The sequence below is a fragment of the Physcomitrium patens genome, chromosome 4 (assembly GCF_059467195.1).
Source record: "Physcomitrium patens ecotype Gransden chromosome 4, ASM5946719v1, whole genome shotgun sequence".
Classification (NCBI taxonomy): Eukaryota; Viridiplantae; Streptophyta; class Bryopsida; order Funariales; family Funariaceae; genus Physcomitrium; species Physcomitrium patens.
Window position 1 is genome coordinate 16,167,997 of NC_143413.1, and position 143,160 is coordinate 16,311,156.

The 143,160-nt window shown below is 37.0% G+C and overlaps 11 protein-coding genes across 26 annotated transcripts in view; 5 read left to right on the forward strand and 6 right to left on the reverse strand.

The window, feature by feature from the left end:
* Positions 1-6,042: 6,042 nt before the first annotated feature.
* Positions 6,043-12,149, forward strand: LOC112281411 (shaggy-related protein kinase epsilon). 4 transcript variants are annotated; one of them, XM_090249969.1, is made up of 13 exons: positions 6,094-6,908; positions 8,059-8,183; positions 8,402-8,701; positions 8,910-9,002; positions 9,365-9,424; positions 9,625-9,972; positions 10,154-10,210; positions 10,366-10,506; positions 10,715-10,765; positions 10,889-10,984; positions 11,194-11,277; positions 11,453-11,555; positions 11,716-12,149. In XM_090249969.1, the coding sequence occupies exons 3-13, from the start codon at positions 8,549-8,551 to the stop codon at positions 11,796-11,798; spliced, it is 1,269 nt and encodes a 422-aa protein (XP_090106095.1). In that variant the 5' UTR covers positions 6,094-6,908; positions 8,059-8,183; positions 8,402-8,548; the 3' UTR covers positions 11,799-12,149. The 4 variants fall into 4 exon arrangements, with proteins under 4 accessions (XP_024373665.1, XP_024373668.1, XP_090106095.1 ...); XM_090249970.1 differs by having other exon boundaries at positions 6,297-6,836; positions 8,072-8,183; XM_024517897.3 differs by lacking the exon at positions 8,059-8,183 and having other exon boundaries at positions 6,043-6,908.
* Positions 12,150-20,772: 8,623 nt separating this feature from the next.
* LOC112280888 (peroxidase P7) lies at positions 20,773-22,802 on the forward strand. The gene is made up of 4 exons (XM_024516800.3): positions 20,773-21,181; positions 21,449-21,640; positions 21,796-21,964; positions 22,119-22,802. Exons 1-4 carry the CDS (start codon positions 20,930-20,932, stop codon positions 22,526-22,528), a joined length of 1,023 nt encoding a protein of 340 aa, XP_024372568.1. The 5' UTR covers positions 20,773-20,929; the 3' UTR covers positions 22,529-22,802.
* Positions 22,803-52,647: 29,845 nt separating this feature from the next.
* On the forward strand, positions 52,648-56,259 carry LOC112281535 (5'-adenylylsulfate reductase 1, chloroplastic). Its single transcript, XM_024518184.3, has 9 exons — positions 52,648-52,882; positions 53,160-53,315; positions 53,608-53,728; positions 53,920-54,268; positions 54,444-54,581; positions 54,698-54,814; positions 55,116-55,301; positions 55,632-55,688; positions 55,917-56,259. The coding sequence occupies exons 1-9, from the start codon at positions 52,783-52,785 to the stop codon at positions 56,088-56,090; spliced, it is 1,398 nt and encodes a 465-aa protein (XP_024373952.1). The 5' UTR covers positions 52,648-52,782; the 3' UTR covers positions 56,091-56,259.
* A 1,767-nt stretch (positions 56,260-58,026) lies between these two features.
* Positions 58,027-63,091, reverse strand: LOC112281350 (protein kinase and PP2C-like domain-containing protein). 2 transcript variants are annotated; one of them, XM_090249971.1, is made up of 13 exons: positions 62,960-63,091; positions 62,458-62,682; positions 62,036-62,153; positions 61,708-61,874; positions 61,454-61,521; positions 61,073-61,296; positions 60,688-60,739; positions 59,915-60,485; positions 59,713-59,782; positions 59,218-59,437; positions 58,950-59,054; positions 58,724-58,819; positions 58,027-58,440 (listed from the first exon to the last, which is right to left on the reverse strand). In XM_090249971.1, the coding sequence occupies exons 2-13, from the start codon at positions 62,582-62,584 to the stop codon at positions 58,246-58,248; spliced, it is 2,013 nt and encodes a 670-aa protein (XP_090106097.1). In that variant the 5' UTR covers positions 62,585-62,682; positions 62,960-63,091; the 3' UTR covers positions 58,027-58,245. The 2 variants fall into 2 exon arrangements, with proteins under 2 accessions (XP_090106097.1, XP_024373523.1); XM_024517755.2 differs by having other exon boundaries at positions 61,454-61,536.
* Positions 63,092-66,612: 3,521 nt separating this feature from the next.
* LOC112281351 (L-ascorbate oxidase) lies at positions 66,613-69,174 on the forward strand. Its single transcript, XM_024517757.3, has 5 exons — positions 66,613-67,029; positions 67,179-67,271; positions 67,389-67,601; positions 67,736-67,933; positions 68,031-69,174. Exons 1-5 carry the CDS (start codon positions 66,757-66,759, stop codon positions 68,976-68,978), a joined length of 1,725 nt encoding a protein of 574 aa, XP_024373525.1. The 5' UTR covers positions 66,613-66,756; the 3' UTR covers positions 68,979-69,174.
* Positions 69,175-74,350: 5,176 nt separating this feature from the next.
* On the reverse strand, positions 74,351-79,168 carry LOC112280876 (protein IQ-DOMAIN 2). 2 transcript variants are annotated; one of them, XM_024516785.3, is made up of 6 exons: positions 77,913-79,168; positions 77,428-77,564; positions 77,034-77,294; positions 76,617-76,844; positions 76,215-76,331; positions 74,351-75,772 (listed from the first exon to the last, which is right to left on the reverse strand). In XM_024516785.3, exons 2-6 carry the CDS (start codon positions 77,545-77,547, stop codon positions 74,831-74,833), a joined length of 1,668 nt encoding a protein of 555 aa, XP_024372553.1. In that variant the 5' UTR covers positions 77,548-77,564; positions 77,913-79,168; the 3' UTR covers positions 74,351-74,830. The 2 variants fall into 2 exon arrangements, with proteins under 2 accessions (XP_024372553.1, XP_024372551.1); XM_024516783.3 differs by having other exon boundaries at positions 77,034-77,324; positions 77,913-78,521.
* Positions 79,169-90,494: 11,326 nt separating this feature from the next.
* Positions 90,495-95,221, forward strand: LOC112281028 (endoglucanase 10). Its single transcript, XM_024517157.3, has 7 exons — positions 90,495-90,628; positions 90,944-92,142; positions 92,333-92,619; positions 92,789-93,229; positions 93,526-93,676; positions 94,044-94,210; positions 94,341-95,221. Exons 2-7 carry the CDS (start codon positions 91,911-91,913, stop codon positions 94,680-94,682), a joined length of 1,620 nt encoding a protein of 539 aa, XP_024372925.1. The 5' UTR covers positions 90,495-90,628; positions 90,944-91,910; the 3' UTR covers positions 94,683-95,221.
* A 9,842-nt stretch (positions 95,222-105,063) lies between these two features.
* Positions 105,064-108,794, reverse strand: LOC112281730 (UDP-glucuronic acid decarboxylase 2). The gene is made up of 8 exons (XM_073533441.2): positions 107,378-108,794; positions 106,861-106,977; positions 106,680-106,709; positions 106,454-106,533; positions 106,250-106,333; positions 106,006-106,080; positions 105,784-105,876; positions 105,064-105,682 (listed from the first exon to the last, which is right to left on the reverse strand). The coding sequence occupies exons 1-8, from the start codon at positions 108,018-108,020 to the stop codon at positions 105,437-105,439; spliced, it is 1,368 nt and encodes a 455-aa protein (XP_073389542.1). The 5' UTR covers positions 108,021-108,794; the 3' UTR covers positions 105,064-105,436.
* Positions 108,795-110,552: 1,758 nt separating this feature from the next.
* Positions 110,553-119,957, reverse strand: LOC112281612 (uncharacterized). 6 transcript variants are annotated; one of them, XM_090249976.1, is made up of 10 exons: positions 119,674-119,957; positions 119,028-119,117; positions 118,295-118,378; positions 118,099-118,143; positions 117,083-117,554; positions 116,695-116,791; positions 116,488-116,577; positions 114,387-116,323; positions 111,535-114,168; positions 110,553-111,195 (listed from the first exon to the last, which is right to left on the reverse strand). In XM_090249976.1, exons 2-10 carry the CDS (start codon positions 119,045-119,047, stop codon positions 111,187-111,189), a joined length of 5,388 nt encoding a protein of 1,795 aa, XP_090106102.1. In that variant the 5' UTR covers positions 119,048-119,117; positions 119,674-119,957; the 3' UTR covers positions 110,553-111,186. The 6 variants fall into 6 exon arrangements, with proteins under 6 accessions (XP_090106102.1, XP_024374038.1, XP_024374035.1 ...); XM_024518270.3 differs by having other exon boundaries at positions 111,519-114,168; XM_024518267.3 differs by having other exon boundaries at positions 111,483-114,168.
* A 2,131-nt stretch (positions 119,958-122,088) lies between these two features.
* LOC112281613 (ubiquitin-conjugating enzyme E2 variant 1D) lies at positions 122,089-124,601 on the reverse strand. Of its 6 annotated transcripts, none has more exons than XM_073533818.2 (6): positions 124,512-124,601; positions 123,782-123,845; positions 123,452-123,523; positions 123,048-123,187; positions 122,698-122,823; positions 122,089-122,573 (listed from the first exon to the last, which is right to left on the reverse strand). In XM_073533818.2, exons 3-6 carry the CDS (start codon positions 123,474-123,476, stop codon positions 122,433-122,435), a joined length of 432 nt encoding a protein of 143 aa, XP_073389919.1. In that variant the 5' UTR covers positions 123,477-123,523; positions 123,782-123,845; positions 124,512-124,601; the 3' UTR covers positions 122,089-122,432. The 6 variants fall into 6 exon arrangements, with proteins under 6 accessions (XP_073389919.1, XP_024374041.1, XP_090106103.1 ...); XM_024518273.3 differs by having other exon boundaries at positions 123,782-123,863; XM_090249977.1 differs by having other exon boundaries at positions 124,336-124,601.
* A 15,438-nt stretch (positions 124,602-140,039) lies between these two features.
* The window catches only part of LOC112281103 (uncharacterized), a 4,556-nt gene continuing 1,435 nt past the window's right edge, over positions 140,040-143,160 (reverse strand). The window contains exons 7-16 of the mRNA XM_024517295.3: positions 142,895-143,036; positions 142,630-142,800; positions 142,327-142,482; positions 142,094-142,200; positions 141,866-141,956; positions 141,569-141,713; positions 141,256-141,412; positions 141,016-141,132; positions 140,764-140,890; positions 140,040-140,446 (exon numbers count right to left, since the gene is read on the reverse strand). Of these exons, the coding sequence (XP_024373063.1) occupies positions 140,180-140,446; positions 140,764-140,890; positions 141,016-141,132; positions 141,256-141,412; positions 141,569-141,713; positions 141,866-141,956; positions 142,094-142,200; positions 142,327-142,482; positions 142,630-142,800; positions 142,895-143,036 (1,480 nt within the window). The 3' untranslated portion in view covers positions 140,040-140,179. The remainder of the gene's footprint in view (positions 140,447-140,763; positions 140,891-141,015; positions 141,133-141,255; positions 141,413-141,568; positions 141,714-141,865; positions 141,957-142,093; positions 142,201-142,326; positions 142,483-142,629; positions 142,801-142,894; positions 143,037-143,160) is intronic.

Consider the following 143,160-nt stretch of genomic DNA (forward strand, 5'->3'; position numbering starts at 1 on the left):
AATTACTTTTCAAAATTTAATAAATGATATTTTTCATGAGTTTCTTAGTGATTTTATCATTTATTATATTACTAATATTTTAATCTACTCTAAGAATATAAAAAAGTATGAACTTTATATTCATTGTGTATTATAAAAATTGAGAGATGTAAGATTATATGCCAAGATAAAAAAGTATGTATTGTATATTATTTAATTTGATTTTTTAAGATACATCATTTCAAACAATGGCCTTATAATGGATCTTAAGAAGGTATAAACTATTATAAATTGAAATATTCTAAAAATAATAAAAAAATTATAATATTTTTTGATTTTTTTAATTATTAATAGATTTTTATTAAAAACTTTTTTCAAATTGCAGCTCTTCTTATACATTTGACATATAAAAATAAACTTGAATAGAATATAGAAGCTGAAGTATCTTTTGAAGCCTTGAAGAAAATATTTATTTTTACACAAATCTTATATTGCATTGATTTTTTAAGACATTTTTTTATGGAAACAAAATCATCAAACTTTCTATTGGTGCAATGTTGTCACAAATGATAGAAGATCACAAGCCCCACTTGATAGCTTTTCATTCCAAGAAATTTTAGTAATCAAGATAAATAATAAAATCTACTATAAAGAACATCTTGTAATTATGGATTTATTTCAAGAATGGCATCATTATTTAGAAGTTGCTTCCAATCTAATCATTGTATATATGGATCACAAGAACTTCAAGTATTTTATGGTATCATGTATTTTGAATTGTCGCCAAATCCATTGGAGCATGTATTTATCAAAATTTTAATTCTAAGATCACATATTGATTTAAAAAATAATAAGATTTATTAGATGCCCTTTTTAAATGCTCTTATCTTGCACCAAAAGAAGGAGATTTATTTTTTGTTCAACAAAGACTTTTGATAGAACAAGACTTTGGAGCTATTATCTAAAGATGTTTGATGGTTGTAAATATAGAAGGCAGTTAAAGACTTTGTACAATTATTTGATGTTTGTTCAAGATAAAAAGACTCTCTATTATCAATCTTATGGATTTTTTAGCCATTATCAATTCTAAAATAACTATGGTTTTTAGTTTCTATAGATTTTATCACAAATTATCTAGTCTCAAGTTTTTATAATTTTATATTCATGATAGTGGATTATTTTACCAAAGTAGCATATTTTTTACCATACACAAAATCTATTTCAAATAAAAAAAAACTGAACTTTTCATTGATAATATCTATTATTATCATGAATAGCTTAACAATATTATATTGAATGGTGAAACTTAATTTATATTAAGATTTTAAATATGGACATAAAGCTATCTTTGACTTTTCATCATCAAATAGATGGACAAATACACCATATAAATCAAGTTTTGAAGCAATATTTGAGGTATATCTTCAACTACCAACAAGATGATTGGATTTTTTTTTACCATTGACAAAGTTTGTTTATAATAACACAATACATTCTTCTTTGCAAAAAAAGATCTTTTTTTACTAATTATGAATATCATTCACAATTTAATGCTTTTGACTTTTTAAAAATTAATATTCTTATAGCAAAAGATTTGAAAAATTATTTATCTAAGCTACATACAATAATGAAGGTACAATGAAAAGAATTCAAGAACAATAAAAGATCAAGATAGATGCTTATTGCAAAGAGCTACTTCAATTCTATATTGATAACAAGATATGATTACTTTGTTGCAATATCAAGATTAACTATCTTTGTGACAAGTTGGATTACAATATGCTTAGATTATTTTTTACATATAAACAAATCAATCTTATTGCTTATTGATTACATCTACAAGTATCCAAAAAGATCTATTTCATATTCCATATATTTTTTTTTGAACTATCTAAGATAATAAATATTACCAAAAGAAGAAAAATACCACTTCTTATTATAGAAATGGACAATAATTAAGAATACATGATCAAAGAAGTCTTAAACTTAAGATAATATTGAAATAAGTTGGAATATCTTATTCATTTGTATGGATATAATATTAATGAATGCATGTAGGAGCCTGTTAAGAAACTTACAAATGTAGCAAAGGAAATTGATTTTTATCATTGCTAATATATATCAAAATTAAGATGAAGAATATCAAAACTTTTCTACAAATGAAACAAGATCTATAGAAGATTGGATTCTACTTTCTATCATTATTTGTAACTTTTGTGTATTAGGGTACTAAAGAGATCGAAAATTAATAGCCAACAAATTTCATATAAGAGCTATTATTTTTTGACTTAATGGATGAGACATTGTGATTATCAGAGCCTTAAAGACAACATAATAGAGATGAAGATCCTCAATAATAATATATTTTTTAAAAAATAGATAGTAAGATATAACACATTTGATATCACAATCTTGGAAGAGACTTCTAATGTTTGGTAATTTTATCAAAGGTAGAAATAATTCTTAACAATATTCCAAATATTTTATTTGAATAGAGTTATGAAAGCTTCAAAAATAATTAAATAACATAGTGGTCTTTTTGTCTTGATAGGAGACATTATTATCGCTTGAAAAAACCTATCAACCACCTTCAAAGAGAATAAAGATTAAAGTATGTGACAAATACAATTTGCTGCATCTTCAATTTTCTCAACATACAATGGCTAATTCTCAAAGAACTTGTCTCTAGAAGGAAGGATAATGTCAAAAATATATATATTTATTTAGATAAAAAATACTAAATAGAAAATAAATATAGATAGATTTGATATTATCTTATGGCAAAGCTTCTTAGAAGCTTCATAGATATATATTTGATTTTATACAAATTTATAGTTGATTGATAAGTTAGAAATTTAGTCAATAAATTAGCCATGTATTGTATATGTGGGTAGTTTATAATATAAGTTAACAATATAGTGTGCATATATGAAATTTATCTTATAAGTTAAAACATATGTCTTGCAATTTAGAAATATATTGAAAGTCCTATAGAACATCGCTATGGAGCTTCTAATTAGAACTATATATGGAAATAAGAATGAATCCTTCTTCACTCTTATTAATGCCATTTTAATCTTTTATCTTATTTCAAGAATTTTTAGTCTTTTTAATTTTAATAATAATTATTCTACTTTAATATTATACCATCTTTGAATGATTCTCAAGTCTTTTTGAGTGATATAAGAATGTATTGATCTTTTAATTGTTTTTAAGATTTATGTCTTTAACCAATTGACAATATATTCCTAAAGAATGTTATTAATTGTCATATATTTGCTTCAAATTACTTTTTTCAAATTTTCAATACCAATATCATGTACTTTGAGATATGATTAATGTGATATATTCACATGTGTATTATATTTTGGACTTTTAAGTTGTATAATTTAGTACTAATGATTTTCACATGAAGAGAGATTGAAATTGAGAGGTTGTAGTGGTGATATATTTGAACAATTTAATTCTTCAAGAATTATATGATTAACAAAAAGGACCATATTTAGGATGTTATATAAACAAAGATTGTTACACACAATATATTAAGTGCTACAAATCAATCACAAAGTATCTAATCTAAACCAAATACAAATGTATAACCAACACACTCTTAAGAATGTCAAATTAAGGACTTTCTTCTATCTAAATATTTAAGCCATAGTTGATATTAATATAGTCAATTAACAAAAAATTCTCAATAGATATAAAACCTCTAATAAAATTAAACTACATACAATTGATAAGATTTGATACTCAATGTCATATCACATGACAAAGATTTAGGATTTAGAATCTAAATCTAATTCTTGAAATACTTAGCCTTTATTAAGTTTAATTTAATTATTTCATTATAACAAAAAGAATGAAGAGTTAAAACAAAAAAGACAATAAAGAGGCTAAAATAGATAAACTTATATTTTGTGATGATGATATGGTGGTTTTGGTTTACATTTCTTAAAGTATAATTAATATATAAATTTTTATAAAACTAATAGCTTTTAGTATAATAAAAAATATTATTATTAATATTTTATTTTATTTTATTAGAACTTAGTCTTAGTTTATAAATGAGAAATATTTCTATATATATGTATATGTATATATTTTATCTTAATACTTCTATAAGTATAGGCATTCATAATAAATAAATATGTAGAAGCTAAAAAAAAAATCTCATTACTAAAATTATCAAGAATATAAATTAAAATAATTAAAATTTCAATACTCTCTTGTGTCACTCAAAAAGAGTACATAATTACTTAAATATGGTATAATATTAAACTAGAATGTCTATTATTGAATACAAGAAGATTAGAGAATCTTAAAACAAGACTGAAAATAACAAAGATGTTGATAAGAATGAAGAAGGCTTTACTCTTGCCTTGATATAAACTATCTAATTAAGAGCTACATGACAATATTCTATAAGATCTTTGACATGTATTTCTCAAGTTGGATACATATTGAACTTGCAAGAGAAGTTTTGTATATGTATGCCACATGGCCAACTTATACCACAAGTTGCTAATATGTGTAGTATATAGCCAACTTGTTGGCCGAATTTTTAATCTATCAATTAATTAAAAATAAGTATAAAGTCAAATCAATATCTATTAAGTTTCTAAAAATCTTTTCCATACAATATTAGCAAATCTACTTATATTTATCTTCTATCTTAAATTTTTTTTATCTAGATAAATATCTATATCTATAACAATAATAAAAATCTTATACACCTATATTTCTTATATGCTTTTCTATTACCACATCACCTAAAAACTACAAAATTGCATGATTCTACAAAAATTATGAAACCTTGTATAATTTATAAAATTTTCATCTATTTGAGGTTATGAATTAAACATTTTTCTCTCTCTCTCTCTCTCTCTCTCTCTCTCTCTCTCTCTCTCTCTCTCTCTCTATATATATATATATATATATATATATATATTCATATATTTTTATGGTTCTTAATTATTAAAGTAAAAATATCTATTTATTTATTTATTATTTTTTAAAAAGACTATTTCTTCAAATCAACTATACAATTTAAGAGATTCTATTATCTTTTAAAGATATATTTTTAATTTTCATTCTATATCTAATTTTATAATCAACATATAGTATATGAGCTTCTATATTTTATTCATTATATTATATCAATAAATACACACTTTTATCAAAAATTTATATAACATAGTGGTTGGAACAAGAAGTGAGATCTCTATAGCTCCTTATATTATTTATATTTTTTAATTAATTAATTAATTATTTATTTATATTTATAATGCCTCTTTTGACTAAAATGAATCAAGGGTTCTTACAACAAAAAAATGAGCCTAATTAACATCTATTTAAAAATCTTGCTTAAGTTTCTTGTACATTGCTAAATAAATAAATTAATTCTTTTTTTAAAAAATGGAGTTAAAACATCCACCAAAGTTGGCCTAATCTATCAGCTACACTTTTGTTTATACATGCACCTCTTACATCTTCTCTTGCAACTTTTTGTGCATAACAAACTTAAAATTTACACAACTTACTATGCTCTTCAAGAAAACTTTAGATTTATCTATTTTAATAATACATATATGTATATATTATTAAATTAATGATAATATTAGAAAATATTGAATACAAAAATGCCATTAGAGCTTGGTAGTTTCAAAAGGTATGGTAGTTTTACAAAGAGAATGCCATCCAAATCTACCAAGGGGAACCCTGGTGCCCAGAAAGAAAGGAACGTTGGGAACAAGAGATGCTCCCAACAGTAGGTGCGTGAGGGACGGATTCGTTTCCGCTGAGCGCGGTAAAGGGGGTACGGAGGGGCCATGGGTACCCGCGGTCAAGGGGGTTGGGGGAGGAAGAAGAACGACGACGATGACATCACATCACCATACCAATTGAGAAGAGAGAAGAGAGAGTATCCATTTGGAGTACTCCTACTCATACTAATACGATCTAATACATACGATCTCATACATACGATCTCATACATACGACTATTATCATCATCATCCATTAGGCTGCTGGCTATGGCCATGATCCTCCATCTCCGTTGCTCCTTTCCCTCTCCTTCTCTGCCGCTCTGCCTCCGCCGCTCTTCTCTTCTTCTCCTCCCTCTCTATTTCTTCTTGCTTGATTCCTTTTCTTCTTCCTTGCCTGATTGATTCCCCGTTTCGTCCCTTCCTTCTTCCTTATTTTTTTAATTTTAATTTTAATTGTTAATTTTTTTGCCTTTTTTTTTGGCCATTTTGAGAGGTGCATCGGTTTGTGAGGTCACCGGCTGGGAAATTTGACGAGTTTGTGGAGAGGAGGAGGTTGATGTGAGGAACAGGAGGAGTTGGAGGAGGTTGGAATCGGTGGAGACTGGGAAGGGGGGCGAGGCAAGAGGCGTGGTTGTTGCGGAGGAGCCGGGGTTGGCTCTGGACGCAGAGAGATGGGAAGGAAGGAAGGAAGGGAAGGTCGTGCATAGGGATTGGACGAGAGAGAAGATTATGTTGTACATGGTGGTGGTGGGAAGGGTTGGAAGAGGTGGTGCCTCTTGGAAGCGTTGTTTTCTAAAGGTTGTGTTAACATAAGGAGCGCAGTTCCTTCCGTGTCATTTTGCTAAGATCTCCCTTGGGCAGCGCATCTGAGTCCATCCATTCTGATAGTGTTTCACTAGGGTGTGAGAAGGTATTCGCGGGGTCAGCTGATGGGCTCGTTTGAGGTATTACATTGGTAACGACCAGGTGTAGTGAAGAACGGCTTTGGAGGAGAGGGGAGAAACTCTGCGAAGTGGTTAAGTATGAATGAAGCGTGGAGGGGAAATGGAGGGAAGAGGAGATGGTGATGAGTGGAGCTTGTGGCAAGAGGTGATGCCGTCATCGTTGCCATGCATGTGATGTGCGGGGTGTAGTAGTTAGCTTCGACTGATAACTGAATATGTAAGATTTTTCTCCCCGGGGCTGGATTGATGTGTGCATTGCCGATGATATTCCACTAGACGCAGATGTTAAATGCCTGTTTACAAGAGAAGCTCAGCTTTCCCGACACGACTTCCCCTCGGTTGACCTCCGAGGGCTTACTTCGTCCGTTTCGGATTGAGTAGGAGAAATATGTACCTTTCGTCAAGGACATGCCCTCCTGGTAGTGGGCTACAATATGGAATTAGACTGTGTAAGCGAAATGTGGTTCTGAAACGTATGATTGGCATATAATTTCCATACGATGTGTATAGTTCCTTGTTTATGTGGCTTTTTAGGTAACGCTTTTCCAGCGTACTCTACGCTAGCTCTTCGCTGAATTGCCTATATCGTTTCATAGTATGTGAACGCTCGTGATCACAAGGCGGGATTTCATATCGATGTACGAATTTGGTACGACTGTAGTGATGCTTTGACCCGAGATATTAAATTGAAGTTCTGTGTCAATTACTCCTTCTCAGCCTTTGGTATCAGTAATAGGGACACTCGTGCGTGTTTTTACTATTGCTTTCCTCGGCGGAGTCAATAATTTAGGCGCCTACTGGTTCAAGAGTATATTGGCTGTTGCTGGGAAGTTGTCTATCCTTGTGTGTGTAAACCTTTTGATAATGGGATTGTTTAGACGATCCGAAGTACCATAATTGTGTTGGATTGCTCGTGTGATCACTTTTTCGGAAGAGGATTTCTGGGTTCCACTACGTTTGTTGTTGTATGCTTTGCTTAAAACCCTCTTGTGGCCTTCGAGGTTCCTACAGTTGGTTCCGCTTTATCGTACTCTGTACTTTGCTCAAAGTTGATTCTATTTCTGACATTTTTCTCATCTGGACTGTCCAAGTTTCTATTTCGATTGGTAGAACTCTTCACTGTACACTTCTGTACTTAATTATCTTCGTACTGAATACGGTGTTTGATTCCTGCTTGGGAGGAGAGCACTCGTTTGACTTGAAATTGATGCTTCTGTTGTGTTTGTCTAATCGATTTCCTCCAAGTCTCCGACTCGATTAGCTTACCTTCCCTGCTTTTTCTCATAGAATTTCAACTATCAGATATTTAGCTGTTCATTCTGCGATATGCTGTAATTTGCCTCAAAGCCTGACTCGGCGATTTTCAGTGGATTTTTACAGTGCGTGGATAGTCTCACATTGCCTCGTCAGTTTTCTGCTGGCACGTGGAAGATTTTAGAATCTCGTTATGTCATCTACAGTATGTCTACAGTAAGATTGTTATTTGTTGAAGGTAGTAGTTTTTGAGGCCTCAACTGATTGGTTTTGGACTCGCTTCCACATGTTCTAGTGTTCAATTGAACATTTTATTTTTTATTTTTTTGATTATATCGTGCACTGAGTGGGCATACTACAGTCCTTGTAGCCCTGTTTTATGTATAGACTTGAATTCGATATATTGTAGTCTGGAGCGAAAGGGTATCTAACATGTTTTCTGTCTGTTTGTGGCAGTGTTGTCACTCATACTTTTCGGCATTTAGAACTTCCGTAACGGGTACGGTCACCTGCAGCCAGGGGATGCTGCTCGAGTTATAGAGCTACCAAATTTAGGCACAGAAACGTGAAGTGTAGTTTTACTCTGGGAGTGGTGCGCCTTCTATGGCATCTGCAACTGCCGGTGTGACTAGCAGCACAAATATGATTGGAGGAGGAGCCCCAATCAAAGCAGGTTCTAGCGGCGTAGAATCATTACCGAAAGAAATGCACGACATGAAGCTCAGGGATGAGAAAGTTGACCATAGCGATGATAAGGTGCGTGCCACGATTTTTTGTTTGTTCAATGTTATGATGCAAGTCTTCCAACTCCAAGTGAGTTTCTGGATTGGTTCAGTTGCATATACCTTGTTGGAATAATTCCGCTAGTTTCGAACATCAGCGTGAACTGGCTTTGCAACACTCGAGTGTGTTCTGCTCAATTACAGTGGGCCTGAAGTAATCAGGTGATCGGAACGATGTGCAGGAAATCGAGGCGTCAGTAGTAGCTGGGAATGGCACGGAGACTGGCCATATCATAGCTACCACAATTGGAGGGCGAAATGGGCAACCTAAGCAGGTATGGCAATGACAATTCTGAGTAGTTGAGAGTAAATGTGTGGCGCGGCCTCGTGTCCGCAAACCCTCCTGGCATCGCAGGACGCTGTAGTCTTCCCGAAAAATTAGCTCTACCAGCGGTACTGGGATCTTCTTTAGAACGAATGGGAGGATCGATTTTGAGTTTTTGCTTTCTAGCTCATGGAACATACCGTCGACATCTTGTTGTATGGATCTCGATACTAGGAACCATCTGTAATCCATGTAGATATGGATTGGAGTACTGCGCTTTGTCAGGGCTCGACTACGTCAGGTCCTCCTGAAAGCTGGTAAAAGTGACCTGTACTGATATTTGTTGCCCTGTATTGCATGAGTGTTGCACAGACTATTAGCTACTGTGCAGAACGAGTTGTTGGCACTGGATCATTCGGGATCGTTTTCCAGGTAATTATCACCATTGATCCCTATTTTAACTGATGCTACGTTCTTTCGTAGTAGATTTATATTCTTCATCTCGGACAGACTGTATGTGACCTTCTGGTATGTATCGCGGGATGAAGGCATGCGGCGCATCTGTCCACGTCTAACAAAAGTTGGCTCAGGAATAGAATTGATTGAATTGCGTGTTCACTCAAATTTATCAGGCGAAGTGTATCGAAACTGCGGAGACGGTGGCGATCAAGAAAGTGCTACAAGACAAACGATACAAGAATCGCGAGCTGCAGATCATGCGACTTTTTGACCACCCGAACATTGTAGCTCTAAAACACTGCTTCTTTTCGACGACGGATAAAGATGAACTGTATTTGAACCTGGTGCTGGAATATGTGCCTGAGACGGTGTATCGTATTGCAAAGCACTACAATCGCATGAACCAACGGATGCCTCTTCTATACGTAAAGTTGTACACTTATCAGATCTGCCGGTCTTTGGCGTATATTCATAACGGCATTGGTGTGTGTCACCGAGACATCAAGCCACAGAACCTGCTGGTACGTGTCTTACGAATCTCATTGTGTAAATGATGGCTTCTGAAGTTCGTGATATTGTCCGTTTTATCGCTTGCATTAGGACGTGATTACTTTAGCAAGTCACTGAGGCGTGTTGTATTGGCTACGAGAAGTTGCAAGAGTTGGAACGGTGTTTTAACAGGCTTGGGTTTTTGTGGCACAGGTGAATCCCCATACGCATCAACTGAAACTGTGTGACTTTGGCAGCGCCAAAGTTCTGGTGAGTATCTGTTGGATGAGAGTGAGCATTGTTCAAATTGTGAGGCTGTGAACCATCCAGTGGAATGGACTTTACTTGTGTGGTGGAGATGTTGCACTAATTCCTGATTAGGGTACTTCTCGGTGGAGCGACATGACGGAGGTGGTGTTGTGCAGGTGAAAGGGGAGCCCAATATTTCGTACATTTGTTCACGGTACTACCGTGCTCCTGAGCTGATTTTTGGAGCGACAGAGTACACGACTGCCATCGATATATGGTCGATGGGATGCGTGATGGCTGAACTCCTTCTGGGACAGGTACTGGTAGCGTGGCTGTGGTGAGGTCTGTTGGCCTGAGATGATATGGTTGAGTGGATGCCGAGGATTGTTGATTCTTTGCATCAAGTTAGTGGCGGTCTCGGACCACATGTGTGTGTATGCGTGTTGCAAGTCGGAGTCATGGAGTTTGGGTGAGTGAGGTGGGGGAGTAGTGCTGAATTTGACGAGATTTTGGATGTCCTTGCAGCCTCTGTTCCCCGGAGAGAGTGGAGTAGATCAATTGGTGGAGATTATTAAGGTAGGGCACAGGCGATGCACGGTGTTGTGTTGAAGGGTGGCGTACTTGCTTGCTGGTTGTGACTGTTGCGGGAGTGTTATGATGCTGTGGAGTGTATGTTATTGAGGAAAAGTTTTGTGGCAGGTGTTGGGGACACCGACTCGTGAGGAGATCAAGTGCATGAATCCGAACTACACGGAGTTCAAGTTTCCGCAAATCAAGGCTCACCCATGGCACAAAGTATGTGGTCTGTGTGAATGCACTGTTTTCATCTTGGGCTTTGGTAGTGTAGTCCAGAAGTGGAGATGTACGACCGTGTTTTCGTGTGTGAGCGGTGGGTGTGGCTCGTCATCTCTTGTGGTGTTCAGTTTGTTGCTTTCATGGGCATGTGTGGGATGTGCGACTTGGAGGGTAAGCAAAGTGTGACTGGGTGGATGTGAGTATTGTAGGTATTCCATAAACGCATGCCACCAGAAGCAGTCGACCTGGTTTCAAGACTTCTACAGTACTCTCCAAATCTGCGATGCAATGCTGTGAGTAGCTTCACTTACAGACAGTTGGGTGCGTTGGATTGTGATGTTTGTGTGGCGTTTGCGAGGCATGATTTTAAAGCGAGTTTGCAACGACAGCATATCGATGCAGTTGAATACGATACTGCGTTGCAGATGATTGACATGACGATATTAAGCAAGTGGTTGTTATTTGCAGCTGGAAGCGTGTGTGCACCCTTTCTTTGATGAGTTAAGGGATCCTAACTGCCGCCTGCCGAACGGACGGCCACTTCCGCCTCTGTTCAATTTCAAACCTCAAGGTGGGGAATTTTGGTGATGCGTGGGCATAGGGCAATGTTTGATGCGAGCTGTGCAGACGTTGTTTGTAGCGTTGTCAGTTGTTTGTACTCGTATGATAGAAAGTAATGTTGGCAAGATGGTGGTTTTTTAATATGGTTGGGTGTGGTGGTGGTGGTACAGAGTTGAAAGGTGCAACTCCTGATATTCTGCATCGTTTGATACCCGAGCATGCTCGGAAGCAAAATCCGATGCTGGCTCTGTGAGGGGTATTTCGGAAGTCTACGGAAGACTGCTGCGTGAAAATATTTCCTCCGGTAGAGGTTGTCCGCTTTGTGGAAGCGTTTCGCAGGCACTTTTCTGTCTAATGTAAACACGTTGAGGGCCGAGTGTGCTTTGAACTCCTGCTTTTTCTCTTGTATTGGAGTAAAACGCTGTAGCATTTCACAGTTGTTACGAGTGATGGTCCTGTGGTAGTGAAGGTGTGCGGATATGATTCTGTTGTACCTCAGGACGATTAAGGATTTTAGGAATTTGCAAAGCTTCCTAATGTGGGTACTTGGTGTACCAATGGAAAGGCTCTTAGTGCATGTATATTTATGAGATTTTTACGGTTATGTGTGTCATCACTCAACTGGATGTTCCTCATTGGATAGTATCGTTCTAATTTGTGTTTCGTTGTCGAGTGTATTTGTTGACCAAGTGTCTGTACCTTGTGTGTATATATCTATACTTTCAACCCTTTATTTTCTTGAAGTTGAAACTATAATTACCATTTTTTTCTTTTTCTTTTTCTTTTTCTTTCTTTCTTTCTTTCGTTCGTTCGTTGAGATAGTTTGTCCCAATTCAGCACGTTCTGATTGAGAGATTTTCTTGGTCAGCATGTGCTTGGTCACATCACCGAAGCGGTGAACGTATTTGTTGAACAGATGCATGGCATGTTGCATTATAGCGCACTTGACTCTCAATTGCTTACGTCTTTACGCAACTGCTGGTGGGACTTGCATCTTTGTTGCTCTTATTATTTTCTTGCGTTGGCAAAATTCTTGCTGGGTACTTCACAATATGGTTCTTTAGGTTGATGTGAATGTTGCCTCAACCCTTGTCTTTAAAGCTCAACTTACTTTTCTTACGAATTGAACATGATTTTAAGCCTGACACATAATACTTCCTGTTCACAGCCTTTTGGGTTGTCATCCCAAAAGCTCTCTTCAATGGTCTGCAATGTAATAATGCGTTGACAGCTAATGTTGGAATGAACTCCTAGTTATGTCATTTTTTTTACTTCCCCTTCTGTCCTGTGTTCCTTTGGTTCACAGTTTTTAGTCTTGTTTTGGGGATGTATTGGGTGCTATTAGTTAACATATAATTATAGTTGATTTTGCACCATATAGCATAAGGATGATTGCTCAAAGGATATGATCAATTAATTTTTGCTGGTTTTGTCCCTTTGATTGCATTTTGATAGGGGTCTTCATCTTATGTTTTGAATACATTTGTAAGAAAAAGAGATCATGTTTAATACAAAGTTTAGTGACTCCTTTTGATAATGGAGAATTTCATTTGTTTATTTACTTTCTTATTTAATGTTTTCACTAAATACATTTTCAGTAAATTTTTATAGGTGAGTTGATTTCTGATACATAGGAAGATAAATAAATTATTAAGTAGGCAGTTTGATTTTTATGAATCAATTTCAAAAATTCAATTTTAAAAGATTTTATAGTGAAGCAAGAATTACTTGCTTACTAAACAACAATGTATGCCAAAAAGAAAAATGTGGCTAACATAATTTTTATATGATTTATTTTAATATCTTCAAAGTATTTTGTAAAATAATAAATCAATTATATTCTATGAAAGTTGTAAGAAAAACATTAGCATTTAAATAATTAGATAAATTTCTCTCTTACTATACATATTCTTTAACATTCACTTGACCAAATTTTATTATATAGATTTTTTTGTGATATCATAATATTAACTATGTATGAAAGTTTTATGTATTAGAATTACTACAATTTTCTATTGAAAATATTCTATTTGTGGATTTTTGAATTCAATAGATAAATGTATTTGATTAATTTTATATGAAGTACAATCTATAGCAAGTATAATAAAATATGAAGCTTGATACATAAATAATAAGATAGGTATAACAATGACCTCATAAATTTTGGCAAATGCCAAAATTACCAAAATTAACTTAAATTTGTGCCAATTAATGATGAAATATGGCATTTTTAATAACAAATGAAAAACAATGGTTTATACTGGAGAATCAATGTTGTTTTGAGAAGGGGAATCAACTATATTGAATGAATTGCATCTATTTTACCTGATACTAAAAAGAATTTCATATTGTTTTATTTAGAATACTCCTTTTAGAGCCAAATTAGTTAGCAATTGGAAAAAAAAACTTGTATTTTTTTCACTTCAAGATTGAAAAATCCTACTCGATTGATGTTATATTTGTAAATAGATTAGCCAATCCTCTACAAAAGTTGCAAAGGTACATGAATCAACCCTTAACATTGCCCCAAGCATTGTTAAAGATGGTCTTATGATTGTGGCAATTGATGGAGGCTTTGGTCGTTGTCTTGCTGTTCTTTGTTTTGACTAAATACATGTGACTAGTTTCAATTTGTTCTATATTGACTTCTAATCAGTGCTTTTTGATGTGATTGTGATGAGTATCAAGAATATTGGTGATGAATGTACATGTTCATATTTTGATAAGCATTATAGATATTATAGGTGAGACATCCTCTATCAAAATATTATTATCAATGTCTGGCTTTGCTTGAATGCCTAAGATCCTCTCAATCAAACATATTGTAAATTCAGCAATTTTTAGAAGCATATGGAACTTTTCTTGAGTTGACAACAATGCAAATATATTGTGGATCCATGATTCTTGATCATAGATATGTATAAGAATATTCTTTAATTTTATCCACGAATGATTGTACATGTAAAATCAAGAAGCATCTAAAAATATGTGATTGATGTCAATCAATTCAATTCTTATCATCACACATAGATTCACAATCAAAATCTTGATCTTTGTAGTCAACAACAACAAAATCATATATAGAGAGTGTATGTTGACCATTGTAATATTACATCTTTTCAACATGGGATGTTCCATGGCATACATTATCTACTAGGGCGATGTTGGTGCAAATACTAGATTCTTCTCCGCAACTCACTATAGTAGTTGGTTGCTTTCTTGTCAAAAAGGATGGCTATGCCACTATGCTAACATGTCATGGTGTTTTTGCTATCTAAGTTGAAGGTAATAAGTTTGCTATGCAAATTGAAATATATGTTGTCAAACATTTTGCAGAATAGTAAGATGATGTTCAAGACAATATGATGATTGAAAATAGGAACGACAATCAAATGTAAGTTGTAGAGCACACCATTGATACAAACTCGGATTTGGATATTAGAAAACAATATCCCTTGGTGATAGGATCTGTCTCCAATTAGGAAAAAGGATCATATAGATGTATTATTAGGAATGTTAGAGGTGATTTTTATGTTTATGCCCATGAGAACACAAACAAACTAGCTGACTATGTGGTTGTTGAAACCATCTAGTTTTGGATTCTTGAATTTGTCTTTATGATGATTGATGGCCATAGCAATCTAATGAAAGAAGAGACTAATTAATGTATGCTTCAAAGAGAATTTGAATTTGAAGGGATTCTTAATCTTGATGAAATATAAACTGTTCGGTTGTTGAGAGAACATTTTTAATATGTTCTATTTTGTGATGGCTTTGGAGTCATCTTCTTTATAGTCATTTGGATAGAAGAATGCATCACTAATGATCTTTTCAATGATCAAAGCCAAAATCTCAAAGTGCAAGTCATCATTGAAGCTATCTAAGAATGTGTTGATGGTTAACTTCTTCTTATTTATAGAACATAATTTTTTTGCTTTGTTGGTCAATAAATTACACACTTTCCATTCAATAGAATGCTAGTGCTTTTTATGACTATGATAGTTTTCTTTGTGAGATGGTTGCTTATAAAATTAGACATTCACAATGCATTGGCACTTCATATCGGATCCATCTATATCTTCACAACTACCATGCACATAGAATAAATACTAAATCAAAGATACAACCCTTTGAACATTGCAAGCACAAATTTCAATTTCAAATTCATGAGTGTAATGAGGTTAGAACAATGTATTGCACTTTGACTTAGAAAGTATTTGTTGGAGGATCAAGCTGTGCAAATTTGTAATTTTATTCAATATAAAAATAATTCTTAGTTTTGATGCCTTGCTTATTTTATATTTAACAAATTTGGCATCCATTTTTAAAATTCTAAAATCTATGATGCTAATATAACTTCTCTTGAACTACATGAATATTATTTTAATTGGTTTGATATGAATATATTAAAAAGTAGAAAATTTTCAATTTCAAGAATGTTAAATAAAATTTAAAATAAATATCTCAAATAGCTTATTTATTTATTTATTATTTCTAATGATTTTAATAACTTATTAACAAAAGAAATATTAATTTTTATACTATATATTTGACAAAGAAAGATAATTAATTTCTTATTTAATATACAACTACACAAACATGTTATTTGATTTACTAGATCTACTTAGATTTGGATAAGTGCAAAAAACCTTCTTATGATGAAGTATTTAAAGATTTATTGAGGTAGAATCAAAAAGAATAAGTAGATAGGATTAAAATAAATAAATTATAATACTCATAATTAGATATGATAAAAATAAATATATATTAATTACAATCTATTTATGTTTTATTTTATAGACTAAATAAAATGGTTAGATTTTGATTTTCATAATACCAAAAGTCAAATATGAAATCAAATAATCTTAGTTTAAAATAAAGTTGGTGTTGGATGTAAATTTGTTTATTTTTCGGATTTTTATTTTTGTGGTTTATGAAATATTGATGTATATTTAACTTTGAAAGAAAAATTCTGATGTTTTAAAAAAAATTAATATCAAGAAAAAATAAACTTATAAGCATACAATTAGCATTTTGAGGTACATTCAAAGACTTAAATTGTTTAAAAGCACTAAAAATAAATCTAAAAATAAAATATATTTGTGATAAATACTAAAAGTTAATTTAACATATAAAAAATAAATTAATCAGATCAATTGCTTTTAGGAACTTTGAAAATATTTCGTATATTTTTAAAGAATTAAAATTTTAAATTATCATATAAATTTTTTACTTAAACATTCAGATATCTAAAAAGTTTAAAATTTACGTACTTTTCAGATATGTATATTTTTTAATCTTGAAAGCATAAAATTGATCACACATAAATATAAATATCTATAAAATATACATTTAAATGATTTCAATATACTTATATTAATGTTTTAATTAACTTTTGACTAGAGAAGGTTATCCAATTTTCAATTTAAATTTTACAACCAAAAATCACCTAAAAGCACTAGAGATTGATTGATAAGAAAAAAAATCTATCATTATTGCTACTATAGTTTAAAACAATCTAAAAGAAGTAGATGTAATTAATTGTATACAAGTGTATTCAATAGTTACAAAGTAGATAATATTTAAAAAAAATTAACAAGACTAATAATAGTATTTTTAAATATTTATTTAATATTACAATATACAAGGCTACAATAGCTTTCTAAAATAATATGTTGTATACATGTTTAATTATTATTTTTATAATTTTTTTTAGAATTATAGTATGTAAAATTAAAATTTTGTTAATAATTTCTTTATAATTTTATTATTTAATTATTATATAATTTAATTAAAAAATATTTTTTATAACTATTTGATGAATTCATATTATTATTTTTATTAAAAAATAAGATAAATAAAAAGTGTAAAATTTAAAAATTTAGAACATTAATTGAAAAATTTATTTTAATTAATTAATTAATTTATCATAATATATTCATACATACTAAAAGTAACACCAATTTAACATTATATATTTGAATTTTAAAATTTTGTATCTATTTAAGATATTTATATGTAAAATAGTCGACTTTATTGCTAATTAATTTTATTCATATTTAAAAACAAATCATGCATTACAGAGTTAAAATAATTGAAAAATTCAAAATGTCTACATAACAAAAAAAATTCAATTCCAAGTGGAAAAATATATATGTTAACATTTCATATCAATTAGTTGATAGAAAACAATGGCAAATTTTTTATTTTATTATGTATTTGTATACATATATAAATCTTTTATACATGTGAAGATTTGGAAATGCTTTTACTTTATTTTTATTTACTTTAAAGGCTTCAATTTTATTTGTAACTCATCTGTGGTTACTTTTTCTTAAGAGAACATAACAAGTACAAAATTAAAAATGCATACTCAACAATTAGATCTATCTAGTGTCTCTACTTCCATTACTTGCTTTGGTATTTGCTAATCATCTTGATTTTCAACCACTAACATTCAACTTTTTCAATGCAATTCAATGGAGAGGTGTAAATACACAACAAAGCTTGATGATACCTAATGTGCTGCACTACTAACAATTCAAACAATCTTCATTGATATATATCTATCAATCTAAGTACAGAAATATAAGAAATTATTAAATTGACCCAAGTATTTATTAAAAACACCGCGGTCGATGATAGACTCAACGCCATGATCTGTTGATGCGCACGAGCCAAACCAACTGCATTACGCGATGGATGTCTGCAATCGGCACCTTCATGGGTCCGGCGTGCTCCGCAGCGAACATTGACTGATTCGCGAGAGTAGTGCGAGAAGGAGAAGGAGAAGGAGGAGACGTGCACATCGCGTGTGCACTACTGAGCCATGTGCAGAGTCTAGAGCGCTCACAAAACACGTTAAGGTGGCTTTGAAGTTATGAGTCCAGAGAGTTATGAGGTCGTTGGATCTTCACTGCCTCGCTTGCAATGCTTTCTCCAGTCAGTGGGCTACTGCAGCGAAAGGGCCATGGTCCCATTCCTGCATCAGATTGCACACTTTTGGTCTTTGTTTACACTAAGTGGGTACCATTTTCCACCTTTGATAAGATCCTGTTGCTGTTTAGGTTCTAGAGTTTTTGCTAACAGACATGCCGCTTAGTTTGTTAGAAAGATTATGTTGGTGCTTTGGATTTAGGGGTTATGTTTAGTGGCAAACATGCCATTTAGTTTGCTAATATTTTCATGTTTGGTTTTTCTTGCTCTTAATTGGCATGTTTGATAGGCAGATCATGTTGATGTTTGTTATTGATAAGTGGCGTGTTTTGTTTAGTGGTCAGGATTATCATGTAAGTAGAGTGTGTTTTCATGTGTGGTCGTTTGTTGCCAATATTTTTGATGAGTAGTTATAGAGATTACAAATGTGGTTTAGTACTGCTTTTTGATGACATCTTCATTGTGTCAGTAGTAATAATATGTTAGAAACAGAGAATAATAACAAAGGTTACATAGCATTACTTTTATTATTATTATTATTATTATTATTATATTATATTTTTATAATTTTACAATAGAGTTTTGGTAAGTTAAAGATTTTTTCAAAAAATTCCTGTAAAATAATTGAAAAGGAACATAAAGAGACAGACATTACAAGAAAATCTATCACTTGGGGTGAGACAAATTAAAAAAAGGATACAGTCATTCTACAATAAAATAGGATAACTTGATAGAGAGTCAAAAGGCAAAGGAAAAGGAGTTCTGGTCATGTGGGACAAGGTACCACCAAATTATCAGCCCCCTTCCAGCTCACAATAAGCTTAGAAGCAAATAGAAATGCACCAAACACGAATCTAGGAAGGGGCTTTGGATATAGTGCTAATAGCCCCATCCCCCCAAAGGAACCCTTTTTCTTGCACACCCACAAGGACTTGCTGGACTGGAGCTCCAAGAAGGGGAATAAAAAAAAAAAAAAAAAAAAAACACACACACATACAACAAAAGCTAAAATGGGTCTTTATGAAACATGGCCCTTGTTCATTTGTCAGAAGGGTACAGAATCGAAGGTACTACGAAAGAAAGAAAGAAGTCTAGTGCATGAAGTATCTATCACCTCTTACTATTGTATTTTATAATAGAAATGGGTCTATGAGAGGAAAAATAATAATAATAAAGAAAAGAAAAAGAAACAGGGATGCAGGAGAGACATGAAACTGGGTAGCAGGGTACAGTGGGAGTTGCTTCTTCCATGGTCCCTCTCATTTATTTAATACAAAGGGGGGGGGGGTGTGTTGATTGCAGGTTAACAGAGCTCAGAATGTTGCTCAGGTTTTCATTAAGAAGCAGAAATCAAGATTTGTCATGAGATTAACTTAGTAGTACTGGCACACCTGACCATGTTTGAAATCCACATTAAAAACCCCATGTGCTTGTGCTTCTTGCAGTCTCAGGGTGCTCAAAAGCCTCTCTTCCAATGCAGACTTATTTCACTGCTTCTCACTTCCAGATCCATACATACACATTTTCTCTCTCTCTCTCTCTCTCTCTCTCTCTCTCTCTCTATATATATATATATATATATGTATATATATATATATTGGATACTGCCACCATATTTTTTTCTATATACTTGTACACATACATATACATCTATATTGAACCATGATGAAATGGTTGTGGTGATAGTAGAAAGAAAATTTTGACTAAAGTTTGATTGAAATTTTTATGGGTTGTGGTGGCAATGGCAAAATTGTGGTGGCCATTGCCACACACAAATATGAACTTAGAACTCACCAATATGATTTAGAGCTCATCTCACATGGTCAAATTATGAAATACAAGTGCAGCACGGAGAGGATTCTGACCTTGTTGGCTAGAGAATCAATCCACTTGTACAGTTCATTGACTGCTGTGGAGCAATTATTTGATTTAATATTTCCATGAGTTAATTTATTATTAATCTCTCTGTACACAAATTTATATTCACATTCGTATGGAAATTTTGTTTATTTATTTATTTATTTATGTATTATAACGATTGAAGAACAAGGAGGCTGAACATGAGAACGGAAGGGGAGCAAAACATGGCGTCGAAAGCAGACGGCAGAAAAAAGTGATAAAAAAACAAACAGTGACGTTCCTATGGGAAAGCAGCACGGTGAAGGTAGTTGCGAAGTTGAGCCTACCCACGTGATCAGTGCACCGCAGTGAGGGATGCAATTATATTAATCTTGCTTTGGGGAGGGAATATAAACCATTCTATTGCTTTCAGAGGAGACATAATTCAGTCCCACATACTGCGTGGAAAGCCGAGAGCTTTTCGACAGGGCTTCTTCGATAAGCTCCGGAGAACTGTCACTGTAAAAGGCCGCTGCTGGAACCCCCATTCTCCTTGTTGGGGCCTTTTTACGTCGAATTGCAAGGGTCACTGACTGTTCGACTTGGTTGATGAAGGCGATGGGGGCTTCGGGAGCTGTGATGGCGGTGCGGGTTCTGTCGGTTGTGGTGCTGCTGGCGGTAGTGTCTACCGTCGGCGCTGAAGCTGTAGTAGCTTCGGGTTTGTTAACCACGGACTACTACGCCCGTTCGTGCCCTCGACTCTCCTCAATTGTCAAGGAAGAGGTTCAGAAGGCTGTGAAGGTCGAGAAACGGATGGCGGCTTCCCTTGTTCGCCTCCATTTTCATGATTGCTTCGTCCATGTGAGTACTGTGTCGCCGATGCCGAGGTCGTGTCAGAATGATGTCTGGAGCATGGTCGGTGGTGACTGTCTCACTCTACTACTAGTTCGGTTGTGGAAATTAAGGACAGGCACGGTTTTAGTACTCGACTATATGTGTGTCAAAAGAACGGTTTCCATGGCCATGTTGTTGGAATTGTAGTTACTACACGATTTTGAACAGGCAATAGATTTTTGGCGCTGCGGCCTTTGTGTTGCGAAGTACTTGGCTGAGTTGGAGTTTTGGTAGGGATGCGATGGGTCAATTCTATTGGATGATACGGCAACTTTCATCGGAGAAAAGACTGCAGCCGCAAATAACAATTCAGCAAGAGGTTTTGAGGTGATTGACGGTATTAAGGCCAAGTTAGAGGAGGCTTGTCCAAAAACAGTGTCGTGTGCGGATATTCTTGCACTCGCTTCGAGGGACTCTGCTGTTGAGGTAAATATATTCATCTCTGCAGACTGGCGTTGTGATGTTCACATCACAACTCACAATGGAAGATATACTGTGGTTAAACAATTTCTTGTATCTTTCAATTTCTGCAAGCTCATCGGAAGTTTGTGTTCACATGGGGCCCTGGTTGCATGTCGCAGGTGGGATTGTCCGAGAGATATCCAGTGTTCGTCGGTCGTCTCGACAGCCTGAACGCAAGTCGCGATGAAGCCAATTTAAGACTACCATCTCCTCGAGCCAATTACAGCGAACTAAAAAAGAACTTTGAATTTCAAGGACTTAACGAAGTTGATCTTATCGCACTCTCAGGTACTAAGTTCTAGTTGCAATTCTAAACTATACTCCAGTACAGATACGACAAGTCGGCAACGATTAGAGACTGATATGATGAGCTAGACAAAGTAGCACTGAGCTACCGATTTACACTTTTCATGCCTGATTCTCTCATTTGTGGCATTCTCAGGTGCTCACACAATTGGCAAAGTCAGATGCCAGATTGTCAGGCTCTTCCTGAACGACACCGACACCAACGCTGAATTCCGCAGTAACCTTGCTAAAGAGTGTCCAGCGGGTGGAGACGACTTCAAATTGCAAAACCTGGATCTTAAAACCCCTGAAAAATTCGACAATAACTATTTCAAGAATTTGCGAAGAGGCGAGGGTATTATCCGAAGCGATCAGACGCTGTGGAGCACGCCGGGCATTAATCAAGCCATTGTCTGGGACTTTGCTCGCAATCAGAAGACTTTCTTCCGACAGTTTGCCTTCAGTACCATCAAGATGGGCAATATCAGACCTCCCGCTGGCACAAAGGGAGAAATCAGAGAGAATTGCAGGGCGGTGAACTCTGCTCCCCTTGTTGCATCCGAGTAGTCCTCTGTGCTTGGTGATCCGCCTTGGTGGCAGGATTAAGCATTTCGAAAGTGGTCATCAGTAGCTGTTGTACTTAATAACTTTAATGCACACAATTATATGTTCAGATGATGTTGGTATTTCTCAGAGAGTGCCTTGAATATCTCTGAACCATCAGAACCTGCCTTGACCGAAGTAGTCATTGTCGGGCTTACGTGCATACTTCGGCTGGGGAAAATATACTCGTCTTCGAGTGAGTACTAACTTTTCAACCTTAAGTTATATTTGCCAAGTATCCACTGTTGGGGTAGGCCTACCTCTCCTCATTTTTCCTCTTTGTTCTCTATTTTCTTCTGGGGCGATTTTATTCCCGATTGTTGGAAGCCTCGACCACACGTGTTTTGCAACTTTATTACTGGTTACCGATCACCCCCCAATGCGATGAAGGAACCCATCCTGCATTGTTCTATACCCTGTGTTGCAATCTTGCTTGCTATACCCTCTATAAAGATTGTGTACGATGTCTCCTACGGAACGCACCATTGAGCTCGTTGAAATTGTCTCCACTCAGGTTGCGATTTGAAATATGGCAAAACTGTACATAATCGAGCTCGCCTATCATGTCTATTATCCTTGAAGCCAACGAATCCGTCAACGCAGGGTTTTGACAGTTCACTGTTACAGCTCACTTGTCACATGGACAGTCTCATCCCATCTACGCAATTAGCAACTCATCGGACATGCGATCTGTACTGTCCTCTCTCAACCTATGAAGACATTGTATCCATCTTGAAGAGCAGAGTTTTTGGAGCTGTGTTAGAGGTGTTTCTGGATGGTGACGCGCACGATGTCCCTTCTGGATTCGACAAATGCATCGATTCTCCGTGTGTAGTCAAGACCTTTGGAGCAAATTAAAAGTGAATCAGAGTAAGCTACGTATACAGTGACAACCCTTCTCTTTCAGAAGGAAACGACATGGACAGGAAATTCCGTGCTCGCGCACTACGATGGAAGTAGCCTTGTGATATTGTCAGATCCGTGGGTTCTCCTTGAAGATAAATATGATCCCGAGCTTGATTTTTGATTTCCTTTATCTTATCTACGTACTTTGTTAAAGGAACTAGTGCTCCATGAATTAGTAATAAAAATCATGTTAAACAACGTAGCCCACTGCAAAGTCTCTACGACATGCTCCGCCAATGAAAGCTCTCTTGAATAGTGTCGAGGAGAAATCCTGTCCCTAAATCAGCGAAAGTAATTCTCGCTAGTGTAAAATTCCAAAATCTAGGTATGTATAACGCTCACAAGTAAAGGTGAACTATTAAATTACATCATTCAATAACATTGACACCATTGAGAACATTGACTTGAATGCGCTCATCACGGCGGGGCCGTATAACAATGCGACCACGTCAACGCAATTGAGTATCCAGACAGTGTTACTTATTAGAGAGCATCGGCTTTTTGGACGGAGGATATCACCGTCACAGCATTGGCACTTTTACAAATTACAGTATTTATGTCGTTGGAGTGCATTCGACATGACATGACCGACTTCACTAAAGCTTCCGACCACCATCACTTTCCAGATTTAAGTATCAGAAACCTGTACGCAGAATACAGGTCTTCCATCTTCCACAACTCGATTGAGCCACTTGTCGCCCGAATCTAGTAGAAAGTAGATCACTCCGTCGAGTCGCGCTGTGCAAGTAGGGGTTTGGCATTCATCACCAGGATCTAGCTTTCCTTTTCAGTTCAAGGGTTGATTATAGCTATCCTGCTACTTGTGATAGCAAACTGGCGGAAGATAATCTCCCTACTTTGAGCACGCTCCTCGACAATGGTTTGATTGAAGTACACCGAGTTTCAAAATACCTGATCGGTTTGGGTAATAACCTCTTCCATCTACAGATTCCTTTGCCAGTTTTTGTCAAATTTATCAGAAATTCTGAGGTCCAAGTTCTGCAAGCTGAGGCCGTCCCCATCTTCGGCAGTTGTGAAATTCAACATTGGTGATATAGTCATTCAGGAGGAGGGTCACCAGTTGGCACCCGACCGCGCCAATTGTGTGAACAACTGAAAACACAAAGTCATCCCTTCCATGTAGGCTTCGGAAAGAAAACTAGCCTTTCACTGTGACGTGATCGTCGGCTGGTCTCGGAAATCGTAACCTCACTTCATCGACACCGTCGCCGCGACTGGAGGACATCCAGACACTAACCCAATCTTCGAAACTAGCAACACCAGCGAGCTCGCGGAACACAAACGCCGCATTCAAAACACCGCATTGCCTCCAATCAAGATCATGCAAGACTGCAAAACTACGCAGCTCGTGAACATCGTCGCCCGAGTCTGGTAACGCCACCGCCAGATGCATGGGATGTATGAGACAAATGGACTCGCAGGCAAAGATGATTGGTCTGGGTTGGTCTCGACTATTAGAATAATATAATAATTCTGTAATGAATAATACAATAACAATTGATACAATGAAATAATAATATATTGAATGCACACAAAACTGTGTGTGTTTGTGCATGTGTAATCCAAGGAGGGAGGTGCTCCTGGAAGTTCGCACCCCTCCATTGAATGAATTCTAGTCGTCACCCTAATTGCTCATCCTACTACTATGGTTAATGGATATTTTGTTCTAATACACCCTCTTAATCATATTGTGGTGAGGCTGGGGTTGCTTCTCCAAGCAAGCCTATTAACTGTAGGTGCTGGACAAATGACCATGTAGCTAGCTGGACATGTTATGCATAGTAGCCCGCACATGGGTTGGGCCAATAGCATGCATATATTGACTCAACATACTTATCACAAAAGAAAGGTCAAGCCATATGCAAATCATGGCCCAATTTAAGGACTTGATGATATTAGTCTAAGAAAAAAGATTAACTTCATGGTGGGCATCTTTGGTGGTTGGGCAGTAGGTAGAAGATAACTGGTTGAGGAGAGATGACTCCTTTTGGAACCTTCATACAGATCCCTTCTTGAAGATGTCCATTCAAGAAAGCCATTTTAACATCTATTTGATAGACATATAAATCAAGTTGAATTGCTCAAGCAACAATGAGGTTATTAGATTGGAATCAAACAATAGCTGAAAAAGTTTTATTATGATCCAAACCCAAAATTTGGTTGAATTCATGGGCCACAAGATGGGTTTTGAAGCGATCCACAACCTCCAAATTCTTCAGCTTAATTTTAAATATCCATTTACAAGTGATGAGCTTGCAATTAATAAAAAGCTTGATAAATGACCATGTAGCATTAACAACATTAAAATTGAGCTCTTCTTTTATTGCCCATTGCCATTGAAATTCCTTTGAAGAATTAATTATTTGAGAATAGCTTATAAGTTCAATAGAAATAGTAGAAATTATAATTAAAGCAAAAAAATTCTTTATTGCTTTACTTAGTTTAATATGAAGAAGAAAAGGCTCTATGATATAATTTTCAATATGATCATGTGACAAAGAAATATCTTTATTGTGTTAAAAAGAGTATCGTACTTGAATAATAAGAAACAAGTCATAAGCTTCTATTGGAGTATTTAGATCGGATCTAGAGTCAGTTATAGGCAAGCGAAGAAATTACACATGTTTGTTGAGATGCAACATGAACTCTAGTCTTAAATAGAGGTCTAATACATGCCAAGGCGAATTGATACTCTTTGAGGTGAGTAAGAGAATTGAACAAAAAGAGTCCTCAAAAGTCAAGTAGCTTACAGATTGGGACAAGGAGAAGCCACTACTACCTACTACAAGATAGGAGTCTGCATCTCAAAGAACTTATGGCTACCTGATACAAGTTATGGGACTACGTCCAATTTAAGGGACTCATGACCATTTGTCATGGATTTTCTTTTAGAAGGAACACCAAATTTAGGAAGATTTCTTATGGAGGGAAATTCCAAGCGATTATGAAAGCTCTCTACACCAAAACGACTAAGAAGGAACCTTAGATGATCAAGAAGAGATCCTCAACTACTTGGAAGAGGCCTTAGGTAGTCACGGAGCATTATTCCAAAGTTGCCTTGAGTTGGCTTTAGAATAGAAGAGTCCATAGATTAAAAAATATGCATATCTACTAAAATTATTTAGTTATGAGGATTCAAAAAGTATATATTAGGAAAAAAATGTGCAACATGCTCCCCTTAAAACACAACATCTTTTGATATAAGAAGTACGCCATTAGTAATTCTTTGAAGCTTATATCTTCTATTAAGAAAGCTATAACTAAGCAATATACATTCAAAAGTTTTGTTATCAAATTTAACACAAAGAAAATTTGAAATTTTTGCAAAATATTGGCTTCCAAAAATATAAAGATGAATATATATATATATATATATATATATATATATATATATATATATATATATTTTTTTTTTTGCTATAATTCAAAGAGAGTTCTATCATTTGAAATGAAATTGGTAGGATAATAATTTTGAAGATATGTGATGCATGTGATACCTTCATCCTAATATGATTGTGATAATTTAGTTGCATAGAGTATATATTTTGTAGCATTGAGAAGAGTGTATTTTTTTTTATTCCACAACACCATTTTGATAAGGAATATATATTATGATAAGTTGAAATTAAATACCATGAGCTTCTACATATTGATTAAAATTAAAAGAAAGGTATTCTCTTCTTTAATCAAAGCGAAGAATTTAAAGTTTATATCTCGTTCTTTTCATAAAGGCATGTTATCAAGGACAAGAACTTGATGAAAAAGCAATTCAGTCAAGTGAGCCTTCACTCAAAGAAAGATAACAAAATATAAATAAACAAGTATGTATATTGAAAGAGAAACTGGAATGGCTATTGCCAAAAGTCAAGAAAACTAAAGACCCTTGAAATTAGATTGGAAGCAAGAAAAGAATTGACAAGAGTGAAGAAGGCTTCACTCTTGTCTCTATATATACTATCTAACTAGGGGCTATGTGGCGACGTTCTATAGGACCTCCAATATGTGTTGACTTTGTAAGACATATGCCTTGACTTACAAGGCAAGTTTTTCTACATGTGGGCCACATAGTTAGCTTGGTCTTCAAGCTAACAACATGTGTGGCACATGGCTAACTTGTTGACCACGTTTTTAATCCCAAAAAGTCAATTTAAGACACCTATAAAGACAAAGCAGCATCTATAAAGCTTCTAAGAAGCTTCCATATCAAATACTATAGAATTAACTTACTTTTATCTACTTTTATTTACTTCTACCTATTTATACATGTAATTACTGGCTTACATGAATAGGTCCATGACATTACCCCTCCTTCTAGGGACGAGTTCGACGAGGAGCGGTCATCATATGTTGAAAAAATCTATGATACGATGAATTGTATTCACCATATACTCTGATCTTTGTTCTCTTCGAAGATGATTGATAGGGCCTCTCAATCATTGGTAGTGTCCCATACAAGGATGGGAAGACCACCGAGTTATTTGATCATTGTTGAGGCCTTCATAACTTTCTTCGAATAAAATATTTGAAATACCATCATGAGTTGTTCCTATCTCTAGTAAAATCACCAAACATCGGGAGTCCCTTCCCAAGTTGTGATACCAAATGTGTTGTATCTCGCCATCTATTCAAGGAAAAATATGTCATTCTTAAAGATCTTTATCTCGATTGCGTCGTCTTCAAGGTTGCGATAATCGTAATGTCTCGTCCAGTAGGTCAACAAATGAAGGCTCTTGAGTCAAATCCGCTGATTATTGGTTCTCCATCTCCTAAGCATCACAATTATAAAAAAGCTACAAACAAGGATTGAAAGTAGAATGTTATCTTGCTTAGATGTTGTTTCTTTTATAAAGAAGGTTTTTATCTTGATTTTGATGGATGTCATCAATGAAAAGCCTCCATCGCCTTTGCTACATTTACAAGATTCTTTACTTACTCCCATATGTGTTTACTAATATCATATCCGTACCAATGGACAAAATATTCTAATTTATTTCGATGCCGCCTTGAATCTAAGACTTCTTCTACTTCAAACTCTTCATTATTGTCCACTTCTATAGAAGGAGGTGGAGCTTATCGTCTTCTGGATATGTCCATTGTCTTGTATGGTTCAAGAAGAGATACGTGGAATATTAGATGGATTTTCATTGACTCCGGTAGATGTAAACGATATTCAATTGGATTGATTTGTGTAGAAATAGAAAATGGTCTAAGCCTTCGATAGTCCAACTTGTCACAAAGACGAGTAGTCTTGATATTATGACGAAGTAGCCATACCTTATCACCCAAGTGGAATGGTGGTTGTTCCTTTCGATAGACATCCGCATTGACCTTTTGTTCTTCTTGAGCTTCTTTTAACTGCGCCTTTATCGTTGCATGTAGCTTTGACAAATGAATTATCAAATCTTTCGCAGCATGATTATCAACTTTTGAAAAGTCAAAAATATCAAGTCGTGGATAATAACCATAATTAGTAAAGAAAGGTGTTTGTTTTGTAGAAGAATGTACTATGTTATTGTTATGCAAACTCTGCCAATGGCAAAAGAGTTGTCCAATGATCTTGTTGGTAATTAATCGTATATCTTAAATATTGCTCCAAAACTTGATTAACATGCTCCGTTTGTCCATCATTTTGAAGATGGAATGTTGAAGATAATTTTATATCCACTTTTAGAATCTTGAAAAGAATCCGCCAAAATCTTGATACAAATTGAGTTCCCCTATCTGATATAATATCTTTGGATAATCCATGATAGCGATAGATATTGTCAAGAAAGAGCTTAGCTGTTTCTTCACTTCTGATAGATTTTGTACATGGTACAAAATGAGCCATCTTGATAAAACGATCTACTATCACAAATATAGAGTCATAAGAACCTGAGATTAGAAGATCCGTGATGAAGTCCATAGAAATAAAAGACCATGGTTGTTCTGAAATGGATAATGGCTAAAGAAGTCCAAAAAGTTGATGATGAGGAGTTTTTGATCTTAAGCAAACATCACATGATTGTACAAAATCTTTGACTGCCTTCCATATTTGAGGCCACTAAAAATCCCTAGATATCAATTCTAAAGTCTTCTTGTATCCAAAGTGTCCTGCTGCTGGGAAGTCGTGATGAGCTTGAAGAATACATAAACGTGCTTCTCCTTCTGGAACATATAGGCATCCTTCGAAATAGAGTAGGTTGTTCTTGAACTCGAATTTAGAGGGATCATGAGATCTAGAAGAATTATTCTTAATATAATGAACAAGAGGGTCTAAAGACATACTTAATTGGACTTGCTTGAGAAAAGTTAAATCAACAGTCAATGTTGATTATATTACTCAAAGATGAAATTGCTCCGGCTTGAAGAGAACCATTCTTTATTGCTTAAAAGCTGCATCTCCTTCTTTTGGTGCAAGATAAGAACGTCTAGACAAGGCATCGGACAAACCTTGTTTTTTTCTTAGCCGATAAGTGATGATGAACTCGAATCTTGATAAAGACATGCTCCAACAAGCTTGACGACAATTTAATACGCATGCTGATATGAAATACTCGAGGTTCTTATGATCCGTATACACGGTGACTGGATTGGAAGCGCCTTCTAGATAATGACGCCATTCTTGAAAAGAATCTACAATTGTAAAAAGTTCTTTGTCATGGATCTCATAATTGATTTCTGCTGTTGAGAATTTTCTTGAATGAAAGGCTATTAGATGAAGTTTGTCATCTGTTCCCATTTGTGACAAAACCACACCCAGAGTAAAGTCTAATGCATGTGTTTTCATAAAGAATACTTTGAAAAAATCAACACAATACAAGATTGGTGCATAAATAAACGTTGTCTTCAAAGATTCCAAAGCAACTTCTGCTTCTTGATTTTATTGGAGTTTGTCTTTACAAATCAAACGTGTAAGTAGAGCTACATCCAAGAAAAGTCTTTGATGAAGATCCGATAGTAGTTGACAAATCCCAAAAAATATTGGACATCTCTTACCGTTTTTGGGATCTTCCAATCTGTAATAGTTTGAACTTTCTTAGGATCCATCATAAGTCCATCATTTGAAATGATGTAACCAAGAAAATTGACTTGAGTAGTGTGGAATACACACTTTTCTATCTTGGCATAGAGTCCTACATCTCTTAATTTTTATAAGATACGACGAACATGAAGTTCATGTTCTTCTGCATTCTTAGAATAGATCAAGATATCATCTACATAACAGACCACAAAATCGTCCAAAAACTCTTAAAAAATATCATTCATTAGATGTTGAAAAATTGCTGGTGTATTTGTAAGTCCAAAAGGCATGACATTGTATTCAAAATGTCCATACCTAGTTCGAAATGCAGTGTTCCATTCATCTCTTTCTTTGATGCGTACTAGATTGTATGCTCCCCGGAGATCTATTTTTGTATAAATCTTAGCTTGATTGAGCTGATCAAGAAGTCCAGATATTAAAGGTAGTGGATACCTGTTCTTGATGGTAATCTTGTTTAGTCCTCGATAATCAACACACATCCGCAATAATCCATTTTTTTTCTTTACAAATAGAATTGGAGCTCTTGCCGGAGTTTTAGAATGGCGTATGAAATTCTTGGCTAGATTTTCTTCACTATATTCCTTGAGTTCAATTAGCTCTTTTTGTGATAAATTGTAGATTGGTCCAAATGGCAGTTGTGCTCCTTCTTGAAGGTCAATTGTGCAATCATAGGGATGATGTTTTGGGAGTGTATCCACATTCTTTTTTTCAAATATATCTTGAAATTCTTGATATTGGCTTGGAATGCCACATGAAATCTTTGCACCGTTAGAAACGGATGTGGCATAAATAATATATGGTGATTCTTTCATAGCACCATGCAAGAAAGCTCTTGTACCTATAAACACGGGTTTAATTAAACTGGACTTATGACTCTCTACTTAATTAACTACACTGGTAGTTATACTTTTAGAGAAAGTAAGAGTTTGAAAAATCCAATCTATTTGAGGGTTGTATTTTTCTAACCATGATAAACCTAAAATGACTCGATTAGAGGGAGATCTAATGATATTAAATACTACAAAGCTATTATGATCATTGATTATTACTTCTATAGGAAGGGTTTCGTTAGTAATATCTTGAGAAGACAATAGAAGACCATCTATGACTTCTACATGAACATGTTTAGTTTTCTTTATTAAAGATATGCTATGTCTTTTAGTAAATTCTTCATCTAAGAAACTCGCTGAGGCTCCTGAATCTAACAAGACAGAGGCTTTGTAATGTTTAGGTCCTAAAATAACATTTAATGTAAAACAAGGAGAGGGTTTTGAGGAAAAAATAGGACCTTTACTAGATGTTGTGCAAGGTTCTAGTCGCACGGTCCCTATTGTAGCTGGACAAACTCGTTTTCTGACATATTATCTTCTTTGACAGCCATATTCCTCATTTTGTAGTTGTGTCATATCTTTGGATAATATTGAGCAGTGTGTTTTGATTCTCCACAAAATAAACATAATCCTTCTTGACAACAACGAGTCTTTTCTTGTTCAATAAGAGGGTTGAAACGTATTACATCGATTTGCATATCTTTTACTTGTGAAGATATGTGTTGAGAAGACGTAGGTGTTGCCATTGAATTGTAATAATATTGAGGCCTACTTATGTGACTCTCAGATCGAAATTCAAAAAGTTGATTGTCACATTTTACAGTAAAATCAATTGCTTGACTCAATGTTTGAGTATTGGATAAATTGAGCATCAATTTTCTTATTTCATATTGTAGTCCATAAAAGAATTGGCTAATGAGTGCAACATCATCCCACTTGGTATCAATCGCAAGTAGTCAAAATTGTGAAGCATATGTTGTTACAGATCGATTTTCTTGTTTTAAGATATGGATCTTATTTATTGCAACATGAACTATATCATGTTTTCCATACATAGATCGAAATTCCACCAAGAAAGCTTCTAAATTATCCAATATTGGATCTTATCATTCAAGAAAAGATGAAAACCATGATAATACAGAATCGGAAAGTAGTATTCCAATAAACTTGACTTGTGATCCTGGAATTGGATAGCTTTGGGATTGAAGTTCAATTGTCAATTGTACTTAATTGATGAATCCTTGAAACTTTGATTTCGTACCATCAAATTTCTCGGATAAGATAATTCTTGGTTCTCTAGTATTTGATTGATGTTCTACCATGGAAGAAGAGGCATGATTCGATGTAGATGTTGAAGTAGCTCTGACCATCTCTACATCTCCACTTTCTGTTATTCTTGTTCTTCCTTCTATTGGTAAGTTAAGTTGATGCATCACAAGCATTAATTGCCTCACTTGTTCTTGCGTTTGTGTCATTGCACTCTTCAATTTGACAAGCTCTGCTATGGTAACACCTAGAAAAAAAAATGTCTAATATTACTCAAGATAAGTAAGAGAAAGGACTTGAGAATAAAGAAAATACTAAAAATAATATCAGTTTAAAAGAGGGTAATCTGCAATTCTTAATATGCTTATGTCTTATCAAGAAAAAGGAATAATCCACTCTTAATCAAGAAAAGACAAAGCTCTGATATTGTAAGTGTATTCTTGTCAATCTGTCAAAGATAAGAACTCGATGAAAAAGCAATTCAGTCAAGTGAGCCTTCACTCAAAGAAAGATAACAAAATATAAATAAACAAGTATGTATATTGAAAGAGAAACTGGAATAGCTATTGCCAAAAGCCAAGAAAACTAAAGACCCTTGAAATTAGATTGGAAGCAAGAAAGGAATTGACAAGAGTGAAGAAGGCTTCACTCTTGTCTCTATATATACTATCTAACTAGGGGCTATGTGGCGACGTTCTATAGGACCTCCAATATGTGTTGACTTTGTAAGACATATGCCTTGACTTACAAGGCAAGTTTTTCTACATGTGGGCCACATAGTTAGCTTGGTCTTCAAGCTAACAACATGTGTGGCACATGGCTAACTTGTTGACCACGTTTTTAATCCCAAAAAGTCAATTCAAGACACCTATAAAGACAAAGCAGCATCTATAAAGCTTCTAAGAAGCTTCTATATCAAATACTATAGAATTAACTTACTTTTATCTACTTTTACTTACTTCTACCTATTTATATATGTAATTACTAGCTTACATGAGTAGGTCTGTGACACATGTTAGGCTTAATTTTCAAAGATCACTTTTAATGGATAGACTTATTATAGATTTATTAGTGGCAAGTTGTCATAATCTCTTGGTACTTATATATCCCAATTAGTGATACACAAGTTGAAAGAATTTAATAAAGATATTATATACTCAAAATTCAAAAGGATAAGAACTAAATTTGAATAAAATATAAAGGGAGATTTTTTTTTGTGAGTCATTGCCCTGAATAATAGTTAGGTTGGAATCTATTTTTGTATCTTATAATAGTATATGACTAAGAATATATAAATAATTTTGAAAGAGACAAGATGTAATTGTAGAATTATCTTTGGCAAAAAGTCTATACATATAATATTTTATAGATATGCCATAGCGTTATATATCATAGTCACTTACCAAAACCAAGTTCTTGTGTAGATGAGAAATATATAATGTATTATTGAGCCAAAACGATTGTCTATTTATCATAGAATTTTATATATTATCTTATCCATAAATTGAAAGAATATTGTCATTGCCAAGATGTACATAATTATTTTTTCATGGCAATTATTCAAAAGTAATTAATAAGAATTTGTTGTGAGCTAAGTGATGAGTTGCACCTCTAGTAATGATTCATATGGGATCTTTTGTTACTTCTAGGTTGGATGATTTTTTGGAGTAATATATTTATGTAAAATATACATGAGCATAAAATAATAGAAGCATTTTTTTTATATCTTCAAATTTCTATTTTGATTTTTTATTCTCATAAATTCTTCTTATATTGTATGATGGCCTATATTTATTGGTTTTTGTAAAATATTTTAATCCCTAATGTCCCATCTTCTTGCAATGTGGATATAAAATTGTTGATTTTTTTTTATTCTTCAAATTTTTATGCTCTTTTTTTAGTGGTATTTGTAACACTACTTTAATTTGAGTCTTTATTCAATCACTGAAATCATTCAACGAAAGCAATATTATTTACATAAAAATTTACACAAAAAAATTTCAAAATAGCTTTGAAAAATTTCTACTTGATTCTAAATCAAATACAAATAGTATTAAATTTTATTTCTAAAAATAGTCGAAATTTAATTCAGAATCATACCATAGCACAACATCACACTCTAAACTCTATGCTAAGATATAGTACAACTTATAATGCATTGCATTATAACTTCATTTCTAGTTGGACATGCTTTGGAGGTCTCATCATGGCTCTACTCCATAATGTCTCCTTTAGATGCCACTACCTAGGATCACTTTTGGAATTATCCTCTCACTTCCAAATTGACTTCAATCTTCTAAAACAAACCTAAATCATGGTTCGGATTTCTAAAGAAAATTGAGTCTCAAGTCCTTTCTTTAAGGCATCCGAGATTTAATTCCTAATTACAAACTAATCCACACCTCAGCTTGTATCTCTCAACAAGGATAACTTTGGAGTGAGGATGGTAGTCTGTCCAACTACTCCATTGTCAACTTGCCATAGCATTTTCAAATTGCCATAGTCTTGGCTCCAAATCTTACTTCTTTTGTTTTCCATAGATTTATTTAAACAAATAAGCAAGTAAGAGGGTCAAATTTTTTGGCCCTTATATCTTTTTTTTCTTTCAAGAATCTATGTCTTCATTGACATACAATTTGATAGTTTTTTTCTTAAGAGATTTATTTTTTTTAGAAATTACTTCTAGAAGGATGTTTGCAAATATATCTTTTTTCTTTTGGTAGCTTAAAGGCTCTTATCTTTTGTCAAGGACATAAACCTCAAAGAATTAAAATGTCAATAAACTCTTATGATACTTAAAAAGACTAAAAAATAATTCAAAGATGATATAGTATTAAATTAGAATAGTTATTGTAAAAGACAAATAGACTAAAAAGCCTTGAAACAAGAATGAAGAATGCTTTATTCTTGCTTCAATATACACTCTCAACTAAGAGCTACATGGCAATATCTTATAAGATCTCTAAAACATGTTGACTTTGCAAGACACATATCTTAACTTGCAAGAAAAGGTTTTTATATATATGTTATATAATTAGTTTATTCCGTAAGCTATCAATACATAGTTAACTTATTGATCAAGTTTTTATTCTACCAATCAACTACAAATATATGTAAAGTCAAAGTAGCATCTATCAAGCTTCTAGGAAGCTTCTTTAAAAAATATTATAAAATAAATTTATTTTTACTTACTTCTATTTGATCATATAGGTAAATATTATATTCTATATATATATATATATATATATATATATCCATGATATTATTTCTTTTTTTAAGAACAAGTTCTACAAGGAGTGGTCATCATATATTGAAGAAATCTAAGATGTGGCGAATTGTATTTGCCACATACTTTGATCTTTGTTCTCTTTGAAAATTATTGATAGGTCCTCTTAGCCATCAATAGTGTTCCATATTATGGTAGAAAGACTACCTTGTTATTTAATTGTTGTCTTTGTAACTTCTTTCAAATAAAATATTTGAAACATCATTAGGAGTCATTCCAGCCTCTAATAAAATTACCAAACAACAAGAGTCTCATCGAAGGTTGTCATATCAAATAAATTGTATCTTACCATCTATTTAAGAAAAGATGTGTCGTTCTTGAGGATCTTCATCTTAATTATGTCATCTTAAAGGTTGTGACAATTGTAATATTTTATTCGATAAATCAACAAGTGATACTTCTTAAATTGAATCCATTGGTTGTTGATTCTCCATCTCTTTACCATCACAAATGCATAAAAATATCAAACAAAAATAGAAGATACAATGCTATCTTCCTTCTCTCTTATTTTTTTTATAAGAAAGATTTGTTATTCTCCATCTTGATTTTGATGGATATCCTCAATGAAAAACCTCAACCTTATTTGTTGCATTTGCAAGATTCTTTGCTAGCTTCTATATGGATTCATTAATATCATATCCGCACCAATGAACAAAATATTCTAATATATTTTGGCACTGCCTTGAATCTAAGACTTCTTCTACCTCGAATTCTTGATTAATATTCACTTTTAAAGGAAGAAGTAGCATTTGTCTTCTTTCTAAGATATTTATTGTCTTATATCAATCAAAAAGAGATACATGGAATATAAGATGGATCTTCATAGACTCTAGTAGATATAATTAATAAGTAACAAGATTGACTTATTGACTAATAGAAAAAAGTCTAAGCTTACAATAGTCCAACTTATTACAAAGATGAGTAGTCTTTATATTACAATGAAGTAGCTATACTTTATCACTTATATTAAATTAAAGTTGTTCCTTGCAATAGGCATCTGCATTGATCTTTTGTTGTTCTTGAGCTTCTTTTAATTGTGCCTTCATTGTTGTATGTAGTTTTAACAAAAAAATTGCCAAATCTTTTGTCACAAGATTATCAACTTTTGAAAAGTCAAAAATATCTAGTTGTAATTGATAATTATAATTAGAAAAAAAAAGATATTTATTGAATAAAAAAATATATTAAATTATTACATATAAACTTTTAGAATGTATAATCATTCTTAAAAATATGCATGTAAGAATGATTATACATTCTAAAAGTTATGTATAACCTTCAAAGAGGCTCTTAAAATGTCACTTTATCTTTTAGAATGTATAATAATTCTTCAAAATAGAGTAGATTATTTTTAAATTCAAACTTGAAAGTATCATAATACTTAAAAGAATTATTCTTAATATCACAAAGAAGAGGATCAAAAGACATACTTGATTTAATTTGCTTAACAAAGATTGAATCAAAAATCAATGTTGATTTTATTAATCAAAGATGAAAATGATTTGGCTTCAAAAAAATCATTCTTTGTTGATTAAAAGTTGCATCTCCTTCTTTTGGTCAAGATAAGAATATCTAGAATGGCCATTTCATAAACCTTATTATTTTTTGAATCTATAGGTGATCTTAAAATCAAATCTTAATAAAAACATGTTCCAATAATTTTTGCAATGATTCAAAATATATACTGAAATGAAGTACTTGAGGTTCTTGTGATCCGTATATATAATAACTGGATTAGAAGTGCCTTTTAGACAACGACGCCATTCTTGAAATAAATCTACAATTGTAAGAAGTTCTTTATTTTCGACCTCATAGTTAATTTTGAGTGCTAAAAATTTCTTGGAATGAAAGGCTACCATCTGCTTTCATTTTTAATAAGACAACACTCATAGCAAAGTTTGATGCATTTATTTCTATGAAGAATATCTTGGAAAAATCAACACAATATAAAATTGATACAGAAATAAATGTTGTCTTTAAGGCTTCAAAAGATATTTTAGTTCCTTTGCTCTATTCAAATTTGTTTTTATATGTCAAGCATGTAAAAAGAGTTGTAATTTAAAAAAAATTATTGGTGAAGATCAATAATAATTTACAAATTCCAAAAAATATTACACATTTCTGACAATTTTTAGAACCTTCTATTCCATGATAGTTTGAATCTTCTTAAGATCCATCATTAATCCTTTGTTGAAAATAATGTATTCTAAAAATCAACTTTAGTAGTATAGAATACACATTTTTTTAGCTTTCATATAATATTGCATCTCTAAGTTTTTTTAACACACAACAAATATGAAGGTCATATTTTTTTACATTTTTAGAGTAGATTAGAATATCATCGAAATAACAGACAATAAAATCATCAAGAAACTTATAAAAGATATTATTTATGAAATGTTAAAAAATAATTACTACATTTATGAGTCCAAAAGGCATGATATTACATTTGAAATGTCCATATCTAGTTTGAAAAGTAATCTTCTATTCATCTCTTTCTTTAATATGGACAAAGTTATATGTTCCTCATAGATTTATTTTTGTATAGATCTTTACTTGATTGAGTTGCTCAAGAAGTCTTAAAATCAAATTTAAGGAATACTTATTTTTAATGATTTTTTTGTTAAGTCTTTGATAGTTTATGCTTATTTGCAAAGATGCATCTTTTTCCTTCACAAATAACATAGGAGCTCTTACTGGGAATTTTTAATGGCTTATGAAGTTCTAAGCCAAATTCTTGTCAATATACTCTTTTAGCATAGCCAACTCATTTTTCAATAAGTTATAGATTAGTCCAAATGGTGGTTGAGCTCCTTCTTGTTGATTAATTGAATAATTATAGGATCGATGCTCTAAAAGAATACCTACATTTTTTTTTTCAAAAACATCCCAAAAATCTTCATATTAATTAGAAATACTTTTTGATGTCTTTTCACCATCAAAAATAGGTGTGGCATATATAGCAAAAGATGATCCTTCTTTTGCTACATGCATAAAAGTTTTTGCATCTACTAGTAAGGATTTGGATGTACTAGGCTTATCTATTTTTACTTCACTATTGAAATATTGGATTAAATTATAAGAAAATTTAAAATTACCAAAAATTTAATCTATTTAAGATTTATATTTTTTTAACCATGATAATTCTAAAATAACTAGATTAGAGGGACATTTTATGACATTGAATATTATTATACTATTATAATCTTTAATTGTTACATCTAAAAGAATAGTCTTATGAATAAGATCTCTAAAAAACAAAGAATGATCATATATGACTTGTTCAAATTAAGATCTTTAATAATTTAGATTGGAGGAATTTAAAAGTGAAGTAAGACAAGTCAATTAGGTGTTCAAAAATGAAATGATGAACACTATAAAGTCTATTAGTGAAAAAATATCTTATCGTATCAAAAATCAAACTCCAAATATATAGCTTAAATATCATGAATTAGGAATTCATACCTTTAGATTTTCATGTATAAATTATAGGCAAATAAAACATATAGCATAATTTTATGTACAATTCCTACTATAAAAACTTATAAAAAAAATCAATTCCAATTATATAAGCCTTGTTATCAATTGAAACAAAGAAGTCATAATTTTTCTTCAAACCAAAGAAATAATATGACACCTTGTCTTACTTGTAGAAAGCCATATTTAATAGATCAATGTTGGATTATAAATAAAGTTGTATGCTTTAATTGTGGAGGTTCTCACTCTATAAATCATAGTAGAAGCTCCAATTAAGTTATTCCTTCAAACTCTTCTTCAAGGAACTATAATAACCAAGCTGGAGGGAATATATGAAGAATTAGATTTGTAGATCCTATTGCTACAAAAGATCCATAACATGTACTATTATCCTTCACACAATAGTCAAAATCATCATATTTCAATCATAGTTCAAATCAATCATAGAATATTATAAGTATCTATAGCATATATCCAAAACCAAAACTAAAATCAACAACCACAAACTTCTCAAGATGTTAAATACAAAGTGGCTCAATTTGATGTACCTTTTATATCAAACTTACTATTTCCTTAATCCAACTTGGTGTAACTAAACAGCAACGAGATCTTCCTAAACAATGCATATTTACTTTCTTTGATTCTAACTAGAAGTATGAATGCCAAAAAACCAATAGATTTAGCACAACTTAAAGAAGATGAGGCATCTATGTATACTCCAAATGGATCACCTAAATTTGTTGAATTGTGAAAACTACTAAAGAAGTATCTAAAGAATTAGAAGACAAATAACCTTCTTTTGTAGCTGAACTTGATGAAGAAGAATATCAATTTTTAGGCAAAAAAAGACCTTAGAATTTTAATATTTTTTTGAAACAACAAACAATCAATAGATCCTTTAATCTTACAAAACCTTATGATGTATAGCAAGATCTTTGTAGAGCTAAAGCCAACAATTCCTTTTAGACCACTGATCCAAATAACACCAAGTATCAAAGGAGACCTCAAAGAAGAAAATACATTATAAAGAAAAACTAAGAAGATAAAGGGAATAGCTAGAATTGAAATTAATGATTTAAAAGGAAATATTATCTTAAAAAAAAAAAAAAAAAAAAAAATAGAAAACATAAATCTATTGAAATAGATGTAGAATTAGTAGATAAAATAATTTCTAAGATCATAGTGGATGATGAAAGTAACATCAATATTATGCCTAAATCCACCATGAATAAATTGTGTTTAAAAATCATTCATTAAGCAGTTATAAAAGTGAAATTAACTAATCAAAGACCTTCTCAATTTTTAAATTAAATTCATGACCTTCATTATTAAGTAATAAATATAAATTATGTAATATCATTTTATGGGATATGGCTTTATAAAGAGGAAAATAGTTACCTTTTCTTGTTATGAAGAAGATGATTGATGCAATATAAAGAAGTAACAAATTACAAGGCTTCCAAGCCTTACTTTATTTATGGATCTTTAAACAATCACACAAAAACTATAGTATCTAGCCACTTTAGACTCCAATCCTTGACCTTATTAAAAAAAAAATACACCAATATTTATAGAGGCCAATCAAATTAGGTTGATCTGATCTAATTCAAATCCAAATATTGCACCAATAAAATATATTGGTCCTAAATTATATGAATATGAAGATGAAGGTGATTTTTCCAAATGATTAGAAGAAAATTCTTATGAAGAAGAAGACATTCACATTTGATTTGTAGAGTTTGAAGCATCATTGTTATACATTGCCATTGATAAAAGATTTGATTTCTTCATTTTTGAAAGAAAAATTAGAATATTTAGAAAAACTTAGTGAGATTCAAAGATTTGTAGTTCAACACATAGGAATTACTTTGAGGAGAAGGAAAGAGATTTTTGATTAAAAAAATAAAAAATAAAAAAATAAAAAAAATAAAATCTCTTCTTACTCTAAGGATATGGATGATGGTTCAAGATACTAGAAAATTAGAATTTTCAGCTAAGTTTGATGCACTTTGGACCAGACCTTATATTATCAAAAAATTCTTTGATAATAATTTAATTCAATTCAAAACTTTAAATGAAAAGACTTTTCTACACAAACTAATAGAAGTTGTTGTAAAAAATATAAGATATAAATATTGGCTCTAATATCAATTTTCATTGAATTTATTTATTTTTTATTTATTTATTTTTAAAATAATTCTAAATCAAACTTATAGATTACTTATATCTTCAATATATTTTGATGCTAGGCTCAAGGCAAAAGCAATGAGCATAGTTAATTATTTTTCCTTGAATCATCGTCATATTCCATATGGTCTATAGAACTCAATCTTGTTCTTATGAATTTATAATTATATAGTCTCTAATTCAAATCTTGATAGAAACATAAGTGCTATAAAATATTGAGCTAGTAATTAAGGAAAAAGTTGCTACATGTAGAGATATGTTGAGTCTAAACCAAATGATTGTTTTTTTTTTTTTTAATTCTTAAGTCAATGTCTTAGTTTTTTTTTTAATTCTACTTCTTTTATTAAATAATAAAATTTATTTTTATATATTTTAATTATTTATTTATTTATAAATCATATTAAAAGCAAGAATTGGATTCTCATTATTCTTACAAATATTCCCAAATGGTTGCCATAAATCAATTCGATCAATACATCTTAATTAGTGGATTGATTAAAAATATAGATTTGAGTCATTTAATTATATAAATATTAAGGTTAGAAAGTTTTTTTTGACTATTTAAGTATTTATTAGGATTTAGAAGTATTTATAATTTACAAAAGTCTTATTAAAAAAAAGTTATAAAAATAGAATCTTAGTAAGTCTTTGAAGTAATTATCTTAGTTAATTTAGTATTTTTATTTATTTTTAAATATTAAAGATTAATTATTAAAACCAATATCTTTATTGGCCTCTTTTCTACATGTATTACTTTAAAAATCCTATCAATGATTAGTTAGTAGTTAAAAGAAGCATAAAAGAGAATTTCATATCTTTTTGATTAATTATATAAGAAATAATATTTTTAGTGGATTTAAATTGATCTTATTAATATAAAGTAGGAAAATATAGAATCAAATATATATTAGTATTATAAAAATATTATAATATTTTTTAAATTTTATTTAGAATTTATTTAGAATTATTTAGGAATTTTTAGAGAAGATTTTAAGATCTTAATAAAATTAAGTTTTACCACCTTGGGAGCCATTATGAAAAAAAGGAATAAGTTTTGAAGGCCATACAAGGTTTTTAGACTATTTTGATATTTTTAAATACCATAGTGATGTCAAAAATACAAAAATATGAATTCTATTAGTAGAAAATAGGAGGACCAGCAACTAATTTAGTCCTTGTGGAAAGGGAGTGCACAAGTTCCATATGAGTTGTAGTATCTTGGATTTAGGTAGGAAGATAAGACTAAAGCTTCAAGGACTCTTTAAGCAACTCATATATAGTACATGTGAACCTAGATGAGGTTCAAACCCTTGATCTATAAGCAAGTTATTGTTGAAGTAAATTAATTTCATTTAATTTTTTAATTATTCCCTTCTTATCTTTAAAATTTCATAACTTACTTATAGTAATTTTAATTTATATGTTTCTTATGTCATTAAAAATATAATAAAATTAAATATCTAAAAATATATTTTTTGATATTTACTTTTATTTTTTACAAGATAAAAATTTAATGAATAAACTATGGACTATTTTTGTTGTGTGCAATTATTTGATTGTACTTATTTCACTTATTTTATATTTTGTATTTTTTTTATTACATCTTTTACTTAATACCACCAATTATAAGCAATTCTTAATTGAAGTCATCTTGTAATTTGGATTGAAGGAAAAATTTACCTTCATAGCATTTTATTGTAGTCTCTTCTTACAATAAGATAGAAATTAGTTTTGGTAGAATTGTTGTACTAGTAGTGCATAATATTTAAATGATGGTGCTAAATTAAAATAGCATTGGCTACATCAATGTAAAGATTTTTATTTAAGATGGAATAATAACTTTGTCAAAATAATATTATTATAGTAATATTCTAAAGTTATATAAATGTTGTGTTATCAAACCATACACTTTTATTTTTTGTATTAAGAATTCCTCTTTAAGAAATTTTTGTGTTACAATGTCACTTACAAAATAGATATTTTTAAGTGCAAATCAAGCTTTATTAACTATTGTGCATGTTCTTATGTCGAAGAATATAGAATTATCTATACAATTCTATATGGCGGATAATTTGCCATAATCTTTTTTTTTTACATAGTCATTGTAACTTGATTTGTTGATAGTGTTAATATTGTTGCATTCACTTTTAAGATTGGTACCAATTCTTTTTTTTTTTGTTAGATATTAATTTCCATAAGTCTTTTATTTCAAATTTTATTTGGATTTTTTTTTCAAATTATTTATTAAGAAGCATCAAATTTTAGCCATTCTTTGATTGATAGGATTATTATTCCTATTTTGAAGAGAAGATCAATTAATTAGTATCCCAATTTTTATAACAAACATCTTCGTCAAAGCTTCTTTTTCTTGTGATTGTTTATTATTTTTTAGAATTTTTATATTAAGAAGTTATAAAAATATGCTTTAATATTATATTAGAATAATATAATAATTTTATAATAAATAATATAATTATAATTGATATAATAAAATAATAATATATTAAATATACACAAAATTGTGTATACTTGTATAGTTGTAATTTGATGAGAGAGGTACTCCTAGAAGTTTGTACCTCTCCATTAGATGAATTCTAGTCATCACTATAACTACTCATCTTATAATTATGGTTAATGAATAGTCTCTTTTAATATCAACTTTGTAATTATAACACATGAGTTTTATCTTACTTTTTCTATCCTGAGTGAATCTTATTGCTCTACGAAGAAAATGTTTGTGGTGATTCAACTTATGATATGACATAGCATCAAAACTAGTAATGTGTCCCATTCAGCCTATTTACATGGGTGCACTATGTAGAATTCTCATGCTTTTTTTTTTTCTACTTTTACTTTTGGTGAAAAAAATATTTTGATGTATTTTTTTTCTCTCTCTATTTGTAGAATATATGCCAAATATATATTTTTTAAGAAAAAAATATATAATTATTTTTCTGTATAAAAAGCTTAGCTATTTTAAAATATATATAATTTTAGGAAATAATTTTATAATTAAAAAAAGATATTGAGGGAGCTATTTTTTGTATAACTCTTTTAAACTTTTGAAAAGAAAAAGAAATCTTTGCAATAGATTTAGATGAAATTTTGATGTATTATTAAAAAAAAAATTAATGTAATTAAATGTGATATATTATTTTTTAGATAGATGTTTTTTAAATCCTTTAAGAAAAAAAAGTTATAGTATAAATTAAAATAAAAAATATAATTCTATTTTAGTTTTTAAGTAATTACTTAAAATTCTTAAAATTTAAATCTCTTAATATTATTATTTTTTAATAAATTATCTACATAATAATTTATTAGTATATTAATTAATTACACAACATTAACATATTTATAAGATTAATATAAATATTTTAATAATAAAATTTAAATTATATTTAAAAAAAGATAGATGATTATAAAAAATTTAAAATAAACATATAATTATATATATATATATATATATATATATATATATATAATTATATATATATATATATAATCAAAATACTTGTTGATGTAAAATATTCAAGATTCTGAAGGTTGATATAAACAGTGACTAAATTAGTAGCAACTTCTAATTAATAGCACCATTCTTAAAATAAATCCACTACTGTAAGAAGTTCTTTATTGTGAATCTTGTAGTTGATCTCAGCTACTGAAAATTTTCTTAAATAAAAAGCTATTGGATGAAGTTAATCATCTATTTCTATTTATTATAATATAACACTCAAAGCAAAGTCTAATGGATCTATTTCTATAAAAAAAATAGCTTAAAAAAATTGATGTAGTATAAGATTAGTACAAAAATAAATACTATCTTCAAAGCTTCAAATGTTGCTTCCGCTTCTTGATTCCACTAAAGTTTGTATTTACAAGTCAAATGTGTAATTGGAGTTGCAACTTGAGAGAAGTTCTTGATGAAGATCTGTTAGTAGTTGAAAAATTCCAAAAAATATTGGACATTTCTTATCATTTTTAGGATTTTTCAATCCATAATAGTTTCAATTTTTTAAAGATTTATCATAAGTCCATCATTTGAAATGATATATCCTAAGAAATCAACCTGAGTAATGTAGAATACATACTTTTCTATCTTGGTATAAAATCTTGCATCTCTTAGTTTTTATATATATGACAAATATGAAGTTCATGTTTTTTTTTTTTTTTTTTTTTTTTTTTGTTCTTAAAATATATTAAAATTTCATCTAAGTAACAAACAACAATGTCATCTAAAAACTCTCAAAAAACATCATTCATTAAATTTTAGAAAGTTGTTGGAGCATTTGTAAGCGTAAAAAGCATGATCTTATATTCAAAATATCTACACCTTTTTCAAAATACAATTTTTCATTCATCTCCTTCTTTGATGCATATCAAATTGTATATTCTTTAAAGATTTATTTTTGTATAGATCTTAGCTTGATTCAATTGATTAAGAAGTCTAGATATCAAAGGTAGTGGGTATTTATTCTTGATGGTGATTTTGTTGAGTCCTCAATAATTGACACACATCTGTAATGATCCACCTTTTTTTCACAAATAAAATTGAAATTCCTGCTAAAGATTTGGAATAGTGTATGAAATTCTTGGCCAGATCTTCTTTAATATATTTCTTGAGTTTAATTAACTTATTTTGTGATAAATTATAAATTGGTCCAAATGGTAGTTGAACTCTTTCTTGAAGATCAATTGACTAGTTATAGAAACAATGTTCTAATAAAGTATTGACATTTTTTTTTTCAAATATATCTTTAAAATCTTAATATTGGCTTAGAATGCCATTTTAAGACTTTTCACTATTAGAAACAAGTGCAACATAAATAATACAAGATAATTCCTTTTTTGTAGCATGAAAAAAAGCTCTTATATCTAGAAATACAGATTTAATTGCATTAGACTTATGACTTTCTACTTGATTTTGAGGAGAAAATATGACCTTGAGTAGGTATTGTATAAGGTTTTAGTTGCACAATTCCTATTATAGATGAATATACTTGTTTTCTAATATACAATCTTCTTTGACAACTGTACTCTTTATTTTGTGGTTGTATTAGTACTTTGGACAATGTTGAGCAGTATACTTAGGTTCTCCATAATACAAGCACAATCCTTCTAAACAACAATAAGTCTTTTTTTGCTTATTAAAAGGCTTGTAATATACCACATCAATTTGCATATCCTCTACTTTCAAATATATGTATTGAAAATATGTTGGTATTTTCATTGAATTATAATAATATTAAGGTGCACTTTTGTGACTCTCATATTGAAATTCAAAAAGTCAATTGTTACGTCTCACAACAAAGTCAATTATTTGATTCAATGTTTGAGAATTAGATAAGTTGAGCATTAATTTTTCTACCTCATATTGTAATTTGTAGAGAAACTGGCTAATAAATATACCCTCATTTTACATGATATCAATTATAAGTTGTAAAAATTGTAAAGCATATAACATTATCAATTCATTGCTTTATCAAAATATAAGGATCTTATTGGTTGCAATACAAATTATATCATATTTTTTATATATAAATCAATTTTTTGCCAAAAAAGCCTCTAAATTATCCAATATTCGATCTTCTCATTCAAAAAAACATAAAAACCATGATAATACTGAACATGAAAGGAGTATATCAATGAATATAACTTGCAATCCTAGAATTGGATAGCTTTGGAGTTCAAGTTCAATCACAAATTATACTTGATTGATAAATCCTTAAAACTTAGATCTTGTGCCATTAAACATCTCGGGCAATGGAACCTTTGATCCTCTAATACTAGAAAGGTGTTCTATCATAAGAGAAGGAATATAATTTGATACAAACATTGAAGCAGCTCTAATCATCTCTATATCTTTGCTTCTTGCCATTTTTGTTGCTTTTTGTGGTGGTAAATTGAGTTGATGCATTGCAAGCATTAATTTTTTCAATTGCTCTAGCATTTGTACCATTGTACTATTTATTTCAAGAAGTTTTGCCATGATAATACTTAAAAAAAAAGAAAGATATTGCTTAAGACAAATAGAAGAGAAGACTTGAAAACATAAAAAAATACTAAGAATAATATTAGTTTAGAAGAAGATAATCCACAATTCCTAATATACTTAAGTCTTATCAAGAAAAAGAGGTAATTCATTCTTAATCAAGAAAAGACAAAGCTCTCATATTATAAGTATATTCTTGTTAATTTAACAAGGACAAGAACTCAATGAAAGCAAATAAACAAATGAGACTATCTTGAAGAAATATAAAAAAATAGAAATAGAAAAGTATGTATATTAAAAAAGAAACTATAATAGCTATTGCCAAAAGATAAGAAAACTAGAGTTTTTTGAAACTAGACTAGGATTTATATAACAACATTATTGTAATATGTGAAGTGTTGCTTGAGAGTACACTAGGCTCCTCGTCGTGGAAGATAGAATGGAAATTGCAATAATAAAATCTTAATTCTAATAGAATACTAAATAAATTCTAATTAAATCTTAACAATGCTAAATAAGCTTTAATCAAATTCAAAAAAAAATCTTAATGAAATTACAAAAGAAGCAATAAAAAATCTTAAAGGAGTTGAAAGATAATCTATAATAAATTTTAAAAGAATCCTTAAGAAGCCTTAAAATAAATATTAAAATAATCACATTATATCTTAAATAAATTTCAACTAAGTTCTAATTTAATCCTATTTGAAATCCTAATAGACTTTAATCAAGTCCTAAAAAAAATCTAAATCCTAAGCCAAATCCTAATCAAATCTTAAATCCTAAATCAAACCTTAATCAAATCCTAAATCCTAAACAAAATCTTAATCAATCCTAAACTCTAAGGTAGTTTAGAACCTTGATATCTTTTGATTAAAATTTTTATCTTTTTAAAATTTATACACCTTTCAATTTCTTAGTTGTAAATAAGTACAATAAATTTGAGGGCAATTGCATTTATCAAATAGAAGAAAAATCCTAAAATCTACTCGGATGTTGTTTGGCCTCCTTTTCCAACCTTGATGCTGATCTTTCAGTATTAATATCTTCCTTTTGCACGATTAAGTTGATTCCAAATTTCTCATATACATAGGAAAATAAGTATGCTACCTACATACATAACTTTTACTCTAATCCAATTAATAGATTTCAAGAAAACTTAAAAACTCTCACTAGTTCTAAAATTCTACTTCTGAGACCCTGATCCACTTAAACTTCAATAATCCTTAATTCAACCATTAGATCAAGCTAAAATTTTTAATATATATTAAGTACAATTTTAATCATTGACCTACAAAATTTTATCTATAGATCTACTATAAAACTCCTGAAATTGCCCAAAATATCAATCCACTTTTATTTCACAAAAATCCGAGTCATCCAAAACAATCTTGACTTTGTAAGGCTCTTATCATGTCATTACAAATCCAAATCATACAAAATCAATGCTCATAGAAGCCTTATCAAGTCAACTATCAAATCCCACTCTTTGATTTCTAAAAGAACCCTAAAGATATTGTATGTGTCTTGTTTTGTGCCTCAAGATTTGATTTCAATCCAGGTTGATAATTGGTCCTCTCCAAGTATCAATTCTTGGCTTCTTGAAGTATATTTTTCTAAAATCTACTCTTAATGCCTTCTTTAACATGCTTATATCATTTAATTTTTTAATTTACTTTTTTTTATTTTCTTTATAGCCCTACTATCACGGCTATAATCATGTAAGCTAATAATTACATATATAAATAGGTAGAAGTAAGTAAAAGTAGATAAAAGTAAGTTAATTCTATAATATTTAATATAAAAGCTTCCTAGAAACTTCCTAGATGTTGCTTTGACTTCATAGGTATCTTTAATTGACTTTTTGGATTAGAAACGTGGTCAACAAGTTGGCCATGTGCCACACATGTTGTTAGCTTGAAGATCAAGCTAACTATGTGGCCCACTCGTAGAAAAACTTGTCTTGTAAGTCAAGGCATGTGTCCTACAAAGTCAACACATATTGGAGGTCCTATTGAACGTCGCCACGTAGCCCCTAGTTAGATAGTATATATAGAGACAAGAGTGAAGGCTTCTTCACTCTTGTCAACTCCTTTCTTGCTTCTAGTCCAGGTTCAAGAGTCTTTAGTTTCTTGTCTTGTGGCAATAGCCATTCCAGTTTCCTTTTAATATACCTACTTGTTTATATTTTGACTTATTATATCGAGATAGCCTTTTTGTGTATATTTTCCCTCATCGAGTCTTTGTCCTTGACACCTACAAAGAAATAGAAGTTCATTTTGTTATAGGTAATATTAATACTTTTTAATTTTACTACCCTTTTGACTATTATCTATATTTCTAAGATAATTTTCTATAATATTTTGATTTAAGATCTTCTATAATATAATAATTTCTACACTCTTTTATCTATTAGTTGTATTACATCATGAAAACATTCTATAAGACTTCCAAAAATGTGTTGACTTTGCATAACATGTATGTTAATTTATAAGGGAATTTTTTCATATGGGTGCCACATATTTAGCTTGTTCCACAAGCTATCAACATATATAGCATATAGTTAGCTTGTTGATCAAGTTTTTAATCTATCAATCAACTAGAAATATATGTAAAGTCAAAACAACATCTAAGAAGCTTTTAGGAAGCTTTCCTAGAAGGTATTATGAAATTAATCTACTTTTACTTAATTTTACCTATTCATATTATTTAGATAATAATTATAATGAATATATATCCATGATACATGTACAATCTATAATTATATTATATTAATATCTTTTAACAATTTATGTACATTCAAGTTGATTAAAAAATAAATTTTTAACTTTATTTGTTTCATTATATTTACATATACAATAGTATGTAGCATTTATATATACTAATATGTAAAGATTTTCTATTAAAATAAAAATATTCAAACAACTATGAAAATCAAGCTAACAAAGATATTGGTACTTATTAAAGATAGTTTGTACAACCACATAACTTATATAATTTTCTTAGTTCATTGTAGTAATGTCATAGACATGCATATTTATTTTAATATTTATCTATATAATTAAGTAGAAGTAGGTAAAAGAAGATTTATTTCATAATATTTACTAAAAAAGCTTCATAAAAGCTTTATAGATATTATTTTCACTTTACATATGTTTGTAGTTGATTGATAGGTTGGAAACTTAGTCAACAAGTTTACCACGTGTTTATAGCTTGCGGAACAAGCTAACTATGTAGTGTACATATAAAAAATTAGCCGTGTAAGTTAAGATATATGTCTTGCAAAGTCAACATTTTTTGGAGGTACTATAGGATATTTCCACATAATTCCTAATTAAAAGTTGCAAATCTATTCTTTCTTTATTTGTATCTTTAATAGAAAAAGATTTATGACTCCTTTATGATTTGAAATCATTCTTAGAAGTGTTTTCGACTACATTTGGAGAAAGTGATCAAGAAAGAGAATTAGAGACCAAGCTCTTATCTTTACAACAAGGATCACGGTCAACCACTATATATGCTACTAAATTCTATAATCTCTCTTGTAACATGGACTGAAATGACAAAGCCTTTATCAAACAATTTTGATATGGATTGAAGGATAATATCAAAGATTTGTTATTGGCAATGTTGAAAACAAAATCTTTTGAAGAATTTATTACTCAAGCCATTACATGCAACAATCAAATATTTGAAAGACATTAAGAATAAAGACTTGGCCAAAGAGAAAAAAGTCAAATAATAATGGCAACTCTCAAGTTTTTAAAAACTAATTGCCAATGTTTATCTATATACAACCAATATGTATATAGCTCAAATAGGCAAATATCAACCGCATAGTTGAGTTATGGTGACGAAAGAAGTTAACATTAAGCATATTATAAGTACAACCTTTGTCAAAGTGATGCCAATAAATAATATAACTTTAAGCGTGCGTAAATCTATCTAAGCTTCACTACATATCTTTGAATATATCAAATGATTCTTCTAATAGAGAAACCATATTAAGTAAAATTTTTATTTTGGAATTGAACAATTGAAAATAGCTACTACTTCTCTTTCCCTAAATAAAAAATAGCAAAGCAAAGAATTGTAAAATTAATATTATTAAAGCACAAGAAGGTGAAAGACGATTGTACAAATTCAAAGCCGCAATGAAGTAGGTAACATGAGCATTTAAACACATAACACTGCATTCTTATTATTCATTATAACTACCAATTTGTGTCTCTATGATTGTACTATTTCTATACACTTAATAACCACATTTGTACCAATTGATCTTCTAATGATGGTTATAGGAACAAACTATACCTTAACAATCTATTTTTGATTTTTGATTCATGTACATACTTGTATAATTTGATGGCGATTTATTTTTTAATGACTCTAATGACAAGTAGGTTGATTGAATGATTCGTGGAATCCATTTGACATTCCCTAATATATATATATATATATACATATATACACACACATAGAGACATTCACATGTATTTTTAAAAAACAATCTACCACATATTTTCATGGCCCAAAACTACCCACTCTAAAAAAAAAAAGAAAAAAAAAAAGAAAAAAAAAAAGAAAAAAAAAAGGTTTAATAAACCAAGACGAACACTGTTAACCCACATGCATGAGTGTAAGCGCACATTGACGGCAGCCAGAAGGCAAAATATCTGGTGACGACCAGGGGAAGCGACGAGAGTAGTAGTGACTAGTGACCAGGAGGCGACCTGACGGATCGAGCTCCACCACAAGAAAGGGCAGGCCATCTCAGCCCCATGCAAGTGCTACACCCCACATCTCCTCACAATTCGTCCCCCGCCCCCCAAGGCAACCAAGCGTCAGCCATTCGCTCCCCCAGTCGAACTCCGCCGCGACCCTTCCGCGCTTCTTCGCGGCGCCGATAGCGTCGGCCCCGCACCCCCGCGGCGCTCGGATGCTGGAACGGAAGTTGCTGGGGCGGCCGAATCTTCCAGTGGAGCCTGGTCTCGACGTCCTTGATGAAGCTGGACGTGTGCCTGCCCTGCGAAAGCGCAAACCGTCGCGATAAGTATGTAAGAAACGGCTGACGGTTCACTTCGGTATAAGGGAATCTCTCGCTCTCATATCAGCTCACATTTGAGCTGATCGGAAGGCTCTGGTGTTGATAGTGGACCGTGACGCCGCCTTCGAGTTTCTGTTAGGGGCGAAGTGAGAGAGAGAGCATTGTGCGCGAGAGCAGAAGTAGGTATGGCGTTGAAGGTTGCATCACTGGAGGCGGCTGTTATGGCTAGTCTAGCGCCCGCGGCGTCCACTTCGGCGTCTCTGTCACGCCAATCGATTGTTTCAGGTTTGTGGCTGGCGTGGTCGTTGTTTTTCCTGGGATTCGATGCTTTGTTGTGGTTTATAGATTGCGGTTTGGGGACGTCGGGTTGAGGTTTAGTGTGTGATGCGGTCAGGACTGGTGTTGAGTGGGGTGTGGTCGTGGGTGGGGTCGGCGGCTTTCGGAAGTGGTTGGCTGTGTGCGCTTCTTTGTGGGATTTGCAGAGTTTTTGTAAGTTGCGCAGGCTCTGTGCGGTGTCGTTATTTGATTAGGCGTTGCGGACTCTCTCGCTTGCCGTGAACAGGGTTGGCTTTTAGAGGGCAGAATGGGTTTCAACTCGGAGGATTGTCCTCCGCCGGGGTTTCGTCGCGAAGCCTGGCGTTGGGCGGTAAGAAGATCGAACTCGACATCGCTCAGCCTCGCAGAATGCTGCCCGTTTCAGCAACTGCTGTGGTTTCTGGTAAGTTCGCTTGAAGTTCTAGTGTTCCCTCAAACCTTGATACGTTTTTGTAATGTTCGATTTGGAAGGGGTAATTGTAGAGTAAAGCGTAGGCCGGAATGCGGTGCCTATTCGTCGTCAAGATAATTTTAGAATTTGATGGAAGGTGTCGTCGTACAATTACTCGCGTGTACATGTGAAATGACTATCTTTTCATCTCAAACTGGCAAATTTAAAGTACTAGTTACAGCGTACTGGCTGGTTATCTAAATTACAGGCTTGCGAGCTTATGTTTTCTTTTTACCATGTGCAGAGTCTGTGCAAAGCACCGTTGATATCCCCAAGCTGGCGGAGAAATTAGACTCCGCATCTCCTCTAGAGATTATGGACAAAGCTCTTTCACTATTCGGTGACGACATTGCCATCGCGTTCAGGTACGTATCAATTACGTTCAAGTGCTTATCAGCGTTTCCTGCTATTCTGAGACGACTATGTCGAATAACTGCAACAAACTCGTTATTCTATGAAAACTGTTTTAATATCCCCACGCAGTAATCCGAGAAGTGGAGAAGATGAAAGTTCTTATAATGCCTACCTGACTTGATTCTTGATTGTCCGGTTGCAGTGGAGCTGAAGACGTAGCGTTGATCGAGTACGCACACCTTACAGGCCGCCCCTTCAGGGTATTCAGCTTGGAGACTGGAAGGCTGAACCCCGAAACCTTGAAATTGTTTGACGACGTGGAGAAGCGCTACAACATTCGCATTCAATACATGTACCCTGACGCCGCAGAGGTTGAGGAGCTTACGCGGACTAAGGGCTTGTTCTCCTTCTATGAGGACGGGCACCAAGAGTGCTGTAGGGTGCGGAAAGTGAGGCCTCTTCGTCGGGCTCTCAAGGGATTGAAGGCATGGATCACTGGACAACGTAAAGACCAATCCCCCGGAACGCGTGCCAACGTTCCCGTTGTACAGGTTATCATTGCAACCTAATCGCTCTATAACTAGTAGTAATCTTGTGAAGCTCGGGTCAAATTCTGTACTTTTTTCACTTCTATCAACCTTGAAACTACGGAATCATTGTATTTTTACATATTTCTAGAACAATTCAGTCCAACCTTTCTCGGTGAATGCTGTGGATTCATACCAGGTGGATCCTGCTTTTGAGGGCCTGGATGGCGGTCCTGGAAGCCTTGTGAAGTGGAACCCGCTGTCAAATGTTTCGGGAACTGCCGTATGGTCGTTCCTGCGCACCATGGATGTCCCTGTCAACGCCCTGCACTTCAAGGTTTGTGTACTCTCCGACACAATAAGTTTTCGGAAGAAGTGTACATTTATGAATATCGTAACTAGTTGGATCAGAATTCTCGAGAGCTTCTGTACTAACAGCGCTTTGTGTTACAGGGTTACGTATCAATTGGGTGCGAGCCATGCACAAGGGCTGTACTGCCAGGGCAACATGAAAGAGAAGGCAGATGGTGGTGGGAGGATGCAAAGGCCAAGGAATGTGGTCTTCACAAGGTTAGGAATAAATCTTCAACACGTACAAGTTCTGGAAACTCGTATGCGGTTTGTCTCAATTCTGGTAATAAATTGCGTGGTTGTCGCGTCAAATCTAGTCTATATATGTTAACCGAATTTGACTGGCGCGTTAAGTCTAGACTGTAGATTCTAGCTTGTGCGATCGATAAAGTACACTGCTATTTTTATCAATGAAGTGTCTACGAGGGGTTTTTGGCCCTATGTTTTCAAGCTGAACCATCTTCAACCTTCTGCTTAATGTATGCTCTACTAAATAGCGTGATGCTGGTTCTGTATCCAGGGTAACCTTGATGGTGTTGCCGAGTCCTCCAACTCTCTCGGAGAGAAAACTGAAGTTGCCGATCTTTTCATTAGCGAGAATGTGGTGACATTCGGACGGGAGGATATGGAAGCCTTGGTGAAAGGAGAGAACCGTGACAAGTCATCACTAGTTGTGTTGTATGCGCCTTGGTGCTCCTTCTCTCAGGTACATTTACCCCATCCTCAGTTTCTCCCTTTCAATGTGTCATATTAGCAGCAAACCATCTACGTTTCTAGTATTGATTTTACCTGTTGATACTCGGTCACAATTGCTTTATACCAATGTTGAATAATGCAATGTGTCTGTAAGTGCTTTTGCAAGCAGAATATGGAATTGTAACCTAAAACTCAGTTTCATGTCGTCCATTGTATCTAATTAGTCCCTGTATTGTTTCCTAGACTTGCATCTACTTAGTCTGAACTAGTCACAGAAGCTAACACAAAATGACACTGCCCGAGAGGGAGATTGTGGCTAATTCAAGCGCTTTTTTGACAGGCAATGGACGAGTCCTACAACGACGTGGCAGAAAAGTTGGCGGGATCTAATGTTGTGGTACGTGGCAACTAGCACCATCAATAAGTGCAGAATGAGATACGCCAAATTTTCCGAATCTATCACTTTTTGTGTTTTGTCTTATTATTTGGTCAACGTAACAGTCCGAAGGGTCTTTCAGTCTAATCTTTGAAAAGACGTGTACCTAGTCTGGAGTTGCGCTTTTGTCACAACTGAGATTGTAGAAATAGAGTGCTGAATGTTGGCTTCTGGTGTTGAACGGAATAGGTCGGCAAGTTCAATGCTGATGGAGCTCAGAAAGCCTACGCAAAGGAGAACCTGCAGCTGCAAAGCTACCCAACCGTCCTCTTCCTCCCTAAGAACAGTAGCCAAATTATCAAGTACCCATCTGAAAACCGCGAGGTAGATGCTTTGCTTGGGTTTGTGCAAGCATTGCAATAACTTTGGTTCTCCAACATTGCAGTACTGTACACTAGTAGGTAGTGGTGAACACCGTTTTGAAGGTGACGCCGCTCGTTTATTGCTGTTGCACCGAGCATGCATATTCCGATGACCAGGGGTTCCTTTTAGGGACAGATCTAATGCAAATGCTGAGACCATTTTTTTCCTATTTGTTTACTCTTCTACTTCAGTGAATGAATGGACGTTTCTAGTAGTTCGTGGCACTCCGAAGCTTGTCGCCCTGATTAGTAAAATAAGCTTCCGAACAATATTTGGTCTCTAGTTTCTGCCAAAATATCTGAAGAGGTTTTAAAAATAATTTAAATGGGTGTGCATTGATCTAAGAAAGTTGGGAGCCTCGAAGAATCTAGAATTATATACCCATCCTATATCTTGTTTCTGGAATCTCTTCAATAAAAAAATCCACATTTTTTCTTGTTTCAATTGGAATGTCAGTTTTTTATGTTCTTAATGTTTGTTTTAGGCACATTTTGATTCTGAATTGTGAAATTTTATTAGTCGAAGGATTCTGAATACTTAAATTTTGTTGTAGTGCCATCTTATTGAATTTGATTTGTCTGAAATATATTTTAATGTTTCTTGAGGAATATAAAATATATTTAAAAAAAAATAAAAAAAAAAACATATATAGGTATTATTTTCGTAAACAACTTAGTGGAATAATCAATACCAGTGGACACTAAAGAAATAGATTATTTGAAATAGGAAGGATGAATTGTAAATGTAACATGTTCAAGTGTTACAAGGCGATTTTTTTATTTTTAACTTTTTCTCTTCTAAAAAGCCTTGCAATTATTCTATACATTTTCAATCTTTCTTAAGAGGTTTTACAAACAAATCTCTAGATTCAACCTACAAATAAATATTGCCTAGTAGATTATCATTTTGCAAAGGTTAAATCTACCACAAAAGACTGCCCTAGTTTGCTACCCCTTTGTTCAAATATTTCTACTTTTTGAAAAGGCATACACTAAGAGAGTAGACAAGGTGAGGCCACAATTTTTAAAACGTTTCATTGGTTGAAATTGTAAAGCTTCACTTAATTAGCTTTAAATTTAAAAGAAATCAATCTAAAGGTGAGGTGGGATGTATTTTTTTTTGTATGTAGTGTTGTCTCTAAGAATAAGTGTAGCATAAATAGTGATGTCTCTAAGAATTTCTAGTGGGCCCATCTCAAGAGATGGTTTTTTTTAGAATAATAATAAGCTATGTCAAAAATAGTTATAAAATAAACTTAACAAATTATTTAATTAATTAATCAAATTTTTTTGCACTTCTCATAAATGTCAAAATAAAGTTACAATCTAAAATGTTTAGACTTGTAACAATAGAATGATTTGGTCTATATTTTAGGCTTCTTCTCACTTTATACTAAGAATTTCAAACTAATATTTTTTTAATCACCAAGTGGGGGATCTCATTAGTAAGGCTTTTGAACCTTAGTCTTTCAAAGTGGGATTCTAGGTATAAATAATTTAAGATCCCTTAAAAAGTTTTTGTGCATAACTATAGAGGCACTTGATAACAAGAAAGTCAGAGTTTTGATGATGGTGGTGGCCATTATTAATCTCATGCATTGATTGCACTCTAACACCATATTATTTTGGAGATTTAGAATTTTCACTTAGGCCACTTACACTTGGTCTTTCTACGGACTATTCTTATGATTGAAGAAATCTTATCACTATTAAGCAATGCACTACTAAATTAAGCAAGCATTCTCAAGTTTGTTGGACCTACCTAGGCTCTTTATTTAGATAAATATTGATTTTATATATTTATATTTTTTCTGTTTAATTTAGAAGTTGGTTTTCGATTGCCTTTTTTGGATCATAAATTCAATTTGATTGCCTTTTTTGGTCACCAATCTTGTAGTACATAAAACACTACAAGTGAATTTTTTGCCAATAGTTCATGAATCAACGAAGAGGAGAAACTGAGAGTCTCCCTTCATTTAAAAGAATGCAGAACAATTTAAAAAACCTGCCCAATGCCGCAGGATTTCCATGAGGTGATCTCCTATTCTGATTTTTTCCAATCTATGTGGCCGTCCTTTCATGTTTCAGCTCTGAATCATGAGTAGGGAATGGGGAGACGCAAAGAAAACATTGGAATATGCTATCCAAAATTCCTTTTAGTATACACGCTCTACTGTTGAAACAGGCTTGAGGAATACAACAATTACCGTGATGTTATCACGACTGCCACGTTCCACAGCCTCCGTTGCTAATCTCTTGGAAACCATGCTCGGCTCCTTCACAGTATCTTTGATAATAGCAACGACGTCGTCGTTTGGCATTGTCTCCCACAACCCGTCACTTGCGAGTACCTGCACCAGGTTTCACCAAGTTATCAGTTCAAACAATGATCGAACTTATAGTGGTAGGCTTAGGACATCGACAACAAACGTTGGCTTGATCATGAAATGGCTGGTCACAGCCGAGAACTGATTTGATCAGATATACAAAACAGTATCTATTTGATAAACTCATATGACAGCTTTATTTATATATCGAAAAATAAAACAAAACAAAATTTAAAGTCAAGACAAGAACAAAACAATAAAATAAAACAAATGAAACGAAGTCATTTTGAAAGCAAGGAGACTTTACCAGAAACTCATCATCGCCACTCAATTTGCATACAGCTACTTCCGGTTCCGCAGTAACATACGGTTTCAGATCATCATCTCCGATTGATCGCGTGACCTATCAATGAGTTGCATTGAAACTTCATATGAATTGAAAAGCAAGCGGATTGAAAACTTAAATCTCTATCGAACTACAATGGGCTATGCCAGTGGTGATGACTCGCATTGAAAAGGTAGCATGTGAGTACCTCAATAGCAGCTGAACCAACCCTCCACGTATTCACTCTCCAACTGACAGACCCACCAGCTTTAATTACTCGTTCACGCTCACTGCTGCAGCTCGCTGTATGATCCTGAGGCGATCCAAAAAATAAAAAATAAAAAACAACACGGATATCGTAGAATAGAATTAGTTTTGGGACAGAGCTTGGTGACAAAAAGACAAACCAAAGAGTGCAGTCAACGGTAAAACGACGGTTTTAACATAAAATTTTAGAAAAAGAGAATGAAATGTACCATGCTAAGAGGAATAGCTTTTCCATTTCTGCATAAAATAGTTCGACAATCTCCAGCGTTGGCAACGTATAGTGTATCTTTTACAAGAAGCGCAGTGGCAGCAGTACACCCAGGGTGCCAATCGAAGCCACCGCCTTTCCTCCGTTGGCGTTGGCCGTCTAACTCTCGGCGGAAAGCCACATCTATTTCAATGAATGCACTAGACAAAGCGTCCTGCGGGCTATTATCAACCGAGAAAACAACAAAATGATTAGACGTGTCTTCTAAAATGGATCAAACCTTCTCAGCAACATTAAAATTGGCCAATGTGTCATGCCCAAGAATTTACGTGCTTACTCAATCAGAGTAAGTACTGGATAGCTTTCAGTGGAATCAGAGCATATAAATACTGGCTTCAACAACATTTCTTCCAAGTCTTACAAGTTGAAAAAGATAAATTGGTAGTCATACAGAGAAGTATGAAGACACTTCTTTCGCCACTTAAATCACGTATACCTGAAAGTTGAAGCCTTTGATACCAAAAGCTGGGGCATTGCGATAGCTGCGAATTCTGCGGCCTCAGGCCCTAATCCATATGAAAACACACAACAAATCAATTCACCCGTGAAAGGAGTAGCAAGATTGTTAGGCTACCAAACTTACCAGAACTTTACCCGACACGAGATCATGCTGAATCTCAAAAGATACAAGAGACTACCTCTATGCCCATCAAAGACACCAAAAGCATGAACATTAAGAGCTCCTCCGAGTTGAAACTTCAAGAAGTTTGTGTCCTCCATTGTTTGCCTTGCACCTTTTGTTGAGAATGATCCCACGGAGAGTACCGGAAGATAGCTTGCATTATCGGTTGTTTGGTTAAGCCAACCAAGAGATGAGGATGATTGCTCTGGGACACTCGAGCTCAACCCTTCAACGGCCCGAGAGGCCCAGTCTACATCCGTTCTTTTTTGCTGGGTATAATTCAAAACCGACTCCAATCCATTGCTCTCACCATTGGATAGAGTAGTAGCAACATCTACTTCCCCAGTAGATTTTTCAACCGATTTCTTCTCAGAGAATAGCTTTGCAGTGATCATATCCAAAGACTCCACTATATAGTCAAAAGATGGACGCTTTGCAAGGTCGCCATGCCAACATATTTCAATTAAGGAAGACAACGCTGACGGAGTTCCAGACTCTGGACCTGCAAGTACTGGTCTCAACCCTTGAGAAGTTACAGCCGCAGAAAGTTGTTGCTCCGAGTAATTCATTTCCAGTACCGTATGTGCCTGCCATCAGACCAGAACCCACCTCACGATATCAAGGAGATATTAAAGATTTCCAGACTTGTTTTCGATTACACAGGAATAAATTGAAAATCCCGCATGCGTAAAGGTTCCTTCGTATTCAGATAATGCACCATGCCGTACATCTCCTAAGAAACCATGATTAAGACAGTACAAAGAGAAGTGTAGCTGTTAAGCAAGCTACCTGCGCTGCAGTCTTCCGATCAGTGTATGGCACAACGCCTGTAATAAGTTCACTGCCAACAATTCAGTCAAGGAGCATTTCAGTCGAGAACTTTTCAGATCAGAGAGAAACAGTTAGCACATTCTGACTGCAACATTTCCTGTTGCGCCTTTAACTGCGGACCATAAACTGCAAGAAAATAAATGTGAAGAAGAGCATACATTTTCATAAATGCACACGCGCTCTTTCTTGAACGAAAGAGAAATAGTTGATTTAGAAAACATCTAATGTTTAGAATTAGAAGGGGATTGATGTTCAAAAATTTGCATTGAAAAGTTATAAGTAACGATCAATTTTTCTTACTAAAAGCCGAACAAAGACCATCCCAATCTTTACAGCTACTTACTTGAGAGTGATGCCGTATCCATACACATCAGATTTCTCTGATTGCACATCTTTCCTGAGGACTTCTGGAGCCATATATAAGAGGGTACCAACCATATTCTTTTTATGAAATCCGCCAGTGGGCTTCCCTGAGGATTTCCAGTTCTCTATGCTATGCTTTGAAAGGTCTGCAACCTTTGCAGCAAGCCCAAAGTCTGCTAAATATGCATCCCACTTGCTGTCAAGCTGCAAACCACCATGCGTCAACAATCACCCAACAAGCTTAAGTCAAGTCCTCACCACATTCTTTACAAAATTTAAAGTAATTTTTTCTATCCATTTAACATAAGCAAAAGCTCAATATGCAAAGTTACAACTATCAGCTTGGAATGGAGTAAATCACCAGAATATTTGCAGGCTTCACATCTCGGTGCACAATACCCTCCTTGTGCAAATATTGCAGGGCCTTCGCTGCAGGCCCCCCACCTTGAGATTTAGTAGTTTTTACCAAGTAATTAGAGATTGTCTTTACATTAACAGCACCTTCAATCATGATTAACATTTACATTCTCGCAACAATTGAGAATCCATAAGGAACAACATGAGCAGCTCATCGAGGACAAACATTTGATCATTACCACAGAGCACTAGACTAACCTAATTGTGTTGCAATGGACAAAACTTGGTGCAAAGTGGGTCGCCACTCAGATACGTGAAGCGCATTTCCCAGATTCCCATGCTCATAAAAATCATACAAGAAGTAGTAATCGGGTGGATGAGCACGTGCACCAATCAACGTAGCTATGTTTGGATGCTTCAAATTACTGCGATACAACCAGATATTATGAAGGTCAATACAATGTGACCGATATATGCTTCAAAATAAAGGTTTCTAACTTAAAGATTTAAGATGAACCCCTTCAAGGCGAAACAAGATGTTCGTTTCGAAAACCTAGTCAAAGGTGGAGAAGAAAGAATGACTAACCTCAACACCTGCAGTTCTGTGTGGAACCGATCCATGTCATTTGTCGTAGATAAACGTGGCTTTTTCGCCGCTACAGTTTTGCCTTGAAATCGGGCTTCATATACTACACTTTCAGCCCCTGTACAATTGAATCGATTTCAAAATTGCAATAGCCCACAGTCACAAGAATCTTAAAATGAATTGCCAACTAAGAAGCAAATTCAGCCCTCTAAATTGTAAATAATTCATACATGGACTGAGATTTGGAGGCGACTTCTTCATATGTCCTTCCAAACAGTTTCTAATCCTTTCATATTCTTCATCCATATTAGAAAAAGGTTTCATGAATCTTTGTGACATTAGAGGCGAATTTTTTGAAGGCGCAGTTCATACATGCTACTTCCAAATGTAAGAGTGGAGAAACGCATAGAGAATTTACTAACCACGCGCAATCTCGGAGACGATTTGGATGTCGGACTTGGGAATTGCCAGAGGCAGGTAATCGCTGCTACAACATCCTCGCACACAAGTATTGGAGGAATCTTGCTTTTGAATGACCGACGGTGCCATTAGTAGCAACCTACAAACCCTCTAACCCTTGAGATGCTGTTCTCTTACACCTCGCTTCTATATATTCCTCACTTCGAAGCTCAGGTATGTTGAAATTCCTACATATGATCGCAAATTTCGTGGTGACTGATTGAACTTTCCAGCAGGCCTTGACAATGTTCGCAATTGCAAACTCTACGACCTTTTACTCACATTCGCGAAACCAAAATAAACAGAATACTTCCCAATAAATCAATCAACAAGCCCTTCAAATTACAGAAACAAAAAAAACAAGACAAAGACCACCCAGAAACAAGCAGCAGTACACACTACATGCCGCGCGCTAGGTTCCACGCCCTTGCAAGATTAAAAAGATATCAAAGATCACGACAAAACCTGAGCTTCCAAGACACTCAGCAGCTTGGCCTCAAATCGCATAACATCACAACCAGGAAGACAACTTTGACTACATAAAAAGCAGTAGGAATTCGCGCGACATTGTCGAACGCTGGGAGACGTGAGAGAAAGTGAGCCACAAGTCTCGAAACGTAAACCTGCGTACTTTAAAGTTTCAATCAAGCTTCTGCCTCGAATCCTGCAGCTTGTGCTGAATTTCATTCCTGCCACGTTTATCTCGCTGCACTGCAATCGGTGTCTCCACGTAGTGAGTCTTGGAATTCGAACGCGCGAAGGGTTTCTAATTTTGGGGCGCAGAATTCTCTTTACAGATTGGTTTGAAGTGCATGCTTCAGAAAGAGCTTGTTTGCAAACAGAGACTGTCTCGGCCTAAGACTGTTCAGATTTGCAAAGTTTTGATATCTATGGCATCGGCAGCCCTCCTTAGCTCTCCATGAACCGAATTCCACATCGCCACACGGACTCAACTCTCTAATCTCCCAGGACTCTCCTCATCAATGGGCTTGTGGGACATTTTCACAGGCGTGGTTGAATGCGCCGCTTAGACCTTGACGGGTAGCTTTGGGGAGCAATAAATTAGTGTTACATGCGTTTTGCAAGAACCCCTTTTGGTTGATGTAATCAGAGAAGGTGTTAGCTGGGGTTATCACGCAATGTGAGAATCATGTGAAGCGTTTGAACATGAAGGCGCGGATGTTCTTAGAAGTAAAATTAGGTCTTGCATGAACGATGCGGAGCTAATCCTACTTCTAAGACAGCATGCACGCTGCGTAGCGCGTCGTTGTGCCGCTGAAATGCTTCTTGTCCCTGTTCAATGGAATTCAATATAGGCGCTACTTTTTTCTGCAATTTCCAGTAGCTAAGAGCGCCTTTGTTTCCGATGTGGGCACACAAGGAATCCCCCTTACTCGAGTTTCACAGCCTTTTTCGGGCATTACTTGGCACTTGTGCGAAGCCCTAATTTTAGCAGGTACGTGAGGTTCAATGCAGTGCAAGCGGTAGACGTTTATTCTCATCTTCCCACTTCTTGCAGAGTACACATTCACAACTCATGGTGGAATTGGCTTTGAGCTCCCGGTGATGTTCTCCGACACTGCGTTTCTATTCTCAGTGACGTGCTTACTGTTTGGTGTAGTTTGCATTCACGGCAAGTCCCCAATATTGCCCTTACTGACCGAGTCTGCCAATCAGCAAGTGCAATGACCAGATGATAAACTACGTTTGGTTGCATTAGTGATTAGCATGTGTCTCATATTAAATGGTCTCAGAATTAGGATTAGGTCTGAATCCTTTCCAATGCATACAAGTATCCTCAGCGTGTCCTTAATATTCGTAAGTCATCTTTAAGTGAGGGTTTTTGTAAATGACATTTGTCTTCGAGATTGTACTTGCTGATTTTTAAAAAAATTAAAAGAATTGATTGACGTTGTTTCTGAACGTTTTAGGTTCAACAGTTACACATTCTTTGTCTAGCAAGAGTTGTATTTCCTTTGTCGTTCTGTGATGAGAGGATAATGTTACAAGAGCCCGCTAGTCGAACACGAAAGAAAAGATAAGTAGAATTATAATTGTTTCCAAGCTATTCCCGTGTACTTTTATTCATCTGTGTGCGTCTCTTGCATAGGATATGGGAACTGGGTGCCCTTGACTGTATTTAAAGTTATAAGCTTTAAAACCAATTTTAGCACTAGCTTTTTCACATGGCAAAAGTGATGATTTGCTTCAGTCGACAGGGGTTTTCTCTGCACCCCATTAAGGCACTGCCACCATTTTAGAAGGACGAGAAAGTGATTTGCTCATGCACTTGTAGTCAATCGTAGTTTAGAGAGTCTGTCTCTATCTCTTATAGAGCAGCATTTGTATTCATGTATCGTGGGCACTGGGCTTTGATGAATTAAACCATACGACTTCTGTTTTATCAGCTTGTTTCTGGTTGCTTGTATTCTTCCTTTCTTTGGTACGATACTGTTACTTGCTGCTTTGTGGTGCATTAGTTTCGTTTTCGATGGTGCATGATGTTGCGTGTCGACTTCATCATATGTAAGCTCGATGCTTGTCAGAGCAGCATGGTCTGGGCACATTTGCTATCACAGTGCATTGGAAGCTGGATGATCATATCGTGCAAAGAGTCACATGGTCGCTGTCTAACATAAACACAAATTGGTCCAAGAATCTCTAGTCTAACTCTCCAAGATATCCTACTTCATCTTGAACTTGTCAACTTGCATTGCTGTTCATGTTAATTGATTGATTCTGATTGCAAATCCGGAAGCACTCACCCCGTCAAAGCAAACTTTCGTGGATGTTTTATCCACATGGACATGACTCATGCATTTTGGCTCTTACCAGAAGCTGGAGTATGTGGCAAGAATATCCTTCCCATTTTCATAGCTAGGAAAAACTACTTTCCTGTCTTCTATTGAGAGATGCTGTGAGCAGAATGGCCTGCTGCTGCTGGAGCTACTTGTTGATCTACTTGTTCTTGTGTGTCATTCAGCACCGACGGTCTGTTGTAAACTGCATCCTTTGTCAGTGACCATTACTGCGTCGTTGGATTTTGTTGGTCACTTCCCCGTATCAAATCCTTGTAGACGTAGATCCCAAAGCTGAATCAGCACAAAATTTTCTGCAAGGGCCCGCTTCTGATCGATGTACCTTCTGACAGGGAAATGATAATCTGACCAGATCGGACAATGAACCATCTTCTATTATGTAATGATTCGTTCATACTGGATCCCGGAAGATGCTTGATTCGGAGTTTACTTCTCGAGAAACTTACCAACCAATCTCAACTAATCGATTGGAGACAAACTTTTCCCATTAGCATGAGCAGTTTCCAAGAAGTACTAAATTTCTCTGAATCTCTCCAAGAATCAGGGTAGAACTGTGAAGTACCAAACAGCCCTTAGTTCGCTACATGCCCACCCTGTTGCGTCAAAATTTGCCAGGTTGAAAAGCATTCTCATGACTACCTTTAATGGCTTCCATGCTATGTTCTGACGTTGATTTGCACAATAATGGAGTAGGCACTCCATCTGCTTAGAGCTGCAACTATTTCTTCCAACGACGCGATTAGCAATATTTGAAATTGTTGGTGTAATCGAGGAATGACCTGTGTCTGGATTAACTGCGGATGCCATTAAGCATGCTGTCGAAGCGGACACGATTGCATAGCATACATGCCTCACAATCGGAGAGGTTTATAGAATAGGCAACACATGAAAAGCGCATGGGCTTCTGAGTACCCTGCCGGTAGTGTAAATGGCAGACTGTTTCAGAAGGTAGGTTCCCGAGGAATTCAGAGTAAGATGACAGGGCAAGACAGGATGCAGAGTTGACCTGATTGACTTCGCCGGCATTCCCACACTGCTAGTTGAAATATTTCTGTCGACTCCTTGTTGAGAGGTCCACCAGCTGGATGAGGCCGTCAGCAGCCCAACCATTGAGCTGAGACTGTTCATGCTGTAGCTTCTGAAAGCTGCGATTTGGAAAAGGTCGCCCGATATTAAATGAAACCTGTACTCGATTTGATCAACGACCCTGCTGAAGGGTATATTTTTCAGTGGCATCGTAACTAGTTTGGAAGCAATTCCCTGGAGTATATAAACACTGGGACGAAGAGAACGAATTTTGTGGACATATCATTCAATCAAATTAATTCCTACCCAGCGAAGCGCAGAAGGGGTGGAAGTCCCTCTTGCTAATCGGTTCATGCTGCTGTTTTCTCTGACTGGCATTAGCATTCACCATTCGGTTACAAAGCGAACAAAGGAACAATGAAGCTTCTCAAGACTGGAACTCATGCTGCTGTAGGATGTGTATTGCTGGTGTTGTTGATTCTGCAAACGGAGGCGACCATGGTGCGGCACAACTGGACCGTGGATTACATGTTCTCGGCGCCGGATTGCGTGGAGAAGCTGATAATTGCAGCCAACGGGCAGTATCCATCGCCTCCAATTTTTGCTGTGGAAGGGGATACGATCGTGATCGAAGTGACGAATCACATTCCTACAGAGGGCATTGTGTTTCATTGGCACGGCATTTATCAGGTGGAGCTAAATCCAACATTGGGAAGGAACCTTCTGCATTCAAGCTCGAAATGAAGAACGAATCACATGTGTTGTGCTACAGCTACTCAGTCGAAGCTTAGATTAGTCTGGAACTTGAGAAATTGATCACACCTGTGTTGTACCTGCAGAAAGGAACACCATATTACGATGGAGCCGCTTATGTGTCCCAATGTCCAATTAACCCAGGAGAGACTTTCACGTACAAATTCAAAGTCGACAGGGTGAGCTAGCTTGACACTTGAGGTTGGTCAAATTTCAGGTGCAGCTTGATCGGTCACCACACAGTGGCTCCTAAATAGTGTGGTATTGACAAGATAAGTGAACATGGCCGTGTGTAGGCTGGGACGTATTTCTACCATGGCCACTTCGGAATGCAGCGATCAGCGGGACTCTACGGTTCTCTCATTGTAACATTGCCGGATCACAAGAAGGAGCCGTTCTCATACGACGGCGAGCACAGACTCCTTCTCAACGACTGGTGGCACAAGTCCATTTATGAGCAAGAGCTCGGTCTCAACAGCGTTCCCTTCAGATTTGTGGGCGAGCCACAGGTGTGCATCCACAACTCACAATAAGTCCAATTCGGCCGCTTGTAAATGTAGTGTTGTGAACCCAAGGAGGACATTTCTGCACAGATATGAGAGAATGTTTTTACACTAATGGCCAGAGTGTGTTTTTTGAGCAGTCCTTGTTGATAGAGGGCAGAGGTAAGTACAATTGCTCCCTACTCCCGGAAAGTACTGCTTCTCCACCCGGTTGCCTTACCTGCAATGCTAGCAGCCCCTGGTGCGCGCCCCATGTTATCCCTGTCACTCCCGGAGAAACTTATCGCCTGCGTATCGCAAGCGTCGCGTCCTTGTCCACATTAAACTTCATCCTGGAGGTGAGCACATCCCCTCTAAGGAACTTAAAGCGTTATCTAACAAGCTTTGAAGTGGTGCACAATTCTGGAGCTCACATTCTGACGCTCTTCAATGCAGAATCACAAAATGACTGTCGTCATGGCGGACGGACATTACGTTAAGCCCTTCGATGTCTACAACCTCGACATCTACTCCGGCCAGACCTACGATGTGCTCTTTACCGCCAACCAGGACACGTCCAAAAATTACTGGGCCGCAATCAATGTGCGTGGCAGAAATCCCCTGACACCCACCGGCCTCGCGGTGATTCAGTACTTGCCGAACCCGGCGACTCTCTTGCCCACCACCTCCGCTCCGGTGAGCCCCGTTTGGAACGACACTGCCACCAGCCTCAATTTTGCTAAGAAGCTCCTAGCCAAACCCGGTTACGAACCCCCGCCTCCGAAGAAATGTGACCGCACTCTCGTGCTCCTAGGCACACAGAACGAAATCAATGGAAATGTGAAGTGGGCGGTAAACAACATCTCCTATGTGCACAATGCCACCCCAACCATCGCTGCACTCAAGTACAAGATAAAGGGCGTCAACAACCCCGTTCCACCTCCGGATTTTCCTGCAGAGAGCTACAACATCTTCGCGCCGCCCTCTCCTCCGTCTGCCACTTATGGGACCCCCGTATATGTGTTCGAGAAAGATGATATCGTGGACGTGATTGTGCAAAACGCCAACACCATGACACCCAACGTAAGTGAGATACACCCCTGGCATCTCCACGGCCACGACTTCTGGGTGCTTGGCTACGGTGACGGCTTGTACAATGCTTCGAGGGATCCCGCTTCGTTCAATCTAGTGGACCCTCCGCTCCGCAACACAGTTGCGGTGTTTCCTTACGGTTGGGTTGCGTTCAGGTATGTTGCCGACAACCCCGGTGCTTGGCCATTTCACTGCCACGTCGAAAGCCATTTCCACATGGGCATGGGCACCGTCTTCGCCGAGGGTGTCCGGCATATTCCCAAGCTTCCGCTGCAAACCTTGGGCTGTGGTCTCACCAAAAAACACTTGTAGGTTGAGCCGCGATCTGTTACAACATGAGTATCGCGGTTTTCTTTAACTGATTGATTTGGAAGCTCTTAGTTAGACCTTTCACTTGCAAATCATTCAATTCACCTCAAGTTTTCTCAATCGTAATGTAAACTACGTCACCGTCTCAGTCTTAAAGACAGGATGGTATTCGTTTCAAATCATATTTCATAGCTTGCAAGCCGGTGAACTGCAGATATGGTTGGAAGATTGTGTTGAAAATCCGCTGAATTGACTTCAGTAAAATGTATGAAATAAGAGCAAAGGTTTATTTGTGTTTGATTAAATGTTCTAGAAGAATAATGTTCAATAAAAAGAGTTCTCAAAACCATTGTATCTAATAATAAATTGATTCTCTCAAGCTAACATTAAAATTGAATAAAATAGATATTGTTAATATTTCACAGAAAATTTAAAATTTTAAAATATATTGTATGATGTTTGATTTTTATTTCATTATTGAGCTTCTTTTTAATTTTTTACGTATTATATCCAATTTATTGTAAAATTGTGATAAGGACACTGAAATTTATTCATAATTAACAGCTATTATACAAGAAAAAACCATGCATGTTTTATGCACATTTTATATTTACAGAAATAAATGGAATCATTATTATCTCATGTGAACACATCAATCAATTCTCAAATGTATTATTTAAAAAAAAATAACTATAAATATGGCTTTAAATTATAGTAAAAAAGCTTAATTACTTTGTTTTTTAAACTTATGTACTAAATGAAGTATTATCAAACAATAAGGGTTTTAAGTCATCCTTCATTACTTCAATTTTAAAATTATAAAATTAGAATATAACTGAGATCTTGATAGAGATTCTTCTTTTTAGAATCTTTAGTATTTCAATTAGAACACACTTTATTTAAGTAATTAATACATTGGCAATAGGATTAAATATGTAAAATTTATTTAATAAAAACTAATAATTTGAATTAATATAATAAAGCAATTAATACCTTAAATATTTGATTCCAATATACATGGATAGACTTAAATTATTTTAAAACTGAATTTAGTAATAAATAATTTAATTCTAAAGATGATTTGATTTAATTATTGAGAAATTAATTATATTTAAACTGTGATGTGTGTTATAAAAAATTATGTTCAAGTCAATTATGTATAAAATATTTATATTTAAAGCATTTATAACACATTCAAATCTAAAGTCGTATAAAATTATATGAAGAATAAAACTGTAACTTTATAGATCCTTTTCAACATAATTCGCACATATTATATATTTATTTATTTAAAATCAGAAACTATGTAATTGATTATTTCTATTTTGCAAACAAGTTATGAGCAGTTATGACTTTGTAAAAAAGAAATTATATATACATATATATATATATATATATATACACACACACACATATTAATATCCCAAGATCATATGTCTATCATGTTATATCATATGTCTATCATATGTCATATATGATAGACTAAACTTTAAAGTTTATTAAATTATAAACTTATCTCAAATACTTTAGATTATATTATTTTAGGAAACTATTAGGAAGACACTCCTCTTTTATTACATAAATACCCCTTGTGCCATACACCTCTGCATACACACAATAAAACTCTTATTTACCCTAAAGAAATTGAGCATAAATTTACAACAAAAGATTTGTATGCACTGGTTTATGCACCTCTTTTTGATTTTGATTTTTTTATTAAAATCAACAAAATTTTACAACACATTATATGTCATTCTTTCATTTAGTTTAAAAATATTATTAGCTTTATTTTAAAAGCCCTTTACTATAAATTTATCCTATAATATTATAGTATAAATAATATTCTATTGCATGTGAAATAAAAAGGAGGTTCCACTCATCAATTTTTTTTATTATAATTCCATTTTTTATGAATATTTGAATATATCTTTTATATTTATAGCTTCACAAGTTGCATTGTACAATATTTCTATAAAATATCTAAATTTAATATATTTGATATTCTAAATTTTATAAAAATATTTTAATACAAATAATAAAACTTTAAAAAAGTGTCTAAGCTCAATCTATAAATATACATATTATTTATTTTACATTTTATTTTATTTATGGATCATTTATATAAAAATAATCTTTATTAGGTAGAAGTTTTTCTCTACATATTTAAAAATGTTAAGGAAAAAAGACACAAAATCACCCTCTTCCAAAGAAACAAACATAAAACATAATTGTTTTACTAAGAATTGCATCATTATACACACTCAATTGTGGTTCTAAATTGGGCACATATCATGCCATGGAGATATGCCCCCCACTTACTATGCAAAATAGGGTTAAGAAAGCACCCTTTCTTCTCTTTAAAACCCTACAAATGTACTTGATAAAATAGTAAATTAGCCCACCATACAACACACTATATATTAACTAGACAAAATACAAAGTATTTGTATAATAAAATAGTTTCTTTTTCTTACAATTTTCTATTTATAAAATTACTTTTAATTCATTTTTTGTGTGTTTATAATATATATATAATGAGATATTTGGATTATATTGTTGGTTTTATGAAGACAAAGAAAAATTCAAAAGATGTTTTAATTGTTAATTCCTACACAATGGAGAAAAACACAAAATAAAAATCACTTTAATATATATCTGAATTGTTAATGGATTACTTTTTCATGATTTATATTTTGACTTTTTTGTATACTTGTAATTAAAACTCTAGGATTTATGTAGTCAATGTTTTTTACAATAAAAATATACTTTAACACAAAAAATTAAAAGATACTTAAGAAACTAGTTCTAAAAATAAAAATTTCATATTATTTCCACAAAAAAAATATACGTATTCAATTAAATTTAAAATATTATCATATTTCAAAAATAAAATAATTTCTATCTAGTAAATGTTTTCAATAACTCCATCCACTGTTTGACAAAAATATGAAAGTAGTGTATACAAAATCAAAAAAGAGGATTCATTGTAGTACTTAAAGTAAGCATATGTAATGTAAAATCCAACATTTTAGTTTTTTTCATTTTTCTTTATTTTGGAGTTTCAATTTTATGAATTTCATAACCAAATTATTTTAACTCTTTTTTTTTTGTTATATTCAATAATATGATTGTGACGTTAATCATTTTTATTTTGAAGCAATAAAATAAAGTAAGATATAAGTGATTTAATTTTTTATTCTGAAATTATTTTTGAAAATTATACATCTATTAGAAAATTTAAGTAGGAATAAATCACAGTTTCGAAAATCCCTTTTCAGCTTTTATCCTTATAACAGTGTCACATGTTGAGAAAGCGTTAACACTTCATCTTCAAATGATATGTAAATTACGAATTTTAATAATAATCTTGTCTTTTTTTCATACAACAACAATGCTGAATATTTCAGTTTATCGTTTGTATAGCAAATACATTAATATCAAATAAACACACGTTGTATTCTTAGCTTTTTGAATGCTTAAAAATGGTATTAAAGTTCAAAAAATTATAGCTCAATTTTTTTAAAATTTTTTTGACGTTATTTTCCTCGTTCATATATATATAAATAAATAAATAAATCAATTTAATTTTTTTTAAATTAATCAAAAAGGTGGAAAAAACACAAAAATATGTATATATATATATATATATATTTAAAAAACACGTCATTATAAAAATTCATTTGAGTGTCACAAATAATGCATTTTGCAGGAAATTAATAAATGTGCATGCAAAGATAAACTTCACAGTCAAAGCATGGCTCAATTTCTTTCAGAACAGATCTTTAAAATGAAATCAGTTATTAAATAATCACTTAATTAGAACGAAAAAAAAAAAAAACAAACAAACAAAACAAAACAAAACAAAAAAAAATCTGAATTAAACCAGTACAATTCTCATAGTTTTGTATGTGTTCTTATTCAAAATCTTCAACTCCTACACTCTCCACACATGGTGTCCCACATTCTGGATCCCTAATGCTGTTCAAGCTGTTTCTTAGCTGAGAAAATCACTTAAAAAGAAATTGCCAATTTTGCGGTGTAGACAAGACCAATATACTCAGCATTCTTCGCATGTCATTTCACCACTTTAGCATTCGTATGAGTGGCCTTCAACAGTACAACGTCGATCTTTCCTACAATCTAAAATGGATCATCTAAGACAATTCTCCAGAAATCATTTGAGTAATTGATACAGATTATTTTGAGCCAAGAACTCAACTTGCAGGAATAGAGTACATCAGACACAAACTGCATTTGACAGTTGCTACGGCAGTGATCACTTCAGGGGTGTTACTGTTCCCTGCTTCTTTAAAGCAACAGCTCGGAGTGGCTGTCGGTGCCACCATTCTGGACGCGTTGAAAGTCCTTCACACTGCAAACAACGCAATCGAGTGCACATGAATTTCACCCCGCGGATTTGATCCACAGTACCTCAACAACAATTCGCCCGCTACCGGGATCTTATGACTTATGATCAGATGCTGACGAGTGATTCCCACGCTGGGCTTAGCATGTACGCTAACAGGCAAAGTCACGCATTCAACAATATGGGTTTGTCGAGTTGCTGATATTGGCGTGGATCCCCGGAATGCGTGACTTTGCCTGTCACTCTCAAAAGCTGTGCTGGGGAAGCTATTGTAGAAGGCCACAACAACTATGAGGACCCAAAAAACCATCAGTGTTCTCTAGAAGATGGGTTGGATAGACTATGCCAGTACCTAGACATCTACGCTGATTATGAGTCTCATTGGTGATTTACAAAGAGGAGAGTCCAGAAATAGAGCCTTGTTTTCAGAGGACCAGCCACATTTACAAGTTTACCGTTGGTTCAAAATCATCAAATTGGAGAATTCACCAATTGATTGTGCACAGAAGGATGTAGTGGTGACTGCCACTTTCCCTGTTCAGTGAAAAGACCAGCTTAAGCTCGCATCGAACATGTGAATCTACCTACCCTGCTATCAATCTTTTTTGTAGTTTGTGAAATTGAGCTGTAGAGAATTCGGCAGTAACAGCAAAAAAAAACATTATTGCACAGAAGGTATCCGAAATCTATCTGAAAACTATCCCCCAAACCATAACTCGCCGCCGCTGTCCAGCTGAACTACGTCAAAATTGCATAAGTTTGGTTGTATGAGTAGATTTAATTCTAAAAACAGATAGAGAGTTTCAGCTGAGTGAGAAAGTGTTGGCGGAAATTTATTTTGGTTGACGAGATAGCTCGCAGATCAAATGAAGAGCAGCTATGGTTCACATAAACTTCTTTTCAATCAATCATTGTTGGTAAATGGTGAGTAGTATTATGTGCTGGGGAATAACTAGGACGACGTCCACTTGCAGTACAACCCTCCCGCCGAAGCAAAAACCTGACAAAATTTTATCACAGACGAGGCACAATGTAAAAGCACACTATTATCAAACATATTACATATCGTCATTGCCATGAGCGTTTCCAAGCTACACAGTGGTCATCAGTTTCACGAGTGAGGTAGAGTAGAAGTTCGCTTTCAGACAGTGATTTGCCAAACTATTATTGCAGAGACCTTCCAGTACCTATTTGTCAAGGAGTTTGCCGTTTTAGGAGCCCAACCAGGAGGGACTAGATAGGAAATACCATACGGTACCTTAATTCCTAAAATGTGTGCAAACAGCTTACTCTCGGACAATCCTGATAAGCATGCCACATGCAAAGCCACAACAACAGGAAAAACACTAACAAAGTTGATACAAACTAAGTTTTAAAAAAAACGAAAAAGAAACAGAAAAAAATCCAACTCAGGAACAGAGTAAAACACCACCAGCTGATGGGGCCCTTTTAGAAGTTTAAAAAAAATTAATGTTGCCAGTTTGATAAGTCACCGAAATGGCGCTCTGCAACTTGAAAGTTCGGTAGAAGTCGGTGTACCATCACCACCATTTTGGCTGTCGTTGCCCACTGAAGACACAGATCGTTCGGAACGGACTCCTAATTTAAGGCTCGGGCTTCTTTGTGGATACGCGGAAGGGCGAAAAGGCTTCATCATGGGACCAGAATTGCTGATTAAGTTCTCTGAAATTGGAAACGAGAGCCGCTTCTTTGCAGAGCCCCAGGATCCATCCTTCTCTGGAGTCATAGGCCGCTGCTTGGGTTGGCTGTGCGAACGCACCTTGGCTCTTGCAGATTGAGTTGCTTGCATATAGTTGGGGACAGACGGAGAGCTAGCTAAGCTCTCATCGTCGCGTATAGATCCTGCTTGGCTGTACCGAGTTCCAAAACGGAGGCCGGAAGGAGTAGACCTCGCAGTGGTTGAAACAGTGCTTCCGGCTTCTTCCAGTTCTTCCCTCCGGATGATATTGCGAGGACTTGCAGATCGGATCATTACGGGTGTAGATTTCTGACCTGAGGATGGGGTAGCTGGTGAGTGCAGCGCGCCCTGGCTAGTAGTTCTTTGCATGGTACTTGGGCTGAAATGGTTATTGCCATGGCTATGACTGCATGCATTGAAATGAGACGCAGACATGCACGGACCATTTGACGAGTAACTTTCACTTCTCACGGCTCCATTTTGTGCCGAAACGTGCCTTTGCTTGTTGTACATGCTGGATTGTTTGGTAAGTCGAGGATCGCAAACTTCGAGTTTCTTGTGAACGGCGTCCAGGTCTGCACTTTTGACAGAGAAACTTTCGAAAATATCTTTAGAGACAGCGTTGTTGTCGAAGATGCGATTTTCCCATGGTCGCGCTGCCATCCATCGCTCTAACCAGCTCCACCCCCAGTGGGGCTTGTCGGGCTCGCAATTTATGAAGAGTTGTGACGCCTGATTTGGGGCCAACTTCCACGACTGTCAATTCTAAATCGAAAAGAAATGAAATCCTTCATCTTGTGACGCTAGAAGGGCTGTTCTAGACTGTATTGACAAAAAGGAGGACACTGCAACTACGAATTCTTGGGGAGAGCAAAAGCACTTAATTCCAAAGGTTTATCTTAATGGGGAGAGCAAAAGCACTTAATTCCAAAGGTTTATCTTAATGCAGATAGATGAGATCAAAACGACTGATTACTAAACACACCTTCGGATACTTCGTGTAGGGGAATTTGCGGTCCCCCCAACCAGCCTAAACAAAAATCCACTGGCAAGAAACAATTCGTCTACAATGACACTACAGGACGACAGACTGGATGCCTTTCAAAGAGGGAAGCACGGTAACACTGTGTCTGCAAACTATCCTTAAAGCAAGCAAAATGCATGGAACACAAACCTGATGGGAGAAAGCATATGCCAAAGCTCTTTCCCTCTTCATGGCTGCCTCTTGCTTGTTCAGCAATTTGACTTGTTCCTCCTGCATCGTTTGAGTGCTATCATTCCAGCCCCCATCCTGCCATCAGGCTCACATAATTTTCATCAAGTCAACCCCACGTTTACCAGAAGAAGTGGGAAAACAATAAAACCAATTTACTGCTCAAAAGAATAAATACACACAATGGATGAGGCAGCTAATTCTTTTAGTGAAGTTTTATTCAGTAACTTTATCAGTAGTCCTTTCAGTTCAGTGAATTTTGCAGCCACAAGCGGACCATTGCAGAATTAAGTCATACTGCTCAGACATCAAATAGCTCTGAACCAATTTGGATGTCAAGAAACTCAAAACTAGCACACATACCAGAGATTTCCTTGGACGAGATTCTAGCTGTCTCCGTTCCCACAACTGCTTTTGAACTGCTCGCCCTTCCTCGGACATACGCACTCTTCTGGCCCGAACACGAGCCTGAACTCTAACCAGTGCTTGCATGCAACGTAACGTGATGGTGGCTTGACGACGAACCGTGTGGCCACGAACCAAGGCTTGCAAACGAACCAGACCCTTGAGTGCTCGCAAAGCTCGCCGAGCCTGTGGGAGTTAACGATGGAGAACATTACAATTGTATACCACTCACGAAGGACAGTACACCACGAATGCAACAAACACCACTCGTACTTTACGAATTAAGATTTCAACTTCAAAACGGCACTATCTTAGGAATCGTTCTATTTTTATGACTTCACAGAATTCGAACAAGTGCTGAGTAAATATTCGTACCAAATACGCCCGAAATGCTGTCTGGATTCTGATTGCTGCCCTTTCTTCTGGTGACAAGTAAACTGAGAGGGCATTGATCCGCCGAACTGGAGTACTTGCTCTGCGGCTGGCCCGGGTAGCTGGATCAGGAGTTTTGAGTGACACTTGCTTACGACACTCTTCTGCGGTATTTTCTGTAGAATTTTCCTTCGCGTATTCAGTGGCAGATGGTTGATGTGATGACTTCCCAAAGCTCCATCTCCTTCTGTTCCTAGACCTCGCCTGCCGAAACGTAAAACCATCATAAACTACCTAAGGCAACCATAATTTAGACTAGTTTTCAGTCACAAAACGAAAATAGTATCCTTCATAAAAATTCAAATCCCATCGAGATGCGAGTATATTTAGAAGTTACCTCGATTGGTGGAAGGTCCCCAACAAGGTCTAGATCTCTGGGGGTGGTTTTAACGTTGTCTTTAGATGGAGATCTGAATGCTTTCTTCACAGCACTAAACCACTTGCTTTTCTTCCCCATGCTGCCCTGTAGTCAATCTGCACAGCTAGAACGGAATGTTAGAGATGTTGTACACAAACAAGCAGGGAGTACTGCACGTTAAGTACGTACATTGTAAGTCAAGGATGCTCATTGAATACTCTCACAGAAAAACTAAAAAACCACGAGCAGCGCACAGGGTGGACCTCTAAATGCACACTCCAAATATCCCATCTTTAAATCTTTTCGTATATCTTCCGTGATCATTCGGCTTCTTGAAGGTGACAAGAATTGCAATGCAGGTATCCTAACAAACGGCAAAAGCAGTGCGTATGTAGTAGCGCCAAATGTAGGTTCCTATCAAACATGAAATGTAGTAAAATAAAAGAGAGTAAAACAAGAACAACCTGCACCAGGATCCAAGTGAAGTTTCAAGTCCTCGCCAAGGAACAAGATGAAGGTCCTTTCTCAATGTCTTGACTAAGCAATTGACTACTTGAAACGGAACCAAACCAGAACCAACGCTAAGTCAGAAACTCTGTCGACCCTCGATGTAATGCGGAAGCTGCAGCGGCAAACCAGGGTTGAATAGAGCTGCTTCGCCGTATCATGCGTCAGGGAGTGAAAGATCGTGAAAAGTGTCTCCAAGAAGACTGATTGTTTTGGTGCTTTAAGACTGCCCCGTGGAAATAGTTAGGGGAGGCATAAAACTTGAGAGTTGAATCATAGAACTGCTTGAAATATGCATGTGAATGTACTCGTTGCGTTGCCAGTGTGAAGTCGCGAGTGTGAAGGATTGAGCAAGTTAAGGTTCGGTAATGAACTTAAGATTTCCTACATTGTGCAACGGTCTGCCACTAAAGAGTCGGAAAACAGCAGTGGATCACAATCATCTAGACTAGACAACCTGTCACTCTTCGTTATGCACATTCCCTACCAACCAATACCGAAACATGATCCCGCAATCTGCGGCATGGTACAGCGACGTGAAGTCAGGTACTGGCAGACGACTAGCGAGAGAGGGAGGGAGAGAGAGAGGCGACACGTTGCTGAGCGTGAGGCCACCCGAACAGCGCAGAAACGATTACCAACGTTTTCACAAAGATTCTCCACCGCGGGGGTAGGGGAATGATTTCCGCATTGCGGGTGCAGCTTCAAGCGAGTCTCACCCCACTACAGAACCGTGACGTTGTACACATATACAAGTACCTACAACTCTCCTCACAGTCGGAGAATCGAGCATGAACAAAGTGCCTTCAGAACACCACCACCTACAGCAACACTTTGGCAATACAAGAAGGATAGTATCATCGCTCAGGTAATGATACCACACGACTAATCGGCATCCAAAGCGGAATCATCTTAGCGCACAGATCTCCAACAGACAAAACTGCGTGAGGTCGGGAGGGAGCCCACAATTGCTAGTGAAGGAAGAAGCTCCCCAATGAAGATGGAAACAGTGAGAGGACGAGAGAGCATGGCGGCATGGGAGTACTGCTACTACATACAGCATTTACTGAAAGCAGAAAGACGTCGGATACGGCACAGCAGACGACATTGCATTGATGAACGCAGGGGCGGTATGGTAATGAGAGGGACTCATGGCTGTGCAGCTGCCGATGGACTGTCACAGCCATTGCCGGAGGAAAACTTCGCGGACGCCATAGCCGTCTCGCACCGCACACCGGAGCTGGACCCGGTGAAATGGAGGGGGGGCTGGCTGGCGGGCAGGCTGGCGGGTGGGCGGGCAGCGGTTGACAGGCAGCCCTCGGGTGAGGACCGACCCGGCCCCGCGGTTCAGCTTTCTGCGACGACTCTGAAGCGCGCGGGTCGGCCATCTCCGTCCCAGCCCAGGGCGGGAAAAAGGGTCCGCGGAATAATTGCTCCCGCGATCAAAAGGGATGTTCCCTGGGGTCTCGTTCATCCGTTGAAGACATGGATGGATGATAAAGTAACGTGGTTCTTCCACTCTTTCAACATTCTCTCAAAAGATTGAATCTGCCTTGTTTTGTTGAGTACCAAAGGATAAGCACTTTTATTGGATACACCTTTTTGTTTTCTAGCACAGTTCTTTTTCTTTCTGTTTGTATTTATTAAACTGTCAATTATATCTTGTCCAGTGGTTTGTTTTATTCTTGTAATTGTTACATCATATTCCTGGAGTTTATCAACTATTATTTAAGGAACTGCACATATAACACACACATATATATATATATATATATATATAAGGAGAGAGATGGGTTTTATTTATGTAATATATTTATTCCAAAATTTGAAGTGTTGAAGAGATGTATACGGGGTGATGAGAACCTTTAAGTTTTTTCTTTGAAAATAGTGATATTTGAATATGTTAATATGTTGATTATAGTATTAAAAAAAGAAAAAGAAAAAGAAAAACGTCATATGTATCTAATACTCAGTTATTCTGATTCAATGGCACAAAATATCCTAAGGAAAATGAACTACATGACAAATACATTTACAACCAATCAATATATGTTTATGTCAACACAGTAAACTGGCAGAGAGACCCCCTGTTAGTCTCTGTATTACCCTCAATGTTATGGTTTTCAACAACAGCACGTTATTGCAATGCCCAAGTTGTGTTCACTACTAATTTGAAGTACAATTACAATGTGAAATCACACTAAAGAATGGCTGACATATACTAGTGTTTGACATACTAACTGGAATGAATAAAGTTGTAAAACTATAAATAGGCCATGGAAATTAAAACTTGGAACAAGAAATTCATTATTCACTTGCAGTTTATGGTAATTTTTTTAGTCTTTGCAACTAAGTTAAAAGTATTTTAAATCTCTATTTAAACGGAAGGGGGAGGAAGAAGATATCAGGTAATTGCTTTCCTTTGTTAACTATCGTTCTACATCCATATGACGAACAGACGTTCATATTTTCTGTTCAATTCTGCCCCTTTTGACTTTTCGTGAGCTTTTACCGAGGGTAACAATCGCGGTGGGGTATTTACTACCGCGGTAACTTTTGGAGTGTGAAGTAGTAACTCACAGGCTTTCTTTGGATGCCCTTTGGCAAAGGGGGGGGCAATCTGGCGGATCCGACGAGGCGAGGGTTCAATTGAGCAGTTATGTCTAATAATGTTACACTGCAAGTGAGATATTATGAGCTCCACAATCACTTCTCCACATATATATATATATATATATATATATGTAGATATTGGTTTTTTACCGCCATATTTGGGGAGAACACGGTTAATGCTAGTTGTCAAAGTAAGAAAAGTCAGTCTTTTAAAATATATATATATATATATATATATATATAAAGAGAGAGAGAGAGAGAGATGTGTATTTACACACGAATATGACAATGACCATTTATATGAAAATAAGGTGAATGTTGGTGCAAACTTGTGTAGTCAACAAAAATATAGATTTTCATCGTGAACCGTGGTCAAAACCATAACATCATTTGCGAATGTCACATGCTAGTAATTAATGTTTCATAAATTTTTCGTCTCTATGCAAATTGTTTTCATTTTCGAATGCAAAAGAAGAATAAAAAATTAAATTACTGTACGTTTGTGTGAGCATAAATATACACACACTTAGAGAGATAGAGAGAGATGTAAAACTAAAATAAAACATAAGTGATTATAGATTGTTTGACCATGAACTTTAATTTTTTTATTTCTACGAATGAAAAATCATGATTATGAGTATTTTAATTGGGTAAAACAATTTCCCATTTTTAAATTTTACGTCCCACATATTTTTGGTTATCTTTAATGCACGTGTGTATTGTTTTTCGGAACTGGTATTGTTTATTTGGAAAACAACAGTCCTGAAGAATCTTCATACTTTAAGTTTGGAGCAATATAGTAGAGATCTTTCAATAGACAGCCATTAAATTCTTACCTACACCAGTTCTATCATTTTTTTTGCATTGTATGCAAAAGATGGCTCCTCCTCCTTTTGAAGTGTCTCTTCCAACTCTGTACGTTTTCGACATTCATCTCATGTTAGATTCCCATGACATGACGCCAGGAACACAAATGTCTACACAGTGGGACATACACACAACCCTGAAACGGTGGGACACACACATCTATCTATCTATCTATCTATCTATATATATAAGAAAACCCACAGGTTTGTTCACAGTGGAATGGACTATACGTGAATTCCAGTCACATTCTTCTAGTAACCCTAAAAATAAAAATTTAATCACAAGTATTGATATAAGACTAATAACTTAAAGAAAAGTATTAGATTTAGTGTATTTTGCAATCGAATACAATGTCAGGCCATACTCTCCACACCCACAAAGGAAGCCCAACAGCTTGACATCACCTAAAGCCCCCTTTTCCCAAAAGCCCAGGCCCTGCTCGACTTGATAGGCCAGCGAGCCCAGCCCAGGCTTCTTGGATCCCCCCCCCCTTCTCTATGATTGTAGGCACCCGTCCTCCCCGTCCCGACCCGCGCCCGGACCATGAAACTTCCCTATGATAGCTACCGCCATCCCCACCGTCATGGCGTGGGAACCTTCTCTCCCCAACCTTCGAAGCTTCGTCTTACTTCCAGAATAGATGAATTTAGAAGGATGAATGTTTTGGATGTCGGGTTGGGGGTTGGATAGATTATATCATTCGTTGAAAGATTCTCTTCGTCCTCATTGGCAGCTGTGCGTCGGTGGGATGTGAACCCGATGGGACGGTGGGAGCCCTAAATGTAACAACTTTCAGTTATTTGGATGGTCATTCTCACATTTCGATGACTGATTGTGATGTTTAGTACCGCAATTGTTGGAGTTTATTCTACAGGAAAGATTTATTCACTTGCTTGTATATATTAATGCGGAAAAATATAAGAATATAGATTTTATTGGTAGCCTTATTGCGTTAAGTATTCATTTATTTATTTGTTTTGTTCCTTGATTTAATGTCGTGTTTGTCCAAGAGCGACTACTGAAGCTTTCATTCTCAATATATTTTCGTTTTTTATTTTATTTTACTTGTGATATAAGCATGTCATAAGATATGTTTTGATATTTAAGTAGGATGAAATCTACTTTAATTTTGGTTATATATATAAATAAATATATATGTAAGTATATTTCAAATTAAAATCAGAATAAGATACAAAAAAATTACTACGTCTGGCTTTTGGAACAAGTGGCAAGAACAAAAGTGGATGAAAGATCAAAAATCTAACCAAATTAAAAGGTAGGGAATCTAATTTGAAGGTGGCACTTCCACACATACTAATACTCTGCTTTTAAATTATAATTTTTTTATTAGTACATTCTTCACTCTGTCGTCATAACTTTTTATTCATGAAAAACCAACAAGAATTTACATAAGTGCATGATGAAATTGGCAGTTATACTGAAAACAAACTTTGATTGTTATTATCTTGAAATGGGTACATTTATTAAATATTGAAAATCAAATGTGACTTGCATTAATAATGCCGGAAGTTGATTGTTTTGGATGGGCATGTCCTGAATTGTAATATATTCAAATATCATACAATTTTCTTATTAAAAATTATGTTTAATTCTTAAACATGACATGTGAATTGTATTTTGTAACTTTCTCTTGTTAATATTGGAAGTTCTTTTAAATCAATTACACAAGCATGCGTTCTTTAAAAAACATTAATTCGACATGTTAACACACCATAAAAATTTGCTTCATGTATTTATCCATCTTTGAATGATTAGTAAAACAACCAATCTCTTACTTGAAATGTATAGATATTTTTTTAATGCTGCATTGAAAATACAAACCGTGTGTCATTCCTAATTTTTAAAATTCATGACCCTTCTAATTGCCACACACATTGCAATTTTTCAACTATGAATAAGCCAGCGTTTTTTTTTTCTTTTTTTTGTATTCTTTGTACTTCTAATTAATTAAGTATTCATCTTCTAGAAAATAGATATGTGATACACTAAGGTGAGTTGAATTTCAAAAATTAAATCTTAAGATGCATGAATCGAATAACTGTACATATGGAGCTCAATAATAAACTGAATTATATCAAACCATTTCGTATTAATTTGTTATGAGACTTACTTTTCGTCTCTTTGTATATATATATATATATATATATATACATATAATCTTCTTCTTCCAGTTTATTTATTAAAAAATAAAGCAGTTCGTTTGATACAATTGTTGTATATACAAATACATATATTTTTTCAAAAAACCATATCTTCTTGTAGAAACATATTGATTTTCTACACAATGAATCTACAAAGTTTTGTATTACACTTTTCAACTTAATTCGCGCACCAAAGACATCCCACATTAACTTTTTCTCTTTTTTTCTTTTTTTCAAATGTTATTTTTACCACAATGAGATTAATAATATTTTGTAATGTCAATAAGCCATAATGTGTTGCAGTATTTTGATACATTAAAAATCTGTGTTTAAAATAAGGCATCACTTACATAGATTATGTTACTTTGTGCATACATTTATCATCAGTGTCTTCCAATTTGGCCATTCTCAACGCTATGTATTTCTGTTTTTAGCATGTCTTTTGCATTTTGAAATTAGAATTATGTGGATTGACCCTGAGACTAACTCAAACCTCAACTCACCAAAGGCCTGTCCAATCCCCTTATAAACAGGAAAGTAACCAAAGTACACCCAAAAAGAACATACTCTACGGTGTACAAAACGTGTCATAACCCCTCATTCAGAAATGCAAGGTTACACAAAAAACAAACAAACACATAAAAACAAAACAGACAGTGCTCTTTTTCCCCCACTTGGTTTCAGGTGCCAAAAACACAAAACGAAAATTAGGGTTTCAGAAAAGAGAATCCCCCAAAACCCTAAATCCAACACACCCGAACCTGAGGCATGGAAGGAGGTACGGTGTGAAGAGAGGGTGGGGTGGGGATCAGGTTAGCCCGGGCAGAGAGTTGCAGGAATTGGCAGGCGGGGAGGGGAGGATTTTACTTGTGGGTTAATTAATCTAACAAGTAAATTATTATTCAAACCCCAGTCAAAGTCAAAGTAAAGAAAGGTAAAGTCTAAAGATAACGGATGTGTGTGTGGGGAGGGAGGGGGGGGGGTTAATGAATCAGCGGCTCGTAATGACAAATGATTCATTTGTACCCTCACAATCTCAGCCCTCGTTTGCCTTGGCAGCAGCTCACAGTCAATCCCATGCCCAAGTCCTCCTCCTCCAACACAACCCACTTACATATATATATATATATACACACTTATATTCACACATCTGTGTGTAAGTGTGAAAAGGGAAACAATTCATTCGTTCGTTCGTTCGGTCATCCATCCAATTGGGGATGAAGAATAGTGTGGCGTAATGGGTGACATGTGCAGTGGCATTGATGGGCTTCAAATGAAGCGATGTATTAAGGGATGAACGTCGTCCATGTGGTGTTGTTGATTGAGAGAAAGCTGGCACCCGTTGCAGGGGATTCACTCTGAAAGTGGGTTTCTGCCCCTTTTGCTCTGGCTCCATCATGTTTTGCCTCTTCCTTAAGGGTTGAATGGCTGTGGTTGTGGTAAACCCTAAAAATCCTGGATGCAAGCCTTAACCCTAAACTCAGTTTGTTGGAGAATATGGATATAAGCACCACATGAATGCTTTGAGGAACTCTAGAGGGCAATTGAACTATTTATGTTTCAAACACTAGTTCAAAGATCATGGCATGTTGAGATATATCTGTTATATAAAACAGCTTAGACATAAGATAAAGACATAAAGAAGCCTTCTCATTGGCCAAACATGGACATGGATGGCAGTGCAAAAGATTGTGATGCCAAACAACATGGGTTTTTGCTAGTGTGTGTGTGTGTATATGTATATATATATATATATATATATATATATTGTGTGTTTTAAACTTTTCATGGTGTACATTTCCAAACTGTAATAATATCTCAGTCATTCATAAGAAATGGGAATTTGCATGAGAGCAGATGAGTATTTGCAAGGTAGTTTTCATTACTTTGAGATGACATTATCCATAATGTGAATGCACTTAGCCTTTCCGTATCCAATTTATATGTACTTATACGAAATCACAATAAATCAAGTGAAAAAGTGACAAAATTTTAAGATTTTCCAACAAAGGAAAAGAAACAACAGATAAAATTTATTTGATTGTTTAATACTGATCAAGGACTACAATTCTCTCAATTAGTTAATTAATGGACGAAATTGCTTCAAGTGGTCATTCTAATGGTCAAGTCTTCTACATACATGTATTTGAGACATATGAATTGGCTACCAGTCATGTCAAATGTTATTGTATTTGTTTCTCATATTTTTATACAACTTCATACAGGTAATTGTATGATCACTTCTTTTCAGTACCAAGATCTCAAAAGATCCAACATGGTTTGGTGGACTTCAAAGTGAATTCACTTCTGTTATGTGTACAATTAATGCACGTTCATGAATACATATTCTTAAACTGAAATGTAAAACAAATGGATGCATTATTCTTTTTGATTTACTTAACTTAATAAAGTTTTGCCCTGACAAGAATAGAACACAAAACATCAATAGTAGTAACATTAATTGTTTAAATTTAATAAAATTAAGGAACTTTTGGTATTTCAAAGTTCCAAAAAATATAAGGTACTTTTCCAGATACACATTATACACCCAAATAAAATAAAATTTGTATGAGTGCAACAACTAATTATAGTTAATTGAAAATCATCATTTAATTGTTGTTGATAACATTCCTTTCCTTTTATTACTGTAAAAGATACATTTTTCAAAACTTTAAGTATCAAAGTAACATTCTCATCATGGTGTTTCAAGTGTTGTATTCAGATTAAGACACATAAATTGAACCCCTAAAAACACACTTAAAAACATAATTTTTTTTGTACGTATTATAATTTTTGTACCATTGAAAATTGAAAATCTAACACAATACAGAAAGCGAACTTATCTTTGTTACACTTACACACACCATCTAGATATTATTACAGCGCAAATGTAACGTTTTGCAATATCTTTGAATTGGTTTAAGCCATATTATCAACTGGGTTTGTCTCTTCTTAGTATCTGAGATTAGCAATAATAAACCATATTCTTTTGCAGCTACAACTGTAAAACGTTCTTCAATGCAATCGACATGAAATTCCATACAAATACCCCAATTTTCTCAAAGCAAGTTCTGATCTGAAGATGCAGAGCCACAAACTACAATTGCACATGATCAGCTTCATCATCGAAGCATGGCAATGTTGGTGCAGGTTTTCATGGTACCCAGGAAATTCTGAGAATACGGATATAAGCACCGCACGGTCGTTTTCTAGGTCGATATGGTGGCATTGTCAGTTTAATACCTCTAGAAACTGGTGTTGCAAGTGTTGTGAACTTTATAACACTGCAAGGTTTACGTATCTGGCATGCTTGGCAAACAAATCCACGCATGGAAACTACATTTTGTTACAGTATCAATCAGTCGGTCTCTTTCCGCCTGCACAGTGCTTTGCTGGAGCTAGAGAATCTGCAAAGCTTTTGCAGACACACAACAATTGTTCTCACATGGGTTCGTAGTATCTTTGCCCTCGAAGTTAGTAGTTATAACTCGGCAACAATTCTTCAAAAAATGTTACATAATCATGTCCATCCTGAGCAAGTGTATCCAACATCTGAGACATGGTTCTCGAATGGGTGCTTGTCTTCATAAATATTTCTGAGTCATTTCCTCTTACATCCCTCTCACATGACAAGCTCGGTCACATCTTTAAAGCAAACCGGGCCAGTTGTGATTAGGCTGGAGTCACCTTCAATAATCTGATCCTTGAGGTTCTTACTCTTCATAGTCTTGGAATCTGCACGCAGTTTCTGATGTCTCAGCAGTGTAGCAAGCCGCTGCGCAGGTTGCCTACAATTCATGACCTCCCGTGAAGTTTAACAGGGGGCGGTTGTCGACAGCTCTGCATCGAGAGATATTTCTTTCAGTATGTGGCAAAGAACGTATCGCCCCAAACTCGAAATGCTCTAATGCTCTCCACCTAGAAGCTTCAGCGAGGGCACAGTTTCAATCCCAAGTGAATGTCAGAGCTTCTCAGAACGATCTCAAATCATTCACAAAAGGATGAAGCAAACTGTCGTTTTATACAAACTAGTTCGTAACCAACAAGAAAACGCCACGACAAGACTAGAATATCTCTTAGCACATCTTTCAAAAGATAATTCAAACATCGTTCAGACAGACAGGCAGTCAGACAGAAAAACAAAAAACTATTGAATAAACGAAAACTCATTGAGACGTCTAACTCTCTCTAGATTGGCTCACCTGTGCATCAGTCACAACCCTTGCAATAGAAAACATAATCCAGTTTCTATTGCCTCTCTCTCACTCAAACAATGTGGAATGACCTTCAAGCAATCACTTCCCCATCCTAGACCAGAATTTGACTGTCCTGCGACAAAACCAATGTGCAACCCCCCTTTCCCTCCATCGCAGTGCAGATCAATGCTCCAGTCAGAGGTTCAGTTGACACAGGTCTTCCGGTGTAAGTGACTTGGCACTATCCATGACCCATTTCATTAATAAGCGTCACATGAATGGACCTCACTGAAATTGTTGTTGTTGTTGTTGTTGTTGTATTTTTTGGTATTTTTTTTGTGTTTCTTTTAACGACAAGATACATGCACTGGCACAGTGACTGCAAAACTGGTAGTATAATGAACTGAGTCACAAGAAACTGCGGCAGTTCTTAGTGAGGAGAGGTGTTGATTCACAGACATCACGGCCTGCCTGCATTGTGAATGAAAGGGGGGGGGGGACAGGAAGATGAATATTAAGCATTCAAAAAACCACCTTCAAGTGTAGATCTGCACACATTCAGAATGCCTAAGTGTCTGGATTATACTTGTCAAAATCCACGTTTATTCTTCAAATGTGTGTATATATATATATATGAGAGTCAGTTCCTGGAAATGGGATTGAAAGAAAGAAATGAATAAGAACAGTGCACAGAAACTATTTTTGTGGTATTGAATGTTGTGTTGGAGTGAGACCAAGATGGTTTACCTTAAACAAGCAAAAGTGGTGGAAAACCTCCTGTGAAGCATAGATTTCAACGTATTTGTGTAGTTTCTTAATTTGTGCCTTGAATAACTTCTTACTTGAAAATTGATTCTTTTCTCTCTCTCTCTCTCTCTCTCTCTCTCTCTGTAAGGTAATGACACCATTTTCTGAAGTTTATGTTTATAGTTGAAAATATTCAATTTTGGTTGTCACTTAATGAATTGATACTAAAGGGTGGAATGAAAATATTAAAAAATTGACATAAAGTGTTGGATTGTATTTATTTATATATTTATTTATTTGAAAATCAAATTTCCATGTAATATTGATAGTGAAAGGTCAGAATATCAAAAAGAAATGAAAAGAGAAGGAAAGAAAAGAAGGTTAGATGTATTATTATTGATGAATTCATAAAAAGAAGAAAAGAAGAGATAGTAAAACATAAGTCACAAAAACTATGAAATACTTTTTGATCATGTTAAATAATAATAAATAAAGTTTGTTGGTTATTATTTTGTGTTTGTTCAAACTACATTGTATGTATTTCTTTATATATACATATATATACACATATATATACATACATATACATACATATACATACATACATACATACATACATACATAGACACTAAAATTATATGAACCTAAATGAACTAATTGTGTGATACTTTGAGATCCTATTGTTCATACACATGTGTATTAATAAAGAGAAGAATAAATCTTTACTATGGTTATAAGTTCATTGGATCATACAATAACCAAGCAAATTCTTAATCTTTGCATCCACTCTCCATCTCTACTTGTCAAACCACCCATTTTAATCTACAAAATAAAGTATTATTATTATTAATAATAACAACAACAATAACCATATTCAAACTTTATCCTCTCACTCCTCTCAAAAAAAAAAAAAATAAAAAAAATATCACTAAGTGCCATAACAATTCTTACAACTATCGTGAACACATCAATGACTCAATTATAATCAAAACATCAAAACAATGGGGAAATTATGCCTAGCCAAATGGGAACCCTCACAAATAAAAAAACCACTTTCCCATGAGAAACGGGTGTGAACGCGACCCCATGAGAAACGGGCTCTCAAGTCAAAGAAGGAAGGCCTGACCCGCTCCCCGAAATGGATAGTGCACGCGGATCAGGGCAGCGACTGCGATACCGGTATACAGGCCCGGTATCTCACCCACATCGGTGAGCACGGGTCACTAATTTACCGGCCAAGCCCAACAAGAAGAAAAAATACACACCAGGAACAGAACAAATCGCAACACACACATACACATACAGACACAGACACATGAACCTCGATCTGATCATGACTCGCCGCCGTGTGCAAATGAGTTTGCGACAATCGCCGTGCATGGTGGTCGAAGTTGCATCGCCCTGTGATCCCTGCTTGTGCAGAACTGAGGCAAGCAGAATTCAGCAGACATCAGTGTAATGCAGGTTAGTGTTGCAGGTTACCAGAAAATGGGTGCCTACAAACAGGAGAGAGAGAGAGAGGAGAAGATTCATGTCAGAAACATGCTGTCACGATAGCGAAAAGGCGAACTGTCACCGAGGACAAAGCGGCGATGGCAAATCCGGTGGGAGGGGGGAGAAGCTGGTGGTTCAAGATTGCTGAAGCTGAAAGAGGCCGTGAGTTGGTGGAGGTTGCTTGTGTGGAAATTTTTGTGTGTGGGTAAACGGATTCTATTTGTCCTCCCATGAAAAGAGGAGTCAACTCGCACTAGAAAACACACTTGGGAATCTGCAGCTTGTGTGAGTGTGTGCAGACTCAATCTTGGGGACAGGTTTGTTTTTTAACTTTTGTCAGTACGTGGGGTCAAGGTATTGCACTGACCAGGGGAAAAAATGGTGCCGAGACTCACCATCGGGTAATATTCTCACCGCGTGCAGATGATGCCAGCGTGCGAGCAGCTTCAGTCTAGATCAACTTGATTTGTGCCTGGTCTGTGTGGTCACTGTACCAGACTTCCCTCTTTAATTTTCGAGTTGGAGGGAGCAGGGAGGGATCCTATACTCACGAGGATGAGATGTCGAGGAGAAGCTCTGCAAAGTTATGAATGCGTGAGTTCCTGCCTCACTGGTGGATGAGGATGTGTGAGTCAGAAAGTGAACATTCTTCCCATTTATTAGTGTTTGCAGACATTCAGGTGGTTTCTACAGCTGAGCCAGTTTGTTGGTCTTACTGGGGTCTCATTGGGGTGAATTGTCTGTTGGTTTTGGAGCCAAAATGCTGGTTTCCAGAACGGAGGATTCTGACTTTAGCCTGCCATCTTGGATTCTGCACCTCAAGGCTGCCCTTCTAGTGGTGTTTGCTGTGAGTCCTTTGTTGTTTGAAATGGCAGATGTTGCAGGATGGTGATGATGACGATGTTTCAGTGTAGAGTACAAAGGAGTGTTGGTGGTGACAGAGGCTGGGAGAGAGGCCCTCGGCAGCGGATGTGCGCTGGTCGAACGCCAGTGTAGTTTTGGAGGTAAAACGTTCTTTGGAAATGAGTGTTGGTTGTCAATTGACTGAGGCGAATTGCGAAACCTGGTGCAGTGTCTCGTCCATCTGTGGAACAAAACTCATTACAAGAAAGCATCGAGGATGCTTCGTAGGAGAGAATGATCCGAATGGAGGTTAATTGCGTAAGCAGAGGCTTAGTTAGAACTGGTTCGAACAAGAACGCTTGGTCTGGGTCGGCTGGGCAGTAGCACTTGATCGGTTACGTTCTTCTGGTGGTGCTGAGCCCGTTTAGATGTGTAAACTTTGGGAGCCTGCGCACGTGGAGCTCATTTGTGCCACCATCACTCGAAAGAAGACGAGATTTTGGGTTTAAGTGCATTGTTCGGGGCATGAAGTGTGGGTGGAAGAGGCCACAATCGGTTGGAGAAGAAGATCTGTGCCATTGCGTACCATGATCCCGTGCCATGCCGCTGTAGTTGGTAACATCGTGTACTGCAGATAGCGTACCCTACACCCTATGACTCTGCCGCAGAGCCCACACGTGCCGTGAAGGTTCTTTTGAATAATCTCTTTCGGTGCTCCAGCAATACCACTTTCCGAGACAATTTAGGTCAAGATCCATTTGGCACCAACAGGTCGGTGGAACTGGTTTCTTGGCGCGAGTTATTTGCAGATACGCCCACTTCCAAAGGGTGTGCAGACCCATGGCTTTCTGAAGCTTATGGTGCAAGATTTACAACTCAGTGATGTCTTGCCCGCAGGCTCTTGATGCATAGGAGTATATTCCATGGGAAAAACTTGATATAATTAATTTTTTTTGAGTGAGGAGTTTGCAAAGATTCGATAATAGGCTTCGATTGACCGACGGTAGGATTGGGGAATAGGTAGGGCTTAGCAATGTCAGCTAAAATGGGAGTTGCTTACCAGAAGTCTAGGGGATGCAATTGGATAGCCTGTGCAGTCTTGCTAGCGGTTGTAGCCGTGGTCATTGTGCTTGCTGTGGTGGTGATAAAGCACAAGAAGATCTCCTCAAATGATATTAGTGTGCCCATGCCTCCTGGTGCAAACTTCAACGGAAACTACACCCATGCCATGCAGCTCGCCCTCACGTTCCTTGACATTCAGAAATGCAAGTATCTTCCATTCTGTTTTCCAACTTCATAAACAAATATGAGAATGCTCTGTTTTCATTGTGTCTACCATGTCGGTGCTGGGAGTGCTCATTTGATACTTGGTGTTTGCGGAAGAAGCCCAATTCGCAGCTTCTGATTTTAATAAGATGCTGATCATTTCTCTCAATTTTTCCCAACAATGTGCAGCAGGAAAGCTACCAGAAAAATTCCCTATACCATGGAGGGGTGACTCGAATCTTGTGGACGGGAAAGACATGGGAGTAGATTTGAGTGGTGGACTGTATGATGCAGGTGACAGTGTCAAGTTCGGCTTGCCCATGGCTTTCACTGCTACTCTCCTCTCTTGGGGTGTGCTCGAATATGGTCCCGTAATGGGAAAAGCCGGTCAGCTAAATTCAGCGAAAAATTCAATCCGTTGGGTTACAGACTACCTCCTCAAGGCTCACACTTCTCCCCAGGAGCTTTACTTTCAGGTTTTAATTTCGGTCATTGCCTTACATCTCTAGTATTTTAACTTTTCACATAAACGGCACAAGCAGCATGATTCACCTACAATAGGCGTCAGTGTTGGAATGAACCGTTTAGGTATCTTCACTCATGCCATCCATGGAAAACAGGCTAAAACTACTCTGTGTGGTGCAGGTTGGAGATCCAACCAAGGATCACAAGTGCTGGATGAGGCCGGAGGATGGTAATTTAGTGAGGCCTTCTTTAAAGCTAGACCCAACCACACCAGGTTCTGAAGTCGCAGCAGAGACTGCAGCCGCCATGGCAGCCGCATCCATGGTGTTTCGAGCTACTGATGTAGCTTATGCAGACCTTCTCGTGACGCATGCCAAGCAATTATTCAATTTCAGCGACACCTACAGAGCATCATACAGTTTATCCATCCCAGCTGTTCAAGATTTTTATAATTCAACTGGCTACGGAGACGAGCTTCTATGGGGGGCTACCTGGCTGTATTATGCAACAGGCGATAACATTTACCTGGCTTACGTTACAGGAGTGGATGGTGAGTCCTTTGCAGAATGGGGCGTCTTCCCCTCTTGGTTCAGCTGGGATAATAAACGACCTGGAGTGCAGGTGGGTTGCGTTTTGCTCCGGTTTAAATTTGATGATAACTGATTATGTGGTTTACATATGTGACATTTATTTTTACCATTTCTTTTAACCGAAGCCCTGCAATAAGTTTCTAAAAAAAAATTAATTGTGATTGAGCATCATGCATCAAAGCGGAGGTATCATAATTTTGTTCCTGTGAGTAAAGTGCTTCACAGATCTGGGATTGTAAGAGCATTCGCCGAACATAATTCACACACTAGTCAGTGGTCCAAAGTTTCGTGGAAAGTGAGTCTCGCAAATTGATTGTGGGGAACCAGGTACTGCTGGCAAGACTTCAAATGCTGAATCCGCCCTCTAATGCTGTGAACACAGTGAGCATAGGGCTGACGAACTATAAAACTACAGCCGATGGACTCATGTGTGCTTTTCTGCCTAGGTCTCCGACAGCTAGTAAAGATCGCACTAAAGGTAACTGAGTATGTCTCAGAAAATATGATTTTGTGTGTAGTTGTCTCGAAGTTTTTTATTTTATTTTTATCTTTATTTTTAACTTTATTTATCAGGAGGCTATAGTTGCTCTGCTGAGAACGAACTCTTACACAATCATGGCAACTTCAGATTTTTCCCATGTTAGAGGATGAGTCAATTATCTGGACTACCCTACAACAATTGAATTGAATTTTTTCTAGGATCGGGTGGAACATCTTGATCACCTCCACATGCACAGGAAGGCACGTTCTATGACAGGCACGCGAACCCTTATTTAAAATCACATAACGTTTGGTTCAGTCAAGAGTTCAATGGAAATTTTGAAAATGAATAAGTGGTGGTGCAGGTGGAATGCTGTGGATAGAGCAGTGGAGTGCATTACAGCATGGCATCAATTCGGCTCTCCTGGCCACATTCTACAGTGATTATCTCAGCGCTGCTCAGTTGCCTGGAATTAGCTGCTCAGGAATAAGCTTCACCCCAGCAGAGCTCCGAAGTTTCGCAGCTTCTCAGGTAGGTTCCTCCTGAGTGCCCACATTGCTCCTCAGCTATTCACTTCCATTTTCCCTCCACAGATTGAGAACAAAATAAGTGGTAGAATGTACTGTTAGCCACCAACACATTCTTTCCTTGGGTTTCACAGGCGGACTACGTCTTGGGCGCCAATCCTCTGTCAACGAGCTTCATGGTAGGCTACGGCGCAGAGTATCCTCAGAAGCTGCACCACAGAGGAGCGTCCATTCCCGTCAACCCAACAGTCTACGATTGCAAGGGAGGCTTCATCTGGTTTGACTCAACGCAGCCAAATCCTAATATAGCGCACGGTGCAATTGTGGGTGGTCCCTTCAAGAACGAGACTTACTCAGATACTCGAGACAACATCCTCCAGAATGAAGCATCTACTCACAACAGCGCTGCCATGGCAAGCTTAACTGCCGGTCTCTCAGTTTCTGGCAATTACCCAATCCCTCTTTCATGGATATGAACAGTCCAAACACGCTTAGTTCTTATACACAATTCAGAGAAGGAGTTGATATTTCAGTAGTCACGTAAACCTCACAAGATCTGGGGCATGCAGATTAGGATGGACTCTGTTTTTCAGACGCAGTTTGCGGTGCATTTCGGAGTAAACTTGCAGATCAGTCCGTGCTATCATCCCTCCTTCATCTATCTTCCTGTACTCTGTCATATCATCATTTTGTACATTGTTTTCATCAGCTTGTCAGCTATCCCAACGTTACTTGTTGTATTATATCTCGAAAAACTTCATGTGGGTGCTGGAAGTAGATTAGTACTTGAAGGAGGTTCTTTCTTATTAGAGCTCGTAGTATCAGATGAGAGCTTTGATGGCTTCAGCTTTGGAGGCTGTTCAACTGGTTATATCTAAATCCAGTGATTTTCACTGCTTGGAATCTAAGGAGTAGTAAGTGACTTGAATTGCTAGTGGTTGTATTTTAAGCTATATCTTGTGTAATTTGACAAGATTTTGGCTAAAAATTTCTAAGAATGTGTATTTTGATATTACTAAGCTTTATACATGAGTTTTGTGGCATTTGAGTTTTGAATTAGCGAGATATGGTGAAATCAGTACTTAGATGTCTGTAAAGGTGATACATACCAAACCTGCTACTGAACAGACAATATCTAGAGTTCGGTAACAAGTTTACAATTGACCTTTTTTGTGTGGTAGAAGTTAAGAGTATTATCTTGGTCCTCAAAAATTTTGAACTCAATCCAATAGTTGGATTAAAAAAAAAATTGAGTGTTGAATTTTTGTAATTTTGAAAGGGGGTATTGTTATTGGGTATTGGTTATTGTTACTACTATTGATTATTGTTATTGATTATTGGTTAATGTTACTACTATTGGTTATTGATACTGGTTATTGGTAATTGTTACTACTATTGATTACTATTACTACTATTGGTTATTGTTACCAAAGCCAATTATTGTCACTGGTTATTGATTATTGTTACTATTATTGGATATTATTACTAGTTTTTGGTTACTGTTACTACTATTAGATATTGTTATTGATTATTGATTACTATTACTACTATTCAGTACTGTTATTGGTTATTGGTTATTAGTTATTGTTACTACTATTGGCTATTGTTATTGATGATTGTTACTACTATCACTTACTGTTACTGCTACTGATTATTGTTACCAAAGCTAATTACTGTCACTGGCTATTGATTATTGTTACTACTATTGGGTATTGTCACTAGTTCTTGATTACTATTACTACTATTGGTTACTGCTATTGGTTACTGCTATTTGTTATTATTGCCAAAACTAATTACTATTATTGTTGTTGGTTAATGTTACTATTGCAGTTATTGTATTTATGGGATTTTGATAATTTTTGACTGCTATAGATAAATTAGTTATTGAGTAAGAAGCCATTAAACTACAAATAAGTTCTCTACACCTAGATACCGAATGTATTCCCAGATAGAAAAACATGTACTACTACAATGCATGTGATATGAACTTAACTATAAAAAAAGACAAATAAAAACTTAATTGTGCCCCCATAAAAAAATAAAAATAAAAATAAAAATAAATCAACAATATACATAGTATTGTATATGGCTTGAATTCATTTCGTATTTACAAGTCAAAGGGCACAGAAAGTTGAAAAATACTAAGCTAAAAAAAAAATTAAAAAATAAAAAAAAATAAAAAATTAATAATATACATAGTAATGTACATCACTTGAGCGTATTTGGTATTTACAAGTCAAAGGGCACACATTGCTGAAAATCATTAAGCCAAAAATATAAATAAAAAATACAATAAAATCAATAATTTACTAATATAATTTTAATAAAGATGATGACAATGATAATTTTTATAAGAATAATAATAATAATAATAATCAATAAAAATATATAACTAATTTAATCTTTACTCTAATATCATCAACTTTCTTCTTAAGTATAGAATCAACTTGCATCCATAAACAATTGAAATAATTACAAAATTAAAAAAATATGACATTTATCTTCAACAAATGAAGGTCAAGAGTTAATGCCATACATATGCATTACAAAACTAGCAAAAATTAAGAAGTCTTTGCTCTATAAACCATTTGTAAACCACTCTATACTAGGCAAAACATGAGTACTTGATCTAAGAATTTTGGCAATTGGAGAGAAGATGATTTTTAGGGTTGCAACTTTGTCTTTAACAAATGAAGATCTAAAATTAACACATGGACTCTAACTCATGACAATAATGTGTTGAAGATAATAAATGACAAAATATGTGCACCAATGAAATTGCTAAATTGATTATTATATGTGACTTTACCAAAATTATTGAAGATAAATCACATCAAGAACTTCTTTTTTGTCATTCTCTTCAATCATCCTTACTATGTTTGTTAAATTTTCATTCCATATCTTATCAAGCATTAAAAATGCTTTATTGCTAATTACTCACAACTACAGTGTACAATATGAAAAACAAATTAGAATGATTACCATTTTGCATCACTAGAAAATTAATAAATCAATTGGATTTGCAAGAAAATCATGATTAATGATATAAAATTCCAAAATTGAGTAAAAAAAAGTATCAAATATAGTAATATGCACTTGTTGAGGCTTAGAAGCACCAAAAGTGGTCCATCCAACATTACTTAGAGAAAAGGTGACTTGTCTTGGTAGTGAAACTCTGTAAAAAATTGTAGCACAATACCTTGAAGAAAATGTTGAATTTCTAAATGAAAGAAGACTAGTTTGAAAGTAATATGAAAAATTCTTCTTTCTTTATCTTCAATATATAACTTGAATTGACATTGATATAATGAGTAGATTCATCTTCCTCTTATGTCTAAGTTTGAAATATTGGTCCTTATTGAGTGTTATTCTTTGTTTGAAATATTGGTCTTTATCTAGTGTTATTCTTTGTAACACTACCAATAAGAGAAGATAGTAAGAAACTATTTTTAAAAATATATTTGCCACTAAACCAAAAATACTATAAACTCTTGAAATTTTTCATAAAAAATACTAAACACACAATGCTGGAAAAATCTAAGCTAAAGAAAGAAAATAAAATAAAATAAAATAAAATCAGCAAAATACAAAATTTAAGCTCATTTGATATTCTCAAGCCAAAAGGCATACACCTTTGCACCAAATTCAAATTGAATTTTGTATTAGAATTTTGAAACCTATATATTTTGAGGTGGTGATGACCAATAGAAAGAGTATTTTGTGTGTTAATAGTATCTTTTCAAAAGTTGGTGGGAGTGTTAAACATGCATATTTTGAATTTTGATAAATAAAAGGTTGAGTTAATTTTGTTTTTTTTACTTCACTATTGACAAACACAATGAGGCATGCTTGGCCAATCCAAGAGCATTTTTATCTCTTCTTATTTGTCTCCTAAGTTGTCTTATATAATAAATATATCATTTAATTTGAAAGAACATAAGCAATTGGCCCAACCAGCCAAGGCTTCACTAGCCTACTAAAGATCACCGTACTTTGAAAGCAAATCCACACTCTAAGTGTCGGTGATTCCACCGACACTCACCATCGAAGCACAAATCTGGAAACAAGTCAACAACACAGAACTTAATCTTGTGTCTAGATTCAGCAACAGTCTGTCCTCATCAATTGCACTAGATTTTTGTACGAGACCGATGATGAGAAGCTACACCCACACAAGCTGTAGAAGACGATGACACCAAAACCAGCATAGCAAAGTTGGGTGATGCTTCCACCCCAACCGTCATACGAAGAATGAAGTCAGAGAAGAGGAAGAGGAGGAGAAAGAAGAAATAGTTGAAGAAGATAGCAGATGGTGCGCAAGGTGGTGTCACTCTTGAGATTGCCACTCTTTGTGCCTATCCCTACATGTGAGCTAGGCACAAAGAGTGATTATCATTTCATTGGCAACCGTGGAGTTGCAGCATCTAGTATCGATGTCTATATGCTCAATTTGTCTAAATTGTTACTATTGCGGCAAAACCAGCAGCGAGGAAGCTTTGTAGGGTGTTGCGGAATAAAAACGGCGCCAGCAATGACTATTGAATCTCAACTTACTGAGACAGTAGGGAACAACTAGTTCATAGTGACTGAATTGGACACTGGTAATGTACGCTGATGAGAACCTGATTCTATGAGAACGTTAGGCGTTTCCTTCACCGATGGAAGGAATCGGGTATATGTGATGGATGAAGATGAGGGCAGTGTCCAACACCCCCTCTTGCACTCATCTTTGCACAGATTGAGGATTCTTGGTGATATGGATCGCTTTTGGCAAATGCACGATTTTTTTTCCGGTGAATTTTATGCAAGTTTCTATGTTTTTCTTTTCTAACTTCGTTTTCTACTTTTTTGTACTAACAATCAGTTTTGTCTTTGGTGCAGTTTTGAATTTTGTTGATGTTGCTCTAAGTTCTTCTCTTATTGTTGTACCGAATTGTTGATGGGCTACTCAGCTTCATTGAGGGTCTTCTTTTCTGTGAGCATGTTACAATTGTATAGGTTGAGCCCTGTATTTTAAAGAAGCAGCCTCCATTGAATGCAACTTGTTCTTCGACGACGCCGACTCATCTAAGTAGAACTAGTTCAGCTATGCCAAAGAAGAAATACTATGTTTTTTCGAAAGGGATTTAAGTCAAGGATTTATTCTAGTTGAGAGAAGTGTAGACTAGAAGTGAGTGACTATAGTATTTCTAAATTTAGGGTTTTTAGAACGTTATGTGATGCAAAGATGTACCTGCTAGTTAGTTGATTCAATCAATATGAATTGTTGAATATCCTCTATGGTTTTTAGGTTAAGTTTTGCCTTGTAGCTTTCAAATTTAGTCCTTTCTAGGGCTTTGGTTAGTAGGTCAGCAGGTTGTTCTGATGAAACAAATTCTACTTTAATTATTCTGTCTTCCATCTTTTGTCTAGTGAAGTGTTAGTCTACTTCGAAATGTTTTGTTTTATCATGGAACATAGGATTTTTTGCTATCTTGATACTACTTTGATTGTCACAGCCTATGCAGGTGGGTTGTTTATTGCCAAATCCTAATTCAATGATTAGTCTTCTAAGTCAAATGGCTTCACACGTGCATTTGGTTAGAGCTCTATATTCTGATTCACATGAAGATATTGCAGTAGATTGTTGTTTTCTTGAGCTCTACAAGATGGGGGTTTTGCCAAAGTAGAATAGATACGCACCTATGGATGTTCTGTAGTCTGCAACGGAGAATCCGTAGAGCTGGTTTTCCTTCCCTTCTGGAAACCAAAGACCCAGCGACGGATGTTTTCAAAGTTACTTGACGATGTGTATTGCAACATCGTAGTGGAGCTGTTGAGGATCATGCATGTATCGACTGGTTAACGAGGCAAAATATTCGAGATCTGGTCGGGTTTAGATTACATAATGCAGCTTTCCGACAAGGGCTTGGTATGCTGTCTCGTAAGTGGGTTGAGTCTTGGTATCTTTCCTGTGAAGAAAATTCCTCTCAGTTTGCTCGACCTCCACCTTGAGGAATTTTTTCATAAGACCCAGATCGGTCATCTTGTACTCTCGGCCTAGATCTGATTTCAGTGTAGAGATGTGGGTCGGGTGCAATCTTGTAATGAATAGATCATCAACGTGGAATAAGAGGATGGTAACTGAATTGCCGGCCAGAGAGTAATACACATTAGGATCAGAGTTGATTTTATTCATGCCTCGTCGCTGAAGATCATTGTTCAGCAAACTGTACTACATACGGGGGCTTTGTTTTAGCTCATATAGTGAGCGTTTTAGCTTGCAGACTAAGTGTTCCGTTCCTGGTTTGACACATCCCTATGGTTGGTATATAAAAACATAATCTTGTAGAAAACAATTGAGGAAGGTTGTGGCAACATTGAGATGATATATTGGCCACCCATAATGGGTTGCTAGCCCGGTGATGAGGCGGATGGATTCCCACCGTACAGTAGGTGCGAATGTTTCTTAAAAATTTACACAATGTTATTGCTGGAAGCCACGCGCAACAAATCTGGCCTTGTAGCGTTTGGATCCATCGTTAATCCCTGGTTTGATTTTGTATAGCCAATGGACCAAAATGGGTCATACACTAGGATGGGCTTTGACGAGATCCCAAGTGTGGTTGTCTAAGTTGGATTGGTATTCTAAGGCCATGGCATCGCGCCATTGTAGATTTAATTTAGCTTGTTCAAAGATGAAAGTTTCTCCACCTTCGTCAATGCTTCCGATGAATGCCTCCATGAAATCAGTTGGGACTTAGTTGTTATGGGATTTTGGTGTTTGACATAGCCTTGAGGATCAGCGCAGAAGAGGTTCCGAGTTCTATTGGCTATCAAGTCGAGGAGAACAAGGTGGTATACTGGAGTTATCCTGGGATGTGTTTTGAGATTGAGAGTATGATGCAGAATGGTCGATTATCCTTGGATAATAGAACAAAATTTGCCGCGGGATCATAGCATTTGTATCCTTTCATGCTGTCGTCAGGACTGAGAAGTATGCAAAGCTGAGATCTAGGGGCGAGTTTGCACTGACCAGGTTGTGTGTAGGTTACGTAAGCTCGTGTGCCAAATGCTTGCAGATGAGTCACATCAGGTTTAATTCCGGCAAAAAGCTCCAAAGGTGTTTTATTTGGATGCTTCTTACTAAATCGCAGATTCATGATAATACAAGAAGCCTGGACTGCTTCAGCCTAGAGTGTGTTTGGCAGGTCAGTCGATGAGGAAACATCTGGTGATGTCAAGGATTGTTTTGTTGTGGCTTTCGACTACACCGTTTTGATGAGAAGTGAATGCTTGACTGAATTGGCATTAAATACCTTGTTGTACACTCACGTTCGTTTCAACAAATCATCTATGAGAAGTTGGAAATAGCAAGCTCCTCCCATGGATGTGACCCGAAATGGCTCGACTATATCAGAGAGAATGATCTCCAGAGTTTTTGATAATTCAGTTGTCTTCATTTTTTGTACCTTTGCTCAAGTGTTCTTGCCTTGTAAGCAACTGTGACATAAAATGTTGTCTGACAGTTTCGGCAGACCTTTTAGTGGTCCTGCAGCCATCATTCGTCTCATTCCTTGATAGTGGTAGTGACCCAAACGTCTATGCCACAAAGCGACTTCGGACGACATTGTGTTGGTTGGTTCTGTTTCTACAGAGTATGCTATAATCTTCGTGCAATTCTGTATGGTTTCGCCATTCAGTCTATATAGTCCGTTTTGTGAGTCCTTGGTAGCCACATCAGCTATTTTGTCCAGGTACCTGAGAAGACACTCGTTTTTTCTAAACTCTAATTGATAATTTTTGTCTGATAAGAAGCCAGCGGAGAGTAGGTTTTTCTTGATACCTGGCGAGTAGAGAACATGAGATATTGTTTGAATTTCTCTTGAAGGCAGGCGAATAGCAACGTTGCCTACACCCGTTACATTGTGGCTATGACCACCTGCTGATGTAACATGAGTTCCAGTACTAGGTTTTAGTGAAGAGAATACTGATGCATCACTTGAAATGTGATTCGAAGCACTTGAGTCTAAATACCACGGTACTAATGAAGATATGTTGTGAGATTTTACATGATTAATCTCAGCAATATAAGCATCTATTATATGAGAGACAGTGGTATCCTCCTCTCCTTGACCGTCCTCCTACGTCGGAATTGATGAGGTCATTGTCTCTAATATCAGTTTTGAGACTGTGAATTTGACCGCTACCTGTGCCTTCTTGTCTATCTCGATTTTCTTTATGTAGCTTCGATTCCAGTTCACGAACTTTGTCGATGATGGATCGCGGTTCTCCAAGTGAGTCAAATCTCAATCGTGAGTCTCCTGCTCCTCTGTCGATGTTGTTCCACTCATTTCGATAGTTGATGCAACAAGTAGGGTAACGTCCAATTCTTCCATCTCATCCGCCTCTTCCTTCATATCTGCTAGATATTTGTCTGTGCTACCAGTTTTGCAAGAGTGACTGTCTGATTTGTACCGTGCTTTCAGGGATGTCTAAGAATCATGTGGATCCTTGGTACACTTGAGTAGCTTGATTGCTACACCTCCCTTCATGCTTCCGTTGATGGCGCTCATAGCTTAACGTCTCCCGATGCGTTCTTGCTCCGGCATGGGGTTCCTTGGCGCGGTGATGCAATAATCATAGAGATTATCTCGAAGTAGTACATTCTTCATTCGAAAGGCCCAAGTCCCATAGTTTTCTACTCCAATAAGGTGGTAGGATTCAGGAATCGTAGTTTGGTTGCTAACATGCAACACATTATGAGATACAAGTGATGTACTATCAGATTGAGCCATCCTTGCTCTTGTTGTATTTTGAACTACTGACGACATCAAATTCGGAAGAAGACATATTCCTCTTATCTAGGTGAGCAAGTGCACTATTTGCTACCTAACCCTAAGCTCATTTGAGCGGCTCTGATACCATATTGAATCTCGACTTACTAAGACAGTAGGGAACAACTAGTTCATAGTGACTGAATTGGACACTGGTAATGTACGCTGATGAGAACCTGATTCTATGAGAACGTTAGACGTTTCCTTCAGGGATGGAGGGAATCGGTTGTATGTGATGGATGAAGATGAGGGCAGTGTCCAACAATGGCAGGCGCCATGCTGCTGACCGCGATGGTGCTCGAGCCGAGTGTGCAGTAGAGCAGTGTGCTGCCACACAGAAAGGAGTTCCGGGAGAAGGTCCTGCAACATGATCGTTGGGAAGCTGTTCACCGCAGACATGATCGCTCAAACACCCGCAACGATAACATGGCCGACGCGAAGGGTTTCTCGACCTACGATGACTTCCTTGCTGCGGTCGACAAGTTCAAGGACGGCTTTGGCGTGGTTGACGGCGAAGACGTGCAGAAGCAAGAGCTCGCGGCGTTCTTTTCTCATGTTGCGCACGAAACCTCGTGTTAGTTTGAGCACCTGCTGGGATGCATGGCTTAGAGCGGAAGTTGCTTGGGAAGTGGTCAGTTTCCACTCCTCAGGTAGCGTTTGTTGCAGTGTTGGCCGGTTCTGAGGAGGGAGGTAGGGTGTGATCACACTTCTCAAGCGCAAGTACGTGTGGCGATAGTTAGGAATCCACTGGACACGTGGGTTACTGCTGCAGTAGCTTCTGCCATTACTCATCGGTTCGGTGTCCGATTGCAGGATCAGTGTTCATTTCGCAATATTTTGGCATCTCTGTCATTCTCACACAAGCTTTGGGTTTTCTATGATGTTCCGTATTCACTTCAATCCCAGGCTTATTCTCCAAGCTTGCTGCAGAGTCACAGCCCTAATCTTAGCCATAGCTGAAATCGGTTCGCAGAGAACAACTTTTTTAGACAGATAAATCGAAGGGTTGAGGATCTTTCCCGAAGGTAGTCTCGTAAGTGACAACCCACACACGACAGAGCTTCTCATCCGCGGTTTACCCCCATAATATCGACATCTGTTTACACAGCGTCGTTCCATAGGGTATATTAGGCGGATGAAGTGGAGCTATGGGGACTGTGCTATAACCAATAGCTCGTGCCTGAAAAGGATTAGTAAGACAGCCGTGTGGTACTGGATGAAACCTGCCATGACGAGGCCATTTCCTCACAAAATCATGATTGGCAAGTGGGTACCGACACTCATTGTCTTCCGTAAACCCGGGTTCAATAAGACCATGTTAACGATCCTCACATGCAGTCACGAATCTCCCACTAAGCCTTAAGGACACTCTCCAGTTTTAAGATCTGGGGTGGAACCTTGAATTGTTCTTTGTAAGGTGATTCCGCTGGCTAATGCATCCACGTAAATGGATTTAGCCAAAGAGTCTAAATCGTTTGTGGCCCCTCTTAGAATCTCTTTACCATCTTGGGTAGTAGCTGGTGAGGTAATTGGGCGACAAGATAGTTTGATCACGGGATTGGACATCTCCGCCGTAAATCTTAGCCAACTTCAGTACGAGAATAAGGTGAATTGAATGAATCTGTGGAAGTAAACGACCATTACTGCATGTGTTGGGCTATATCCCGACGTGGATACTGTCAATCTTTGTTCTTAAGTAGATGAATGTTCAAAAGCTTAATTAATAAGCTATTGTCTAATTACAATATTGGTACAGGTAAGACTGACATGATCGATCGTTTTGCTGTAGAAAAGACAAATAGATCGTAGAGAGATTCAACCTGCTCTGTTGAAAGAAAAAAATTGTACACGCCCTTTGCAGTTATTGCAGAGCATGCACGTAATCATGTATTTCACGTCCAAAGAATTGAATGGCATCCAAGAGACACGCTTATAATTGCAAGCATGAAACATACAGTTGCTATCTTACACCCATACCAGCAAATATAAAGCCTGCTAATACAAAAGTAGTCGGGATTGTGATATCCGAAACACAAAAATATGTCCTAATGTGATTGCTCTTCGAAAATGAAGGGTCGTTCAAATTTGTATTACACTCTAATCACCATGATCAGAATACCTCAGAATTATAAATATTAAATATGATCAATAATCATAGAAGCTGCTACAAAAGACTAGCTTAAACCTGAGAGCACCTACAGGCACTACTTCAGCCTACGGGCTACGAAGGAATATAACAGAAGACCGTAATTGAAGCCTATTCTCCTCGGGGTCTTTTACCAACGTGTGAATGTCAACTATTTCAGAGGTGAATCGTCCAGCACTGTGGACACAGTTAGGCATTTCGCGCACCAATCTCGACCTGAAATATCGGTCTAAAACAAAAAACATATCAGCCAAAACGACGCTCCAATCTAGTCATCTTGTTTTCTCCTGGCATCACCCATTACGTCTTCCCGGAGGGCCTGCTTGCTGTTACCGAAGATACGCTTACGGAAGTCGCTTACCATGAGAGGTAGACCTTGTCTGAGAGAAATTTTGGGCTCCCAGCCTAGTAAGTTCTTGGCCTTGGTGATATCCGGCTTCCTTTTGTGAGGATCATCCTGAGTGTTGGGCTTGTACTCAATCGTTGCAGTGGGATCAATCACCTCCTTGACAACCTGTAGAAAACGAAAATATGAACCAAGCAAACGTAAAAATATTACTGCGAACAAATGTCATTACTTCACGAAGTAGATGGTTAATTTCAATGATTTCATACCTCTGCAAGCTCTAACATAGTGAATTCGCCAGGGTTGCCAAGGTTGAATGGACCCACGTGCTCACCCTCCATCAACCGCATTAAACCTTCTACCTGGTAACATGAGATGTCATTCAAGAAAGGTTACCAGCAGGTCTACTTGAGCAAATTAGCATCAAGACTATATCGAATTAAGGCGATATATCAAGTTCTGATGGAAATAGTAAGACCATGAGCACTTACCAGATCGCTCACATACTGGAAACTCCGGGTTTGCTTACCATCGCCATAGACGGTCATTGGCTCCTTCCGAAGTGCCTGAGACAAAGAGTGTTAGAAGCCGATCCTACCAAAGCTACTGAAAACAGGCTGAAGCATGCAACACATCTAAATAATTATACTCCTCGAAACAAAACAAATATATAGATATAGATATAACAGAAGGAAAAAAACTGCTAATACCAAGCACTAGGAAAGAAGAGCAAACCTGTGCAACGAAGTTGCTGACAACGCGTCCATCGTCAATGCACATTCTAGGTCCATACGTGTTGAATATCCGAGCAATCCTCACCTGCATGCAGAGTGGTTCAGTTTGTTGAGAAACAGTTTTTTTAAATTAAGGAAATGTGGTGAAAATATAATGACTACAGAGACAACGAAAAAAGAGGCCAACGGCGGCAATGAACCATACCTCTACGTTTGCACCTCGGTGGTAATCCATGGCCAATGTCTCAGCTGTTCGCTTCCCTTCGTCGTAACAACTCCGAACACCTGGAAAAAGAATTGGATAGTAAACCAGCTTTCTCACACGAGAACTAAACCGTAGCTTCAGTGAAATTGAACGATCATTACCAATTCATTTGAAAGCTTAGGAAGCGTAGTGCTAAACGACAAAAGACAAAGGAAAGAGGCTTTACCGATAGGATTCACATTTCCCCAGTAGGTCTCTGAAAGTCGGAAGAACACAATGTGAAGATTCATCCAGCGTGACATATGCGGCACATCAATTTAAAGATATTAACCAAACGCTTGAAAATAGAACAAATGAAGTGAAAGAAATATAGAGAATAAAATCACCAAATGGGTACAGCTACGCACCAACTTGAGGATGTTGCAAGGGATCTCCGTAAACTTCACTGGTGCTAGTCAGCAAGAAGCGAGCACCAACTCGTTTTGCTAGACCCAGCATGTTCAGGGTGCCGACCACATTAGTCTTGTAACAAGGAATTAAAGAGGTTCCCATTTCATCATTTTAAATCAAATTGTGAAACTCTTCCAGTGAGCGACAACCTCAGCCAGCATACTAAGTATCATAGAGAGCGAGAAAAGTTGATCCAGAAAGTAGACATAAAGTTAACCTTACGCTCTGAAATTAAACTTGAGAATGAATATAAAAATCACAAATTTAACAAGGAAAACAGATGTGGTTCTTCCAAATATCATCCTTACTAAATGATGGACTCCAATACTATGAACATACCCCTGGAAGCGTTTACACAGTGGACATCAATTTACAAGGCACAACAGAAACACAACAGCTACGCTCTGATAAAGTCTGACAAGCATTTTGTGCGAAAACGTGATCATCAACTGGAGGAGAGGGTGGAAAAGGATATGATTGTCTTGACAGGGTTGAACTTGTAGTGGACAGGTGAGGCAGGGCAAGCAAGGTGGTAGATCTGATCGACCTCCAGCAAGAGAGGCTCCACGACGTCGTGCCTTATAAGCTCAAACCTCGGGTTCCCGAAGTGATGCATAACATTCTCCTTACGCCCAGTGAAAAGATTGTCAACTACAATAACGCTGTCGCCGCGCTCAATAAGCCTGTCAACCAAATGGCTACCGACGAAACCAGCACCACCAGTGACCACAATGCGCTTCGGTCCTGGCTTCAACCCTAGAGGGATCTTCGCCCCGGGACTTGTGATCCTCACATTCTGCAGCTTCCCGTAAGGTGTAGTCTCAATCGCCCTTCGGTGCCCGAGATCGTAAACTTCATTATAGGCCTCTACAGAATCAGTGGACAGAGATACCTCGGGTTTATAGAGCTTGTACTGATCCAAATAATCCGGCTGTAGGAGGAAGAATCCCGTGGTCAGAATCACCCCCAAGAGGACAAACCACACACGCTGCTGCTGGAACAAGTACTTCATTGGCCGCCATATCCATCCCAGTCCCTTCTCCGGCTTCGCATCGTACTTCGAATCCTCGCTCATACTATCCGAGAGCCGTCTATGGTTCAAATTTGCACTCCCCATCGCTACCAAAGAAAAATAATAAATTCCACCCGCGAAACTCAACAACTACAACTCAACCAGGATCTTGCATCCGACAAACCACCCCAAGAACTTCAAATGCTCCTCCCAAGATTCTCAGAAACTCCTCGAGGCTCAAAAACCTCGTGAAAACCTTACAGAAAGGACCAAGTCTGCACCCCTGCAACCACGACCTCCTCCACGACTCTGGGTCCCCTTCGGCACCCCTTGAGCACCTTGCGGCTGCTGTCCCTCCAGGATTCTTTACGAACCGGATGGAACTACCACCACTGTACCAACTCCCAGATCTTGCCACTCCTGATTTAAGGAGAAAAGCCCTCGTCACTGTCGCCACTCACACACGCACGCCAGTGATATCATTCATTGGGCTTTTGCACGTCTTGGTTGGTTACGTTTGTTTCTTGTATTAGGGGGGGTATGTGGGGGAGGGGGGGAGACAAGTGACAGGAGAGCATACTCCGATTCACACGACTCACGATCGATGGCGGCACCATGAACGAACAAAGCTCCTCTCCAACACGTTTTGTGTATTCCTTCCCACCACATTGCCATGGCAGATTTGATCTCCCCACCGATGATGGACAGTGCTGTTTTCTATAGTAACTATTTCCCCATCTGCAACGTGTTAGATGCTATTTCAGCCACTCAGAATGATAGCGCCCTGCAGTTCTGTTGAAGATGCGCGGTCGCGCCACCCGCATGCATTCGGTGCTCCCTGCTCTCGCAATTCCTGGAGCCCAATTCGGCCTTCATGCCTCGGCACAACACTGCATGAGCCTCTTCCACTAGCCATTTGCTACTTGCACACCCCGTGGATGAATGTATTTGATAAATCTCAGTGGATGTGTCTTCGTGAGTGTGTCTTTTGTGTTGTCACAGCAGTGTTGCTCAGATTTGACTTGTACTGTTTCGTTTTACTTGCCATTTAAATACCCAATGTTTTGTTAAAAGTGTGGAATGAATCAACCAACTTGCAGTTTGAATAATACAAAAAATGTCATATTTGCTAACTTAAGAAACCCTTTGGGTTAGTGGAATTGACAGCAGCAGTTATAGACTAATTTTAACGTAAGTCTAAACTTGAGATTCACCCACAAATTGTTGAGTTCTGAGGTTGAAGAAGGATAGTAAATTTCTCACCAATACGTTGCTAATGCTGGTTTGCGGTGTCCCGTATTAGTACTGGATGTCAGGTTGATGAAGCTGTGTACCGATTCCCTCACAGAAGTCGGTTATTAAAGACAACAAGTACCTTTCTACGACCTAAAAATGAAGGATTTCGAATTCGACACGTGAAGATTATATGTGACTAATTCCCATTTCAAAACTGTAACAACACGCTTACTTTAGCAATGGCTTCTTCAAACAAGTTTTGACACGCCATTCAGTGTACTGATGTGCTTATACATGATTTTCTAATTTTTGTTTACAACCTAATGTGTTCAGATTTAAAATAAATAAATAAACAAATAGAAAACACGCACACCCAATTGGTCTGATTGGTTCCAAATATCTCTCATTGTGAATATCTAAGGGATTGACTGAATCCCAAGTTTTTTGTGTGTGATTTTGATAAATAAAATTTATGATATACATTTTTGTAGTTTTTGAAAGAAAGTTTATGAAAGGTTGTCATATTGTGTTTGTTTTTTCATTTAAGTTTATATGATTTTAAACTAATAAACACACCGTAACTAGTCAATGAATCAAAATACTATTCCCAGTTTTATCGAGTGAAATCAAATATATAAAATAATTGTACGTTAATACACCTTTAGTTCAAACTCCAGCTGTCTGTATTTTAACGGGAAGGCTACAATTTATAAAATAATTTAAATACTTCCTCATTCAAACTTAGTATCACAGTGAGCATGATGTACAACAATGGAACACAAGCATACCTAGCTTACAATATCAATGTTGTACATACAACAATGCAGACACGAAAATGCTGGAACTTGAAATATGGGGCAAACCTGAACGAATTCTCATAATGCAAATGAGAAGCACTTCAATCAATTGACGAATCTAAAGGTTCACACTATTTGCAATTAAATGCGTACGTAAAGAAACCCTTGTGTAGCACCAAACACCAAGCATACGTGGCATACACCAGGTTAAACACCTCTTCAAACCATTCCGAAAAGAAACCTGCTGAGCCAAAAATTCATACCACATTCAAACCAGGAAACATGTGTAACCATGGTTTCAGCAGAGCAATGATTGGACTGACCTTGAATGCATCCATGACACATTAACTCTCAACCGTTATGAATTAAGATGATACGTCAGGCTGCCCACAATCCTGATCTTGCCTTCATCCAGAACCAGTTCAGTGCATTTCAATGTATGATAATTCTATAACAAAATATCCCATGCAGCATTGTTAGAATTTACTGTTTTATGTGCCCGAGGCCAGGCCCATATCGAACCCTCATGAAATACATTGATCCCGAGAATGAAATAACCCAAACTGAACGGCCCCGACATTAAGCACAGTATTGACACACGAGGGACATCAACCAAGCCCACATTCCGCTTTTCTTGTTAAGGAAAAAAATAAAATTATATCCCTTCCAGGGGACTGCGTTGTATCAAAATCCGCCAAACTTAATCCAGTGTTTTCCAGACCTCCGTAAACCGTCTAAAACAAGGTACACTTTCAAAATCCTTCATTGACAACTATTGTACTGACATCCCAAGGTTGCCAAACCAAGGGCCTTGCACGGACAAGTTTGCACAGAAAGCTCATACTCGGGAATCAGTTGCCTACTAACAGCCCACAATCCCGTCTAAACACCACCGCCAAAATACTTCCTTGTCCCGATGTGACTGCCATGACGAAACGCGCCGTGACTCACCCCGGTCACACCAGTTCACCATTTCACACCAAATCCTCGCACCATTGTCGTCATAAGTGCATGCCGAGAGCCTACGGCCACCTCAACGCAAGCTCAAGCCGCGGCGTATCTCTGCTGGCCGCCTCAGCTCCAAGGTGCTATCATCTCACTTGCCTGGCGCATGTGAGCACCCACAAAATCGCCCCTTGCAACTGTAGCTGCAGTGCCCCCAAGTCGAACAAGCAGACTGCATCACTCCTCCATCCGTTCAGCCCCACACCACCAAAGGCAGCTGGGCTATCTCTCAGTCAAACCTCCTGAAACACATCCTCATCACGTTTCAGGCTTCCTTCAATGCACGTCCTACATACCAGGTGCATGCGAGCCCATGCATTCGCAACACCACGACGTAACACCACACGGATCCACTTCAAAGATTGACACCACGTTACCCATCCTCAACCCGATGAGCAGGCTACCGCACCTTCCTCATTTGCGATGCTCTACGTGCCATGATCAGTTCAAACTGCGGTTTTCCATACGGTACCAGGCCCAAACCCGTTCCGCTCACTACGCCCCATCAAGAGCATGACAAATAACTAACCTTGCTAAACTCCAACTTGACTGGGCACAGCCCCACCTGTTGCATCAATTACCAGCCGTTGCTTCGCCGCAGGTAGATCTCGTCGGTGCTCCACCTCCGTGCTCCGAGGACCTGAACGGCCGCCGAATCGTCCCCTTCGACCGTGGTTGTAATCCCTTCCACGTACCACTGGTGGACTGCCACCTTCTCCCCCCCAGTTCCCACCCTCTGTTTTCGCGCTTGGAATCGCCACAGGGGCAGTCTGCTGGCCACCTTTGTTCTGCTGTTGCCCCGCCTGTTCCGACCCATGTCCACGTTGGCTCTCCCCTGCTTGCTGCTGAGACACTTCAGCTCTGCTCGAATCACGGCTCCCTCCCACATCCCTCTCTGGAAGATGTGGACGAAGCGGACCTGACCGAAACCCCTCGTTGCCGCCGCTCTGCTGCCAGTGCCCCTGCCCTCTCTGCGGACCAGAAGAAATCCTCACCGCCTGATCTCTTTCCAACCGCCCTCGATTGTAATACCCCTGCTCACCGCTCGAGCCTGAATGCTGGCTCTGACCCCTCCAACCTTGCTGCTGTTGACCTTCTCTTTCGCTCGACACCGACCGACTCGACTCCACTGCAGCTGCTGCGGGATGCGGCTTTTGCTGTGCGTGCGGGGTTACGTACACTTGTTGGCTGAGGGCCTGATCCTTCTCCACATTATGGCTCCTGGGATGCTGACCGCCGATGTTGCGCTGGTGTTGCTGCAACCCTGTAGTCTCGCCTGTAACCGCTCGGTCCGATGCTGCGTTGAAATGCCGACTACGTCCTCCTGTGCCCTGCTCCTGTTCCTTGTGATCGAATGCATACGGACAGTGCCCACGGTGATCCTGTCCACGATGCTCTTGTCCGCGGACATCCTGCCCTCGATAATCTTGACCACGCTGACCGGCACCAGACGCATGCCGCGGTGGCTGATACAGCTTCTTGTCCGCAGGGTACTCCCTCTCGGACACTTGCGCCGAAACAAGGGCGGGAGCGGGGCCTAGACCTGTGGCAAGAGGTACACCTGCAGCCGGGACACCGACTGCCGTTGCTTGTGGTGAGGTAGTCGAGTGCTCAGATCCAAACTGGTTGCGACGAGACAGACCTACCCCACCACCAGATCTCTGATCCGACCGCTGACGATGATGCTCCGCGTCTCCCTGCCCCAATCCACCAGCAATCGTGGCAGGAGCATCCTTTGCGCTCTCGCTCCCAGAGCTTCTTTGCCGCCACGATCCATGGGACCTTCCGCCCTTGCTGCCAGAATCCCTCGCCTTTGCATCTTGACTACCTTTCCCGTCCCCAATCCACGACTGCTTGCCTTCTGCAACGCCCACAACGCGCGCACTCTCCGCCGCCACCGCATCCACTGCGACGCCACCCTGAGAACCCTGGTTATGCCCTCCTTGCGTCTGCGCATGCAGCGAAACCGATGTCTGCTCCGAACTCTCTTGATATTTCATCAGAGGCTTCGGAGTGTATCGCTCCATTTCTGCCCTCTTCCCACGTCCTTGCTGCGACACCGATCCGCTGTCCTCTTGCTGATCGCTCAACTGAGGCCCTTCACCTTTAGCCCCTCCCCCAGCACCAGGAGACCGTACCGGAGCCCACACCATGGTGTCGCCCCCATGGGACTTCTCAGCTGTCCGCTGATCTTGAGATCCCCGATCGCTTCGACTCTGACGCCAACCACCGCGACTCTTGCGTTGCGTCCTCTTGCTGGGACCATCTTCGTTCGTCGATACTGCAGATCCCTCGTCCCCAGTAAGAGCATCGCCTGACAGGCTCACGTCTTTACCCGCATCCATGTGCCATCCACTTGCACCTGGATCCCCTTGTAGCTCACTCCCTGAGATGTGGAAATCCGTGCTGTGCAGTCCAGATACTATGTCACCAAACTGGATGCTCTCCAACATCATTACCGCCGGAGCTTCTGGGTGCTGTTTGTTCTTGCTATTGCGACTGCTCTTGCTCTTGCTCTTGCGAAGGCTGCCTGGCCCATCGCTGCTGCTCGTACCCACATGACCTGTGTTTCCTGGATCCACCTCTCGCAGAGCCACACTGTCCATATTCCAGCCCCCGTTACCTCCGGTCAGAGAAATGTCGGGAGACGCACCGGCCACTGCCACTGGCCGCTCCCCTTCCTCTATTCCACCCACCACCTGTTGCTTCTCGGGTCTTCCCTTGTGGCGAGACTCGCGCTGCGGGTTCACCTGTTCACAATGTGTTTCACCCACGCTCACAGGGTTGCTCAATAGAGGACCACCGCTCCCACTTGCCAGCGGAGGCACGCCGGCGCCGCCGTTAGCCTTAACCCTGTCACCTTCCACGACGCCTGTTTTCCGCCCATGCACCTTCCTGTCACGCTCGAGCTTCCCATGTTCGTTGCGCCCGCCACGCTTTGTGCTGCCGCTGCCAATATGCACCACTGCTGCCGACTCTGCCGCTACAACCTCTTCCGTCACTTCCCGATTTTCACATCCTTCAATGCTGGGCTTCAAAACCTCCGAAACCATCACTTTCTCGGCTGCTACTGCCAGTACCGCAGTGCATCTCCGATCCAGCTCTTCAAGCTTTGCCCTAGCCTTCGCTTTCTGCTCTCTCACTCTTTCCTCCTCCTCTTTCGCCAACCGGCTTGCCATCTGAGCCACCTTCTCTTTCATCGACGCCTGCTGCACCTATTCCAAGTCCCACACAACCATCATCAGCACGAACCGTACACAAATTGAATCCCATGCCATCCTTGCACATTCAACACCATACAGGATTACACAAAATCATACGCCACTCCACCCAATCCAATATGCATGCTCTCAACATCAACAGGCCCTTGCAAACACATGTACACTAAATTTCTAACAACCCCATACCCAACAAGCGGGGCAACAGATGGCACCTCTGCATCCACATTATTGTCTGGACCAGCCTGGGTCCCACTCCCGGGCTCCGCTCCCTTGCTCTCCGTGTCCTCCACTGCTGATCCCCAACCAGCAACCCCCGCTTTCGGACCCAGTGCTGCAACACCCGCAGAATGCCTTGGACTCACTTCTGCGATCGGAACCTTTGGTCTCCACTCCTTTTCCCCATCGTGCGAAGCAACTTTGGTTTTCAATTTCGTCGCATCTTTTGCGCCACCATCGTGACCTGTGTCTGTTTGGACCACACCGACGTCCGAAACCCCGTCCTCCACGCCCCCAGCCTGCACTCTCGGGCTCTCTGGACGCCTCAACATGCGTCCCATTTCTCCTCCTTTCGGAACCTCTGCCTCCGACCTCTCTGAACTACGGCCCACACCACCCGACTTCTCCTGACTCCAGTGATGCATGCTCGCTGGACCGCCTGCTACATCTGCCACTGCATTCCGTGGGGCATTACCAAGAATGCTAGATTTCCCCCCACCTCCGCCGCCGTATGGGCTAGATCGCAGGCTAACGGATCCAACATTCCCATCAGAATGGCCCGCCTCCCTTACTTGACTCTGATTCTCACCCCGCCGGCTCCCCCTCTCCCACCTGTCTTTCGTAGCAATCTTAGTCACAAATTCCTTCTCCACCACCAGCACATTCACAGTCTTTCTCTCCAACTCATCCTTGCCCTCTGCGACTTCTATGCCCTCAACCTTCGCCCTCGGCGCCCTCGAAACTTCCACGCTCGGCTTTGAGGCTGCAGCCACAGGATCGCTCTTCACTGCAACTACCACCTCCTTGTCCTCCTCCTTCACGACTTCCTCTTCCACCACACTCCTCTCCGCTTCCACATTCTCCCGCTTCACCTCCTCTACTGCCGATTCTTCCTCCTTTATCGACGACGGAAATTGCTTTCCTGAATCAACAGGTGATGCCGATGCAGCCGGCTCCTCTTCAAAAACTGGCTTCGAGAAATCCATCGGTTCGTCGCTGCTTGCAACGGCTCCCCAATCGCGGTGTCCGCCGGAGGCACCTCTTTGTGTCTGCCCATAAACATCGCCGCCACTGGGTGCCCCTCGATGCAACCCTCCTCTACGGTTGTCTCCGCCCTCCTGACCATCACCTGATCCGCCGTTGAACCGCTCGCCATATGCCCTTCCGTCTTTGTGGCCACGACCTTCACCACTTTCCTTGTGATAGTTCTGGCTTTCGTGGTACCCTTCTCCCACCACTTCGCCACGCTCACGCAAGTTCCCCTCCCGGTGGTGTCGGGGCCCCTGATTCATGCCCCCATGTCCAAACCGCCCGAACGCTTCCGGGGGAGGCCCTCTGTGCGGTCCGTATCCGCCGTATGGCCCTGGTCCACCCCCCATTCCCATCATCATCCTCTCTGGATCTTCCATGTTTTGGTACCCCGGGCCCGGAGGTCCATAGAAACCATCGTAAGGAATCGGCCCCTGGAACATATTCGGTCTCATTGGGTGCATCGGACCTGCTGGTCGCAACAACGGCCCCGAGTGACCATACATATCGCCGTGGTGACCGTACCCGCCTGGACCTGGTGCCCCGCGACCAAAACCTCCCGGCCCGGATCCAAACCGAGGTCCATGCATGAACCCTGGGCCCTCGTGGGGATAGTGACCAGGCCCCGGGGGAGGCCCATACTGACCAACGGGTGGAGCTCCTCCACGCCGCCAGTTATCGTCAGCTGTCCCTCCCGACGGACCCCCCTCCCGTCTCCAACCCTCTGGATGCGGACCTTGTCCGCCGTACAACGGTCTCGCAGAGGGTCCATCCCTGTGCCAATTTCCTTCCACATGCGGAGATGGTCCTTGGAAAGCCGGACCTTCCCTCCTCCAGTTGTCCGAACCACTTCGCTCTGGATGTCCGTACTCAGCGCTGCGAGGCCTTGGTGGTAATATCTCTTCTGCCACACAACAAAACACGTTCATTCCATTGTCTCATCACTTTTAACCATGCCTCTACCACCAACTTACTCCAACGTTTCACCTCAGACCTACCTAGAAAACACCAATGCATCTCACATCAACGACACTACGAACACCGGCTAACGTGCCCCATCAATCTTACCGCGAGGACCTGGCGGTGTAGGTGGCCTCCTCTCTTCAGCATGTGGTCCATTAGCCTCCACTGGAGGTCCGCGCTCAGCATTAGTGCTGCCTGCACATCACACAAACACCCACGCCTCAGGATCCCACCAGCATCCACTGCTGTTCCACCACGTGCATTCGCGGACAACATAAATGCACCCTGTGTGCCAATCCCAACTGCACTTACTCTGCTGCGGACGCAGGTCTGGGTTCTTCTCCGAACCCAAAGTGGGAAAATCTGTCCTCGTCAACTGAAACCGCGAAGCCTGATGAGGCTCCTCCCCCTGACCCACAGCCATCCATTCAATCCATGAGTTCTCCCCACTTATCCATCACACGCGTCCACTACCACTCACAACCCCAACTTGCAGCGCTATCTGACTTTGACAGCCAGGACGACAATCATCCATATCACACCAAACTCCACAAACCATCAACTTCCCACAACACAAAACTTTCATACCGCAACTCACACAACTACCGCACATCACGGCAAGTCACAATGCCCGCATCCTTCTGGACATCAGAATGCACACTGCACGTGAGAGAAACCATCGTACGCATCGATATCGTACCAGTCTGCGGCGACCCGTCCATGCTGGGTTGCCCGCTGGAGAAGAATCCGCTGACTGATCCCCAAACTCAGACAGATTGCGAGCGGGTCGTGTGATATCAGCACTCCGAGGACGCGCTTGGGCTTGCGCCTGAGCGACCAGCGGTTGCGCTTGACCTAAAACTCCAGAAGCAGAGGACGGCCTGGCACGGCACGCACCACTCGAATCAGTGTTTTCCGAAAACGAATCAGGTGATTGCTGAGCCTGTCCAACGCTTTCCGCCGACAAAGGACGACCGCCACTGCCTCCTGAACTTGGACGCGGGATAATTCCTGGAGCCCCCAACGTTGTCCCTCCACCCGTACCACTATTGCCCACTTTAGGTCCCCACGCTCCACTACCGCTCGGTGGAGAAGACGCCTGTGCTATAGTCCCCCATGCGTTGCTGGTCGTTGGTGGTGAACGCCCCGCAGATCCCCAGCCCACGCTTCCCCTGCACATGACATTGCAACATTCAATCCGCGTCCATCATCGCCATTTGCAGGGCTACATAAACCACAGCTCCCATACATTCAATCCATACTTCCGCACAACGAGAGCACGGTAATCCAAGAACTGCAACACATCCTTCCATGTCCCACTCATGCAGAAGAACGTCCGCAGAGTACATCCATCACCACGTTCTCTGCCAAAAATCGAAAGCCGCCTCTAAACATCGCTTCTACCACCAATTGCCTCACTTCCTTACGCCCCTGCTCTCTGCTGACAGGCCCTATCTGCTACAACAGTGTCATAAACCAAACCACATCCGGCAGGTGTTGACTACAACTCCAGCTTTCTACCCAACCGGTCAACACGGGAAGCGCTGAAACGGCCCAGTAGCTGCCACTCATCAACATGCAGAACACCATTCCGACAAGCGCAACAGCGACCGATGCTTCAACTTTACCGCCTGCGAGGACGCTGCACTTCACGTTCAGAAGGCAATCCATAGCTTGTATTAACTGCAGACATCCAGGTTTGACGGAAGACATTACCTCGGTACTATCTCCACATTAGGGTCGAGTCCACGATTCTCCAACCTGGAAAGCAGGAACCACAACAGCTTCAAAAACATGAAACATGCATCCACCCTCGAAATTCAAAATAATGCTTCCGCTACGTAGGTATCTATGAAACCAGCAACATTCGACCTCTCCTCCCCTGTGCACACTCCAAATGGGGCCACCTTACCGTTGACTTGGTAGGTTGATGGGCTTCGGTACTGTAGGTATTTTTCCCAGCACTTGTAAACCCCGTCGAGCCGAGCTCCCTCTGCTGCACACAACCCACACATGCCACACTCATTAACTGCTACTCTAATCCGCCCCGGAACAATCGCCAATAATACAACACGCCCGTGTTCAAGCTCCCACCCTATCCACAAACATCCATCTACCGCAATCTCTCCATAATGAACTTCAGATTCAGCTCATGTAGATTGTCCACTCCGTCATCGACACAAACGAACTTGCGAGTCAGGAAACAAGTATTGATCGAACGGAGATTTGCAACTATGTAGCAGCCTTCACAGTGAGGATTTCCTCTCATCCCAAGAACACTTCACGGCATCCTCCCGAACCCTAAAGCTTGTTAGACCGTGTACTCCTCAGTGACTGCTGAAAACGGCTCATTTCAAACCAACTCTACACTTTCACAATAACTGTGTGAAACCCTATGCCAACCGAAAACTGTCACCGCGATCATTTCCACAACCAGCCACACAACCGTCCCTACGTGCTTCGTCGCACACGGACACCTAGCTTGCCTAACCGAGCGATTCGAGCTAAATATGCTGTAGCGTCATCTTGGAGTTTCATTCTTTGCCTCCGCCTCAAAACACGGGAACGAAAGAGAGCAGAAATTCAATATACACGCCCACCCTTCGAACTGTTCTCGTCACAAATTCAAAACAATGCTGCCATACCTCCGGTCGCTTGGCAACATGTTTCAGGCTCCTATTGCCTGCACCAAGAAATGGAACACCAACTCCCCCTGTGCTGATTAAAAAAAATATCTGCAGCAAGAACCACAGTTATCAGAAACCAGCGCTCACGTATACAATCAGCGCCTGGGGACCACAATACCCAAGACGAAGAATACAAAATCCATAAAGTGCGGGCAGCTTAACACCACAAGACATTCCATACATCGCAGCGCGACACACGCCCCACTCCCCGATCACCAAACGTCGAAATCACCCACCCTCTACTGGCGAACTCTATCCTAAAGGAGAACACAATGCCTCCCAGCCCTAAGTGATAAGCACTAACCCAACGCCAACTCCCCATGTCCCTAGCCACATCTGGCACTCCATCCGGATTCAAGCCAGACTGTAAAAGGGAACCCCTAACTCCTCACAGCTCGCAATCGATACACACGACGATGAAGTTATTGAAAGCCTAAGCTAAGGCGTCACTCAAACTTCTCACCCAAGGGAAACACAGGCAACCCTATCGCAGAATTCCAGCACGAAGAAATTGACACAATGACCAACCACTACACCATCGCGCAATCTCCAATTTGTAGCGAAACAGGGTCACGATGGCAGAACCGATGCCGCGGAACGTCACCTGCTGCGCAGGATGTGCACCAGTAGTCGATCCTTGAAGCGCCGTCGAGTAATTCTAGCATCAAAACCAACGCGACGTTCGACATCCGCACGGGTAATCCACTTTCGTTTCCCGCGCGCACAAATGCGCGTCGTCCCCGCTCAAGCTGTGTCACAACAACACCAGGCTCCACGCCTGTTCCGATGCCGGTGCAACAATCCCAAGACTAGGGACACCAAACATACATACATTCAAACAAACGAACGAACAACAATAACAAGACCTAGCGCGGGTGAGGGACAGGCGCTAAACACAGCCCCACGCTCCCACGGCATCCTTCCCGATCGCCCCTCTAAACCCCTTAGGGGGCCTATCACCACTATCCAATCCATTGCCTTTAGTACCTATCCATTACCGTCCCTGGTTCTATCACCACCCCCCCCCCTCCCCTTTTGCTACGTACACAATTCTATTGAAGGTATGTATGTAAGCGTGAACCAAAGTTGTTGCCTTGGTATTTGTGGGTATTATGCACTTTGTTGTTGTCGTTTGAAAGTCTCCTCACAAACACTTGTTTATATTGTCCTCTCAAATTTGCAAAATTGCCTTTTATCTAATGATTCTAATGATTGGTTATTTGAAAAATATAGTAAAAATTTGTTGTTTGATATTAGAACATCAAACATGTGTGATTGCCTTTATTTAATGGTTCTAATGATTGGTTATTTAGAAAACATAATAAAATTTTGCTGTTTAATAGGAGAACATCAAACATGTCCAATTGCCTTTATGTAAGGATTCTAATAATTGGTTGTTTGGAAAATATAGTAAAATTTCATTGTTTGGTATTAGAACATGTTAGAACACATTGTCATTGATTCTATCTTTTGATTAATGAAGTATTTGAAGATATCTTCATAATGGAAGTGTGTTGACAAACTTTTTGTTCTAAGTTAATTGTCAACTAATTTTTTTTATGTGCTTCAAATACTTGTATCATACTTTTAAGTTGACATATGATAATAACAAATAAATTTTAGTTCTATTATACATTCCTTGGAATACAACTGTTTTATTACCTGTATCATGCTTTAAAATAATAATAATAAAAAAAATCAAACAAAGAAACAATTTTGACACTTTGCAAGCACTGAACAATTTCAAAATTGTTTTGTGGTGGCTTATAAAATGTAAGTGGTACTTTTTGTTGCATTGAAGCATGAATTGCAGATAAACCCTTGAATACTTTGGAATCGTTTGGTCACAACAATGATAAAATTATAAACAAAGTAGAACACATTTCAAAATGAAGATTTTCTTATGTCTGAAAAATTATAATAAAATAAAACTTGCTGTCAAACTTAATTTTCAAGACTATACAACAGCAAGACGCAATCCTATGTTGCTACAAGTATCTATTTCGATTCTTCCAGTTTTTGCTTTGTTTCATTTCATTTTATTTTCAAGTTATATCGTTCAAAGTTGTAGAGAATGGAAGCATTGTATTAAAAAAAAAAAAAAAAAAAAAAAAAAAATCTCAAGATGCCGGGCAATGAAATTCATATTGCAACTTACTAAATGCAGGTTTTGAATCCTAGCATTTTGTTTCTGAATCTCCATTTTGTCAATTTTACGTGACATGATTTTAACTACAGTAATGATGTTCAATTTTAACAAGACACTAGTGTGCTAATAGTGGATGAAGTCTTGAAAATTGATAGGGCAATTCCATCGTTCCACCGACATGTGATACAACCAAAGCACTTGGGCGATAGATCATGTACATTCTTTCGCCTACTTTATTGCAAAATATCCTATAAATAAAGTAATCGATACTTGATGTACACCAGATTGGATAATGAAGTGTGGCTAAGCACACAATCTCTCACCAGATGAGACAAAACTACCTCTATTTTTGTGAGTCAACAACTGCTCCAGGCCATCAAAGATCAGGGAAATAGATCTTGGGATGACGTAAACTAACCTCACAACCGATACAGCATTAGCCTGGCTTTAGACAAGCTACTGATCGCTTTTCGTCCAAGCTAGAAGACTGGGTGATTGGAGAATTCTGTCCTGCTTCCATTAGTCCAGGCCACAATTTATGTGATCAAGACCCAGATGTATGTGTAATAATGCGAATCACAAATGATAGAGTGGACAGTTCTATTGACTCTGCTTTGACGAGCTCAAGACACGCTTGATCAAAGTCTGGATACTGCTGCATAAAATGCTATAATAGACCAAGGTGTTTTAGAAATATAAAATGTCGGAATTGGAGCTATAGACACACATTCAAGAAATTGATCTGTAAGATGGCAAACAATTAATCAGCATATTAACCATCAGACACAATCGTCTAATTGTCAGCTACCCAAGCTTATCTGACATCGCTTTTCGAATAACCAGCCTGATGAAATGACCGATGCTCCTGAGTTTTGGTGGCAAGCAGCGAAAGCAAACTGCAACATTCCTCTATTAACATCAATTTGGGAGGTATGTTCGAGAAGAGATGATAATTGTGATAGTAAGACATGCGAAAGACACCATCGCCTGTCTACTGTACACAGACACACTTGCAACTCTGCATCAGAGGATTCTGGAGGTCACGCTAATCAAAAGAAATTAGCACTTCGTATGGCAAGTGCTCAAGTATAACATGTAATTCAACTGCTGTGGAATATAACTTGCCATACGATGATACGTAAAAGGTCAACTACCCAGCGATAAGTAGGCAACCACAGTACAATCGAAGCTGATGATTTCCAAGCACAGTCTAGTTAGAAAGTGCTTCCTTCAGGGGGCTGCGGTAATTTCCGGTTAGCCGGATTAGCCATCTGTTTCTTGAGCTCCACAAGAATGTCCTCCATGGTGTGATTACGACGCCAATTTGCCAGTAAGGGGAAGTATCTCGGATCAACCTGGATAACATATTACATTCGCGGCCGCTTACTCTATATGACAGCAGATTGACGTAACTAGAGAAACGCAACATACACAGAAAAGAAGATCATGAAAGTTGTGAAATGGTCAAATAAATCTTACCAATCCTGTCTCTGAGTTCACATGAGTCATATTGATTCGGGAGTGGAATCTAACAGTTGGAGGCTTGTCGGGATAGTCCTTGTCGCAAAATAACTTCAATGTGTAGATCCGACCTTCGTGGACAGACTGCACAAAAAGCAGTTTGAATGTGTCGATGACAACTCAGTTACAAAACATTGGGATGGAGGCAACTTAAGCTGCGCAGAAACATACACATCATGAACCAAGCAACGCTAAACATGAGAGCTGGGTGATAATGCATCATAGTTTATGCCCATTGCTCCTAGTTTTCGCCGTTTAACACACATTCGTAAGGTCTACCACAAATGTTAGCTCTGCAAGGAACTCACATGGCTTGGTCCAATGATAGTGCCGGTCCAAGAGCGCATAAATACATCGTCGCCGTCATCCATGCCATAGCTCACTGTGCCATCGCCGATACCTTTCTCACCCCTCTCAAGCTCCTCGAGAAGACGAAAGTTCCTAGGAACTATAGTTGTATAAAGTTCCATATTTAAAAGAAAAGAAAAAAAAGAAGGTACTAAGGATCAGATATAAAAACAAAAATTAAGTTTCAGCATTTGAAAAAACGCTTAGTTCTTGTCTAAGAACTGCAATAGTTACAGACCTAGACAGGACAGTCATCCCTAGAAACTCAAAAGGCGAAAATTATCACAAATAAAAAAAATCACGACGATGTAGATACCCCACTAAGTGGAAACAAAGGATTCCGAAACGAGCACGAGAAGCTTACCAACTACAGAGCCCCCTGTAATCATCTCAGATGGCTACTTCCGCACTCTTGAGCACGAAAAGTCTCTAAATTCTGCCCAGTTTGCGCACATCGATACACAAATGAGAACACAGTTACAATTGACAATCTGAGGCCACCTTCCGACGCTGTTCACCAGCTCAACTCAAGGTAGAAAACGAGATACACATCAAGCCCTTCCAAATCAGCACATTTAAAATTTTCTACAGCCGTGTGATACCGCGAACAAAAAACAGCTGCAGACGCACTGAATCGCGATTAACCAATCACAAGGCTGCTATTCAAGCAAAAAGATAGGATAAGAACACGCACTTCATCATATGTACTCTACTACTGATCTCGAGAAAACGACCATACGCACAATAGACATTTTAGCCTGCTACAGCACAATTTTCTGTTTACACACGGGAATTTAAAAACAGAACCAGTCAGCCGAAAGCCACACAGAAACAGGCGTCAGTACAAAGTTAGTACATTTCAATTCCAACAAACGCAGAACCATCAAGGGCACGATTTGGAGCACACCGTCCAGAACACAGCATCCGAGACCTCGGTCCACAATCTAATTTTACACACAAAAGGGCAAACCACGCAATACACAACCGACTGCTCCCCCCCTCCCCCCCAAAAAAAACTCAAAAAAAAAAACAAAGAAACAAAAAACAAAAATACAAAAAAAATGAAACCTCCACCCAGCATGTACCCAATCAGAGAAAAGATCCAACAATCCAAAAGCCAACAAACCCTAATTCTATAATCCGATTCAACCACCACCAAATCCCCTGAAACAACGAAAACCCAACGCCCAACAACCTCAATCCGGGACGCTACCCCGCCGCAGGTAACGAGAATCGCGAAAATCTCACCGTAATCGAGAGAAAACCTAGTGAACACAAAAGATCCAGAGCGACCAAACATTCGCCAGCCACACTACGACTTGCCCCGACCAAACAGACGAGCAAATTCAGATACGTAAAAATAGAATAAAATGCGATCGCGATGAGGACAGAAGAAGAAGAAGACGAGGGGGAAGAGGGAGAACCTGGCGATAGAGGTGGAACTGCGGGTGAAGGGGGATGTGAGGAATGGCACGGCGAGAGACAGAGCCAGAGTCTGAGGCAGAGCAGCAACAGAAAGCAAGAGGGAGAAGTAGAAGAACCAATGGCGAGGAAGATCTGGAGGAGCAAGGCCTCAGTCTGTCTAGGCCGGCCACGGGCTGGGTCGGGTCTAGGCCCGGGCCCAGCAACGGAGGAGCGGGTCTGGAGGGGGGGGTTGACGGTTGGACGGGCGCGGGTGGTGGAATCGAGGGCGGGCGGGCGGGCGGGTTTCGGGATCTGGGTCCGTCTCACCACGCGGATGTTTGAGGTGTCGGGATCTGGATTTTGGGGATATGAATCCTCTCCGTATCTCAACGGCCTTTTTGAGGATTGGAAAAAAGAACTTTATATTGCTTGTCGGAGATCTCATCCTCAACTATTCGACGTTGGCAAGTGGCTTCGGAAAAGGTGACACTATTGTTGGACGTTTATATATGAAATGTTAAAATATTAATAAAAGAGTACCATTTTGCATCTTGATTGTAACCTTCCCATCTTGCTTAATAGATAACACAAAATCAAAATGACCATCTATGTCAATATTACATTTTGTTCTTTTTCACAGTAGTATAATTTGAATGCAATCATGATTAATTTCAATTTAAAAGATGTCAAAAAATATTCTATTAAAAATTAACTATAAGGTTGGTATATATAATATATAAAAATATATATAATTATATAAAAAACAATGTATCAATAACTTAAAGTTTACATTTGAAAAGATAAATAAATTATCAAAATATATCTATCTATCTATCTATCTATCTATATATAACTTGGATGATTTCTGTCCTATAATTCTTAATTTAAAATACATAAATTATAAAAAGAAAAATATTATTCTATGTTGGCAAAAAAATTTGGTAATGTTTTTATTCATTGTTTATAAAAATAATTACTAAAAAATTATATATGAATTTTTTCTATAAATATACGTATATAAGCAAGATTAATACCAGTAAAATTAAATGTAATTTTACTATCACCTTACTAATTATAATAATATTTATTAAATATATATATATACATATATCAAATATTATTGTGTTAGTTCAAAAATAATAATAATAATAATAATAATAATTAGTGTAATTTAATCTTTTTTAAGCCAATAAATTTTTTAGTAAAAATTATTTTAAATTAAATAAATTAGATTAAATTAAACTAAATTTATGTTGTTGTAATTTAATTATACTTTATTTATTTATTTATTTATTTTTAACATAATTAGAACTCATTTACATAATTAGAACTCATTTACATAATTAGAGAAATATTTTGATTAAAAATAAATATTTATATTGTAATGTAATTTTAAATGCAAGTTCTATTAGAACATTTATATTTAAATTAAACAAAACTATAGACATTGTTTAAATATATGTGTAAAATTATGCACTTGCAATTGACGTTGCATATAATTGTTTGAATTTACTATTATACAATGTATTTTATATTTAATATCTCTAAAAAAAAAGAAAAAAGAAAAAAAAAATAACTTCAAAGTTTTACAACATCAAGAATGCAAACAGGATGCACCAAGAAATTAAGAAGTATAAAAGCAAACATTTGTTACATTAGAAATAAAAATAAAATAAAATAAAGAATAAAAAACATAACATTTGGTTATTTCAAAACTTGTGTTGGTGAGAGTGACATGCCACTTTTCTTGCTTTTTGAATTGCAATACAACAACTAAGTCTCATTGAATCTTCTAAAAAAGATCCAAGGACCTAATTGTTTAAAGAAACTTTAATAAAGACTCCAATTTTCTTAATCGAAGATCTAAAATTATAGTAAAACAGTATAAGATTTTATAAAATACTATAAAAATTCTATAATATTTTTACCTCTTCAAAAATTATGCAGAACATGTTACATGTATATAGCAAGTTCTAAAAGAGTGTATGAAATTCTAAACAGTGCTTGAAAATGTAACTCGGTATGTACTTATAATACCATGTAACTTAGTATGTCTTTTAAGAAATTAGTTATTAAATGCGATAACTTACACAATAAATTAACAAAAAGTAAATATGTATTTGATCTTTAAAAATATACATACATACATATCTATCTATATATATATATATATATATATATACACACACACACACACATATATATATATATATATATATATATATAATTTAAATGTAGCAAATTAAGAAATATCTATTATTGTACATTTTGTAATTTTTTTTTTCACACACACACACATATATATATATATATATATATATTCATACATCTATTAATTTTGTAATATACTAGGCCAAAATTTATTAAAAAATATTTCATAATTATTTTAAAAAATATAAAATAATTTTTTAACAGTGATGTTAACCAAGCTAATATTGCGTTGATAAAAAAAAATGCTTGCAAATCGTAACTTTAAAATCCATTGAAATTACTCAAAAAATGTTAGTATAAAAAATAGTTGCACTTATTGTGCAACTATATTTATAGTTATATGTCATAACATTACAATGTCATAAAATTTTAATGTCATAAAATTTTAATGTCATAAAATTTTAATGTCATAAAATTTAATGTCATAAAATTTAATGTGTTTGCATGTATAAAGTAAAGATAAGTTGACAAGGATAGAAAGATTAGACCAAAAAATTATTTTATATAAGTTGCTAACCCACTTTTTGAAATAAATTTAAAAAAATCGAATAGAAATATAATTTATTTTATTTTAAAATATTAAATCAAAAGTAATAATCTGTTATTTCTAATTTGAAATAGTATCCTACAAAAACATTCAAAATTATAAAAATAAAACATACAAGGTTAAGATATTGTCTTAAAGGTGGACAATTTATAAGCTTTGTATTCCAATAATATCTCTTGCTAAGTAGGATAATCTAACAATTATAAGATCAAATTATGAAAAAAAATTGTAAAAGAAAATCCTAACAAAAATTGATAATATTCATTAATGATTCCAGATGTAAAAAAAATATTTAAAAATTTTGAAAAATAGAAGAAATTTGATTAGAAATTAGACCTTATGTAAGAAATAGGTTAGAAAACGTTTGTATTGCTGTACAACTAAAATAGCATAATTAAGGTTCTCCTTGTTTTACCCTCTTAATTATACTATAGCTATTGTATCCTGTAGAAGCCTCTAAAGAAAGTCCAAATATTAATATGATATCTTAGAAGTCTTAGGCAATTTTTTTTTTCGTAATAATTACACATCAATTTATAAGGTCATTTGAGTCATGGGTAAGTTGTAACAAGATTTTCATTTGTAATTTCGTTTTCCAGCAATACAATTCTTTTTGTCATCTGATTATTGTTTTGTGCATTAATTGTAAACCATAAATTAAATATATTTAAAATTTGACCATCCTTCTTTATTTATATATTAAACATTTCATTCTTTTATCATTTTCAATTTAGCTTTATAAATACTAGAAACAGCACATATTTTTCTTATTAAATTAAACATAGAAAATTGGACTTCTATATATATATATATATATATATATATGATAAATACCTCTTGTGTTTTAAATTTATTTTTATGATTGAATTCATTTATTTAATGGCAATTTTTTTGTTAAAAAGTAAAAATTACTTATATAAAATTAAAAAATCTAAATCAAGTTTTAGAAATTTATTTCTAGGATTGGATGTTTACAAAGAGAACACACATAAAGTTCAAAGAACACAAATCCATACAAATTTACCAAAAGCTATACAATCTGAAAATCACAGGTTTTAAGCAGCAATCAATAGCAAACTTCATCCTGTTTCAAATTCAAAAAACAGAAAATAATTGTTCTGTTTTTTATTTTAAACAATTAAAAATTTCATGAGTATCCATACTGTTTTGGAAAGACACAGTTCAGATCCACAATGAAAATAAAAAAAAACTTTGGCAACACACAATCAAACAACAATTTCTTCAACATGTATGTTGAGTTAGTAAGCACCTGTTGTAATTATAAACATCTCTATTAGCACCGTAGTACTTATTACATAACAAACTGTCAACCATGTAAATTAATTGTAAATCTGAATGTGTGAGGCAGAGGGAGAGAAATGGGCATGTGGGTCATTTGTTGATTGATACATAACATAACACTGGACATTTGGGTTATATAAAGCAACCCCATTTGTGGCAGCCAAGTTAAGATGTTGGGGGCGGAGCCACATGAGAATGAGTGCTTGTCATGAGTAGAAATTTTCCACCTAATCAGCAATGAGGGCTCTTCAATTTAATCATGCAAAGGTTAGTTTCGGGCAACCTAACCAACTTGCGGTGATTTGATTTTGAAGATTACTTCTTCATCCCTGACATGAGGTGTTAGTCTTGGGGTGAGGGAGGAGTGGATCTGGGGGGATGACTCACCAGCTCAGGTGATGAGTGATCTGTTAGCTTGCTAGTGCCTATGGAGAGGTGTAAATTGGGCAAGAGGCAATGTGTTTGTCAGTGAAAGCCACAAAATTCATGTGAACATGTGACCTTTGCGTCAGCTTTGTTTAATAAAGTTTATCTTTCTGTTATCAGCCATGGCAAATCTGTTTAGAAGAGGATGATTCTCAAGAGTCTTGAATGTCAATCTGGTATGCTGGATCAAAATCAAAAGCAAGAAGGATGATACCAAGAGTAGAAGGGATTGTCAATAATTATATTTTCATTTTGCATGTTGAAACTAAAGCCTGGTTGATAAGAAATCAAAGAGAGATTGAAAAGTCATGAGAAGTAAGATGAGATTTTAAAAGCAAGAATGTAACAGTAAAAGAGAGAGTATTGTGCAAGACCTGGATCTTTCCCAAAGTAACAGAGTGAAGTTTGAGTAATGGGATGGGTTCTAAATTGTGGGACTTACACTTTGATGGGTCAAGTAGTGGAAAGTTTGGAATGAGTATAGGCATTGTTTTACAAGGACACTAGGATAAAAAAACATATGACATTGAAAAAATTAGAAAAGAACACATCTTGTAAACAAACCAAATACAACATCCTAGCTCAAGGATTAGAGGTAGCTTAACAAATTGGAGTTGAAAACGTATTAGTGCAAAGAGGCTCAAAGTTAGTTTGTCAACAAGGGGTTGGAGATTAGTAAGTCAAGTTTGATGGCTTACAACCATTGCACCAAAAGGTTTTAGAACTAAAGAGTAGATTTAATACTTTTTCTATCAGCCATATTTATAAAACAGAAAACCAATTAGTTGACTAGTTAGCAAAAACATCTAGTCTTCTATGTTTTGAATTCAAGGCATTTCATACTAAGCCAAGGCGGTTTTTGGATCAACATCAACCACCACTACCACCACCATTGGATGTGATTGATGACCAATAAGAGTATAAAGTGGACAACATTTTGGAGTATTGTTGCCTTTCCTATGGTAATGGACATGTACAACTTCAATATAAAATCCTTTGGAAAGGTTATCCCATCTATGATGCAATGTGAAAACCTGTATAAAATCTCATTTTATTGTCAAGAAATAATTTGGAAATACCATCAAGAGAAAAACGAGAATGTTTTGCTTTAGTAGATTAATTATTACGGGATATGAATAAGATATTTGTAGTGTTGATATATAGAGATAGATAATTGGAACCATGTTTAGGAAGTTTTTAGAAGTTTTTAGAATTGGAATTAGATTGGTGGTATATGTGGGATCCACCATAGAATATTCTAGAAAGGACTTAAGACAATTATCTAGGTAGATCTTTCATTAAAAACATTCTAAAAAGCTTCAAGATGGTTGCACAAAATATAAGTAAGACTGGCCAAGGCCTTTTGGATATCTAGTCAAGTATGACTTCAGTTCTTTTTCTTGGTAAAGTTTGATTTTGCATCTTTTCATTCAATTCTATTCTATTCTCTTTTGCTTTATTTTACCTTTCATGGTTTTATTTTATTTAATTTTATTCAATTTTCTTCTGATCTATGCTTTCTTACATTGTGATGAGATTTATATTGCTATAGATTCAAAGGATCTTAAATCTTAGAAATAGTCCAATCTTATTTTAGAGGCAATGATACTTGTACCTCAACAAAAGAAATTCACCCATTCAATAATGTAAGGAGCCTTGAATTAGTCTTCTAAAAAATCTTGATAATACATGCTCAAAATTTTGAGGGTTTATTTATCAAATTTAATTAATAAATTTTTTAGAACCTAAGTACTATTTAACAAAAGAGTCATGAGTTGGTTTAATTGGAACCTTGTTAATAGGATAAGCCTTAGCTTGGTTTGCTCTTTTATTTGAAAGATGTCCAATCTTGAGTAACTTTGATGAATAAGCTCTTATGAATCAATTCTATTGGAGATTAAGAAATGAAATAAAAGACCTATTAATATCATTATTTGATCTTAAAATACTTAATGAAGCTATTAGTCAAGCTATGAAGTACAATAATTGATTATTTCAATGCTATCAGGATCAATGCTTGTGGATTTTGACAAATCAACATACTACAAATGTGTACTTTGCTACTTCAATAAATATATTACTTCTACACTTTAAAATTGAGGATATACAAACTGATGTAGTACGGTTCAAACCTCTTGTAATAAATAAATAATTTTTTTTTTTTTTTTAAATTTCAACAAGGCCTATGCTTATATTATAGTAAAGAAGGTCAAACAAATCTAGAAATTATTTGAAGAGACAATATGCAACTAAGACTAAGAGTGCAATCATTCAAAAAAACAAAGAGGCAAAGCTAGAATAGAGAACATGTGGCTAGACATTTTAATACCTCAAATTTATTAAGGTCCCTCTTTCTCTATCCAACAAGCTTGTTGGTCTATTATATCTTTATTTTATGGCCAATAAAAACTTCGAACAAATGCCTTATTAGATTCAAGAGCATCTATTTTTTTTTTAGATGACAAGTTTTTTAAACTTCATAAAATTCATGTAATACAAAAGTTAGAACTTGTACATGTAGAAGTATTAGATGGTCAATTTTTTTCTTCAAACTATGTTATTTTTGAAATCATATTACTAGAAATAGTATTTAAAAGCCATAATAGAAAAATAATATTTAATATTATTAAAACTTTGTTCAATCCTATCATTGTAGGATTTTTATAATTAAAAAGTTATAATCTATCTATAGATTGGATTTCCTATAGAATTCATGTGGAAAAAACTTATTAAGAAGTTATCAATAATAAAGCTTTTATTTTTGGAAGCAAAGACTTTTATAAAGATAGCTAAGAAAGAAATGCCATTTATTATTTATGCAACTCTAGCTTGTAAAGAAGCAAGCTTGCTTATAGCTATCTCAAAGTAGTATAATGAATTTCAAAATATCTTCAAAAAGAAGAATGTTGACATAATGCCAAAGTATCAACTATATAATTGTACCATTGATCTTCAAAAAAGGGCTCAACTACCATTTGGCTTAATTTAAAATTTATTATAGAACAAGATTTTAACATTAAAATATTATATCAATAAAAATCTTGCAAATAATTTTATTTGGTATTCCAAATTTTTAGCAAGTGCACCAAAAAATTATTATATAGATGACAAAAATTTAAAGTATTTCATATCAGTTTGAGTTTTGAATTTCCGCCAAGCTTGTTGAAATATGTCATTATTTTATTTTGATTTTGTGATCACATATAAACCAAGAAAGCAATAAAGACTATCAAATGCTTTATCTAAGAAATCACATCTTGATCCAAAGATCAAAGAAGCAATATTTGATCAGCAATATATTACTTTCTTGAAGCCAAAAGAATTTTATCTTTGTATTACTTCTATAATTGCACTTGTTGATTCAAGTTTTTTTGAATAAATTCATATAACATCAACTATAGACTTTTTAGTTTTTAATATTAAGCAAAACCTAGATAACAATAAATTTAAGTTTGTAAAAGATCTTTTGGAATTGAAGATCATTTATATATTTCAAAAAGACAAATGCAACTTTGTGACCATGAATTTTTCAGCTATAGGACATTTTGGATTTAATAAAGATGACATATTTTATCCCATACAAAAAGATAATTTTTGGAGAAAAAATTATAAGGTTCTTTCTTGAATATATATCAACATCATGGCCTATTTGATGATATCATTTTTAATCAAAGATCTCAATTTATGTCAAATTTTTGAAAATCTTTTTTTTTGAAATATTGAAGGTCGATACCAAACTTTCTTCTACCTTCTATCTTTAAATAGATGGTCAAATAGAATAAATTAATTAAGATTTGGAGCATTATTTATAATGTAATATTAAGTATTAGCAAGAAAATTGGATCTTGTAATTAAATTGGAGATAAAGTATGGCATCTTTGACAAAATATCAAGACCAATCTGCCTTGCAATAAATTGGACTATCAAAGATTGGACCCATTTTGTATTCAAAAGTAAATCAATTCAGTGGCTTATCAATTGAAACTACTTACATCTATAAAGATACATCTAATATTTCACGTTTTTCTTTTAAAAGCTTATTCAAAATCAACCATTTCAAGAAGAATATAACTATCACTGCCTTGTATTGAAATAGATAATCATGTAGAATATGAAGTAGAAAAGATCTTTATTTCTTGACAAAGAAGAGGTAAGAATATTTTATTCATTGGCATGGCTACAATATCAATGAACATATGTAAGAACCAACAAAAAAAACTAATTAATGCACTACAAAATTTACAAGAGTTTCATTGATGCTATCTTCAAAAATCTAAACCTATTTTAAGATGACTTCTTTAAGAAGCTATTGCTAAGATGTTGTATATAATAAAGAAAGAAAATATGAAACCAATGCTTCTATAAAATTCGGAGTTAAAAAAAGAGGTGATGTTATGGACATCTAAAAAAAAGATTCTAAAAAGATTCTATTAAAATTTAAAAGATTTTAAAAGATTCTTAGAATATTCTAATTGATTCTAAAAAGTTTTAAGAGGATTAAAGAAGTTGCTTGAGAAGCTTCATAGGATTGCTTCACCTTCAAGCAATATAAAAACTTTTCAAGAAGCTTTTTAAGGTTGCTTCATTTTCAAGCAATACAAAAAAATTTCGAAAATATTCTTAAGGTTGCTTCATTTTTAAGAAATATAGGAACTTTGTTAGGAGCTTTCAAGATTACTTCATCTTCAAGTAACATAGAAACTTCTTAAGTAGCTTCATAATACCTAATATATTTTGGAGTCAAAGTTGAGAGGATCCTCAATATCAACAATACATCTCTTGGAACTCTAACTTTCCTCTCTTATGTTGTTCTTGTATTTATCTGGTTTAATAAAGTTTTTGTTAGATTTCTTGTTGAAATTCATTTATTCAACTTCTAATTTGGTCTCCTATATAGTATATCCATGACACGTGGGACTATCATGGACCACCTACATACATTGAGTGTCATAAATGTGGCTAGAGAGTCCAATTGCAATGTAATTATTTATTCAAAAAAAAAATGGTGTATTTCTTGACACAAAAGAAAAGTCAACCAAAGTAAACTAAATAGATTTGATTTTCAATTGAGAGGCCGAGGTCATAGCCATAATAAGAGAGAAAACCAAAGATATGGAACCTCCCAAAAAATGTAGATATAGAAATTCTCTGCTATCAAAAGAAAAGGTTCATAGACGTAAGAAGAAGATTGAGATTAGGAACTTGCTGTTAAGCAAAGGGTAGCAAAAGTATTTGATAGCAGTATTATTGGATTGCTAGAATGCTAATATTATAATGGGTGAGGTGGTTGGAAAATGCCCTTTGCTTCATAGAGAGTTGAGAGTATGTATTAGTACGGAAAGATCAAAAGAAGTGAGTAGTATCATCGCTTTTAAATATAAGAGATCCTTGTGCAATTTGCATTTATCACAAGTAGAAGCTACCATGAATGGATATACAATAAGAGGTTGTTTAATAGATAGAGATGCAGAGGTCAATGTGATAGCCAATTGATTCATAAAAGAAGTGGCATTAGAACCAACTCGGCTATTGTCATTATATCTTAAGGTAATAGATCAAAGATACATTAAATCCTTAGAATTGGTTACCAATCTCTCAATGACTATGAACAATATTTTAGTCAAGATGAGCTTCTATGTCTTTGAGATCACTAATTTGAGTAGATGTTATTCAATTATCTTAGGTTGCTTTTAGTTTTAATGTGATCAACTATTAGAAGAATGGGCAAATGAAGATTGGTTGTAAATACAATCACATAAAGAATAAGGTGATGAAACAACCTTTCAACAATACCAATGACTTGTTCTCTGCAAAAGGATCTTTTAATAAAGCTGAAAGATTGTCTTGAAGTTCTAATTATACCACTAGCTCTATCAAAGAATCTAATAATGGAGAAGAAGTAGCCAAGCTTTTTGCTTTAGATTCAATATTACAAGCAATAATATATTACTTTGGAGTCATATTCAAGGTAACTACTACTCCGATTATGCTACAAGAGGTGAAAGACTTGATTCAATTGAGATGGATCTTGACAAAATTAGAGAAGAGTAAGTTCAACTCTTTGATCAAAGAATTTTTGACCTTATTTGTCACTTGTCATTTTGATCGACTTGCTATTAACCTAGAGAAGTATACCATAAAATTAAAAGATGGAGCCAAGTTAGTTTGTGGCCATCAAAAACAAATGGCACTACATAAAATGGCCATTCTCAAACTTGAGCTTAATTGACTTTTGGAAGGTAGGTTTGTTATTCTCATAACTAATACATAGTAGGTGTCAATTGTAATCATCATACCAAAGTGTGGTGGCAAATATAGGGTCTATCTAAATTATATGGCTCTAAAATGAGTGATTAAAAAAAATAGATAATCTATTTTTTTTATAGACTAATTACTAAATGAGGTTTTGGGACATGATATGGTGTCATTTTGTGATGGTTATACGAGATACCATCAAGTCGAAATTAGAGAGGAGGATATTTTGAAGGCCATGTTTATTCCTCCTTGAAGCACATTTGCTTATAAAAGAATGTTGTTTAACTTGTGCAATACAGAAGGAATCTTCCAATAAGTATAAATCAAGATCTTTGCTTCCTTGATTGGGAAGTCACTTAAAGTATATTTGGATGATTTCTGCGTATATAGTCCTTGGAGCAAACATGCGAGACAACTTTGACAAGTTTTTCAAAGGCTCAATGAATATAAAGATAGTTTAAGTCTAAAACTTTTATTGCCAACTTCTCATCTAATACCAATTTAGTGGCTTGCATACTCATCTAGAACAAGAAGAGTGGAAAGAAATACCTCATATACTATGCTAGTTGTGCGCTAAGGACTATTAAGACAGATTATATTGAATCTAAAAAAGCTCTTGATATCTCTATTGTTTGCATGCATGAAGTTTAAATACAACTTATGGTCAAGCAAATTCTTTGTGGAGATTCAATACTCCCAAGAAGGATTCAAATAATTGATGATGCAAACTTATTCCATAGGTAGGATGGTGTGTTTATTGGCAGCCTTGCAACAGTTTGACTTGGCAATTAAGGAAGTAAAGAGATAACACACTTTGCAATTGCAAGTCCTTTTAAAATTAGGACAACCACCAAAAGGTTGCAAAGGCAACTTATTTGATGATGTTGAATGCTACTCATTAGAAGAAATTACACCTAATGAAGAAACTACATGCTAGTTTGGTAACATAATCTTGTACCTAAAGAGTATGGTTTTTTTTTTTTTTTTTTTTTTTTTTGTTGATTCCATTGCATCTTCAAGAAAAGACATTCAACATCTACACATGCTATCTATCCTAATGCAGCTAGGGGGTAGCAGCCAACTTCATTTTTCAGCAAGTCGTATGTGGATACAAGTACCGGCTAGAGATTGTGACCAACAAAGACTCACATTTTGTTAGCTGGCTTCTCTCTAGCCTACTTCAGAAGATGTCCGTGAAACACGAAGACCAATCTTTACTACTTCAAGGCCAACAAACTAGTTGAAAGGATGAACGACATAATATATGACATCATAGCAAAAGTAACATTGGACAAACACAGATTGTAAAACATCCACGTTGGTGAGGTACTTTGAGCGTATAAAACAGCTTACAAAACCACCACAGGATTCTCTCCATTCCATTTAGCCTTTGGGTTTGAGGCCATCATATCGATAGAACTAGAAATTTTGTCCATGCGCACAACACTAGCACACAGGTTGGAGATTAAGATAATCTCAAAGCAAGGCTATTGATGTTGGAAAGGCTTGAAGAAGGGTGGCAACTAGCATTGCTCTCGAATCACACAGCTCAACAAAGAAAGAAACTCATGTACAATGCAAAGTCTAAAATCATAGAGTTTCAAGTCCAGGACTTGGTCCTCTAGATTGACAGTTGGATGATGAAGCAGAGGGGGCAAAAGTTTCAGCCTCGTTGGAATGGGTCATTTCAGGTATACAAGAAATATGACAATGGGACTTACAGGCTTGCATCTTTAGATGAGCAGAATGTTGATCGACATGTCAATGGATCGAAACTCAAGATGTATGACTTTGCTCTGCACTGGTCGTGGGTCTCCAACTCATGACCTATGCATCTGGAGGTGATGTTCTGAGTAGAAATTTTCCACCTCGTCAGCAATGAGGGTCATTCGAATTAATCATGCAACGGTGAGTTTGGGGCAACCTAACCAACTTGCAGTGATCCGATTCTGAAGACTACTACTCGATCCCCGACATGAGGCATGATTCTCAAGGTAAGGGAGGAGTGGAGCTTAGGGGATGACTCACCAGCTCGGGTGATGAGTGATCTATTAGCTTGCTAGTGCCTACGGGTATGAATCAGACAGGAGGCCATGTATTTGCTAGTGAGAGCCGCGGAATTCATGCGAACATGTGACCTTTGTATCACCTTCGTTTAATAAAGTTTAGCTTTCTGTTATCAGCCATGACGAATCTGTTTAGTAGAGTATGATTCTCGTGAGTCATGGGTGTCAGTCTGGTATGTTGGATCAAAGCCAGAAGCAGGAGGGATGAGGCCGAGAGAAGAGGGGATTGTCGGAGTGGTCCATTCCCGGGGCGGTCAGTCCTAAATGAGCCCCATGAAACTGAAAACAGGTTGCTGTGCCCACTAAAGCATTTGAAGATAAGCATGAATTCCTCCTATACACGCACAAAATTGGCAGAATCAGTGGCTTTCCCGTGAGATAAAGCAACATATCGCACTTCACATAATCTCCCAGACAATGGTTTGATTCCGAAATCCTCATCTGGAAAGCGCCAACGCATCAACCCCAAAACCCTAAAACTCTAAAAGTCTGATAACCGTTATCAGTCACCATAAATTCCTCTGTCAGCATTGAGTCAAAAATCTCACTTTTAGGAGTTCAATGTTGGATTTGGAGAGGCCTTTGAGAACTTAGCATGTCCTGTTTTGCTAAGCAATACAACAAGCTCTTGTGGGTTGAGGAAACCCTAAAAATCAGGATTAGGGTTCAGGATTAAGGGCTATTTCGGGTGAAGTGAGGGTCCTCGTCCAATGTCGCAGAAATCATGGACTTGAATGTGTGTTGTTAACTGTAACAGTTGTCTTTGCGTCTTTGCGTGTCACAAGTAATTGCCGATTCCCGGTCGGTGAAGTGCTGATTCAGTCGTGGAGCTTTTGAGACGGTGAAGTGAACCAACTTCTGGTTTAATCTTCCCATTCCATCTCTTCGACCTCGGTCGATGCTAACGGTGTTTGAAAGAGAAAAATATTAATCCGTGCACGACATGAGTGCTTACATCTTAAGCAAATAATCATCATCGATAGGATAGGACATGTCCTACACACTTTGATTTTCTGAATCGTGTAGATTGAAAGGAATCTCCCTTTATCAACATTTGTGTCAAGATCATCGGGCTTCAATTCGAGCTTCTCGATTCCGGCGCTAGAATCTAACGTAGGTGCGCACTGCGTTGCTATAGTTCTACATTAGTAGATTTCCGGTGATACGAGTTTTTAAATCACATTCCTTCAACATTATACTGGGTTCGAAGTCCGCCGATGTCACGACCTCCACGTCTCCCTCATTGATGGTCCCGAAGGGCCCCATGAGACACGAGAGTGTTGGGAGAATTTTAAGTCGCGGTGAACCTTGCCTCGGGCGTGAGAACGCTCCAAGCCGTGAGGAATCTGCAACCTGATGTCGATTAACGAGAGGTATGTGAATGGCGCGTTACCCTTCAGAATCTCCCATCGTTTCAAGACGAAATTCTCAAGCGTACTCCGCATGTGCTCCACTGGAAACGAGAGCTCTGACAATGTTTTCAATGTTGAGATATCAGAGTATAACAGTAATCTTTAATTTGTTGTAAATTTCAACCAGTGCTTTGCAATTCTGTTTTGAAGTGTAGTGTAAATAGTCATCAATGAAAGGAAGGAAGTATAATGCTCCACCTGGTAAAGCTGCTTGTGTTAGACCGCATAAGTCGATGTATTTGAATGCTAAAAGCTCGGTGGCTTAAGAGGAGAAGTTAGTCGGAAAAAGACAGTCTGGTGCTTACCAGAAATGCAATCTATACGGAGTGGGATTGTTGTTTGAAATCAAGCGGGCCTATCATCATATCGTCAGACTGCATGGAGCTCACGGAAGCCACATTTAGATGGTCCATGTGGGGATGCCATTTAATGGTTTTAATTTCGTGGTTTGACATGGATGACACATATGACTTAGAGAGAGTAACTCTTGACAGAAATCACTTGTGCGTGAATCGGGAAGATATGCAACTCGAGCTTCCGACATCTATCATCGAGCGAGTGCTCTCCTTTATGCAAATTCCAGATTTTGGTATGTGTGAAAGGGCTGCAAGGAGTTGAACAGCGTGCCGAGCTTGCTTGACTTTTGTCCATAAATGGGATTTAACAAGAGCACTTGTTTGTCATGATGAATATCCCAATCCAATAGCTCTGGTATCTACTTTTTGGGCCCGATTGCAAACGCCCGTCATGCTTTCTAAACCAAGATACAAGGCATTTATATTCAATCAAAGCTATTGAATGGTCGTTACAAAACCGAATACAACGAGGGCGGTGAATTTGACCGTGAGAAGTTGTATGGGCACAACAGCACGACCATGCTGACTGTGGACGATGACCTTTTATTGAGTTCCCACATATGCGATCGACTGCTTGGAGACCGACTGTTTTTTCACCTTCGGCCAAGTCAGGAGGACAATGTGGGAATTCCCAGCAAGACGTGATGAGGCTTGGGGTAGTAAGCTTCAATATGAGGTTTTCTGGAGCTGGTAGCGTCTCTGGTGGCCGATGTTGCTCGCGACCACAATAGATTTGTAGTAAATGGGACGCGAGTCCACTAGATTTCAGTGCAGTTCTGTACTTCTGCTTTGCAATTCATCACAGAAGATTGTGATATGTGACCTACTAAGCGGTTTAGTTTACGCCTTACCTTCACAGCCCTTGAAATGACGTTCCTGAGCGCCATTGGGGGATTAAGAAAGTTGCGACGAGAAGTTTTCGCAGCAAAGTTATGTTGGGAAGCTCACGAACTGGAGCTTTAAAGACCTCTCCTCACTTGAACCAGTAACCAATTGATTGCAGTTTGTTATAATTCCTTTAATTTCTGTCCAAGACTGAAAATTAAGTAACTGGATTCAAGATTGGCTTGGATCAAAAAGATATCTTACTAGCATCTGCTCTGAAGCAGGAGTTTATTTCGCTGAATCTAAGATCCCGGGAAAACTACTCGCAGGCGCTTCCAGCCGCAGATAATCATACATGACTGCTGCAAAAGGCCCGTAATCTTTCCGCTGTGAGAGATAGAAGCTGTTTTTCCCAACTTGCAGAAGTTTTGGCTCTATGTCAATGTTCCAGAGCGTGTAAAGGCCATGGATGCCGTGGCGTGCTGTAGCATTGTCTCTCCCGTACTGTAGGGTGTCAAACACAGGTTTCGCGTAGTCAAGTTTGTTCACAAACAGCTGCACGCATGGGGTTCAACAGTTAGAAACGAAGACAATGCTTTAGTTTACTAATTCGCCAGGGAGGCTGATTGACATGGCTGCAAGCCACTTTTGTCCTCAACTCATCGAAACATGAAGTTTCAAAATGGTTACCAAAACAGAGCAATAGCCACGTTCCTTGAAACTAAATGCTGATACAGAACTTGAGTTGCAATCTGTCTCCAAGTCTTAACAAATTCACCGAAATGCCACCGATATGAGGAATGTACCCTACAGAAGAGAAGCTTTTCTGCAAGCCAAGAATTGTTATCAGAATATTTTGCAATTTTGCCTACCTGGATGGACGCTGTATGTGAAGATGCCGTTGCAATACGAAGTTTATACGGGCTGTCAGGGACCACTTTCAAGAGCTCAAATCGAATCTCCCAGGTTGTAGGTGCGTAGGAACCATCAGGCATGATCCTGTCATTGGCATTACATGCTTCATTTGGCGAACTTCGATTATTCTAGTCATGTTACACCTGTCATCGAAATCGGATTCCCACCCAGTAAACAACCTTAAATTTAATTAAAAAGATTCTTCTTACCTATTGAGATGAGCATAGAACCAATCCTTTCGCCAGTCACTTTGACCGACTGTGTACACCAAGTCATTTGTAGGATACAGTTCTGTGTATCGCTCCCACAAGCCATACTGCCGCCACCTGCAAGGTACATTCGCTTGAATTTAAGGTCTCACAATCTAACAAAGTCTCAGTCGAATGTGTGACTTGGTTGAAATGCTACGGAGGTCCAACTTGAGGATCAAGCGTAGAGAATGTGCTCACTTTTGGCTGCTGTTAAGATACAGCTTGTTGACATATTTTGGATTTGGATCGGGGACGAAAAATCCTGCTGCTGTGCGGTCGGGGACGCCAATCTCCCACACAGTAGGCCCGTTTCGAGGACTATAGTATGTTAAATCACCCATATCTATGATCCCACCTGCGAAGCATGCACTTAGGGTTGAGCAAGCTTCTTTGTAGCGTGTGTGCTGACCACGTCCCCTATTTAGTAGCGCCATTTTCCTTTTTATGTTAAACACTGCAAGCATTTAAGTTTGTTTCACTCTTTTCCTCAGATCTGTATCATGAGACTAACCTTGTTGTATGCGAATGGGACCACGCTCGAATTTGTAGTCTCCCACTACACCGGGAACCCATCCATAGAGATCATACAAGCCAGCACGGATGTTTCTAATACTAAAACATCCATAAGCATCCGCTTGAGTCCAGAACTGATAGCCCTGTTAGATAAAGTGTCACTTCAACACACGTTAACAGAAGGGTCTTGTTTATAAGTTGTGGGGAAGTTCTGCTTGGTTTTCAGGTCCTGCATATGCTGATCTACAGTCTGAATCAGAAATAGAACCATAAATTGCCGTTATGTGCTCTTTACCTTGCTTTCACTTTGCCATGAGCCTGTCTCCCCTGGGATCGCTAATCCGAGGTATGCGTTCCTGCCTACCCAAGTGTATGGGGACTGCAACCTGCCAGCATATGAAGTTATCATTTTGTCTGCAATTTATGGAAAATTTCTCTTAAAATTCCTTTTAGTGTTATGTTTTTGTTTTACAGTTTTGTGCTTGAATAAATAAAATGAGCAGATTAGATTGTGTGTTCTTACGGATCTGAAACGAGGAGGCGGCCACAAAGAGTGCCACGTTCTGCTGCCTTTGGGTAAGCATCTGAAGCGGGCCAGGAATATGGCCATGCTGCCATTTCCCTCGTCACCTAAGTCACACAACATTACAAACTAGTAACCGTTGTTCTTCCCGTCAATCTGGCAAGGATTACTTCTGTCTGATCCTATTGTCTGAACTGCAAGCACATAACAATCGGTAGAAGTTGTACGCTCACTTGAGCTTGAGCATTTTGCCAAAGAGCAGGATAAGGAGTGCCGACTGGTGCTGAGTTGAGGTAGATGAAGACGGGCCCAAAAACCTTCTGCCAAGCTTCCCCTTGTTGGAAATGAGGGCATAGATCGAGCCCAGCATAATGCGCGCTATGAAACATCTGCAGAACAGCCTCGGAAGTCTCAGGTGAGGAAGTCCACTACACTGAAAAAGCAATCAACCGTCTCATGAATGAATGTTCTTAGCAGTCATTGCGAGCGCGAGATGTATCGTTGTAGGAGCTGAAGGTTGCTACTGCCGGACTTACAGCCAGACATGTAGGACCGACGTGAGCAGTCAAATTCTGCTTCGTGACTCCCCCATTGCGAAATTCGTAGCTCGGAGAGATGATCCAGAAACCAACCATAGGGTTGGTACTCACCCAACCGTGCACTTTAAGATCCTTGTTCTCCTTGGAGTACTGATACTTATCGTCCACCTGCAGGACCACAGTTACATGATTGACGAGGAGAGCTGTTGTAACAAAAGACTTCTTTGGTAGAGCTATAATAAGGATTTCTCAGCAAACGTACCTCACCGAGGAATGCAGGGTCAATAGGATTCGTCAGGAGGTGGGCTTCGGGGTACGCAAGCTGCTGACTCCTGTCCGGCATCAAATCCTCCGGAGAAGGCATGAATCTCTGTCTGTCGTCTGCTATGGCCATGTAATGGAACCTGTTGGGAGTTCAGTATTGTACTTCACGATCATAGCACCTCTACTATTAAGACTGAAGCTGTAGCAAGGAAGGGAGGGATTTATCCAGGCCAAATTGAACGCTCAATCCTCGTAAATATCAAG

Excerpts from the sequence above, each read along its gene's own strand:
- LOC112281411 (XM_024517897.3), top strand. The coding sequence starts at position 8,549 with ATGGCATCTGCAACTGCCGGTGTGACTAGCAGCACAAATATGATTGGA. Across the intron at positions 9,003-9,364 it reads GAAATGGGCAACCTAAGCAG|ACTATTAGCTACTGTGCAGA; the intron begins GTATGGCAATGA and ends AGTGTTGCACAG. Across the intron at positions 10,985-11,193 it reads AGGCTCACCCATGGCACAAA|GTATTCCATAAACGCATGCC; the intron begins GTATGTGGTCTG and ends TGAGTATTGTAG.
- LOC112280888 (XM_024516800.3), top strand. The coding sequence starts at position 20,930 with ATGAAGGCGATGGGGGCTTCGGGAGCTGTGATGGCGGTGCGGGTTCTG. Across the intron at positions 21,182-21,448 it reads TTCATGATTGCTTCGTCCAT|GGATGCGATGGGTCAATTCT; the intron begins GTGAGTACTGTG and ends GAGTTTTGGTAG. Across the intron at positions 21,641-21,795 it reads CGAGGGACTCTGCTGTTGAG|GTGGGATTGTCCGAGAGATA; the intron begins GTAAATATATTC and ends TGCATGTCGCAG.
- LOC112281535 (XM_024518184.3), top strand. The coding sequence starts at position 52,783 with ATGGCGTTGAAGGTTGCATCACTGGAGGCGGCTGTTATGGCTAGTCTA. Across the intron at positions 53,729-53,919 it reads GACATTGCCATCGCGTTCAG|TGGAGCTGAAGACGTAGCGT; the intron begins GTACGTATCAAT and ends GTCCGGTTGCAG. Across the intron at positions 54,582-54,697 it reads TCAACGCCCTGCACTTCAAG|GGTTACGTATCAATTGGGTG; the intron begins GTTTGTGTACTC and ends TTTGTGTTACAG.
- LOC112281350 (XM_024517755.2), bottom strand. The coding sequence starts at position 62,584 with ATGGCACCGTCGGTCATTCAAAAGCAAGATTCCTCCAATACTTGTGTG. Across the intron at positions 61,875-62,035 it reads ACAGAACTGCAGGTGTTGAG|TAATTTGAAGCATCCAAACA; the intron begins GTTAGTCATTCT and ends GTTGTATCGCAG. Across the intron at positions 61,297-61,453 it reads TGAAGCCTGCAAATATTCTG|CTTGACAGCAAGTGGGATGC; the intron begins GTGATTTACTCC and ends GGTGGTTTGCAG.
- LOC112281351 (XM_024517757.3), top strand. The coding sequence starts at position 66,757 with ATGAAGCTTCTCAAGACTGGAACTCATGCTGCTGTAGGATGTGTATTG. Across the intron at positions 67,030-67,178 it reads ATTGGCACGGCATTTATCAG|AAAGGAACACCATATTACGA; the intron begins GTGGAGCTAAAT and ends TTGTACCTGCAG. Across the intron at positions 67,934-68,030 it reads CATTAAACTTCATCCTGGAG|AATCACAAAATGACTGTCGT; the intron begins GTGAGCACATCC and ends TCTTCAATGCAG.
- LOC112280876 (XM_024516783.3), bottom strand. The coding sequence starts at position 77,547 with ATGGGGAAGAAAAGCAAGTGGTTTAGTGCTGTGAAGAAAGCATTCAGA. Across the intron at positions 76,845-77,033 it reads CAGCATTTCGGGCGTATTTG|GCTCGGCGAGCTTTGCGAGC; the intron begins GTACGAATATTT and ends TAACTCCCACAG. Across the intron at positions 75,773-76,214 it reads CATATGCTTTCTCCCATCAG|GCGTCACAACTCTTCATAAA; the intron begins GTTTGTGTTCCA and ends GCCCCAAATCAG.
- LOC112281028 (XM_024517157.3), top strand. The coding sequence starts at position 91,911 with ATGTCAGCTAAAATGGGAGTTGCTTACCAGAAGTCTAGGGGATGCAAT. Across the intron at positions 92,620-92,788 it reads CCCAGGAGCTTTACTTTCAG|GTTGGAGATCCAACCAAGGA; the intron begins GTTTTAATTTCG and ends TGTGTGGTGCAG. Across the intron at positions 93,230-93,525 it reads ATAAACGACCTGGAGTGCAG|GTACTGCTGGCAAGACTTCA; the intron begins GTGGGTTGCGTT and ends GTGGGGAACCAG.
- LOC112281730 (XM_073533441.2), bottom strand. The coding sequence starts at position 108,020 with ATGGGGAGTGCAAATTTGAACCATAGACGGCTCTCGGATAGTATGAGC. Across the intron at positions 106,534-106,679 it reads GGGAAATGTGAATCCTATCG|GTGTTCGGAGTTGTTACGAC; the intron begins GTAAAGCCTCTT and ends TTCTTTTTCCAG. Across the intron at positions 106,334-106,453 it reads ACCGAGGTGCAAACGTAGAG|GTGAGGATTGCTCGGATATT; the intron begins GTATGGTTCATT and ends CTCTGCATGCAG.
- LOC112281612 (XM_024518267.3), bottom strand. The coding sequence starts at position 119,047 with ATGTTGCCAAGCGACCGGAG. Across the intron at positions 118,379-119,027 it reads ATGTTGCCAAGCGACCGGAG|CAGAGGGAGCTCGGCTCGAC; the intron begins GTATGGCAGCAT and ends GGTTGTGTGCAG. Across the intron at positions 116,792-117,082 it reads GGACGGGTCGCCGCAGACTG|GGGGAGGAGCCTCATCAGGC; the intron begins GTACGATATCGA and ends GCTGTGGGTCAG.
- LOC112281613 (XM_024518272.3), bottom strand. The coding sequence starts at position 123,476 with ATGATTACAGGGGGCTCTGTAGTTG. Across the intron at positions 122,824-123,047 it reads CTATCATTGGACCAAGCCAT|TCTGTCCACGAAGGTCGGAT; the intron begins GTGAGTTCCTTG and ends CTTTTTGTGCAG. Across the intron at positions 122,574-122,697 it reads TGAACTCAGAGACAGGATTG|GTTGATCCGAGATACTTCCC; the intron begins GTAAGATTTATT and ends TATGTTATCCAG.